The sequence below is a fragment of the Sciurus carolinensis genome, chromosome 12, assembly GCF_902686445.1.
Source record: "Sciurus carolinensis chromosome 12, mSciCar1.2, whole genome shotgun sequence".
Lineage (NCBI taxonomy): Eukaryota > Metazoa > Chordata > Mammalia > Rodentia > Sciuridae > Sciurus > Sciurus carolinensis.
Genome location: NC_062224.1, coordinates 7,527,774 through 7,671,952, shown reverse-complemented (window position 1 = coordinate 7,671,952; position 144,179 = coordinate 7,527,774). Strand labels below are relative to the sequence as shown.

At 40.9% G+C, this 144,179-nt stretch overlaps 4 protein-coding genes and 2 non-coding genes across 7 annotated transcripts; 4 read left to right on the top strand and 2 right to left on the bottom strand.

The window, feature by feature from the left end:
• Positions 1-31,221: 31,221 nt before the first annotated feature.
• LOC124962422 (isopentenyl-diphosphate Delta-isomerase 1) lies at positions 31,222-36,875 on the top strand. 2 transcript variants are annotated; one of them, XM_047521750.1, is made up of 5 exons: positions 31,222-31,625; positions 33,316-33,488; positions 34,238-34,330; positions 34,710-34,840; positions 36,297-36,875. In XM_047521750.1, exons 1-5 carry the CDS (start codon positions 31,495-31,497, stop codon positions 36,612-36,614), a joined length of 846 nt encoding a protein of 281 aa, XP_047377706.1. In that variant the 5' UTR covers positions 31,222-31,494; the 3' UTR covers positions 36,615-36,875. The 2 variants fall into 2 exon arrangements, with proteins under 2 accessions (XP_047377706.1, XP_047377707.1); XM_047521751.1 differs by having other exon boundaries at positions 31,223-31,366.
• A 3,158-nt stretch (positions 36,876-40,033) lies between these two features.
• Positions 40,034-40,106, top strand: Trnas-uga (transfer RNA serine (anticodon UGA)). Its single transcript has one exon. It is a non-coding gene; the product is annotated as a tRNA-Ser (tRNA).
• A 9,203-nt stretch (positions 40,107-49,309) lies between these two features.
• LOC124962475 (U6 spliceosomal RNA) lies at positions 49,310-49,411 on the bottom strand. Its single transcript, XR_007104491.1, has one exon. It is a non-coding gene; the product is annotated as a U6 spliceosomal RNA (small nuclear RNA).
• Positions 49,412-53,700: 4,289 nt separating this feature from the next.
• On the top strand, positions 53,701-58,856 carry LOC124962228 (isopentenyl-diphosphate delta-isomerase 2-like). Its single transcript, XM_047521428.1, has 4 exons — positions 53,701-53,842; positions 54,652-54,744; positions 57,029-57,159; positions 58,539-58,856. Exons 1-4 carry the CDS (start codon positions 53,701-53,703, stop codon positions 58,854-58,856), a joined length of 684 nt encoding a protein of 227 aa, XP_047377384.1.
• A 7,429-nt stretch (positions 58,857-66,285) lies between these two features.
• Positions 66,286-68,563, top strand: LOC124961950 (isopentenyl-diphosphate delta-isomerase 2-like). The gene is made up of 4 exons (XM_047521001.1): positions 66,286-66,427; positions 66,982-67,074; positions 67,506-67,636; positions 68,246-68,563. Exons 1-4 carry the CDS (start codon positions 66,286-66,288, stop codon positions 68,561-68,563), a joined length of 684 nt encoding a protein of 227 aa, XP_047376957.1.
• A 15,067-nt stretch (positions 68,564-83,630) lies between these two features.
• Positions 83,631-108,054, bottom strand: Gtpbp4 (GTP binding protein 4). The gene is made up of 17 exons (XM_047520840.1): positions 107,912-108,054; positions 105,567-105,737; positions 104,037-104,140; positions 103,817-103,953; positions 102,631-102,731; positions 101,066-101,158; positions 99,952-100,143; positions 99,485-99,550; positions 96,600-96,689; positions 94,983-95,093; positions 93,353-93,430; positions 92,923-92,974; positions 92,383-92,483; positions 90,523-90,720; positions 88,144-88,209; positions 85,559-85,702; positions 83,631-84,512 (listed from the first exon to the last, which is right to left on the bottom strand). The coding sequence occupies exons 1-17, from the start codon at positions 107,957-107,959 to the stop codon at positions 84,360-84,362; spliced, it is 1,905 nt and encodes a 634-aa protein (XP_047376796.1). The 5' UTR covers positions 107,960-108,054; the 3' UTR covers positions 83,631-84,359.
• Positions 108,055-144,179: the final 36,125 nt, after the last annotated feature.

Genomic DNA, 144,179 nt, shown 5'->3' with positions numbered 1-144,179 from the left:
ATGGAGATTCACCTGTAAAGTTACAAGGCTTTTGATTTTGTGTTATTTGTATGTCGTGCTGTCTGATGTCATGTTTTGTCTGTATCAAAACTGAGTGCTCCTAAAATTAAAATTAAAAAATGGATCCAGATACTCTTAATTCACGTGATTTTAAAAGGTTCAATTCAAATTGGGTAAACTAAGAAAAGTAAATGTCTTTGAAAATAACTTGCAAGTCTCTAGGTGGTCAAGCTAATAAAATATTGATAATAAAATGTCTAATATCAATTGTTTCTAGAACTTTTCTTCAACAGGAAAGAGCAAATACTGTTCAGGACACTTGTCTGATATCTTGGTTTTTACAGAATAAGTAAATTAGAGTTGAACATGTATGGGATTACTCAAATGTGTTTGTAGAGACATCTGATTAATTTACAAAGTTAAAATGCTAATTGTTAAATAACATCGAGTACTTTTAACTCCTTAAATTACATGGGGTAACATACTTAAACATTATTGGTGTTTTCATACATTGGTAAATAAAAAGGTTTACAATTACTTTGTGTCCTCACTAAACTAAAAACAAGGTTACTAAGAGTTATGTCCTAACAAGTGCAATTCTATATACAAAGGGTCCCAAAAGTTTCAACTGTGTTTCAATTAGAGTACTATAAACAACAAAATATTTAATCTTATTAAAGTAGAGCAATTTATCTAAATTCAGAAATTTCATAAGAGTTGTTTCAGAATGTAAACAAAAAGGGGTCAACAAATAGGAAAGAGAAAATAAAAGGTTCTGGGTATGGAAATATATTTAGTAAAAGGGAAAAGGAAATGTTTCTGGGTAAGAAAGTGCTTGTGTGATGAAATACATGAAGGTCAAAGTAAGTGCTAAGAAAGTCTATGTAAGTAAAGGGCAAGTTTCAACAAGTTTGCATGTAACTAAGTTGGTTGTATGTATGTGAGACAGCTAAAGCGATTTAAGGTTTTTCCTAAAGTGAAATACTAATGTTCTAATATAAACCAAAGTTTAATCTATATGGTAAAATGACATGGTAAAATGACAAGGATTTGAAACACTAATTTACTCTTAACTTTGTGTCTATTAAGTTTTATTCTTTAGAACAATTAGTCTTAAAAATTGGGGCTTATACAATTATGGTTAAACAACTGTTAGAGTATTGTACTATGTTACAGAGTCTACATTTTTCTTTAAAAACTAAATTTGGTAAGATAAAAGTGTCAAGGTAATTGTGAAATGGTCACTAGTTGTATATTAAATGTGTTCATATTTTCCAGGTATACAAGTTTTTAAAGCAAGGAATTTATCAAGCTCTATTCTCCAGATTAAACTTGTCTGTAATGGTAATCTTAAACTTATAAAGAGTAAATTTTATTGGGGATTTATTTCTATCATTTAATGTTCTATTATAGGACCTGCTATCAATAGGGTATATGTAAAATTTGTTACTTTTTACACTGAGAAAGAATTTCAAATATAAATGTATTTATAAAAGTTAGAGCCTGACTTATTTAAAGGTTAATTTTGTGAAACATGAAAATATTTTGCCACTTTATCACACAAAAGGAGAGTTAAAAGTTCTCTCAGCCTTTCTTTGATTCATGTTTTAGATACAATGTTAAATTGTGTTAATTATAAAGTTTATATAGACTCAGGAAACAGTATATGTAAACTACTTAATGATATTTAAGGAAGAAGCAAAGATCAACATCAGAATTAGAACACTTAAGATCTGTAAAGAGCCATGCCTTACCTGAGATAAAGCTCTGCCTCCCACCTTACTGCATGTTAGAGTGACTCCAAAATAAGTCAGACTTCAGCTTATTTAAAGTTATAGTCAAAAGACTGTTTTTTGTTGTAAAATTACTATGATCTCAAATAGGGGATATAATGTGGTTCTCAGTCAAAGTTCAAAATAGCTATTATACAAGCAGAATATATTTTTACTCTTGCTAATTTCATTTTGTAAAACTGTTACCTGTTAATGTTTTGCAGAAGTAGCTGCTTCAAGAACACACAACCTAGGTAACTTGTGATAATAAGCCATCACCTAACAGATAGTGGTAACAGATACCAGAACAGATAGTATGTGTTAGTACTTTAATAAAAGGGTAAATGACTGTAAAGTTATAAACATTGACACTAAAGCCCAGTACTCTTACTTTATGACTTGTGAGACTGACTTGCTGGATGGTTAAGATCAAACTTAGAGATTGGAATTAAATGCAGAGGCCAAGAGGAAAAAAAACAGTATCTTGCCCTCAAAGTCAGCCTGAACCCAGGGAATAAGAGGACTTCTCTAAGGAGCGCTGCAACTCTGGGTCATACAACCTCCTGATCAAGGAGATTGTTGAGACTAGAGGATGAAAAATCACTCAGTGCATCTGCTGCAGAGGAGGGTCATGGAAAAAGGGAGACATCCCTTGATGCTTCCAAAGGAAGCTACCTCATCAAGGAGACCCTGCCTAACCAATGGCACTGGTGGAGCTAAGAAGCTGCTCTTAAGTTCTCTACGAGTGACCCCTGTGGGAACTCAGCTGACCCTTTAACAAGACAGGAACCAGGTCAATTTGACCAGCTTGATCTTAGACACCCAGCAAAACAGTTAAAACTAAAATATAGCCATTCTTGGGCATTTAAAAGAAATAATAGTTAAATGTAACTTAAGATGTACACTTGTATTAGCCCACTAGAATAAAGACTGGAAGCTACAAATGAAAGAAAGAATCTTCAGCAAATGTGCCTGATAACTATCAAGAGAAATTGCCAGAGTCAGAAGTTTTTAGTCGGTTTAAGGCCTGCAGACCTTCCTAAGCTACACAGGTAGACTTAATCTATGTTTGCTCATATGATTATCTAGCCCTAAGTAACAGAAGTATAAAAATCTCTACTAAACACAGGTTATACAAGTAAAGGGATATTTTACAAAAATCAGATGACATTAAGTAGTTTAACTATATTTTCTGGGGACATCTATGACATTAAGAGTTAAATGTTGTGTTTACATTCCTGATAACATGGACAATGTTAAAGTCCCCAAATAAAGGCCTTGTCCTCTCTAACCTTTGCTAGGCCTAGTTATGGGAACAATTTCTCCGTTCTTCCATCTCCTGGTGAGAGATTGACTTCTGTCATTTTCATGATACTCAGTGGCATGCTCCAGATGCTGCAACATTTACTTTGTACTAATCTCATTTCAGTACTCATGTCTTTTTGTTCTTCTATCATAGAAGCACCCACCCCCAGATGACTTTACAACCTACTATTCCCTAACCAGACTTCTACCCTGGAACCCTCGATTGACCCGATTTTTTAAAAAAGGAACTCCAAACTGCTTGCCCCTCGCTGCCCCCTTTCAGCTTCGAAGCAGCCAGAACGATCGATGCCCCCTTTCCTTTCTTTACAACAGTTAGGAGTTCCTAAAGCTAAAGGGGGGAATGAAGCCAGAATTAAGGACAGGTAGTTAGTGTAGAAATAGGGGATCGGGTCAATTCAAGGAAATGGAGGCCATAAAGTCATCTGCCTCCGGAAATTGGAGACTGCCCCTAGAAGAATGGAATGTCAAGGATCTCCGGAGCCCATTGATAACCAAATTTACCTGCCTTTATCAAGGACTGCAAACAAGGGGCTGCAAATTAATGCCCCCTGGGCCCTTGCCTTCCTGAATCACCTGGGCCCTCCCCCTGCCCATGGCTTCTCACTTAATGCAAAACCAGGCCTAGTCACAGTAGGCTGGAAGGAGAGATAAGGGGGAGAGAACTGGAGAACAAAAGAGACTTTAACCTATAAAAGATGTAGGGTGCGCTCACTTCTTGGGACTTTAGAACATCAGCCATGGCCCCCTTCTTCCTGCCGGGAGAAGTCTGTATTATTACCTTTAAATAAACCTGCTGAATATGCTTGCCTTGGCGTGCTTCTCTAGTGTTCAATCTTCAACATTAGAAGGAGTAGAACTCGTCACCAGTAAATGGCAGTATCACTATCATTCGCCATTTTCCTGACTCTTGCATGTCCATCACCTGCCTTACACCTATCATCAGCCACTGCAGAAGGTTCACCTCACGATTGTCCGACAACAGTCAGCAAACTGATCGCCAACCGCCAGTGGAGCACCAGCTGCCTGCTGTTGCCTGGAAGTTCTCTGTCACGGTACCTGCAGGTTTCATTACACGTGGCTGCCGCCATTTTGAGACAACAGCCAGGCCCCATAGGATCCCTGGCCAGATTGACTGAGCCCCGTCTCCAGGATCCCTCAGCCCGACTGATCACTCCTTGCCCCTGGGGCCCTCACATCAACTGACTGCTCCCTGCCGCCAGGACCCCCAGACCAACTGACTGTGCCCTATCACCGGGACCCCAGACCGACTGATTGCACCTGGCCTCCAGGATCCCATAACCACACCAAACACACCAGACCTCCAGGACCCCTGCCTGACCAACCGCACCCGGCCTCCAGGACCTCCAGCCGACCACGTCCACACCCCAAGGTGCAGCTACCCTTTGCCAACACATTTGGGAGCCAGAGCGGTCATCTTGGATAATCCTGTAAGCTGTAGCTCCGATCTTTAGGTGGGGCAAATCCCATCCTGAGACGCCTGCTGGAGACTTGAAGCTCATTGTCAGGGGCTATTTGGTCTAGGATTGCATACTGTCTGAATTGGGCACTGCTAATATTGATCTCCCCTTAAAGAAAGGGTTTTGGAAACCTATAGGGCCACTATAAGCCTATAGGGGGAAATCTGCAATACCCCAGATGTGCACTGCTAGAGGGGAAGATACATGAACAACATGAAAAAACAAGGGAAGAAAATGATCCAAACAAATCTAGATTCTATATTAATAGAATCCAATGACAGTATGTTAGAAGAAATGTCAGACAAGGACTTCAGATTATACATGATTAAGATGATTTGAGAAGCAAAGCCAGAGATTAGAGAACAAATGCAGCCAATGAATGATAATACCAATAAACTGAAAGAGCACCTGCAGGAAGCAAAATATCATTTCAACAAAGAGAGATTCTCAAAAAACAAACAAACAAACAAACAAACAAACAGAAATCCTTGAAATGAAGGAAACAATAAACCAAATAAAAAACTCAATGGAAAGCATCACCAAAAGACTACACCACTTGGAAGACAGAACCTCAGACAATGAAGACAAAATATTTAATCTTGAAAATAAAGTTGCCCAAACAGAGAAGATGGTAAGAAATCATGAACAGAATCTCCAAGAACTATGGGACATTCATGAAAAGACCAAACTTAAGAATTATTGGGAGTGAGGAAGGTACACAGATACAAACCAAAGGAAGGAACAACCTATTCAATGAGATGATATCAGAAAATTTCCCAAACCTGAAGAATGAAATGGAAAATCAAATATAAGAGGCTTACAGAACACCAAATGCACAAAATCACAACAGATCCACACCAAGGCACATTATAATGAAAATGCCTAACATTCAAAATAAAGATACGATTTTGAAGGCTGCGAGAGAAAAACATCAGATTACATATAGGGGGAAACCAATATGGATAGCAGCCGACTTCTCAACCCAGACTCTAAAACCTAGAAGGGCCTAAAGCAACATATTTCAAGCTCTTAAAGAGCATGGTTGCCAACCAAGAATCCTATGCCCAGCAAAACTAACCTTCAGATTTGAAGATGAAATAAAATCCTTCCATGATAAACAAAAGTTAAAAGAATTTACAAATAGAAAGCCTGTGCTGCCAAAAGTTCTCAACAAAATATTCCATGAGGAGGAAATGAAAAACAACAATGTAGGTCAGCAAAGGGAGAAACTACCATAGAGAAAAACCACTCAAAGGAGAAACCAAGCCAAGTTGAAAACCAAAAATAAGCCCAAATGACGGGGAATACAAATCATATCTCACTAATAACCCTGAACGTTAATGGCCTAAACTCACCAATCAAAAGACATAGACTGGCAGAATGGATTAAAAAGAAAGACCCAACAATATGCTGCCTGCAAGAGACCCATCTCATAGAAAAAGACATCCACAGACCAAAGGTGAAAGGATGGGAAAAAAACCTACCATGCACATGGACTCAGTAAAAGAGTGGGGTTTCCACCCTTATATGAGATGAAGTGGATTTCAAGCCAAAGTTAGTCAGAGGGATAAAGAAGGAAATTTCATACTGCTTAAGGGATCCATAAATCAGGAAGACATAATGGTAGTAAATATTTATGCCCTAAACACTGGTGCATCACTCTACATCAAACAAATTCTTCTCAATTCCAGTAATCAAATAGACCACAACACAATAATTCTGGGTGACTTTAACACACTGCTGTCACCACTAGATAGATCTTCCAAACAAAAACCAAACAAAGAAACCATAGAACTCAATAACACAATCAATAACCTAGACTTCATAGACATATATAGAATATTCCATCCATCAACGAGCGGTTTCACTTTCTTCTCGGCAGCACATGGAACCTTCTCAAAAATAGACCATATGTTATGCCACAAAGCAGCCCTTAGGAAATGCAAAAAAATAGAGGTATGCCTTGTGTTCTATCAGATCATAATGGACTGAAAGTAGAAATCAATGACAAAAAAAAAAGCAGAAATTACTCTAACACCTGGAGACTAAATAATATGCTATTGAATGAAACATGGATAACAGAAAACATCAGGGAGGAGATAAAAAAAATTCTTAGAGGTCAATGAGAACGATGATACATCATTTCAAAATCTCTGGGACACTATGAAAGTGGTACTAAGAGCAAAATTCATTTCGTGGAGCACATTCCAGAAAAGAATGAAAAGTCAACAACTAAATGACCTAACATTACAGCTCAAAGCCCTAGAAAAAGAAGAACAGAATAACAGCAAAGTAGTAGAAGACAGGAAATAATTAAAATCAGAGCTGAAATCAATGATATTGAAACAAAAGAAACAATTCAAAAAATTGACGAAACAAAAAGTTGGTTCTTTGAAAAAGTAAACAAAATAGACAAACGCTTAGCCACACTAGCAAAGAGAAGGAAAGAGAAAACTCAAATTACTAAACTTTGTGATGAAAAAGGAAATATCACAACAGACACCACTGAGATACATAACGTAATGAGAAGCTACTTTGAAAATCTGTATTCCAACAAAATAGAAACTACTGAAGACATTGACAAATTTCTAGAGACATATGCTCCTCCCAAACTGAACCAGGAGGACATATACAATTTAAATAGATCAATATCAAGCAATGAAATAGAAGAAGCCATTAAAAACCTACCATCCAAGAAAGGCCCAGGACCAGACAGATTCTCAGCCAAGTTCTACAAGACCTTCAAAGAACAACTCATTCCAATACTTCTCAAAGTATTCCAGGAAATAGAAAAGGAGGATACCCTACCAAACTCATTCTATGAAGCTAATATCACCCTCATACCCAAACCAGGAAAAGACACATCAAGGAAAGAAAATTTTAGACCAATATCCTTGATGAATATAGATGCAAAGATCCTTAACAAATTATTGGCAAACCATATCCAAAAACATATTAAGAAAATTGTGCACCACGATCAAGTGGGGTTCATCCCTGGAATGCAAGGTAGGTTTAACATCCATAAATCAATAAACATAATCCATCGTGTCAATAGACTTAAGGATAAGAATCATATGGTTATTTCAATTGACACAGAAAAAGTGTTTGACAAAATACAACACCCCTTCATGCTCAAAACACTAGAAAAAATAGGGATAGTAGGAATATACCTGAACATTGTAAAGGCTATTTATGCTAAACCCATGGCCAACATTATTCTTAATGGAGAAAAATTAAAACCATTCCCTTTAAAAATGTGAATAAGACAGGGATGTCCTCTTTCACCACTTCTATTCAACATTGTCCTCGAAACTCTAGCCAGAGCAATTAGACAGACTAAAGAAAATAAAGGAATACAAATAGGCAAAGAGGAACTTAAGCTGACACTATTTGCTGATGACATGATTCTATATTTAGAGGATCCAAAAACTCCTCCAGAAAACTTCTAGACCTCATCAATGAATTTGGCAAAATAGTAGGCTATAAAATCAACATGCATAAATTGAAAGCATTTTTATATGCAAGCGATGAAGCATCTGAAGGGGAAATGAGGAAAACAACTCCATTTGCAATTGCCTCAAAAAAAAAAAATAAAATACTTGGGCATCAATCTAACCAAAGAGGTAAAAGATCTCTACAATGAAAACTACAAAACATTGAAGAAAGAAATTGAGGAAGACCTTAGAAGATGGAAAATCTCCCAAGTTCTTAGATAGGCAGAATTAATATTGCCAAAATGGACATACTACCAAAAGTGCTATACAGATTCAATGCAATTCCAATTAAAATCCCAATGATGCACCTTACAGAAATAGAGCAAGCAATCATGAAATTCATCTGGAAGAATAAGAAACCCAGAATAGCAAAAGTAATCCTTAGCAGGAAGAATGAAACAGGGGGTATTGCAATACCAGAAATTCAACTATACTACAAAACAATAGTAACAAAAATGACATGGTATTGGTACCAAAATAGACAGGTAGATCAATGGTACAGAATAGAGGACATGGACACAAACCCAAATAAATACAATTTTTTCATACTAAACAAAAGGGCCAAAAATATGCAATGGAGAAAAGATAGCCTCTTCAACAAATGGTGCTGGGAAAACTGGAAATCCATATGCAATAAAATGAAAATAAACCCCTATCTCTCACCCTGTACAAAACTCAACTCAAAATGGATCAATGAAAATAAACCCCTATCTCTCACCCTGCACAAAACTCAACTCACAATGGATCAAGGACCTTGAAATCAGACCAGAGACCCTGCATCTTATAGAAGAAAAAGTAGGTCCAAATCTTCACCTTGTTGGCTTAGGATCAGACTTCTTTAACAGGACTCCCATAGTACAAGAAATAAAAGCAAGAATCAATAACTGGGGTAGATTCAAACTAAATAGCTTTCTCTCAGCAAAAGAAACTATCAGCAATGAGCAAAGAGAACCTACAGAGTAGGAGAAAATCTTTGCCACTCATACTTCAGATAAAGCATTAATTTCCAGAATATACAAAGAACTCAAAAAACTCTACATCAAGAATACAAATAACCCAATCAACAAATGGGCTAAGGAAATGAACAGACACTTCACAGAAGAAGATCTACAAGCAATCAACAGATATATGAATAAATGTTCAACATCTCTAGTAATAAGAGAAATGCAAATCAAACGATCCTAAGATTCCATCTTACCCCAATTAGAATGGCGATTATCAAGAATACAAGCAACAATAGGTGTTGGCGAGGATGTGGGGAAAAAGGTACACTCATACATTGCTAGTGGGGTTGCAAATTTCTGTAGCCACTCTGGAAAGCAGTGTGGGGATTCCTCAGAAAGCTTGGAATGGAACCACCATTTGACCCAGCTATCCCACTCCTCGGCCTATACCCAAAGGACTTAAAATCAGCATACTACAGAGATACAGCCTCATCAATGTTCATAGCTGCTCAATTCACAATAGCCAGATTGTGGAACCAACCTAGATGCCCTTCAATTGATGAATGGATAAAGAAACTGTGGTATATATATACAATGGAATATTACTCAGCTATAAAGAATAATGGGGGGTGGGAGAGAGACAAGAATGGAGGAAGGAGGGACTGTATAGAGGGAAAAGAGGGGCAGGAGGGGAGGGGGGGAGGAAAAAATAACAGAATGAATCAAACACCATTACCCTATGTAAATGTATGAATATGCAAATGGAATGCTGTTACTCTATGTACAAACAGAAACAATATGTATCCCATTTGTTTACAATAAAAATAAATAAAAAAAGAAATAAGAAGTCTGGAGGCTATAAAAAGACAAAATTCACTCCCTCCCTGAAATACCAGCTCTGGATCCCCTTCTTCCTCCCAGGAGAAGTCTATCTCTGTTCTATCCTTTTAATAAAACATGTTTTGTGAAAGATAGGGAAAAAGAATGCCCAAGGAGAAAAGGAGGACAATGGGTCCCAGGGAGAGAAGGAAAACAATGGACTCTGGACTTTCACAACTGCTCCCCCCGACTGCCCAAGTCACTCATTCTGCTGTGATTCAGTCTAACTGAACCCTGTAAAACTCAGGCCCTATTGTAACCAGGTACCGTTTTCTTTCTTGAAAATGTGCCCTCCCCTGTTGGGGACACTGTCCAGCCCTGAACCATCTACCCTGCCCATTCCAGTTGGTCCCTCCAGCCACACTTAGAATCTCTGGGGATCCTGAGGTTCAGTCCGCCAGCTTGCCTGAGCCCCTCTTCCCCAAGTGGAGGGCTGGCAGAAACACTTGCCTGTCTGGGGAGCAGCGAGAGTCACCAGCAAAGGGACTTTGTGCATTCCAGCAGTGGGGTGGGGGAAACGGGTGCTTGTGATACTGCCATTTACTGGTGACGAGTTCTTCTCCTTCTAATGTTGAAGAATGAACACTAGAGAAGCACGCCAAGGCAAGCATATTAAGCAGGTTTTATTTAAAGGTAATAATACAGACCTCTCCCAGCAGGAAGAAGGGGGCCATGGCTGATGTTCTAAAGTCCCCAGAAGTGAGCACACCCTACATCTTTTATAGGTTAAGGTCTCTTTTGTTCTCCAGTTCTCTCCCCCTTATCTCTCCTTCCTGCCCACGTGACTAGGCCTGGTTTTGCATTAAGTGAGAAGCCATGGGCAGGGGGAGGGCCAAGGTGATTCAGGCAGGTAAGGGCCCAGGGGGCATTAATTAGCAGCTCCTTGTTTGCCATCCTTGATAAAGGCAGGTAAATTTGGTCATCAATGGGCTCCGGAGATCTTTGACGTTCCATTCTCCCAGGGCAGTCTCCAACTTCCAGAGGCAGATGTCTTTCAAGGCCTTCATTTCCTGGATTTGATCCAATCACCTATTTCAACACTAACTGCCTGTCCTTAATTCTGGCTTCATTCCCCCCTTTAGATTTAGGAACTCCTAACTGCTGTAAGGAAAAGGGGGCACTGATCGTTCTGGCTGCTTCAAAGCTGGAAGTGGGCAGCATGGGGCAAGCAGTTTGGAGTTCCCTTTTAAAAATCGGGTCAATAGAGGGGTCCAAGGTAAAAGTCTGGTTAGGGAAGAGCAGATTGTAAAGTCATCTGGGGTTGGGTGATTCTATGAGAGAAGTACAAAAAGACATGAATACTGAAATGAGATTAGTACAAAGTAAATGTTGCAGCATCTGGAACATGCCACTGAGCATCATGAAAATGACAGAAGTCAATAATCCCTCACCAGGAGGTGGAAGAACTGAGAAGTTGTTCCCATAATAAGGCCTAACAAAGGCTAGAGAGGACAAGACCTTTATATGGGGACTTTAACATTGTTCAGGTTATCAGGAATGTAAACACAACATTTAACTCTTAATGTCATTGATGTCCCCAGAAAATAGTTAAGCTACTTAATGTCTTCTGATTTTTGTAAAATATCCCTTTATTGGTATAACCTGTGTTTAGTAGCGATCTCTATACTTGTTACTTAGGGCTAGAAAATCATACTAGCAAACGTAGATTAAGCCTACTGTGTAAACTGTAAAATTTCTGACTCTGGCAGTTTCTCTTGATAGTTATCAGGCACATTTGCCCAAGACTCTTTCATTTGTAGCTTCCAGTCTTTATTCTAGTGGGTTAACATACAAGTGTACATCTTAAATTACATTCAACTATTAATTCTTTTAAATGCCCAAGAATGGTTGTATTTTGGTTTCAACTGTTTTGCTGGGTGTCCAAGATCAAGCTGGTCAAACTGACCCATTCCTGTCTTGTTAAAGAGTCAGCTGAATCATTGTAGAGAACTTAAGAGTAGCTTCTTAGCTCCACCAGTGCCATTGGTTTGGTAGGGTCTCCTCAATGAGGTGGCTTCCTTTTTCCATGACCCTCCTCTGCAGCAGGTGCACTGATTGACTTTTCATCCTCTAGTGGCCTCATCAATCTCCTTGATCAGGAGGTTGTGTGACCCAGAGTTGCAATGCTCCTTAGAGAAGTCCTCTTGTTCCCTGGGTTCAGGCTGACTAAGGGCAAAAAATCCAAATACTGGTCTATCTTGCCCTCTGTATTTAATTGCAATCTCTAGGTTTGATCTTAATCATCCAACAAGCCAGTCTCACCAGTCATAAAGTAAGAGTACTGGACTTTAACTTCAATGTCTATAACTTTACAGTTATTTACCCCTTTTATCTAACTGGAGTCTGTATTAGTACTGGAAGTTACCACTATCTGCTCTATAGGTAATGGCTTATTATCACAAGTTACCTAGGTTGTGTGTTCTTGAAGCAGCTACTTCTGCAAAACATTAACAGGTAACAGTTTTACTAAATGAAATTAGCAAGAGTAAAACTATATATTCAGCTTGTATAATAATTATCTTAAATTTTGGCTGAGCTATACATTGTATCCCTTGTTTGAGATCATAGTAATTTTACAACAAAAACCAATCTTTTGATATAACGTTAAAGAAGCTGGAGTCTGACTTATTTTGGAGCCATTCTACATGCAGTAAGGTGGGAGGCAGAGCCTTATCTCAGGTAAGGCGTGGCTCTTTACAAATCTTAAGTGTTCTAATTCTGATGTTGATCTTTGCTTCTTTCTTAAATGTCATTTTAAGAATTTTAACATATTGGATTCCTGAGTCTATAGGAACACTAGTTAAAACAATTTAGCATTATATCTAAAACATGAATTAAAGAAAGGCTGAGAGAGCTTTTAATGTTCCTTTTGTGTGGCAAAGTGGCAAAATGCTTTTATGTTTCACAATATTAACCTTTAAACAAATCAGGCTCTAACATTTAGAAATACATTTACATTTAAAACTCTTTATCTCAGTGTAAAAAGTAGCAAATTTTACATATACCCTATTGATAACAGGTCCTATAATAGAACATTTAATGGTAGAAATAAATCCCCAATAAAATTTACTATTTATATAAGTTTAAAATTACTATTACAGACAAGTTTAGTTTGGAGAATAGCAGCTTGATAAATTTCCTGTTTTAAAAACTTGTATATCTGGAAAATAAGAACACTTTTAATATACAAAGAGTGACCATTTCACAATTACCTTGACACTTTTATATTACCAAATTTTGTTTTTAAAGAAAAATTTAGACTCTGTAACATAGTACAATACTCTAACAGTTGTTTAACCATAATTGTATAAACCCCAATTTTTAAGATTAATTGTTCTAAAGAATAAAACTTAGGGCTGGGAATATAGCTCAGATGGTAGAGTGCTTGCCTCGCAAGCACAAGGCCCTGGGTTCAATCCCCAGCACCGCAAAAAAAAAAAAAAAAAAAAAAAAAACTTAATAGAAAGTTAAGAGTAAATTAGTGTTTCTAAGAAATCCTTGTCATTTTACCATATAGATTAAACTTTGGTTTATATCAGAACATTAGTATTTCACCTTAGGAAAAACCTTAAATAGCTTTAACTGACTCACATACATACACCAACTTAGTTACATGCAAACTTGTTGAAACTTGCCCTTTACTTACACAGACTTTCTTAGCACTTACTTTGACCCTCATGTATTTCATCACACAAGCACTTTCTTACCCAGAAACATTTCCTTTTCCCTTTACTAAATATATTTCCATACCCAGAACCTTCTATTTTCCCTTTCCTGTCTGTTGACTCCTTTTTGTTCACATTCTGAAACAACTCTTATGAAATTTCTGAATTTAGATACATTACTCTATTTTAATAAGATTAAATATTTTGTTATCTATAGTACTCTAATTGGAACACAGTTGAAACTTTTGGAACCCTTTGTTTATAGAATTGTACCAGTTAGGACATAACTCTTAGTAACCTTGTTTTTAGTTTAGTGATGACAAAGCAATTTTAAACCCTTTTATTTACCAAACTATGAAAACACCAATAATGTTTAAGTATGCTACCCCATGGAATTTAAGGAGTTAAGAATACTCAATGTTATTTAACAATTAGCATTTTAACTTTGTAAATTAATCAGATGTCTCTACAAACACATTTGAGTAATCCCATACATGTCAACTCTAATTCACTTATTTTCTTAAAAAAAAATAAGATATTAGACAAGTGTCCTGAACAGTATTTGCCATCTCTTTCTTGTTGAAGAAAAGTCCTAGAAACAATTGATATCAGACATTTTATTAACATCAACATTTTATTAGTTTGACCAACTAGAGACTTACAAATTATTTTTGAAGACATTTTACTTTTATTACTTTACCCAATTTAAATTGAACCTTTTAAACCACATGAATTAAGAGTATCTGGATCCATTTTTTAATTTTAATTTTAGGTGCGCTCAATTTTGATACAGACAAAACATGACATCAGACAGCATGACATATAAATAACACAAAATCAAAGGCCTTGTAACTTTATAGGTGAATCTCCATTGCAATGTAACAGATGTTCAAAAACTCTACTTGAATAAAAAAATAGAACTGATCAAAAAAGTTATGAGCTCAAAAAGATATAGAATTCAAAAAAAAAAAAAAAAAACAAGAGTCCTGGAAAAATGATATAGTCATTAATTACTTTAGTAAAGTACCATAAAAGCACCACTTTTGCTGGAGTTTAGGTAAGACTCTTTTTACCTTTTTTTTTCTTCCTTGGATTTGAGAACAGTCTCCTACTGAGTCTTCAGGCTTTCTCTATTTACATTTCAATGCAAACCTTGACTGACATCTAGAAGGAGCTAACAGGTTTTAGCAGAAACCTTGTGCCTAGGGCATTTTAGCCATTTCTATCAGGATAGGCTTGGATGTCAAAGAAAATTATGAGACCTTATTTTCCAATACTTTTGAGAATGAAGCTACTATGCTAAGCTCCTCACTGAGATATGCCATTGGTTATTAAGCTGCCTATAGCTGCCTATCCGGGATTTATTTTCCCCTCAGTGACAAACAGGTTAAATCTTGTTTCATAGGTAAGTTGAGGACAAAAGCTTGAAGTAAGGCCCCTTTTTGATATTCCTGGGGCAGAATATTGTCCTATGGTGGCTATTTCCTGTAGTATTGAACCTCTTGATGACATAATTAAGAACCCCACAGTTGTTCCAACCCTTCCTCCGCCTCCACACATCCTGGGCAGATCAGGACAAGGGACACGGTATACTGGCGGCAATTACGCTCCGGGCCTGGACAGAAAAGTAGGAAACGGCTTCAGCACAGTCCAACATGCCTACAGAGCAGGTGACTGGAAACTTGCCTGGGTCGGGAACCTCTCACCTGAGTCTTAAGAATGGCGGCTGCACTAACTGCGTTTAAGTAGCCGACGGGTGCCCATTTTGCCCTCCAGAAAGAAAGTGACAGAAAGATGCACCTCAAATAGATGTAGGGTGCATGGAGAGAGAAGCTTACTTACCTTGGCATAAGTCTCGGTGGGACCTCCAAATCTGATACCACCGTTTACCGGTGACGAGTCCTGTTCCCTCTAATGTTGAAGATTGAACACTAGAGAAGCACACCAAGGCAAGCCTTTTAAGCAGGTTTTATTTAAAGGTAATAATACAGACTTATCCTGGCAGGAAGAAGGGGGCCATGGCTGATGTTCTAAAGTCCCCAAGAAGTGAGCACACCCTACATCTTTTATAGGTTAAAGTCTCTTTTGTTCTCCAGTTCTCTCCCCCTTATCTCTCCTTCCTGCCTAAGTGACTAGGCCTGGTTTTGCATTAAGTGAGAAGTCATGGGCAGGGGGAGGGCCAAGGTGATTCAGGCAGGTAAGGGCCCAGGGGGCATTGATTAGCAGCTCCTTGTTTGCCATCCTTGATAAAGGCAGGTAAATTTGGTCATCAATGGGCTCCAGAGATCTTTGACATTCCATTCTCCCAGGGCAGTCTCCAACTTCCAGAGGCAGATGTCTTTCAAGGCCTTCATTTCCTGGATTCAACCCAATCCCCTATTTCAACACTAATTGCCTGTCCTTAATTCTGGCTTCACTTGCAGCCAGGCCTGCCCTGGACTGGAACTCCAGCTTTCATTTCTTTTTCCCTGGCCCCTGTCTCCACCTTCATGACTAACAGCTCAGTCACCCTCTAGACTACAGTAGTGGCGCTTCTGTTAACAGTAATGTTCTAAACTCTTAGAAAGCAGCAAGGAGATCTTCAAATTGCTGGAGCATCTGGAGTGGATAGGATATTTTGTCCAAAGTCTCTAAAATAAACTGAAAAGCCCCTGTCAGCTCCCTCTTGCCTTCCAACTTGGTCCAGGGGTGGGAGAGGTAGGCCCAGTTCCTCCCGGGTATCTTCCTGTCCTCTCTGGCTAAGCTGCTTAACTGAGCCCGGTGGTAAGGGAGAGCCGCTGGTGCTGGCATTGGAGAGAGATTTTAGAAAATACTTTTCCACTCATGATTTTGTTTTTAATTATCATTGATTTTTATGGCCTTTCCCCTTTACATACAAGAAAATAAGATTACAAACATTCCTGGTAATGATTTAGGAGTTCCTTTTCATTTCAGGAGTTACTAAGGATGATTTATTTAAGAGAACTACGTCAAACAGTGAATGAGTTATGGGTTACATTAGATGAAAATAACCTTTCTGGTGGGAAAGGTTCTCAAAGACATGGACGCAAATATAAAATATTTAAAATTCTAAATAAAGTTTATTTAAAATATGGGAAATAAAGAAAAAAGAAAATGTGCCCTCCCACTGCTTCATAAAGCATCGCTGATCCAGTGAGGTCTGACTTCATTTCTTTTTCTTTTTCTTTCACTTTCTACTCTTGCCTCAGCATTTCTCAGTGCTCAGTCTCCAACTCATCTGAGGAAATGGAACTCATCCCTGAATGATTCTCATCACTGGTATCAGTTAGAGAAAAGGGATCAGGAGGAGGGAAGAGAGAAGGAAAAGGGGAAATACTGGGGGATGACATTAGCCAAATTATAGTGTTATTTTTGGTGCATGTATGAATGTATAACAATGAGTCCCACCATGTGTACAACTATAATGCACCAATTAAAAAATGGGGGGAAAAAAAGAGAATCCTAGCTGACAGCCAGCAAGAAAATGGAGTCTCAATCCTACAATCTCAAGGGGCCAAATCAATGTCTCAAATGAGGTCGGAAGCAGATCTTTCCTGGTCAAGCTTTCAGATTAGGGTCCAGTCAGTCTTCAGCCAGATGAGACCCTAATCAGACAGTCAGTCCAGCCCCCCTGAACTGATTGATCTTCACAGTTGAGATAATAACAGTGTTGTTAAAGCCACTGAACTTGTGATAATTTGTCATATAGTGATAGAAAACTAATACACCTTCAAATGTATAAAAGCACTTATTCTGATATCCGGTAAATAAAGTGTGAAAATAAAATATCTCTTCTTGCAAGTGTGAACTATATTTTAAGATCATGAAACAGTGGATGAGGAAAAGGTTTCCTTAGCATTAGAGTGTGTATCTCAGATTGGGTAATTTATAACCAGAACAAATTTATTTCTTAGAGTTCTAGAGGGGGATGTCCTTGATCAAGGCAGGTTAGGACCAGGTCCCTCTGCTTCCAAGAACACCACATCCTCTGGAAGGGAGAAACCTCATGTTCACATGGCAAAAAGCAAAAGAGAAAGAACTCACTCCCACAGCCTCTTTTTATAGAGGCATCGTTATTCATGAGGTTGGAGCTCTCATTAGGCCCTACCTCCCAACAGCACTGAATTGGGGACTGAGTTTCCTACATATGAATTTTGGAAGACACATTCAGATCACAGAGTGATAATATCTGATACTTATTTGCACAATATTTTATGGTACATTATACAAATTCACACATTACAGATATTCCAAGGGTTTAAATACCATCATCGTTTTGCTTTATTTTTGAGCTGGAATTTCACTGTGTTGCTCAGGCTGGTCTCAAACTCCCAGGCCCATGCGATCCTTCTGCCTCCTCCTCTCAAGTGCTGTGACTGCAAACACCACTGCACCAACTCATAAATGCTCTGCTTTAAATAAACACTTCAAAGGCATTCTCTTTCAACCTCATAATACTGATTGCTTTAGGAATCCCTCTTCCTTTAGGATCCCAATCTTCCAAAAATATTGGGCAATTAGAACATAATAATGAGTCAATGCTATTGTCTTTCCAGCTTAGTGCCTTGGTATTTTACAGCACTACTAAGTAAATACTTTGTAACTAAAGAAAAATCATTTCCACAGATTGGCAGTTGTGAGATTTTTATAAAACTCAAGCCATTTTATTGGGTTATTATATTCCTTTGTTTCTTCCCATCAAAGCTTCTAGCAAAACTACATATAACACAATAACATAAATAGTTGAAGGACCTTAAAAATAATGCCAAGGGTTAAACATACATGCAATCTTGTACAACTTGACAAGGAAGCTATATGTTAATTTCTAAATCCCATATTACACATGTCTATCACACCATCTACAACCGCAGCCCTTGAGGGCTGAGCGTTCCAACCACAGCTCCTGTTTTAAAAGCTGGCCATATCTTGAACCTTGTACTCATATCTCTTGGTCACCACTGATTGACTCAAATGGGATTCTGACCCAAGAACAGACAAATGAACAAAAAGTATACAATTCATAACAAAAGTCAATTCACAAAGAATACAAGTTCTTCCCTCCTTCAGAAAAGTTAACTAAGACAAAGGGCATTTAGCAATTGGAACTAAAGTTGAAAGGACCTTATAACCTATAAGAAAACCCATGTTAGGAGGGAGAATATAATCATGTGAAGTACAAGAATATCATAGAACGAGTAAGCCAGTTTGCAGTAATTAATTCCTGCTGAGTTCTAAAATGTTAGAGAATCTAGAACTATCTTCCATTTCAAGTTTAAAATTTTGAACCCTGAGAAAGTATCTGTTCTTGGTCTACTATGAGTTTTATCTCCCTTACACCTTTACAGTACCTTTTTTCCTTTTTTCTAGCATTTTCTGTGAACACTGACAGCAAACACTGTAGATTTAAATATTCTATGTCCACATGGCAAAAACAAGTCATAGCTTTAGAAACAGAAACCTTCCTGGTAAAAGACAATGAGACCTGACTCTCATAAAGCAAGTATTGTATAATTGGGGCAATGGTTCTGGAAAGTCTGCCTAAAATTGACCAGAGAAAGCTAAGTTAGAATCACCTGGTGGAAGGTATTAAACATGCAGTGCCTCTGAAAATCCTAATTCCACAGGGTGAGGGCATCAAAAGAGCCCCATAAATGGTTGGATGACATCCTCAACAATAGTATCAACGTATGAACCTTAAGTAGTTCTTTGCATATTGTAGTACTGAAACAAACAAAGAGCAGACAAAAACTTATTTTAAACTGGGGGGGGATGTAGCATGTAATCTCTGAACTTCAGGTCATCTTAATGGGTATAACGGTTACCTCACAGGGTTATTGTAAAGATAAACAAAACATGTAAATATGTCCTAGCACAGTGTCTTCTACAGGCAAATTTAAGGCCAAAAGACAACTTGATCTTTCATCTCACTTCTCTTCTTCTACAGATAAAGGAAATGAAGCTGGAAGCTTCACTCAGCAATGAGCAATAAACCCAGTCTTTCAGTCTATCTTGCTATAATTGTAAGACCAGATGGAGGTAACCGAAGGACAGATAGGCCAGATGTAATTTAAAAAGAATTTTATTGGGACGGATCTCAGGCGAGGTTCGCTGGTCCTCCAGGGTGAGGGCCTGGAAAGTCGAGTCTTGGTTCTGGTGGGGCGGGTTTTTTGTAGTCCTGGATAGGTGGAGGAAGGCTTGAGGATTTAGTGTACCCCTGGGGTTGACTGGAGATCCTGCAGGGACCTGTGTCCCTCTGGGATTGACTGGGGACTCCGTTGATTGATGGGTAGTTCGGAGAAGTCACTAGGGTTTATCTTTCAGTGTCTGATTGGTTGTTCTTTGGCACGTGGGCTGCCTGGTGCCCTGTCCCCATCCAGCCATCTCAGACCACCCTATAATTCCAGGCTTTTTGATGATATAGGGCACCAGAGTCTATCTGGATACTTCCTGCTTATTAGGGGGTGTCATGGGGAGAAGGCTCGGATGTGGGTTTGGTAGGGAGGTGGCTATAAGGTTGCAAGAGCATTTGGTTGTATGTCACTCTGGCGACCTCATGCAGTTCCGCAGGAACCTGAGAAGACAGGGAGCAATCATTAGTAGAAATCCTATCACTAATATGGGAGAGCAAGGATAGGGGTCAGCCAGGTGACAAGAGTGAAGTTTAGCCATCCTGGCCAAGGGTCATCTGATTGTTGTTGCTTCAGCCTTTCACTCACATGTTTAAGAGTTTCAACATTTTTTTTTTTCAACCAGCCCAGTCTCATTGATGTACTCAGCATTCTTCCTTCAGGAACAGATGTGTTCTCCCTTTGTCTGCTGTCAGGAGATCCAGTGTTCAGTGGTTCTGCAAGGAAACTTGGGCAATAGATGTTCTTTGTCTTTGTAGGGATGGCAGGGAGACAGCAGATACCTCTACTCCCTCTTGGAGTTGCTATTCTAGCTTTTGGGTGGCAGTGACTGCATAATCAAGTCCCCCTGCCCCCAACCCAGAGGCCACAAGTGAGAAGGTTAGGGAGAGTCTGACCACCACTGGTAGGAAAATAGCCCCTTGTAAAGTCATCTGGGTGTGGGTTCTTCTATGAGAGAGAAACAAAAAGACATGAGCACTGAAATGAGGTTAGTACAGAATGAATGTTGCAGCATCTGGAGCACGGCAATGAATATCGTGAAGATGACAGAAGTCAATCTCTCACCAGGCGGTGGAAGAACTGAGAAGTCGTTCCCATAACAAGGCCTGACAAAGGCTGGTCTTCATTTGGGAACTTTAACATTGTCAGAGTTATCAGGAATGAAAACATAACATTTAATTTTTAATGTCATTGATGTCCCCAGAAAATATAGTTAAGCTACTTCATGTCATCTGAGTTCTGTAAAACATCCTCTTGTTGGTATAACCTGTGTTTAGTAGAGATCTCTATATTTCTGTGATTTAGGGCTAGATAATCATTCTAGCAAACTGAGATTAAGCCTACCTGTGTGGCTTACGAAGATCAGTAGGCCTTAAACTAAAAATTTCTGACTCTGGCAGTTTCTCTTGATAGTTGTCAGGCACTCCTGCCTAGGAATCTCTCTTTTATAGTTCCCAGTCTTTACTTATTCTAGGGGGTTAACACAAGTATACATCTTAAGTTACATTTAATTATTGTTTCTTTCTTTTTTTTTTTTTTTAATGTCCAATTTTGGTTTTAACTATTTTGTTAGGTGTTTAAGATCAAGCTGGCCAAATTGACCTGTTCCTATCTCTTAAGAGTCTGCTGAGTTCCCACAGGGGTCACTCATGGGAAACTTGAGGGCAGCTTCTTAGCTCCTTTAGTGCCATTTGCCAGGTAGGATCTCCTTGATGAGGTGGTTTCCCTTGAAAGCATCAGGGCTGTCTCCCTTTTTCAATGACCCTCCTCTGTAGCAGGTGCACTGATTGGTTTTTCATCTTCCAGTGGTCTCATCAATCTCCCTGATCAGGAGGTCATGTGGCCCAGAGTTGCAAAGCTCCTTAGAGAAGTTCTCTTGTTCCCTGATTTAGGCAGACCCTGAGGGCAAGAGCCAAATACTGTTTTTTCTTGGCCCCTTTGTTTTAATCTCAATCTCTAAGTTTGATCTTAAACATCCAGCAAGCCAGTCTCACCAGTCATAAAAAGAGTACTGGGCTTTAATTTTAATGTTTATGACTTTACAGTTATTTATCCCCCACCCCTTTTTTTTTTTAGTTGGGGTTTATATTATCTGTCCTATAGGTGATGGCTTATTATCTCAAATTAATTTAGGCTGTTTGTTTTTAAAGTAGTACTTCTGCAAAACATTAATCAGGCAACAGTTATAGAGTTTACAAGAAAAATACAAAATGGAATTAACAACAATAAAACATTTTGTTTGTATAATAGCTATCTTGAATTTTGACTGAGTTATGTATAATATCCCCTGTTTGAGATCACAATAACTTTATGACAAAAACCAATCTTTTGAATATAACCTTAAATGAGCTAAAGTATGGCTTACTTTGGAGCCATTCTAACATGCAGCAGGGTGGGAGGCAGAACCTTATCTCAGGTAAGGTGGGGCTCTTTAAAAATCTTAGGTAAAGTGTTCTCATTCTGAAGCTGATTTTTTTCTCTTTTGCCAAGACCAGTGTGACCAAACTCTCAGGTCCAGCAAAAGGCAAAGGAAGATTGGAAAATAAAGATTTATAAAACAGATTTTAAAGATTAAACTGGGATCAGATGGAGCTCTGTTCTCTGATGGAGATGTAGATCTAAAGAGTTACACCAGCAATCTTAATTATTTATTATCTTATTACCAGGCTAAAGACTATGTAGGGATTATTCTTTATACTCAGGAAAGTTACAGAAACCAGGATATCTACGTAACTTTTTCACAGCTGCAAGTGCAATGTTAGGAGCTCTGTGTAGCTTTCAAAAAAGTCCACTGTCCAAAGTTACTGTAAGGTGGGCAGGAACCAGAGAAGGGAGCTGGTGAAACATTGTGGTTGTCTAGCAAAAGAATTCCTTCCTGCCCAGGAACTATGTGCCTGAGATCAATGTCAGAGCTGATAGGACTCCTGTACAGAGCCTCCCCAGGGAGGGCACCACAACAGCAGCCAGGCATCTTGTGCCCCTGCACAGGAACACTCCCAGGCACCATGCATGCCACAGCCATGAAATCATCAGAGACCCCAATCTCAGTCACTGCTGTTCCATCCTCTGCTACTGCCCTTTATACTCTTTCTTAAATGTCATTTTACAAAGTTTGCATATTTTGCTTTCGAGTCTATATAAACATTAGTTAACATAATGTAACATTATATCTAAAAATATAAAGAAAGACTGAGAGAGATTTTAACTTTCCCTTTGTGTGGAAAAGTGGCAAAATGCTTTTATGTTTCACAATGTTAACCTTTAAATGGATCAGGATCTCATCTTTCTTTAAAAATACATTTTAAATTTATACCTCAGTGTAAAAAGACACCATATACCTTACTGATAACAGGTCCTGTTATAGAACATTAAATGATATAAATAAGTCCCCAATAAAATTTGCTATTCTTATAAGTTTAAAATTACCATTACATACAAGTTTAGTTTGGAGAACAGCAGCTTGATAAAATTTCTGCTTTAAAGATTTGTGTACCTGGAAGATAGGAACATATTTAACATACAAAGAAGAGTACCACTCCATTAACCAAGTTTAGTTTACAAAGAAAAATTTAGACTCCGTAATGTAGTACAATACTTTTAACAGTTATTTAATCATAATTGTAGAAACCCCAATTTCTTTAAGATTAATTACTCTAAAGAATAAAATTTAACAGACATAATGTTAAGAGCAAATTAGTGTTCTAAAGAAATCCTTTTCGGTTTAACATATAGATTAAACTTTTGTTTTGTAGCAGTACATTAGTATTTGATGTTAGGGAAAAACCTTAAATAGCTTTAACTGATTGTCTCACATACATATAACCAGCTTAGTTACACATAAACTTTTTGAAGTTTGCCTTTACTTACACACAGATTTTCTTAGCACTTACTTAGACCCTCATGTATTTCATCACACAAACACTTTCTTACCCAGAAACATTTTTTTCTATTAAATATTAAATATATTTCCAACCCTTATGAAATTTCTGAACTTAGATAAATTACTCCATTTTAATAGGATGAATTACTTGGTTATTTACAGTACTCTAATTGAAACACAGTTGAAATTTTTAAACCCTTCCTACATAGAATTACATCCGTTTCTTTACCAATTTTTGAAAACACATATAATGTATCAGTATATCATCCCATGGAATTTAAGAAATTAGGAGTACTTGATGTTATATCAATCATTAGCATTTTAACTTTGTAAATTAATCAGATGTCTCTAACAAACACATTTGAGTAATCATATATATGTCAAACCTAATTCACTTATTTTTCTGTAAACACCAAGATATCAGATGAGTGTATTGAACAGTATCTGCCATTTCTTTCCTGTTGAAGAAAAGTCCTAGAAATAACTGATGTTAGACATTTTATTAATTTGACCACCTGGAGACCTGTGAGGTAATTTTAAGGACATTTTACTTTCATTTGTTTACCTAATTTAAATTGTACCTTTTTAAATCATGTGTATTAAAGGTATTTGGATTCATTTTTTAAATTTTAATTTCTTGAGCACTCATTATTTATGTCAATTATGATATCATATACATGATTTTTGGATATGCAATGGACAGACAACACAATATACACATAACACAAAAGCAAAGGCCTTGAAGCTTTTTATAGGTGAATCTTCATTGAAATGTAACGGATGTTTAAAAACTCAAGTTGACATGAATAGTGAAATCTTTGCATCTTTAAGTATATTATATAAATATGGGAATTGTTAATAATTATTACCACTAAAGAATAGGAATTAGGTCTTGAATTTGTGTAAGAATTGTGTGTATGTGTTTTACTATTAAATATTTTAACAATATGTATGCCTTATTTTCACTAAAATCAATACAAACAAAATAATAAACCAAAACAATAAAAAAAACAAGTTGAATAAAAATAACACTGATCAAAAAACATTAATGTTATGAGCTCAAAAATTATAGAATTTAAGGAAAAAACAAGAGTCCTGGAAAAATGACACAGCCATTAATTATTTAAGTAAAGCACTATACAATTTACTCTCGCTGGAGTTCAGGTAAAAGACTCTTTTTGCACCTGTGGGGAGAGTTACGTCCAGGTGGGCCTGGTTGGCATGATCTTGTGCTGCCTGCTGAATGCAGGCTTGTTCGCCTGGGGTGAGAGTGGAAGAAAGAACCACATAAACGTCATGCCAGGTGAGATCATAAGCCTGAGAAAGATCTAAATTCCTTAATATAAGTAGAGGAGTTATCAAAGAAAGACCCTGGGTGTTTTTCAATCTGGGAAAGATCCTGAAGTGAGAACGGGATGTGGACTCACATAATGCCCTCTGCACCAGCCTCTTCCCAGAGAGAACAAAGGAATTCTGGGTTGGGTGGCGGCAGAGAGGCGGCCGATGAGATTGGGTGTGGGTGCTAACCACAGAGGAGGGAGGTGGGGAGGAGGAGGGACCTCCTGCGGAAGGAGAAGGGGGGAGCTGTAGCTGTAGGAGGAGAGGAGACAGAAGAGCAGGACTGTGGCCTAAGTAGGGAGGGGAGGGCTGGGAGGTTGGAGCTGAGAGCAGCTCCGGTGGATCTGAAAACAAGGAGGAGGATGCAGAAGGGCAATGTGGGCGGGGGTTGGGACCTTCTCTGGCTAGGAGAACGTGGGGGGTAGAACAGGTAGAACAAAGGAGAGTGCAAATACCAAAAGGCCGGAACATAAGGCATGTGTGACCATCTCTCTGTCCAGCAACAGTAATTGTCCAAATCAGTGAGGATTTTAAAGTCAAAAGATCTCCCTGGAGGCCATTTCGTGCCATTGTCTAAAACACACCGAGGCCAGGCCACAGTTGAGTGAAAGATCAACTACTGAAAGCACAAGTCTTGGGCGAGTCCTAATTGGACAAAACTAAGATATAGACAACCCAAAGGAGTTTGGGGGTCTAAGGAAGACTCGGTGTTTCCCATGACCTTTCAGTATTACCTGGAGGGCAAACAGGAACAGAAAGAGGCGTCCCAAATTCTGATCATGCTCACCCAAGAAATGGAGGTGGGCAGGTCGGAGGCTAGGAAGTCTCCTCAGCCTTCAGGGGCCCAGAACGGAAGGTGGAGCTGGCTGGAGACTGGGACATCCCCACAATCTACTGGTCCCAAAAGGAATGGGCAGGGGTCTGGCGTGCGAGCATGACTTATGGGAAGATTCCTGTGATGGAAGGTGCAACTGGAAGGCCAAGAGAAACACAAGGAACTTACCCCACTTCTGTTGACCCAGGTGAAGAGAAAAGGATGGTGCAGGAGTTCCCAGTCTGCCTGAGGGAGAGGGCTGCTCTCCCACTCCCCAATGGGGAAGAGCAAAAGACCCTCCCAGGTCTCGGTTGCCAAAAAGGAGTCAGACCAAAAGCAGCTGAACAAAGTTGGGATCAGCTCTCTGGCGAAGTTCACCAGTTCGTCAGAGTGAAGGACTGGGGAAGTCACATGCGGTTCCAGCTGGGTGGTACTTTTGTAGTCCCGGATAGGTGGGGGAAGGCTTGAGGGTTTAGTGTCCCCCGGGGTTGGCTGGAGACCCTGCAGGGACTCATGTCCTTCTGAGATTTGCTGGGGATCCCACTAACTGACAAGTGGGTGTGAGGCGCCATTGGGGTCTATCTGCCAGTGTCCAGGCTGCCTGATGCCCTGCCCCTAACAACAGGTAAAGCTGTTTCTGGCAGATCCGTTTCTGGGACTCTAAGGAAGGCTGGATGCAGCATTACTACCCACATCTGTGACTTCAGCACAACATTGCCCAGACCTGAGGGTCAGGAGTCAGGAGTGGTCACTTGTCATTGTCTTTGAGGGTCTTACCTGTTCTGTGTTTGTTGGGCTTTTTCTGTTTTCTGTTGCCCTTAAGTGAGGACATGGGTATCCTCTTGAGAAATTGGGTTTGGGTTTGTGTGACTGCATAATTCACTGTATTGTTGCATGACTGAATATGTTCTGGGTAGGTACTTTGCTTAAAAATGTCTCCTTGTCGAGGTCTTTGTCCACCCCGGTCTTTCTGTTATTTGTTCTGAGGAAGGAGAGTTGGCCTGTCCTCTGAGCTCACTTTGGTTTAGTGGCCAACAGAAGCCGACCGGGGGTACTCGCCTCTCTCTGCCAGAAGGGCATCTCTTCCCTGTCACCTATACTATGTGATGAGTGGTGCTGATCCCTTTCCAGGTTATGCTGACAGTTCCAGTAAACTCCTCCTCTTTGTCTTGTCTTTTACTAGTTTTGTCTTCTATCCATGTAAACTCTGTCCTCTGAGTTTGTCTGTTATTTGTCCTGTCATTTGTCTGCAGACTTCCCAATTGTCCCTCTTTCCCTCCCCCACCGGAGCGTCTGACCCCAGCACCCCAGGCCGTGGAGGTCACCCCAGCTGCTAAGATGGGACATTTCCAGCCACACCAACCTGCTCCTGGATTTGCACCCTCTGGCTTGGAGCACTACCCACCACCTCCTGCTGGGGGGTCGGGGTCTTGGGTACAGGGGTAGGGTCCCAGCCCTCCAGTTCAGGGGGTGCAGCGCCAAAGCCTATCACTGAAGACCAAGTGCCCGAGGCACTGTGGCTACCTCTCTGTGGGGAGGCACCCGGCCTGGTAGCAGCACAGGCTGAAGTTGTCTGGGACAAATCTCAATATGCCTCCTGCTGCTGAAACCTGCCTGGGCCACTGTCCAAGTGCCAGTCAGTCTTCACTCTCAGACCTGGAGCTGTCTGAAAGCTGCCCGGGCTGTAAGAAATGACCAAAGAGCACTTGGCCTCTCCTCTGCCTTCCAGCCCCCTTTACCCCTGGGGGGTGGAAGCCGTTGTCCACAAAGGATATGGCAATAGGTTCCAGCAATGCTGATTTATAATCTGGGGATGAGAATATTTTTCCCTTTTAAGATCTGACAGGACACCCCATTTAACCAGAGGATATTCATCACTGGGGCAAAACCAATTCTTGCTAAAATAGTATCCCATCACTGTCCAACCCTCTCCTGGGATGAAATTTGTTGTGCAAATTAAATGCACAGATAACAGTCATAAGGTCTGTTTCAGAATATAAATTTAAGAAAGGGTCCAAAAGTTTCAGCTGCATTTCAGCTAGAATACTGTCAGTTACATAAAGTATTTCATCTTACTAAAATGGAGTAATTTGTCTGAATTTAAATTTTTATAAAGATTGTTTTCAAATTATAAATTTAAAAGGAGAAAAAGAGAAGGTTCATGGTGAGCAATTAGATATAAAGCTTGTGATGGGAATTAGATATAAGGCTAGTGTTAGAAAGGAAAGAGAGAAGGTTTGTGCAAGTGGAAGTTCTGAGCAAGTGAAAGAGGGTCTGTGTAAATGACAGGAGGGTCTGAGAAAGCAAAAGGATAATTTCAAAAAGTTTGTGTTTGTGATTAAATTGGCTAAAATTAGCACAGTCTGTTAAAGGTATTTAAACTTTGATGTATGAATTTCAAACAAAGTCTAAAATATAGATATGCCCCTATCAATGTCTTGTATTTGTCAAGTTTTATTACTTGGGGGAAACTGAGTCTTAAAGAAATTTAGGTGTGTTCTTGTTTTAAAGTCTTAGATAGATACTTTGTAACTGGTTAAACAAACAACTGTTATTTAGGTTATAACAATATTGTTGACACCCAAAATATATGTGACAAGGTATATGTATGCATCTGAGAACTATATCTAAGCCTTGTCAAAGTGTTACAAAAAAGTTTCAAAGACCTGTCTTTTTTTTTTTTTTCAGGGCCAAGGACCGAACTCAGGGCTTTGTGCGTGCAAGGCAAACGCCCTGCCACTGAGCTAAATCCCCAACCCCTAAAAGACCTGTCTTTTATCTATTTGCTTTAACTAAGTCAGTTTCTGATCATTAACACTATTTCCTAAATGTATGAGATTTAAGGCTATCCTTTGATTTTTGTTAACCCATACGGATGTGTGATTATTGTTACCATACACTCTAGATTCTAAATTGTACTTTTAAAAGTTAAACGTGGTTAAATGTAAAGCTTAGGGAAGCACTTTGCCAAGTTGGTGTTCTCTAAACTAAAATTATGTGAAGCAAAAGTTTCGGGTTTGTATAAAAATAATAAATTTGGTTGGTATTTATCTATGTTATTTGATGTTTTATAGCTGGATAAAGTAACCTGTTGTCACCAAGTTACATATACAGTTTTGTGTTACTCTTCACACTAAAATTGAAACTTAAATATATTTTTAAAAGATAATAAGGAGAGCCTGATCTGTTTAAATGTGACATTGTAAAACATGGGTACTTTCTGCCACTTTTTCCAAAAAGAAAGTTTGAAACTCTCTTAGCCTTTTTTTGATTTATGTTTCAGACGTAATGCTGTATTGTGTTATTTGTAAAGAGCTCTGCCTTACCTGAGATAAGGTTCTCCAACCCACCTTACTCCATGTTAAAATGGCTCCAAAATAGGGTAAACTTCAGCTCATTTAAAGTTGTGTTCAAAAGACTGGCTTTTGTTACAAAGATTACTGTGAACTAAGTAAAGGTTCAAGATCATAAAAGTCATTTTTCTTAGTTCATGGCTATGACACAAACTAAATATGTTTTTGCTGTTAATTTCATAACTTTATAACTGTTGCCTGTTAGTGTTTTTCAGAGGTACTGCTACTAAAAAAACAACCTAAGTTAATTTGAGATAATAAGCCATCACCTACAAGACAGATAATATATAATCTTGACTTCTAGTATACTGATCCAAATTAAATAGAAAAGGATAACTGTAAAATTATAGATATTAAAGTTATAACCTGTTACTCCCTCTTTAAGGCTGGTGAAAATTACAGTTTGCTGCCAATGACAAAGATTGAATCTTCACACAAAAAAGCTTATATCTGCCACCAGGCTCTTGACAGCTTTCCATACGTAAAGCTTTCTGACAAGATTGCTGGTGATAATGTGATTGCTTGGTATTAAATAATAAATTATGTCAATGTTTGGAAGCTCTCTTTACTTCAGTTAAATCAATATTTTACAAATGACCAATGTACATGTGATATTACAAAATAACACATAGGAAAATATACATTCAAGGATACAATCAAAATCAGTGAATTTTAGCCATGTGTGGTGACACTTGTTCATAATCTCTGTTACTCAGGGGGCCGAGGAGGAGGATCTTGAGTTCAAGGCCTGCCTGAGAAACTCGGTCAGACCCTGTTTCAAAAATAAAAAAATAAAAAGGGCTGGGGGCGTGTTTCATGGTAGATCACTTGCCTGGCATGTGAAAGGCTTTGGATTCAATCACCAGGATCACAAAAGAAAAAAAAAAATCAATGAATTTTAATATAACAGTATGAAACATTCATTATAATTCAGACTCCAAATAGCAAATAACCTTTAATATATATATACATATATATACCTGCTTTGCCATAGTATCAAAAAAGTTAAAAACCATGATCATCTGAGAAAGCTATTAAAATTCTTCTCAATTTTCCAACTATGTATTTCTGTGGCCAGACTTTATATATTTCAGCTTATACAACATATACAGCTGTCTTCTACAAGACCAGAGATTAAGGAGATTTGCAGAAATGTACAACAAAAAGTCTTTTAATTTTTTTTTTTTTTTTTTTTTTGGTCTGGAAGAAAACATTTTGCACAAAAATGTTTAGCTATTTATGCTAAAATGTTATTTTTATGTTAAATCGTATTTACTGTTATTCTTAAATAAATTACTACTTTAATGTATCAATTTTAACTTTTAATATAAATAAGAAAATGTACAAACAACAGTAAGGAATAGCTTTTGGGGATTCTCAATAATTTTAAGTGTAAACGTGTCCAGAGATCAAAAAGTTTGAGAACTGGTGCACCACACGATTAGCTGACTATTTCAATATTTTAAATTTCTCAGGCAAAAGAGTAAATAAATTTTTTCAACTTCGTGTACATGATTGTTTTAAAATTTACAAATAATTTCACATATCCTAAAATATTCCTGACTTTACATATCTTAAAATATAATTCATTCCTGAATTTCACATATCTTAAAATATAATCTGACTTTATGCAATTTATTCAAATGAGAAAATGATTGCCATCTTATGGCTTAATAGAGTGCCAAATTAATCGTATCCAAGTGAGAAGTTTCCCCATCCTTCCTCTCGGTCCCTAAGCTGTGCTAAACAACTTTTCTCTAACTGCAAAGCATCTAGGACAGCTCACTGTTTTACAATGCATGGACCCTTCCAACTGGAGACAAATTCTTCAAAGATTCCACACTCATAACTCTGGGGCGGGAAGTGAGTCTTCCTAACCGACATATTAACAGTGATTTCTTAGTTTTTCATAATTTCCATTAAACCCAGCTAGGCGGAAGTCCCGTTCCGCCCTCTGCAAGCAACCTCCAGAATTACAGCACGCCGCAATTCCAAATGGCAATCCCCAAAGCTGCGCAACTTCTGGAGGCACCGGCGGCAGCAACCCAACTCCGCCCGCCCACCTAAGATTCGGCGCTCGAGACGTCTGACGTAAGCACGTATCCCTTGCGGCCCCAGCCACGCCCCGCCCCCGCCTCAAGCCGATTGGCTGTCAGTCAGCGGGCGAGTCTCAGCTGCTAGGTGCCTTCAGGAGCCCTTCGCTAGGTGCCTGCCCAGTTGCGGGGCTTCTCAGTTGTGTCGCAAGGCCCACTGAGGACTTCTGCTTTCCTTTGGAGGCTCAGCCTCTCTGAGAAGGTGCCCCCGACGCTCCCTGCAGACCCTGGCGCGTCTTGGGGAATCGCAGTAAGGGGAAGTGGCACCACCGCCCGACAGCCTGGCGCGGCTGTGACGTCAGGCGGGTTCGAGCGGCGATTGGCCAGAGCATGTGGCGTGGGAGGGCGCTGGTGCAAGTGGTTGGGCGCGCAGCGCGGGGGTGGGATCAGGGGGCGTTACGTGCTGCTCTCCGCGCTCAAAAGGGGAGCGCTCCCCGGTCTGTTCGCTTTTCAGGCCTGAGGTACGCGGTGGTTCGTGGGAACGTGGTGGGTGGGCCGGCAGCCAATGACGGGACGCGGGGCGAGGGGACTTTGCGAGGCGGGGACCTTGGGTCACCGCGGCAGCGGCGGCGCCCACTCCCCCTCTGCCTAGGGTGCCCGGCTGCGGGTGGTGGCGTCTGAGGCCGGCGACCCTGCCTGCCGATGCGGGCGGTGGTGGGCGCGTGGACCTGGGAAGTGCGGGGCGGGATGGCTGCCGCCCCGCGCTGCAGAGTTCGACGGGTCTCCCTGTGTCGCGAGGGTGATGGTTAGAGAAGCACCCGGGCTGCTATAGGAAGTTCAGCTTCCATTAGGGCACTGGCTTGGGACTCTGGTTTCTGCTGCAGTGTAGAAGCAATTTACTTGTCTTCCTTTGATGTTGAGTAGGTCTGTCCTCAACTTTGCTGTCCTCCAGTTTGAGAGAGGACTCCCACGTTTTATGGTTAAGTGTCCGTGCATCTGTTGGTGCGTGAGTGTGTGTGTGCAGAAATTATGGAACAAGTTTTTAGCTTTAGGCAGACTTTGCATGAAAATATGGAAAGCGCTTAAAAACAGGTTTAAAGAGAGCAGAGTTGCTTAGTGGAAGCCTGTTGGGCCCATATTAACAGTTTTAAGATTAAATCATATGCAAGTGATTAGAGTTCAGAAAAGTAAACCTCGGTGCACTAAATGAGTATGGATTGCCTTTGGGCAAAATCTGACCTGCTGCCGGTTTTAGTTATGTTCCAAGAGCTTAAAATGTTTTCATTTTAAATGGAGAAGAATCAAAATAAAATATTTTGTGGCATGAAATTTAAGTGCAATGCGGATGTCAGTGTCCGTAAATGGATTGATTGGAACACAACCACACTTAATGTACACATTATCTGGTTTGGACATTACCTAGTTCTTGCACTGCTTAGTCTAGGAAAGCAGAGTTCATGATGTCTAGCCCATTACAGAAAAAAATTGCCAAGCACTGCACTGACATCCATTGAATATACTAAATTAAGTTTTCTCCTATTTAGAATGATATTAGCTGTAGAAGAATTATTGAAACCATCACACAAACTATTTTACTAATTAGGAGCCCCAGATTGGAAAAACACTGAATTAAATCTCACTGGGACATAGGTAAAGAGTTATGGAATGTTTGGCATTGAAAAGTGAATTCAGTAAACATTGATATTTGGCATTCTTGAGCGACTATGTAGAGTCAAGGAATGGCAGAAATATTTGCACTGGCTCTGGAAACAGAATCCAGAAGCCATTATGGAAAAATAGGATGAAAAGTTGGGTTGTGGCCAGATCATAGATGGACAAAGACTTCTAAGGAAGAGAAATATACAACGGGAGAAAGACTGTCTATGAAATGCTACAGTCTCAGGTAAAGAATTGGAGTAGAACATTGAGTTTTGCAGTTAAGAGAGTGACTGTGGTAAGTGATCTGCTTGTGATTGCCTGTATGGAAAATGAGGTTAAAATACGGCTGAATAGTGGGCCAGCAGAATTCTTGCAAGAGCCCAGTGAATATGAAGAGTGGCAAGACTGCAGCTGGGGAGCAGCAGGCATAATTGATAATCTTTAAAATGACTGAATTCGATATTGGGTTTAGATCTAGAATTGCTCCTTCACTAGGTTTATATGACATTCAGAAAAATATGATATAATGAACTCTGTTTCTCTTAATATTAGTGTTTTGGGACAGATCAGACATTTTGTAACAATGCCTGAAATAAATACCAGTCATCTAGATGAGAAACAGGTCCAGCTCCTTGCGGAGATGTGTATTCTTATTGATGAAAATGACAATAAAATTGGGGCCGACACCAAGAAGAACTGCCACTTGAATGAAAACATTGAGAAAGGTATTGTTTTAAAATATTCTTTGTTATAAAGTGATTTATCTAGGTATTTCAGGTTAGCTGAGAAAAGTACTGTGGTAAAGGAGATGCTCGCTCACTTTCTTTTTTTAATTTCTCTCTTTCTTCTCACTTTCATGGTGGAGAGTAAATGGAGGCCTCTTACATGCCAGGGGAGTGCTGCACCACTTATACACATTCTTAGCCCTAGGAGATACACTTCTTAATCCTTTATCTTATGTCTACTTCCAGTTAAATGGTGTAGTAAAAATCTGCCTTTCTGCCTTCTTGTTTAATAGGTATTTCCACTCATGTCTTTTACTGTGCTTCTTCAGAGTTATGCTGTTTCATATAAAACAGGGAATAGACTAATCCTAGCAGAGTAGCAGCCTTTTTAAGCCTTTCTTTCTAATGAATGGAGAGAGGCTGGTATCATAAAGGGAATAGCTCCCCCATGTGTCTTCACAGCTCCCCCAGGAACAGAAGACTGATGGCCTAAGCTGAGCATCTGTGAAAGAGCATTTGGCTTGTAGCAAAGCTGCCAGGATCACTATTTCTTTCACTTGGCAGCTAACTTCCTTGCTAGTATGCTAGATGTCTTCTCCATCATAGCGGCACAGAGTCTATTCAAAGACAGAAGACAGTGGAAAAAAGCAAGAATGGTAGCAAGTTGTTAGTAGTATTCTGAACTGCAAGCAGAGAATTGGGCAAATAAGTGGTATTTTTTGACTAATGGTATTTCCTTTGCTTTTCAGGATTATTACATCGAGCTTTTAGTGTCTTCTTATTTAACACTGAAAATAAGCTTCTGATACAGCAGAGATCAGATGCTAAAATTACCTTTCCAGGTTAGTGTACTTAATGTACAAGGTAGATTTGTTAGGAACTGTATTTAATTTTATTCTTTATCACCAAACTTCCTGGAGCTACATTAAAAAGGAAATTCCCAGGAATGACATAATTCAATATTCTACATAAACTTAAAGAATGCATGCAGCATAATTAAACAGCAATTAAGAATCTTCACATTTTGGTCTTTTCGGTTAAAGAGGCATTAATAAAAATCTTAACCTACAAATGTGCATTTTACAAAATAATTACTGATAGTCTGGTTTTAAAATCCTAAAGGATCATTTAACTTATTTACCTGTTACTCATAAAACTTTTCTTCATCTTTCAGACCTACTTTGAGGAAAAGCTAATTTATACCTGTGTTAACATTTCCAGGTTGTTTTACCAACACTTGTTGCAGTCATCCATTAAGTAATCCAGGCGAGCTTGAAGAAAACGATGCCATTGGTGTAAGGCGAGCAGCGCAGAGGCGTTTAAAAGCCGAATTAGGAATCCCTTTAGAAGAGGTAATCAGCTTTATTGGACAGTTACACAAGCTGAAAACTAAATGTATATTAAGACATTTTTTTGAAATGTATGTTAAAAAAAATCTGAGCATCATTGGGGATGGAACCTGTGGCCTTGCACATGCTAGGCAAGTGCTCTCCCACTGAGCTACTCTTTCAACCAATATCATTTTTAAATTCAAGTGTGAGGGGTCTGTTGTGTAACTTGAATTATAAGTTAGCCTCAGAATGCACCTTCAATAAAGAACATTATTTAAATTTTGACTTCTTAATATCACCTGTCAGAATTTCACTCAATTCTGAAATCAGTTGATGTGCTAACCAGTCTATAAAATTGACTAATTGGTCAAAACAAACATGGAACTGGTTGTGGTGGTACATGCCTGTAATCCCAGGGCTGGGGATGGAGATCAGTGGTAATTTGCCCCTGTGTTCGGTCCCAGTAACCCACCACCCGCCCCCCCCCCCCCAAAAAAAATGCTATTTTCTTGTGGAAAGTGTAGAAACTTGAATTACAAATCTGATTGTGTGAATTGAAATAATTCAGTTTACCAGGCATGGTGGCACACACCTATAATTCCAGCTACTCATGATGCAAAGCAAGAGGATCACAAGTTCAAGACCAGCCTTGGCTACTTAACAGAAATGTCTCAATTTTTCAAAAAAGGAACTGGGATTGTAGCTCAGTGGCAGAGTGTTTAGGTTCAATCCCTAGTACCAAAAACAATGAAAAAACCCTTTTACCCACTGCTGTTGTCCTATTTGTTTATTTTTGTTGGTTCTTTATAGTTAATAGTAGAATCCTTTTGATATAATGATAGAAGCGTGGAATATAACTTATTCTAATTAGGACCCCATTCTATTTAAATAAGACTTAGGTAAATAAGAGTATGAGTATCTCATCCAGTTAAAATGGTAAATTTATTTCTCCAAAAAGTAATACTAAATGTGTTAAATTTCTAGTTTTAACTACTGTTTTTTAAAATTATTTTTAGTGCAGTGTGGTTATACATAATAGTGGGGTTCATTTTGACATATTCATAAATGCAAATAATGTTTATCTCCATTAAAATCTCTAGTATTATTCCCTCCCCTTTCTTCTCCCTCATCCTTTTCCTTTTCTCTGTTGGTCTTCCTTCTATTTTTTTTTTTTTTTTTTTTTGAATTGGTGTATTATACATAGTATTGGAATGCATTGTGATGTTTTTAAAATTTTTTTGAAACAAAAATCAACTTGTATTTGGTCCTATGAGAAAAAAATTTAAACACATGAGACAAAGTAATAATTTTTCCATTTATCCTCAATAAAGAATAATACTTTAAAAGTTCTAATGCTACAACTGTAGTGCTGTTCAAGATACTGATGAAATGTGGTGAGTTAATTTTGGATTACTTCTGGTTGAGGTTTTGATTGTTGTTTTTTTTTTTTTTTTTTCTTTTTTTTTTTACACCCTAGGTTCCTCCAGAAGAAATGAATTATCTAACACGAATTCACTATAAGGCACAATCTGATGGTATCTGGGGTGAACATGAAATTGATTATATTTTGTTTGTGCAGAAGAATGTAACTTTGAATCCAGATCCCAATGAAATTAAAAGCTATTTTTATGCGTCCAAGGAAGAACTAAAAGAACTTATGAAAAAAGCAGCCAGCGGTGAAATTAAGGTTACTCCATGGTTTCAAATTATTGTGGACACTTTTCTCTTTAAATGGTGGGATAACCTGAATCATTTGAATCAGTTCGTTGACCATGAGAAAATACATAGACTGTGAATGTAAATGAATGATGATTGAAAAATTTCCTTACCTAGTAAACTTAGGGTTACTTTCTTGTTGTTGTTTTAAAATTGGATTCCCTCTTAGAACTTCCATGATATTTGGATTCCTTACAACCAGAGTTCATGTGAGAAAAAAACAATTGACATATAATTTTGTTACATGCCCCATCCACATGCTGTTATTTGTAAAAGATGTTTATGAGAGAGAATTGTAAATTGTAAAATGAGAGCAAATAAAACTTGAACTGTCCAAATACATAGCTATGACAAACTGAAGAACTAGTAAAGCTCTTCTTTTTTTATGTTTTGAAAAACATTTTCAGAACACTTTACTTTTTCAGTTATATGTAACTAGATTTGTATCATACTCCAAAAAAATGAGCAGAGGGAACCATTTGCTTAGATCCTTTAAAACAGTCCTTGTTAACAGATTAAACCATGAGAGCAGGTTCACGGGAAGCCTGTGCACTGGGCCACCCCTGGGTATTCAAACAGGAATGGTTTTGGGACTCCCTTCATACCAAAATCTGCAGATGTTCCAGACCCTTATATAAAATGGTGTCATTATTTGCCTGTGACCTACACACATCCTTTCTTATGCTTTAAAACATCTCGATTACTTAATAATTCGTAGTACAATGTAAATGCTACATAAATAGTTGTTACACTGTATTGTTTGGGAAACAATAACAAAAATTCAATACACATGATTTTTAAAAAATATATATTTTTAATCTATTTTGAATCCTTGGATATGTAATGCACAGATGTGAAGGGCCAGCTGTCTATCCTAATTTTTGTCATTCCTAAGTTGATTTTGTGATTTAACCTTTCTGGAAGTGTTTTGAAACAAGTCAACTGTTTTAACTTTTAATAATGATTTTTTAAATAAATTTTATTTTAAATAGTATTTACAATTTAGCAAAGTTTTCAGAATTACAATGGAAATTTCTTACTCTCTATTGGGATTTGAGCCCTTCGTTATAGAGTTAAGAAAACATAGGCACTATGGACATTTGATCTGGATAATTCTTTGTTGTAGCATTAAGCAGCATCTCTGGGCTCTACACACTAAATGCCATGACAACCAGAATTACGCCAGATACTGCAAATGTCCACTAGGGGGCAAAGTTGCCCTTTGTTAAGAACCATTGTTCTGTAGTCCTGTCTTTAGCAGGGGAAGAATAGCGTGAGAAGTCTGCATGGATTCAGATTATGCAATGGGTGTATGTTAAAAATGTACCTAGATTAATGCACTTTTTAAAACTTGCCATAGAGTTCTCAAATTTGAAATCTTTTAAGGTAGTTTTATTATCTAAATGCTGTATAACAGTAAACAATAAAAAGTTATTTCTTACAAAGCTAGGTATTTTATAAATTCAGTTTCTTGTTAATCCTGAACAATTAATTTATAATTTAAGACAAGACTGTGTAACAAGTATTTATTTTATTGAAAAGCAAAAACAATAAACAATTACCACATTTTAGTACTGTTGTCTAGTTTGTCAAAATATTACTACAATAATGGGTTAACCCTCTATAGTATCATTTTTGTTTTTGTTTTTTTTTTGGTAAGGGATTGAACACAGGCGTTGCTTAACCACTGCGCCTGTTTTGCTAGGTTGCTTAGGGCCTAGATAAGTTGCTGAGGCTGGCTTTGAATTTGTGATCCTCCTGCCTCGGCCTCCTGAGCCCCTGGGATTACAGGCCTGTGCAGCTGTCCAGCTGTAGTATCTTAAATATGATAAGTGCCATGTAGTTTCAAGTAATTGTTTAGTTTTGCTTTCTAGGAAGTTTCAGACTCATCACATGTAAATACTTTATAGCTACGTATAACCAGTAGCTACTGAATTGGATGATGCAGTCTTAAACTGCTACCTGGTGCTTTGTAAATACTAATATGTGTTAGGTATTACTGTTACGTTTCTAGTATGCCACTGCATTACGTATAAGCATAAAATGACCATTATCTTTAACTCATTAGGACCATTACCTTTTTATGAAGATATTATCCTTCTGGAATATATCTACTTCTGATCCTAAAGGCAAGAATTTAGATATGTTGGTTTTAAACTTGAAAGCTAACTTTTTTCCTTGAACTTTTAAAAAATTCTTAGTCTCCAAAATATTTAATTATTTGATTCTAGATACACCATTGCCAGCTTCCATAAGGACAAAGCATAGGTGTTTTATGAGGTTGTATTCCATACCTATATTGTCCAGAGAACTAGGGAAGAAAGAAGGGAAGTTATTTTCTTAGAGTGGCTTTCTGAAGCTCAGGCACGATAGCAGACAACTGGGGCATGCCTAGGATAGTTTTAAGGTGACAGTTGTCCTTCCATCCATTCCCTTGATGCTTAAGCGACGGTTGCATTCCCTCAGCTGGGTCAGTCCCATGTGTTGGATCTTACTATAGTGGAAGGTCCCTTGTGGGTTGAAGTATGCTGAATTCCTTGGCAGATGGGTTTGGTTTTGCCTTTAAGAAAAAAATTTTTTTTTTTTTTTAAATTTCAGATATATCTCTTCCTTGACACTCAACTGGGTGCTTTTGCAGCCCTAAACATGTACTTTTATGGATTTTACAGAGTGGATTTGAGCATATATTCTTGTGCATTTAAATATTATGACGAGCTGAGGCTGTGGCTCAGTGGTAGAATGCTTGCCTAGCCTGTGTGAGGCACTGGGTTTGATTCTCAGCACACATAAAACTAAATAAGTCAAAGTTATTGTATACATCTACAACTAAAAAAAACAATTTAGAAAAAAAATCATAACAAGTAACTTTCTGCTTTATAATTGTCATATTTTATACCTTATCACTGACATGTTTTACTCTCAAATCAGTGCAGAATTCCCTTTTTAAAGGTGAATGGGTAAACAAATGGTACCAACAATGGGCTATTAATTATTCAGTGCTAAAAAGAAATAAGTTATTAAGCCGCAAAAAGAGGAACCCAAGATTCACATTGCTAAGTGAAAGAAGCCAAGGAAAAGACTGCATACTGTCTGATTCCAGTAAAGGAAAAACAGGAATAATAAGTGGTTGGCAGAGAGGAGAAGGAAGAGACAGATAAATAGGTGGGAAATGCAACCACACTGTGTGGTGCTATGAAATCGTGGATATGTGTCATTGTACAATTGTCCACACTCATAGATCCAACAGCAACTGTGAACTCTGATGTGAACTGCGGTCTCTGGGAGATAATGATGGGCTAGTACAGGTTCATTAGCTGTAACAATGTACCGTAGGGGAGTGTGTTGGTCATGGAGTTGGCTGTGCAGGAGCAGAAGCCGAGGGACAGGGCACCACCCTGTACCTTAGGCACAATTTTGCTGTGAATCTGAAGTGGTGTAAAGAAGTTTAAAAAAACAATGAATTGGGCATTAAATGTATAAAAATGAACTTATAGGGGCTGGGGTGTAGCTCAGTTGGTAGAGTGCTTGCCTTGAAAGCATAAGGCCTTGGGTTCAATCCCCAGCACCACAAAAAAAAAAAAAAAAAAAAATGAACTTATCATTAATCATCGGTTAGATGTGAATTAAAACTAGGATTTAAAGGATTGACATTACCATGTACTGACGGGATGTAAAATGACTGCTGCATTTAAGCTGGTGAGGGTGCAAATGTGCTACCATAAAAAACCACTATGAATTGTACCTAACTAGGGACATGTCTAGGTGATTCTTATGGCTTGTTTGATTTCATTTTGCTAACAGCATCCAGACCTTTGGCCCTCAGTGTTCAGAACCAACACTGTTCCAAGCCAGGAAATGATTGACATCTTCATTGTTACTTGAGAAACCTGAGTTTCCAAAGTTCTCATACTCTCCTATAAATATGTGATGCAGAGGGAGTTTGATTGTTCTCTCATGGAGCTCTTTAGTGCATGCCCAGCCTGCTAGCCCAGGAAACCTGTGCAGATCAGCAATCATCTGTGCAATTGTTATACACAATATGAATAAATCTCAAAGAACCAATCTAATCCCAAAATGCCAGAATCATATTTTATGATTCCAGTGGAGCAAAGTTAAAAAACAGGCAAAGCCAATGGAAGATGTAGACCAAAATAGAGATGACTTTTAGGGAGGTAGTGCCTGAAAGGGAACAGAGAGAATCTTGAGATTCTCTGTCTTGGTTGGGTGTTGGCTACACAGATAACTGGTGGATACAGGTAAATATTAATTTATCACTTTACTCCAGTTAGAATTTATTGAAGTGAAATTTTGTGCATCTTACTATATGTAAATGGTAGCTCAATGTAAATGGCATCTGTGGCCTCTCACCGGGAGTAGAAACCTGAGCCCCTCCACTCACTGCATCTCGGTATTGGAGTCGCCAGGAAAACATGAAGATAAACACTTGGTGGTAGGATACTTCCCTCACAGAGAAGAGACAGCAACTTAACTCCATAGGGGACGTCAGACTCCATGGCCATGGGTTGCTCCTCCTGCTGACACAGGATATTGGCAGGCACACGCCTCTAATGCTATAGTAAAAAACCTTGTCCCCTCCCCACAAGGGACAGAGAGCAGTGAGACTGGCCAGGTGCCATACATTGTGCACATTGGATGTATTCTATTTGCGTAGAACAGAGGATCACATGCTGAATCTGAAACGGAAAGATGTCCACTCAAGGTACCAAGTCCAGTGCTGGCTCTGAGGACTCTGGTTCACCTTTTGCATTTCTGTTGGGAGAAATCCTAGTTCTTGGCTCGCGGCAGTGAACATCTCAAGTGTGTAAGGAAAACCTTTGCACATTCATGCCCATCGGGAAAACCTGCAGAGAGGAGCATTCCGCTTTGGCCACCTAGGAAAGTAAACAACTGCCCCAAATTGACCTAGTGTTACCAAAGGAACCTGTATAGGAGCCTGGTGGTCTGATCCCCCGTGGCACATTGTGATTGGGCAAGAAACCTATAAAATGTATGGTTACTCCTGCAATAAATGAGTTTACAGGCCGCTCGCCACGAGCCTGCTTTCACCCAACTCCCAGAGTCTGGGGGTCTTGACTCCGCGGCCCTTACCTGCACCTGAACGAGCCTGGCACCACGACACATTTCAACATCTCCGTTCTTTTCCTCCACCTGGAATGTATTCCCTTTGTGTGCACTTGGCTGAAGTTGACTTAGCTTAAATGTCATCACACATAATCCTTCCAGAATTCATAAATCTCAATTATTGAATAATGTGGAACCTAGTAACTATTGGTTGAATGAATGTTTGAATGAGTGAGATTTTATAAACATACTCTTTTAAGTGTACTTAGAGGTATCATCTCTTTCGCAATAGGCACTGCCCAACAGCCATCTGAACTCATATCAAAGGCCATTTGTTGTTCATGCTTCATTTCAGGTAGAGATAGGCAAGCAATGGCACACAGCCCACCTGCGTAGAATATACGTCAAACACCGAATGACTCTCAGGAACACTATGGGGTCAAAATCCCAAAGAAAATCTGGGCTACTTATTTCCATGGGTCATTGCCCAAGTCAAGTGAAGGAGTGGTGAGGCTGAGAAGCAGGGTAGGGCTTTGGTAGATGGATAGGAAAGGGAGGGGAGAGACCAGGCATAGTGGCCTGCTGAGAATGGCCACTTGGATTGGACCCTCCAGGCTTAGATCCTCAGGTATACTAAAATAGAGTGATTCTCATAGGAATGCAGAGTCAGCCTGGAGTAGTAAAAAAAAAAAAGAAAAAAATCATCTCTAATTTAACACATCGACTCTGAGAATAATGTCATCACAGACTCCAGATTACCCCTCTGGGCTTCTTCAAATACAATATCAAGTCTTATCAGGAATAATGAGACAGATGAGGCAAGCCAATGTGACTGATATCAGAGAAATAAGAGCTAGTAGCAGTAACCCCCAGAGCACAAATAATGATTAGACACAAACTTTTTAAAATATAAAGCTGAATATCATCAAAGAAATCAAAGACGTGATTGACAATTTTGAGAGGAACTGGACATTATTTAAAAAGAGTCAAGCAGACCTAGATTTCAAAGGACACTCGAGTGAGCTCTGGGACCCAGGCAGAAATCACTGCTGACTAATCATCACCTCCTCAGACTGATTTTTTTTCTTTAAACCAGGGATTGAACCAAAGGGTGCCTAACCACTGAGCCACATTCCCAAACCCCCCCCCCTTTTTTTAAATTTTATTTATTTTTTTTTTTAGTTTGTGGGTGGACAATACCATTTTATTTATTTATTTCTTATGTGCTGCTGAGGATCGTGCTAGGCAAGCACTCTACCACTGAGCCACAACCTCAGCCCCCCGAACCCCCTTTTTATATTTGATTTAGCTGTAGTTTCTCACTGAGTTGCTTGGGCCTCACTAGGTTGCTGAGGCTGGCTTTGAAATCACAATCTCCTGCCCCAGCCTCCTGAGTGACTGGGATTATAGGCGTACACCACTGCACCTAGCCTGATTATTTCTTATCACAGATTTTTCAGAACTACAGCCCAGAACAGAGTCAGAGCTCAGTAATTGTTTAGAGTTATGACTTCACAACCACAGTCCTGTTTTGAGCCCCCCTCTAAAGTTCGGAGATAAGGAAGTGGCCAGTTTCCTTCCTCCTTTCTCCTTGGTTATCCTTCTTAGTTCACCTTCAAGAACATCAAGCCATCTAGGCCCTGACTTGTGTTAACCCCAACAGAGAGGAAAGAAGGGAGAGAAATAGAAGATCTTGCACTTGAACAAGTTATTGAGGAGACAGGAGAGGACTTGAGAGACAAGGCAACATCTGCCTTTATTTCAGTCTGGTTTTTGAGCAAGGCTCTCTTCCTTACTCTTCCGGTGGATAAGAACCCTTTTCATTTTTATTACAGACAATGTTCCTCACAGCCCCAAATTACCTTCCAAAGCAAGAGAGGAAGAGTTAATAATTCTATTTTAATTATCATTAAAATTGGAAGCCATTCTATTTTAATTATCATTAAAATTGGAAGCTACAATCCCAGGGACTCAGGAGGTCAAAGCAGGAGGATTGCAAGTTCAAGACTAGCCTCAGTGACTTAAAGAGACTTTATGTCTCAAAATAAAACATAAAAAGGGCTGGGGATGTAGATCAATGGTAAAGTGCTCCTGAGTTCAATCCGCAGTAGAAAAAAAAAAGTTTTGAAAGCCATTCTTATTTAAAATCTTTGAGACTTTTATGCTTCTGGACAATAGTAGGCATTCTTAGAATTTGTGGAATTGACAGCTTAATCATGCCTATGAACATCCTATGACAAGTTACATGTCCGTGAAAATATCCAGTTGAGAAGATGCAATAGAAGTCATAATGCTTTCCCTAATCTAAGGCATAATGCTTTCCTTAATCTAGGGCATAATGCTTTCTTTAATCTGACTGCTTCAATGATGGTGAGATTGAATTCAGAGACATGACCCATGACCCATGTGATCTTGCCTCAGGAAGATCAAGGTGTTACCTGGTGATGAAATTTATAGGCTGTCTGTTAACGTATGTGACTTTAGTAGGCAAAAGACATATTTCCTTTTAAATGGTAATAGGTAGCATAATTTTTAAATTTAAGGTCTTAGTAATTCACAAATTTATGTCCAGCGTACAAAAGTTTACCTGGAAGAATTCAGGGGTTTGTGTGTACTGGGGAGAGAAATAGTGCTAAGTCAGAGAAAAATGAATTATTTAGGGGGGATTAAGATAGGAAAAGGCCAGGCGCAGCAACCTATGTCTGAAGTCCCAGCGACTCTGGAGTCTGAGGCATGAGTCTGATCACAAGTTCAAAGCCAGCTTTGGCAATTTAGTGAGACACTATCTCAAAATTTAAAAAAAAATTTTTAAAGGTCTGAGGATGTAGTTCTGTGGTTAAAGTGCCCCTGGGATCAAACCCCAGTATCCAAAAAAAAAAAAAAGGAAAGGAAAAGACTAGGAATAAGAAAAGAACTGAGTTACTAAACTTGGGGCAAGATCAATGTAAGACCCCAGCACCTCAAAAAATAATAATAACAATGACCAGGGTAAGACAAAATTACTGTGGTAAAATCAAATTATGAACGAGAGAAGGACAATTTGTGGTCTTCAAAATACTGCTTAGATTCCAAACCTATGCCAAAGCCCAACTGCAATGCACCAAAATATTACTGATAGCACAGGAGACCTAGGCCTGGGTAGGCAAGTCCAGCTGGCAATTGTTTGGCTTCTCCCTGCAACCCCAACCCTTAACCCTGACCATCCATGAATTCTGGACTGGAGTTTTAGCTGATTGGTCCCACTGATTCTAAGGAACCATCTTGTCACTAGAAGTTTATCAGTCACATTGACATCCAACTATTAATAATTATCACAAAGAACAACAAAATATGAACAACTGTCACTATAAAATACACACACACTGGCAACAAAAATAACTGGGCTATTTATATGCTCAGTCCCAAATGGACTACATCTTAAACCTTACTTTTATTTTTTTACATTTTTGTCATTCCTTTCATTAATTTCCCCTTATAGTTTCAAAGTTTGGGTAATGTCTGAGTTAAAGATGGCTAACTGCTACCCAGTCATACAGAGCAGAGAACTGACTGTTATAGAGAAATAGGGAAGTGTGAAAAGGAAGAGCAGCATCTCATCTTTGGCTAACTAATAGTCGAAACAAAGTCTGAGACGGGCCCCAGGAACACAGTCGTGATTCAGGTGACTTGCAAGAGCATCACAAAGTCATCTACAGCTCTGGAAGATGGGTGCTTAGGCACCTAGGGTGAAATGAAACAAAGTATGAATTCACATGCTGGAGAGCTCAAGGCTAGGGATGGTTGAAGGATTAATGCTATTACTTTTGGAGGGAGTGTTGCCCAGTGACCCCAAGGCTAAAGTGGAGGCTGGTCATGAGAATCAGGGTAGACATCCCAGGAAAAGGAAAGTATGTACAATTCCTTTCTTGAACTTTTTTTTTTTTGGGGGGGGGTGGTGCCTTGTGCTTGCAAGGCAAGCACTCTACCAATTGAGCTATATCCCTCTACCAATTGAGCTATATCCCCACCCCACCCCCTTTCTTGAACTTTTAATGAATATATTAAAGGTATCTACTTTCTACTAAATGTGAGTACTCTCCTTCTAGAAATATCAGGACAACACCGCTTTGTGTTAAGATGTGGTCTTCTATGTTATGTTGCCAACAGATCTTTCCAACCTATCTAGCTATGAGAAACCCAAGCCAATTTGCTTTTATGAAAAGCATTCATAGCAGGGCAGGGAACACAAGCAAAGACGGATCATCTGAAGCAAGCTGTAAATTCATTTTTAAAACATGACAAGTAGCGCAATTCTGCAGCTATCATCTGGGTGACCTTGTACATGTTCCCAAAGTCAGCACTTCATTCTCCTCCACTCTAAACAGAATCACGGTAGAGTTCTGGGTTTGTGGCTCTGGGTTTGTGGTTCAAATTAAATGAACTGAGATATAAAAGCACTCATCATTGTTAATTGATGTTAGCACCATTCCTTTTGGGAGAGAACCAGTCCTCAGTTGTTCCGGTCTTTATTTTGTAAGGAAAGGACAGCTTTACGTTCCAGGTTGCTTTATAAACAGACAAGTGTGTTATATAGATAGGATACCCTGCCCAGGCAACTTAGATTTTGTGTGTATGTGTGTTTGTGTGTGTGTGTGTGTGTGTGTGTGTGTGTGTGTATTTTTTTCTTCTCTTTAGTGAAATGGCCAGGTACTGTCCTCAGCCTTGGGCTTCCTGTAGGTCAGCACTACCTTTACAGTGATGAGAACCGGACCACCTGCCACAATGAGAGAATCACAGTGGCACTCTGGTACAGAACCAACTGAAACTTGGAAAGTTTCTATGTTCAACACCCATGACGTGACCAATCCAGTGCAAGCGACAGATGCGAACGGGTTAGCTGGCGATGCCAGGTCATTTAATGAAGTCTTCGCGTGATCCCAGCCAAAGGTTGCTGAACACGTGCTCCGGTGCCTCCTGCCTGTGTTCCTTCCCCTTCTGTTTAGCTTATTCTGCTGCAAAGTAAATCCCGTTTTTGCGTGTGTCCCTTGGAGGGTGATATGCATCAGCAGCAGATTCTCTTATCCTCTCCACCCAGGTTTGTAACTTCACACGCCCAATAATTATCCTGGAAGGAAGGATTACCCAAGCTGTACAATAAGTACACTTTGCACTTTTATGACTTTAAGGAAAATCTAACCAAGGATTTTGTCATAAATCACAGAAACAAAAGGACACTAATCTGAACCCAACAGGGACGGTCCCAACAATCAGCCAAATCTGACTTTTTGCTGAAAGGGGACTGTGAATGTGGATTTAGGTGTTAGTTTCATCATAGAATACTTGGCTTCAATCTTAAATGGAAAATAAGGACCCTGAAACTGAGTGAGCTGGAGAACTGAAATGGAGCGAAGTCAGAGTGGACTTGGACTCCGCACTCTAGTCAGCAGGACTACTCGACTCCTGTCCACCGTAGAATGACCAGGAAGGTAGCTATTTGGAGGTCAAGGAATGTTGATGTGTGCTGTGTACCCAGATTTTTTCTTTTCATTTTAATTTATTACCAAATAAATTATTTACTGTGAAATAAATAAATGCATGTGCTTACCCACATATTTGACATATAGGTGGAAAAGTACATAAGTTCAACACTTGGATTTAACAGATGATTATCAAGTACACACACAGGTGGCCCCTCTTGATTTCTATGGTTAACACATCTTTGTTTTTCTTTATCATTTTGCCCCCTATGGATCCCCAGACAGTCTGGACTAGTTTTGCCTGATCCTGAGTGGCACATAAGTGGCATGTACTTTTCTGAAGATGGGTATTTTCCACTCTGTATGGTGCTTGTAATAAGGCCTGTTTGGCACCCAAGGCTGTGGGAACTTGGTGTCGCCTCTCTCTTCATTTTGTCGGTGCTGTGGGAAGGCAGTGGCCCCACATTTTGTTTCTTTTAGCATCTCACCGTTACTAATGAATTGAGTCGTTTTTCATGTTTATTGCCATTCAGATACACCCCCTTTGGTTTTTGCAATGTGGTAGTTCAAGATTTTGCCTTCTACTTTATTGTGTTGTCTTTTTCATATTGATTTGTCAAAGTTATTCTACATTCTGAATAATACAACCATTCTGGAGACATGCATTGAAAATATCTTTTCCTGTTCCTGGGGGTTCCTCTCATTCTATTAAATAGTGTCTTTCTTTATTTTATTTTATTTTATTTTTTTTTGGCACTGGGGAGTGTATCCAGGGGTGCTCAACCACTGAGCCGCATCCCAGCCATTTTTTGTATTTTATTTAGAGACAGGGTCTCACTGAGTTGCTTAGGGCCTCACTAAGTTGCTGAGGCTGACTTTGAACTCACGATCCTCCTGCCTCAGTCTCCCAAGCTGCTGGGTTCACAGTCATGTGTCACTGTGCCCAGCTCTTTTTTTTTTTTTTTTTTTTTATTTAAATCTTTTTTTTATTTTTAGGGACTGCATTTTGATTCATTGTACACAAATGGGGTACAACTTTTCATTTCTATGGTTGTGTATGATGTAGATTCACACCATCCGTGTAATCATACATGTACATAGGGTGATACTGTCTGTTTCATTCTACCATCTTTCCATCCCCCACCCGCTCCCTCCCCATTTTCCTCTACACCATCCAATGTTCCTTCATTCTTCTCTTCCCCCCGCCCCCCGCCCCCCGTTATGTATCGGCATCCACTGCACCCAGCTCTTAATAGTGTCTTTTAGAAAAACAATTTCTAAATCTTAATATGACCCAATTTATCAATTCTGTCCTTTGTAATTAGTGTTCTCTAAATCCTGTTACTTTTTTTCCTACTCTGTTCTCTGTCTTCCTCTAAAAGCTTCTGTTGATTTAACTTTCATGTTTGGAACTACAATCCATCTATAATTAATTTCGAATATGGTAAAAGGTATAAACCGAGATACAGTTTTTCTTGTGAATATCCAGTTCACCCAATATGCTCTGCTGGACAAACCATGGTTTCCACCTTGCTCTGCAGCACCACCATGATCATAAATCCAGTGACCAGGTGTGTGGCATTACTCTGCCATGTCAGGTAGAGATCACCTTGATGAGGAGGAAGCTTCAAAGTGCACTTCAAGGTAAGTCGTTTCAGAGACCAAGCGAAGCAGTCTGAGTCACAGCTTTACTCAGTCAATGAAAACGCAAAGTGAGGCGCAAAAGGAAAGAGAAGAGGGAATGGATTGAAATCGTTTTCTTTTACTTTTTTTTGTTTTAGTGCATTATAGTTATACATAACATGGGGTTTCCTTTCAACATAATTATACAAGCATTGACTCTAATTTGCTCCAATTCAGTCCCCAGTACTTTGCCTTTCCCTCCCTCCTCTTTCCCCTGTTCCCTTTCCTCTACTGGGCTTTCTTCTATTTATTCATAGTTTTTTTTTTTTTAATTAGTGCTTTATAGATATGCATAAGGGTCCAGGTCACTGTGGCATATGCATACATACACTCACCATAGTTTGGTCAGTATTCTTCCACCCCTCCTCCCTCGTCTCATCCCCCTCCCTCGTCTCATCCCCCTCCCTCATCTCATTCCCCTCCCTCTTCTCATCCCCCTCCCTCCTCCTCAGGCCCCTTCCTCTACTCCACACCCCTCATCTTTCTTCCTTTTGCATGGAATCCCCACCACTTTCCCCCCTTATTTCGGTCTACCTTCCTCACAGGAGAGGAAAGAACTACGGAACGCTTTGTGAATTTGCATGTCACCCTGGAACGGGGGCCAGCTCATCTTCTCTATATCCTTTCAGTTCTGGTATGTGTGCTGCCAAAGTAAGCGTGTGAATAAAATTTGAGCCAAGGAAGAAATTGGAAAGTGGGTGAGGGATGGCCTGGACACCACACTACCCCAGTCCTAACCCCGGTTCCTACAGCTTCTCTCAGTTCCTCTCTCCTCTCCATTGCCTTTCTTTTCTTCATCATCTTTTTTTTTTTTTTTTTTTTGTATTGCCCATCTCCCAACAGTAGGTGCAGAAAGAAGAAAATTACAGCCAGACACAGTGGCACATGCCTGTAATCCCAGCGACTGGGGAAACCGCGGCAGGAGGATTTACAAGTTCAAAGCCAGCCTTAACAATTTAGCAAGACTCTCAGCAACTTAGCAAGATCCTGTCTCAAAATAAAAATTAAAAAGACTGGGGAAGTAGCTCAGGGGTGGAGCTCCGCTGGATTCAACCCCCAGTACCGACAGATCAATAAATAAATATTCCAAAAACTGCACTTAGTAGCTTTGGAATAAAAAAGAGAAAACTATAGTGACAATAATTTTTAAGACACCAAAAAAAAGTAATGATCTTTTAACAATTGCAGCTTTGTCATTCAGTCAGACTTCCTCACAGCGAGAGGTCCAGAGCCTTGGAAGCCCCAACAGTGCAACTCTGCAGGAGTCCCACTGGACCACATGCAAATGACCTAGCTCACTGTTATCAGTAAGCAATGCCGTCAAGCTGGGAGAAACCACCAAGATTTCTTGGACCCACGGATACAAACCAATACTATTAATTCATGTTGTATGCCTTTTACAGAGGGTCAATGACAAGTTAGAACTGCAGCCAAACAGCTCAGGTGAATTCCAGTCTGCCGGAATAAACTGTCAGTGTGCACATTAAGTGTAATTTTAGTGTTGAAGTGGATTTAAGCTGTCCTGCTGGTTTTAGTACACACATAGTCCTAAGGCGTATGATAATAACAGCAGTACAGAGCGGGGAGTAGAGCCGGTTGGTGGTGAAGGATCTGTACTTTACTGGAATTAAGCTAATGTTACTCTGAAGTAGAATATGATAAGTTCAGATTCATGTTGTAATACCTAAAGCACCACCAAGAAAATTACTCATAAAATGTAGTTAAACATAAACACAAAATACAGTCTGTAAAAAATAAAACTAAAAGAAAATATAAACACAAGAAGAAAACCATACACTAGAAAATACATACTTACCATAAAGGAGGCGGTAAAGGAAGATAAATGGATTGAAAACAAAACTTACAAAAAACACAAATAACAAAATGTCAGGTGTAAATCTATCCAGATCAATAATGACATTATGGTGGATCAATAAAACAGGTTAATATGAAAAAATAAAAATGATATTAAATGTGAATGGATTAAATATTCAAATCAAGTCAGAAATCATCATTAAAAACTGGATTAAAATACAATTATATTCTCTGTACAAGAAACACACTATAGTTTCAAAGACACATATAGACTGAAAATAAGAGACTGGAAAAAGATACACCATGAGAATAGTATCTAAAAAAGAACTAGAGTCACATGCTACTAATGGGCAAAACAGATTTGGGACAAAATATGTTACAAGAAGCAAAGAAAAAATTTTATAAGAGAAGGGACAATTGATCAGGGATAGTTAAGAATTCCAAGCATATACTTATGTATGAAAGAGCTCCCAAATTCTATACAGTAAAAATTGACAGAATTGAAGGGGAAAATACACAATTCTTCAATAACAGAGACTTCAGTATCTACTATCAATAATAGACACAACAGCTAGACTGAAAAATCAGCAAGAATAAAGAAAACTTAAGGAACATGATCCACCCAGTTTGCCTAATTGACATCTACCCAAGGACAATCAAACACATATGCCTCTCAAGCACATATAGCATACTCTCTAGGGTGTGCTAGGCCATGGAACAAATCTCAGTAAGTTTAAAAGGATCTAAACCATACAAAATATATCCTCTAACTACAGCAAAATTAAATTAGAAATCAACAAAAGAAGGACATTTAGAAAATCCACAAATATTTGAAAGTTTAATGCACCTTATCAAATAATTCACAGTTCAAAGAATATGTCACAAAGGAAATTAACCAAATATTTATTTGTTCATTTGTTTAGTGCTGGGGATCTAACCTAGGACCTCACCTATACAATGCAAGCACTCTACCACTGATGTGTATCCCCAGCCCTTAACCAAGCAGAAGAAAAACATCCACAACACATTACTGGTAAATGATGCTTAGGGGAGAGTTATAGTTAAAAATGCCTATATCAGAAAAAAAAAAAAAAAAAAGGTATCAAATCAATAACAAAAGTTTATACCTTAAGAAACTAGAAAAAGAAGGGCAAACTAAGCACACATTTTATTTAATTATTTTTCTTTCTGTTTCTGTTTAGACATGGAAAGAATTTATCACGCAGAATTACTGAAATGAGAATCAGTGAAATAATATCTCCATTATGTATTCTTAATTCTCCAACTTCAACATTTTTTTTTATTCACAGGGTTACTGAAGTATAATTGACTTAATAAGCATATCCCACTCTAAATGATAAAAATGTAACCAAGATAAAACTGGGATTAAGACTAGGGAGATTAGTAAGGCCCTAAGCAATTTAGTGAAAACCTGAGATAATGTACAAGATTAATTATAACATATTCAGACAAAAAAATCAAGAGTGTAAGATGGAAAATAAGATGTAAGATGAAAATAGCATAGGAATAAATGTTTCACTAGAAATTGCAATTATGTTTGGGAAAACATTAAGAAAGTCTTATTCTTTTACTCTTTTGGTTGTGATCATGTGTGTAAACTCTGATAACCGTTAACTTTTTCCAAACTTAATGTCTGAAAGACTCATAAGATTAACCTAAATATTTACCTTATTAAGGCAACCTATGAAGCTTTAATGGGGAACTAAGTACACATTTTACTATCTCTAATATGACATTAGAATAAGGATATAACTTTATTCCTTTAAAAAAAAAAAGCAAGCCAGACATCCCATCAATATTCAAATAATTATCTTTTCCATATCTATTTGAAATGCCACAATAATCATACATTAACATGCCAGTAGAACATAATTTCTCCCACATTTAAAAACTAGCTGCACTAAATGCCCTAAAAAAGTGGAGTTGTATCAAAATGATTTTCTAAGATCATCCCATTTGCAAAACAAGTCATTGAATAATGGAAATTGGTTGTTACATTCCAAGGCACTAGAGATGGTGTGATCTGCCCCATTGGACAAATGAGTGATGCCTGGAACATTCACTTAAGGGCTGAATAAAAATTTTCAAAAGATGTGTAGCATGAACAAGCAGAGGTCTGATGGGCAAACAGAATCAAGAGAAGTCAGGGTGTGGTTTGTTGTTTAGAATACAAAACTTCGAGAACATCTTCATGGCATCTTTCCACACACCTCAAAGGTATAAAAGATCCTGGTTCAACCTGAGTGCTTCGCTTCACACCTGATACCCAGGAGTCTCCAATTTCCACCAACGGTTTGTGTGTATCCTTTTTCTCGTGGGGATTCTTTCACCTTTTGATCAAATATTGTACCTATTCAGCACTTGTTCTCTCTGCATCTGTATTCTGTCCCCTGTCTACATCTCTGGTCAAGCAGCCTCTCTATTAAGAGGATGAGCAGATTGCTGAAAATAATAACGGAATAATGACAAGGGACAGAAGCAAATGCAATTCATTAAAAAGTAGAAAGGAATGATGACAAGATTTTGGTGAAAATAAATTATACCGAAAATATGATCTGGGAAAACCATTACATGAGGATGTATCTGACACCGAAGAGGATGCATGAGGCTCTCTCAGGTCAATGCAACTTTTCTAAAAGGTGGTGAAATCTCTGTATCTGCTCCAACCCTAGTGGCTTTGCCCACTAATACTACAAAGAGTGTTATCTGAACTTGCACTTATTTTGTGGGGGTTTGTTGTTTGAATCTTCATTGAAGGAACCTTGGGGAACATCACACACACACACATATATGTCATATATATCGTGTTAGATATCTATACATAAGATATATATATCATGATAGCTATCTAACATGATATATATATCATATATGTCTTATATGATATGTGTGTGTGTGTGTGTGTCTGTGTGTATGTCTCTAAGATTCCCTATTCAGAAAGACACTAAATCAGAAACATTTTACCTCTTTTATATATAACAACAGTCCTACTTCAATACTGTATGTAAATCCTGAGGTGCTTGGTAACAAATAGCAAAAATTAGATACGATCCTCTGCACAAAAGGAAATTGTGTGCCTTCATTTCAGGCTGGATTCCGCTAGCAGCTATGTCTGAAGTCAATCTCGACTGGATCAGCGAACATCAGCTACGACGCCTAGATGAAATGCTCATTGTCGTTGATGAAGATGATAAGGTCATTGGTGTGGACACCAAGAGGAACTGCCATTTGAATGAGAACATCGAGAAAGGTGGCACACGGGTTTCTTTGTTAATTTTGCAAGATTTTCTCACTTTTTTCTCACCTGAGAGAGTTGGAGGTGGGGAGAATCTGGGCTTTTTGCATGAGGAGGCCACAAGGTCACCTTGTACTTTAACTGCTTGTCAGCTCTGGGAGATGATTCTGAGGTGCCCGCTTGGACAGAGTCTGCTCAACCCAAGTGTCAGCAGAGTCCTGAGCATCTAGACAGCTGTGCACTCTCTTGTAAAACCCAGTTTGGGCAAGAATCCGGCTAACTTAGTTCAGAGAGTCTCCCGCCTTCTGTATTTGATCAGGTCCTCATGCCACCCCATCCTCAGTGACGTCTGATCATCCAGGTTCATCTTGAGAAAGAACCGTATCAATCCTGTAGACCTAGTCGGAACTCCTCTCGCCCCAGATGTCCCTGCTAATAATCTTCCTTAGGCCTACCTCCACTCTGCTCCTTAGCTATAAATTTCCACCTGCCCATGCTGATTTCAGAGTTGACACCAGGTCCACACTGAGGTCTCTTCTCCCCTACCGCAAGAGTTGGAAATCAAATCTGTTTTTCTCAATTTAACTACCTTTCAGCTCTGGTTTTCTCTGAAAGACTGAACTTTTACTTTGAGTTTCACCTTGTCAAACAAGTTTTAATTAGCTAGAGGTTCCAGGTGTCCATTTAGGCAACTGCATGTCCCTTGCCCTACTCAAGTGCCATATCATAGAGGTTATTTAGACGAGACACAGACTGAGGACAGAACAGACAACTATTGCAGGGACTCCACATGTCACTCATGGTCTTGGGCTTTGTCCTCTCAGGGCTGCTGCACCGAGCCTTCAGCGTGGTTTTGTTCAACACGGAGAAGAAAGTCCTGATCCAGAAGCGATCAGACACCAAGCTTACTTTTCCTGGTGAGTCCATTCATTGAACCTATGACTTCAGAGAACCTTTCCATGTAATCTGACCTGGAGGAACCTGGGACATGACTTATCTGCATGGCCAGATGATACTTCAGATGATAGCTCACCCTGGAGGAAACTGTAGACCTATGCTTACCAGGCTGATATTTCTTCAGTGGGCTGGGTTTTTGTTTTTTAATTAAGTTTCTAGTTGGGGATTTGGATTTTTTTCCTTTTATTTTGCTGGCTGTGTAAAGTCATTTAAATGCAGAAGAACTTATCTAAGTCTAAGGAACTGGATTAAAATAAATAATATTTAAGCATAAAATTAAAAAGATAATGATATAAATTATTATCCTACTATCCAAATCTTAAGATTGAATTTTTCTCTACTTTCTAAGATTATGACAAAAGTAGAAATAACCCTTTATAATCGAGGATAGCATTTACATCAGCTGTGGTCATTTAAAATGCATGAGCATGAATTGTTCCCAAATTTTCAAAATGTCACCCTGCCTGACCCATGGAAAGTGGATAGAGTCCCTGCAGAGAAGACCATAGCAATGAAAGATCCATATTTTCCTTAGTTCTTTCTCTGAGGTTCACTGGATACATCTTAGTCATTCCCCAAACCATCTCTGAATTTGCTGGGTAAGTTTGGTTCTGCTATGAAGCCAACTAAGTTTGTCTCAGAAAAATTTAGGAACTGCTAAGTTAGAAGCATAACAGCATGTAGATTACGCTTCTGTCTAAGATTTCATGTGGAGGATAATGACACCCTCAGGTTACAGAGTCGTTTTTGTATTTCCAGTGGTATTTTCTGTTTTCCCCACATTCCTCCAAAGTGACCCAAGTAAGTGTTCAGTGTCTGAAGAGCTAGATGGGATAGAGAGATTTAGTGAGGGGAGAGCTACCCTCACCAGACAAGCTATCGTTGTTACCTGGGTAAAGGACATGGTACCTTTTGCTAAGAAAACTTGGTCAGCCAGGAGTGATGGCATATACCTGTAATCCCAGTGACTCAGGAGGCCCAGGAAGGAGAATTACAAGTTCGAATCCAGTCTAAATCATTTAGTGAGGCCCTAAGCAACTTAGAGAGATCCTGTCTCAAAATAAAAGAATACAAATGGGAACGTGGCTTAGTGGTTAAGCAGTCCTGGATTCAATCCCAGTACCAAAAACAGAAAACTTTGTCAAATGTTATAGCCTAAATTCTTTCTGTAAAACTGCTTGTGAGCTGTCCTTTCGTAAAAAAGAAAGAAGACTCCCTCACTAGCCTGTGTAGTCCATGAAATAGACCGGCAGTAGACAGATGAACAGGGAAAACACATCCTAATTATATGCATGTGCAGGGGAACCCCATGAAATATGAAGAAGAGCCAAATGATGAGGTTCCTAAAGTATCCTGAACTGCAGAATGGAAGAGGGGCAGGGGACTTCTCGGGGGAAGTGGGACAAGTTATAGGAAGTGGGACAGTATAGGAAGGTATCGTATGGGGGAAATGAAGACTGCCTTGTGATGCAGATATAAAAACTTCCCAGGTAAGAAGAGATCTCAGGGAGGAACTGTCAGAATAGGTGCTGCCTGTGACACAGCTGTCTGGGTGGGGAGCCCTCCATTTCTGCTGTGATCCTCCCTGGTGGATCTTTCCAAGGCATTTTACAGACTCCCTGGGAGAAGATTTATAATGTTGCTTTCATCTTCTCTAACCAGAGAGGGCAAGTTCAGAGCAAGCCTCTTCCTCCACTTGCTCTTCTCCAGGTGCTCTGGGTTTGGAGTCCAAAGCAGCAATTTTGTGGTGGCCTTTCCCCATCTCCTAGTCCTGCCATCGTATTTTGGGGTGGTGTGTTCCACGCCCAACACTCCCACATATGCCCGCTACATCCCCAGTGAGGACCCACCCACACCACACACAGGCACTCACCTCTTCTTGCTCTTGAATGGGATTTCAGATACGTGGTGGGACTTAAATCTGCAGGAGAGCCGCTCCTGGTCCCGAGACTTGCTTGGAGAGTGCAACAGGGCATGTGGGTGCGCATCTGCGGCAGGCAGTCGGGCTGTCCTGTCTTAGGAACAGCTCTGCAGGTAGCACCCAGAGGCACCTCACCCCAACCCTCAGCCCACGGGAGCAGGGATGCAGGCTGTGCCCCAAGCACCACGCAAGCCTGCGCTTCCCTCCTGCCGGGCTGATGAGGACAGATCGTGATGATTTTACCCAAAGAGTCTGTGTTTGTATTCAATAGATTCGATTTCCAGGAATAAAGTACGAGGGATATTTCCCTTGTGTGTTTCCAGGGCATTTTTCCGACTCCTGTTCTAGTCACCCGTTATACAACTCTACCGAAATGGAGGAAAAGGACGCCTTGGGAGTGAGGAGGGCCGCCCTGAGACGCCTGCAGGCTGAGCTGGGGATTCCCCCGGAGCAGGTACGCACATCTGCCCAGAAACAGCTGCGCTGTCCCAGGAACTGGATCTGTGCCCTTGGCCTCCGAAAGGTGCTGTTGCAGAGGGCAGGGTTGTAGCACATTCATTTGTTCTGGGCAGGGTTGGCATGGTTCAGGAATCTGGTTTTCAGTAAACATCGAAGAAGAAATTGCACATGTGCACTAAGAGAAATGTCTAGGATCAGCTGTGACTATCAGTTATCCATTTGTTACCTTTATCTTTGAAGCCAGTAGGAGAGAGGGGATGGATATTTTCCTCACAAAGCTGGCCTGCTTTCATTGGATTTTCTGTTGTTGGGGGTGGAAGAGTCGGTTCTTCAAAATAGGACAGAGATAGGTTTGTTACACCAAAGAAACCAAAGTCAGATTATTATTCAGATTTGAGTCCACAAATGTTTAGTTAGTTAGCTCTGTCTGCTTCCTGGCTACCATGAGGTGAGCAACTTTCCTCTGCCATGCCTTTCTGCCATGATGCTACACCTCACCTTGGCCCAGAGCGATGGAGTCTGCCGACCAAGGACTGAACCTCTGAAGCCCACAGCAGTGTAGGCCACTAGCAGCCTTTGCATTTCTGGTGCTGTGTTAGAAAGGTAGATACAAGGACCATTACTCCTTAGAAACAGTTTCTAAGTGAATACACAGGGAGTCTTAGGCCCCTGGACTTAGACATACATATCACAGACAACACAGTTTCAAATGGGAAGGGCATAGCCCATGACAACAGGGACAGGAATAGGCCTGAGCAATAGCCTCTCTGGCTATTCTAGAGCAATCAAACCAATTGCTACTGAGATGACCAATGGTTAAAAACAAGACCACACCTGTAGAGTGTTCATCAGAAACCCTTGAAACACCAAAGTGTCACCTGATTACATCATCATCATTTTTGAGGGAAAGAATATTCATGCCACATATGTCCCAAATATGGACCATCATCATGGCATTGAGGAAACAACCTGAGAAAGATCACATCTGCCAAGGCTAACTGATTTTCACGGAGTCCACAAGCTTTGCCCATCTGTTTTATAGCCATTCCTAGGTCTCCAAGGTGATTTTAAAAGGTGGTCTTATGCACTAAAAAATCTGCATAAAAATTGCTCGAATGCATACATCTGCATAAAAATTGTGCATTGTCAAAGTGATTTGCCATTCCTTGAATCAATTTCATTTTTGTGTTAGTGCCAATAAAGTTTTCAATCTCCTCTTAAAGAAAAAAAATTAGCTAAAATTAAGGTTCGGGTAATGATCACTTACCAACAGAATTTGTTTATCTCCTCCGAGGTAAACAAATTTTCTCCTTTTTTCTGCGCATGCTAGGTTTTATGCTAGTGTTATTAACATGGCATCCATTTCTGCCACAGCTTTCTGTAGAGGACATAGTGTTTATGACAAGATATCATTACAAGGCGAAATCAGATCAAATTTGGGGAGAACATGAGGTCTGCTACCTTCTGCTGGTGAAGAAGAACTTGACAATCACTCCGGATCCCAGTGAACTTGACAGCTACCGCTACCTGGCCCAGGAGGAACTGGAAGGGCTCCTGGACGAGGCAGCCAGGGGCCAAGCGAGAGTCACGCCCTGGCTGAGAATCATTGCAGAGAGGTTCCTGTTTAAGTGGTGGCCTTACTTGGATGAGGTGACCCAGTTTGTGGAGCATCACAAGATCCACAGAGTGTGAGGCAGGGAGGAGAGAATCTCCAGAAAGGGCCAGACAGCAAAGGCTGTGCCCGCAGGTGGGCAGACCCTGGTTTAAATGGGAGTCTGCACCTCCATCTAAAAAGGGAAAAACGGGGCTGCAATTGCTAATCATCTGTGAATCACTACTTCTGATCTTTTAGTCTGCTTTGCCATGCCGTATTCATTTCCCCCTTTTGCTTCCTTTCTGCTTTTCATCTGCCTAATTGAAGGGAGGGAATTTATTGTTTTCCCCAGATGTGATTTTTAAAATTTTTTAAAGTTCAATTTAAAAATGGAGGAAAAAAGAAGAGAAAATTCCACGAAGTAGAGATCTGAAGTCAACCTTGTAGTAGCTAAATGTTGCGTAACATCTTTGGGCAGGCCTTGGGTGAAAGAACCAGAGGGAAGCCAAATGCAGCTATTGTCTGTTTGTCAAGCATAAAATTTGGCGAGAACCAAAATGCCTAAACTACATGTAAGCTGTCCTGCTTTAACTTGCAAGAACTGGATTAACCGTCTTCTAAGATCTACCGTGTTCACAACTACATTAAGTGTTTCTATATAATGCATAGTGGTCATAGCACATATTAATTGAACAAATGAATTAGGGATGCTGAAATATAGTGATTTAAAGTAGTTTCCCTCATGGAATAATTTTCACTGACTGGAAACAGACCCAAAAGCTCTGCCTGCTGTTAACCATCTTACTTTACTTGTCGGGAGAAGCTAGAGCACCCTTCTTGGAAAAACTGTTGTTCTTACATTTTATTAAATTCATTCCTGTGCTTGGAAAGCAGTGATCTGTTTTTAAGTCTGTTCTTATGGGGTGTGGTGGTGCACAGCTATGATCACAGCCTGTTGGGTAGCTGAGGCAAGAGGGATCACAAGTTCAAGGCCAGTGAGACCCTGTCTCAAAATAAAAATAAAAAGTGCTGGGGATGTGAATCAGCGCCTCTGAGGTTCAATCACCAGTTCTGGGGGAAAATGTCTATTTCCACACTCACAGGTCCTGGCCCTGAGCCCTTCAGCTCACGCCATCAAATTCATCCCTCCATCTCCAGATCAGCTCTGACACCAACACTTTAAGTGAACAAAAGCAGTCACAGGAATTGACAGATGGGGTAAAGAGTGGGACTGGCGGTTCAGAGAAGTTGGGAACCATGGTATGAAACACAGTCTAATACAGCACGTCACCTTGAGACTTCTCGCAGGCAGGGAGATGCCAATACCCGCTGTGGAGCTCAGAGCGGGCGTGTCATAGTGCACTCACGGATTCTGGAAATGATTTGGCACAAGAGCCCTCCGTATGGAGGGTCGAGTTTCCCTGCCCTTCACCGTCTCATCCACACATGTCTGATCACAAACACTCCTGTGTCAATTCCATGACTTCTGTCCCACGTCCCATCCCACTCATGGGTATCCAGTGAGAGGCATGTTCTCTGTTCAGATGTTTTAAATTTCCTTTTCTTTTTTAAAAATATTTGTTTAGATGTCGATAGTCCTTTATCATATTCATTTATTTATATGTGGTGCTGAGGATCGAACTCAGTGCCTCACACATGCTAGGCAAGTGCTCCGCCACTGAGCCACGACCCCAGCCCCTTAAATTTCCTTTTCTGTATAGAAAAGGAAACCCACACTCCATTTCCTAAGCCCCAATTGTTTTCTTTCCTAACCAGATAACCACTTGTCCTTTGGGCTGTAAGGAGGGGAAATCGGGCCTTAGTAGGGGTTCTGATTCTGTCTTTCTACAACTTCAGAACCTAATGGTGGGCCAGGATGGTTCACTGGGAACTCTGCGTTGATGCACAAGCATGTGTATGCAGAGTCTCCGCAGCCTGGAGGAAACCCGACCTGGGTGTCGGGTACATGACAGTCCAGCACGCCCAGAAAACAGCCTAGGGTGCTTGGGGGCAGGGCATGTTCAAGTTCTCCCGCCACCCAGACCAGCCCTCTGCATCAGCACCTGGACCCTCTTGTTCCAAAGCCTCAGGATGAACAGAGACAAAAAACTCGCCTGAAGTGAAGGCGCAGAAGAGTAGTCTGTTTTTTCCGCCCCCAAAATAATTCCTTATTCTAATGTAATCTCAATCAAAAATTTCAAGCTTTTTATAATAATACTTACAATTTATTTGAATTGCTTTTTTGTGTGTGTGATATAGGAATCGAACCCAGGGATGCTCTGCTACTGAGCTACACCCCCAGCCCTTTTTATTTTTTACTTTGAGACGGGGTCTCTCTAAGCTGCCCAGACTGGTCTGAATTTAACATCTTCCCGCCTCGGCCTCTTGGGAAATTGGGATTACACACATGTGCCACTGCGCCCTTCCTGAGGGGATTGTTCTGATATTTATTTGGGAAAATAGGTATAAAAGTGTCAGAGGCTGCGTATGAATGATGGGTTTGTTTGAGCCATCACAAGGCAGGGGGTTGCTTTTCTGGGAACTCTGAGTGAAATTCCACCCATGGAAACTGCTCAGGTTATGCCGACACCCTACCTTGGATCGGACAGCCCCAGGTTCAAATGCAGCGGTCAGGAGGTAGAGAGGAGGTGGGCGTAAACTGCCAAGCCCCAAACAACTTCTTTTTCCCATCATCATCCTGTTTTCCTCAAGAAGCCTGTCACACTGAAACCCTTTGATGTTCCTACCTATAGAAATAGAACGCAGGCTCTTGTTCTTGGTTAGACCTGGTCTCCTTCAGAGTTGGTCTCCCTGGGACCCTGCTTTTCACTACTTTCCATAGCTTGTCTTTATTTATTAAATTTCTCATACCTTTAACATTTCTAATCTGACACATGGCCCTAGCTCAGGGAAACTGCATAAATGTCAACATGGGTCGTGACATAGAAGTACAGTTAATGAATTTGAGTTGGGGGAATAAAAAGGACTTCTCTAGCCTGTTATTTATGTGTACTGTGAAGTTACAATAATCCAATTGGTGCAGTATTCATTTCAGGCTGGGTACTCAGATTAATAAAACAAAATGGGAAAATCCAATCAGACTGCTCAGGAGACTGAGGCATGCAAATTGCAAGTTCGAGGCCAGCCTGGGCAACTTAGCAATAAAAAAATTTAAAAAGGCTGGGGATGTAGCTTAGTAGTAGAACACCCCTGGGTTAAATCAACAGGACTGGGAAAAGAACAAGGGATCAAAAGGCGGGGAGGATTTTAAAAAAAGAAACCGAGGATCTGTGACATACACCACCACACTGCAATGGCCATGACCTTAGCTCCCCCACTTAGAGAGCCAGGGAATGATTATCTAAAGCCTGTGCAGCAGGGGGCCAGTGTGCACAGCACTCTAGGGTGTTTGTAAGGTAGTATCTTGCATGGCTATGAGAGGGTACAGGGGCTTGGTGGTTTGGGGTGATTAATTCTGTGCAGTGTTAACTGAAGGCCATTAGGGATTTTTAAGCTGGCTTTCTGTGGTTTGGGGTATTGATCTGCACAGGTTTGACTGGGGGTGATTAGGGTGGGTTGTTTGTTCTGAATGTGTCCTGTTGGGAGAGAGGGTAACATTAAGTTTGCAAGAAATGGATCACTGTGAATCTGGGTGGCCAGATTAGGATATGAGCTTCCAGGATTTGGTGAGGGTCAGACTAGATTGAAGGACAAAGGGTATGTCAAGACAAAATTATAAAAAGTTTAGTCTAAAGATCTTAATTGACTTTTATTCACAATTTGAGAATTGGGAAACAGATCTTCTTATAAAACAGAATATTCCAATGAGCTGAGATTTATAGAGACAAGGGCCAAGGAAAGCAGAAACAGAACAAAAGGCAGAGCAGTTATTTCAAAACCACTTTCCTTATGGGATTACCACAGAGGGGACTTTCTCAGCATGCAGGCTTAAATTTGTGCCATTTGGGGATTTGGTGATATCTTTCTTGTGATTTCTTGGAAAGTTAGATAAGCAATATAGTTTTAGCTTGGTTGCAGGTACTGGGGAGCTCTATCCAAACCAATGACCTCATACAGATTTTATTTAACAGATTCAACCAGCTTAGTAGTGCTCTTGTAGTTACATTTTTAAAAGATAAATACAGCAGGGTGTGGTGGAACATGCCTATAATCCCAGCCTTGGGAGGATGAGGCAGGATTGTAAATTCCAAGGTGGCCTTGGCAATTTAACTCTAACCCTAAGCCTAACCCTGCTTCAAATTTAAAAAAAATAAATAAATAAACTAATGACAAGGACTTGGGGTGTAGCTCAGGGGTAAAGTGCCCCTGGGTTCAATCCCCAGTACTGCAACAAACAAACAAACATACAAACAAAAACCAGATAAATATGACCCAAAGATCTTGAGACGGTAGCCTACAGTGGGGGACCCTAATCTGGCTTTCCTTTGCAGAGCTGCCTCCAACATCCCCTGCCATCCCTCCTCCTTTTCTCCTGAACACAGTGACTCCCGTCTGCTTGGGTCCTGCACAGCTCAGACCAGCCCAGACGTGCAAGTGGGCACCTAGCGCTGTGTTCCAGTGGTGCTGAGGATTCCCGTGCAGAACAGGAGAGCAGGCTTAAAGACAACACTGTGCCTTAGAATGGTTTTAGGGAGAGATTGGGACATGCCCTTATCCATCTTTGCTTTTCAGCTGGGATTAGAAAGAGGACTGGACAAAACCATAGGAAAGAGATGGACAGAGATGCAACAGGACTCTTCAAGAGGAAAGACTCAGTGAGCAGGGATGGTACTCATCCCTGGCAACATAAATAAATAGGATAAGTACGCTTTTGCCCCAGTGTGACCAAGTCCCTGAGACAATAGAGAGAACCCCTTCACTTTCCATAGCAAGAAGCAAGGCTACCTAGGTTTATAACATGGTGTCCAAATATTCGTTTGGCCATCTGCATATCCAGGTTGTTGGAGTAAATGCTAAATCTAGCAGCAGGAGGTAAGAGACCCGGTCCTTCTGGCAGTTGCCAGTGTGACTGTGAGGTGGGAGGGGTCCCCTTCACCTCAGGCGTAGCGGAGGGGGTTTGCGCCCTTCCTGGAGAATCTCGTGTCCACCGGAGCATAAGTCACATCATAATATCCCACAAACCCGTGTGGAGACGTGAAGTGGCCACACATGAGGGGGGCTGTCGTATACCAAGGACGGGGAAAGGGATATGGTGTGCAGGGCAGGGCGCCTCTTGTCAGGGAGGATGGACAAGTCCCGGGAGCCCTAAGAGGGTGAATCAAGCATCTGTACAGGCGGCAGGGAGGGTCAACTTCCCCACCTTCTCTGTTCCAGGTGCCACCCCAGCTTCTCTGTTCAGGCTTTGGGCTGGCCTCGCCCTCTGCTGAGGATCCGCCTGGCTGCCTCCTTCTTGGGCATCTCTCAGATCTGCTGTCACACACTCTACCTGTCCCTCCCAGTGTAGGGATGAAGGTTTCCAGCCCTCACCCGGCGCCGCCCACCTGTGCTCCAGGGGAGGAGGCCTCTCTGTTGGGATCACCAGCTCCTCCCTGACTGCATGGTCCTCGTTTCTTTGTGCCCCTAGCACAAGGACTCAATCTATGATAATATGCATTTTTTTCTATGATAATATACATATTTTTTCTCTTCATCATATAAAAACATACTCGGTCAAGCATATCGTTATTCAAATTCTCAGTAGTCTTATCCTTTATCTTCTTGATTTGCACATCTCTGAAAGGAAGAGTTAAGTCCCTTTACTATAATTATGGAATTAATTTATAAAATATCCTCATCTTGTTAACAATTCTCAGACACGTTCGGTTCCGTATCATTTTTCCACATCTGGGAGTAAATACACGTAGGTCCCACAGTTCTTTCATTACAGTTGAGCAGTACCCACAGTTTTTGCTATGTGATCTTCATTGTTCTTCCATTCCCAGTTTTCTGATCTGGAGATAATACTTTTCTATTTCTGATAGGATAGAATATGTCTCTTTCTTTGCCATTGACGTTCTAATGTTTTTGCATTGTGGTGGAGCATGTGACTGACCCATATAATAACTGTTTTTAGAACTTACTGAAAAGTTTTTTGTGCTCCAAGAGTTTTGTTATGACAGTAGTTAATTGTGCCTATTGTTTTTAGCTGCTACTTCTTCTTCTCCTTCTTCTTGGTACTGGAGATTGAAGCCAGGGACTCTCTACCACTGAGCCACATCCCCAGCCCCTTTTATTTTTCCATTTTGGGACAGAGTCTCATTAAGTTGCTTAGGGCCTCCCTAAGTTGCTGAGGTTGGCCTCCAACTTGCAATCCTTTTGCCTCAGCCTCCAAAGTTGCTCCCAAGATCACAGGTGTGTGCTTTTTCTATTTTATCTCATTATTTTATTTGAGATGTAAAGCATCACACTATCATTGTGGATTTCTCTAAATCTCCTTTGTAAATAAAGGTTTCAAATTGCTATCTCATCTATTTTTAAAATTTGCATCAAATTCTTATTTGATGGATTTCTTTCCTGTTTTGTTCTTTTACGTTCAATTTTTCTGTCATTTTAAAGTGCATCTCTTTTGAACAGTGTTTCATTGTCCTCTGGGTTTTAAATGTAGTCTGACTTTTCTCTGACAGTTCCGTGGTACTGCTGATAGGCCGGGAAGAGTGAATAAAAATCAACTTGACTGAGTATTAAACACACAGAACCCAGTACTGAGATTGCAAACCTGTCACTTTTATTCTTAATTTTATGCTGATGCCTGAAAAACCTGCAACCTTCAGACTGGTCTTTGGTGGGTAAGGGAAGGGCGTGTACTGCTTTTTCAACCTACCACATTTGGAAACACCTTCACGCAGAACAGAAAGACTTAGATTAGCCCACATGTGAAGCCATATATAAGGGACGAGCTGAGGCTGGGGTTGTACATCGCTGCTTCCAGTTTTCCAAGACCACGCCAGAGGAGGAGGTGAGAGCCTGTGTTTCTCTTTGCCCTGAACCCTCACTTCGTAGACAGCACTTCAGACCTTTTCAGTTGCTGCTGTGTTTCGCTCTCTCCAGCTCATGGCCTCTCACCTCCCAGTCTCCTTAAGACAAACACCTTCTAATTTGCAGTTAAGTTGCATTGGGAATTGTTGTTTTATTTCTCCAATTCCACATATTGCCTAAAATCCTTTTTGGAACAAGGCGAGCATAAAATGAAAGACAACAAACAAAAAGAAGACCCGGAGAGGGATAATGCGGGTTGAATCCACACAGGTGTGTTTTATCTTATCTTCATCTCAAAAGAGATTATTCCTACCAGACAAGGATTTCCAAAGCCCTGTGGGACAATAAAAATCAGAAATGTGAGCATGCTTTAAGTTTCCAGTATAGCTAAATGCCAAATCGTAGAACATTCCTCTCTACACACAATTGTGCTTCTGGTTTGTGTGACCGACATCATCGGTGGGAGGATCTAGCCGTAAGTTCTCTTTCCCTTTTCGTGTCCTGGGAAAGGTGTGAGAGCGCCCCTTCCTCAGCCAACCTGTGCTTGCAGGTATGTCCCAGGAAAGCATGACTCACCTTGATGAACTCCAGACCCAACGGCTGGAGGAGATGTGCATCGTCATTGACAAGCAGGATCGGGTCATCGGAGCCGAAACCAAGAGGAACTGCCACCTGAACGAGAGCATCGAGAAGGGTAAGCCGCAGGAGCGCAGACTGCGCCATGGGCCCCTCTCATCTGACAAGGCCCTGAAGGAGGTCTTCGAGGAGACCCTTGAGGACCAGCCGGTCTGCAGCGTGCTACAACTGCCTTTGCAATGCCGTGGAGAAGACTCGGGAAGCGGTAGTCACGTGCATGGGGGACACGCTCCAGAGCATAAGTCACTTTGCACCACTGGATTGTTCATCTGCCTGGGCAGAGGGGCAATAAGAGCAGCAGCAGGGTCAGCGCCTGGGGTTGAGGCTCGACTGCTAGGCTAAATCCTCCATCGGTGTTCCCGCCGCGTGAAGTGCTCACTTCTTTGCTGTCTAGTTTTCTTATTTACCAATGGAGGGAAATTACAGTCCCAACTCCCAAGAGTCGCTGAGGTGACAGAGGTACTGAGTAGCCAGGCGTCCAGCAGCAGGCATGGCATATTTGCCCCACACAGGCACCAGCTCTCGGTGCTGCCACTGCCTGAGCCGGGTGACAGGAAGAGAGGGCAGACCGTGCTGGATCTCGCTGGGTGTTAACTGGTGCACCCGTTGCAGGACTGATCCACCGAGGCTTCAGCGTGGTGCTCTTCAATACTGATGACCAGCTCTTGATCCAGCAGCGATCAGACGCCAAGTACACCTTTCCTGGTGAGCCGGCTCGGGTGAAGTCTCAGGGACACCGATTTCTGGCTTGTGCTTTGGGGAACACATGAGGGTTGGTTAATTAGCAAACCCATCAAAGCTCTTTTGACTGAACAGTCCCACTCCAAATGAAAATGGAAGGACATTAAATTGCCATCATTTAATAACTGAAATTGTGTCAGGGAATTGGGGAGGCCCATCTCTCTTAGAAATGCAATGAAGTTGGGGCAATGAAAAGACTTCCTATTTCTAAAAATTTGAGAGCTTAATGTGAATGATGTTGGACCAAGTCTTTGACCTGGGAAGATGAACTGATGCTGAGGTGGTAAGTCAGAATTAAATCTACTTTATCCTCTAAACAATGGTTAGGAAGGAAATTACCTCAGTTAGCAAAAAGGAAACTCCCAATAATGCGGGTGCTTTGTGCTTTTTTCCAGGGCATTTTTCCGACTCCTGTTCTAGTCACCCGTTGTACAGCCCTGCAGAACTGGAGGAAAAGGACGCCTTGGGAGTGAGGAGGGCTGCCCTGAGACGCCTGCAGGCTGAGCTGGGAATTCCCCCGGAGCAGGTACCAGGGACCCCCAGAAAGAGATACAGGGGGACCCGAGGAGCTTTTGGAGGTGTTCCTGAATCTGTCATCCACGTCTAGCTACCCCATGCCGAGGACGTCACTCTTTCATTCATCCAAATGCTGTTCCTTGGGAAGTGGCCGCTGAACTTACAGGGCACATACTTACCATAGTAAACAGTTTCTGCAGGTCAGCAGCAGTTGTGGCTCAGGACAGTCTGTGAAACAAGTCACTATACTAGAGAGCAAGAGTTTCTTTTATCATTGTTCTGAAAAGAAATTGATTGATAAAACAAACATGTACACAATCCATAAAACTTTGCTTAGTCTTCTCATTTTCTTGTTCATGTGATTTTCACTGTATGCAGAAGGAAGGAAGGGCAGGAGGGAGGAAGTAGGGAGGGAGTGAGGGAGGAGAAAGGAAGGATGCTCCTTGGCCGGGAATTGCACCCTCTTCCTTATGACCTACCCACCACTTAAAGTTGACAGTCTGTGACACTCAGTGGGTGCAGTGTACACATTTTCTGAATGACAAAAAGAATGCACTGTGTTTATCTAAAATCTTCTTTTCTCTATTACTGACTTAACACTGGATCAACTTTGATACAGATTTCTATAAAGGATATAATTTTTATGGTACGGATTTACCACAAGTGTCAATCGGATGCTCTCTGGGGAGACCATGAAGTTGGCTACCTTCTATTGGTGAGGAAGAACCTCACAGTGAACCCAGATCCCAGGGAAGTCAAAGACTACCGCTACGTGAGCCGGGAGGAGCTGGCGGAGCTGCTGGACAGGGCGGCCAGAGGGCAGGAGAAGGTCACCCCATGGTTGAGGAACAACGCAGAGGACTTCCTGTTCAAGTGGTGGGCTCATTTGTCTGATGTCTCTGCATTCGTGGAAGCTGACAAAATATATGGACAGTGAAGAGATGTTCAACGCAGCGGGTCATCCCAACCCCATGGTTAAAATAGCATATATGCAGACAAGGGTGAGGTTACAGAAACCAAGTGGTGAAAACCTTTATTGCTTCCACTAGGTTGAGATTTGACTGCTCAGTTTTACCCAATTGCTCCTTTATGTTCGTCCATCTTTTGTAGTTTTTCAATTACAAAATGTCTTTTTTCTGCTAATGCTTTCCCCTGGTGGCTACACTCTCCCTTGTCAGATCCTGTCCATTCCAGGTGTGCACGTACCTGCTCCCCAGGTTGACTTCTCTGCAGTGCTTTGATTTGTACTTGCACAATTTCCCCATTTATGGACATATATCCTGCATGATGGTAACATATATGAAAAATAAATGCACTTGGTTAGTTTTAATAGGGTTTATAAATTCAATAAAAACCACTTGCTGTTTGATGAGTTAAACAACATAATTACACTTGCTTCCTGTTTTTTCCCATTAGCCAGTACTGACCTACAACACAAAACATGGACCTGTTTTCATACAAAATTGCTTAATTTCCTTCAAGATAAAGACAGGAACCTTTCACTAAAATGTTATTATGCTTACATTTATTAAAATATTTATTGTTGCTGGGCATAGTGGCATACACCTGCAATCCCAGCTTCTCAGGAGGTTGAGGCTGGAGGATTGTAAATTCAAGGTCAACCTGGGCAACTCTGTGAGACCCTGTCTCAAAAAAAAGAAAAAAAAAAGGGAGTTGGGGAATACAGTTCAGGGGCAGAGTGCTTGCCTAGCATGTGTGAGACCCTGGGTTCAATACCACTAGTGAAAAAACAAAATGTTCATTGTCCATTTCACACTACTACAGCTCACAGGAAATATGTTAAAAATGCAAAACTTTAGATCATCAGAAAATTTGAAAAAGTTCTATTTTAATTCATTGATTTCTTTAAATTATTTTGACTGAGAGAACAATTTTATTTCAAATGCTTGTTAAAACTTTTGCTATTTGTGGACTGGGGCGATAGCTCTGGGTTCAATCCCCAGCACCGCAAAAAAAAAAAAAAAAAAAAAACAACTTTTGCTATTTGTATTAGATCATTCTCTCGGAAATTAATAAAAATCAAGTGGAAGTTGCCTGATCCTTCTCTGAGAATTTCAAGGCCTACATTCTTGGGGTCATTATTCCAATAATGAATTTACAAAATTGAGTTTCAAGATGGAATTACAACAAATGAATTCTGTCATTAGAATTCCAGGACCTTTTCTCTGTTCTTTTTCCTGTTCTGTTGCAATGTTTACACACAAAATATTTATCCTGCTGGACTTTCACTGGAAGAATCTGGGAGTGCACCACAGGAGCATCTCTGTTCTTTCTAGACTCTGATGTTCCTACCAAAACCTCCCTGCACACTGTTGAGAAGATTTAATACATACATTTCACCCTTGTGAAGGAAGCACTCTTTCTCAGGACGTTAATATCTTCAGCTTCAAGGACCACCTTTAATTTATTTTACTTTCTCTACTGTTGAGAGCACTACCTTAGCCATGTGACCGACCGACAGGGACAAATCAACTCTTGCGGCTCTGATATCGCACACTGAGAAGACACAATGCTTCTGTGGTCTTTCTTTAAAAATGGAAGCAGCAGGGGCTGGGGAGATAGCTCAGTCGGTAGAGTGCTTGCCTTGTAAGCACAAGGTCCTGGGTTCAATCCCCAGCACCCAAAAAAAGGGGGGAAAAAAAAAAGGAAGTGGCAGCATAACTTGCATCTAATAATGAGGGGGGAAAGCAGGCAATTTCAAACTGAGCATTTACAAAGTAACTGCTAATTTTTTCAAAAACATTAATGTCATAAGATGAAAGGCAAATAAAATCTGAGCAGTGTGACAGACTAGATGAGACCAGGTGACCGCTGATTGTAATGAATGCTCTAGTTTGCTCTAAAACACGTTTTGGGAAGGATGTGTGAAAGTTGCAGAATGTCTATAGAGTAGACAATAGTACAGTATCAGTGTTGATTTCCTGGTTTGAATAGCTGTAGATTCATTATGTAAGTCAATGCATGTGGTTTTAAGAACATGCATACCGAAGTATTTAAGGTCAAAGGCGCCATCCAAGAGTGAGAATATGTTTATCATGGTGGCAAATTTTTAGACTTCCTCTAACTGACGGAACCAGCAATTGGGCACTGCAGCCTGCAAAGAAGTGTGCCTGGGGCCCGAGCCTCCCGTCAACTCTGCAGAAACCCGAGCACTGGACAGGGTCAGCTGCCTTAGCCAACAGCTTGGGTCCAGCCCCACTGGGTCTGGCTCTGTCCTCTAAGAACATGCATTTGGGTAACACCCCTAACATGTCAATTTTCTGCATTAGCTTTCTGTCACTATTACAAATACCTGAGAAAATCAACTTAAAAGAGGAAGGATTTATTCTGGCTCACGTTTCAGAAGTGCCAGCCCATGGTCACTGCGCTCTGTAGCTACTGGGCCCGAGGCGAGGCAGAACATCTCGGTAGGGAGTGTGTGGTAGAGCAGAACTGCTCACCTCTTGGAAGCTGAGAGAAAGGAGGGGAGGAAGGGCCCAGGTACAAAACAGCCCTCAGTGACCCTCCCATCCGCTCCACATCCTGAAGTTCCCACCACCCCCTGAGAGCCCATTAAGCTATGAATCCATCAGCAGATTAAGTCATTGATGAGGTCAGAGCCCTCAGGATCCCATCACCTCCCAAGGCCCCACCTCTGAATGCTCTGGGGACCAAGCCTTCAACACACGAACTTTGGGTGACATTAAGATTTAAATCCTAATGAGACCCTACAAATGTGCACTGTGACTGTCTGCATGCTGAGAAGGTACAAAGCACTCAATCCTCCTTTGAAAGGGCAGCTTGAAACACCCCGGCACCCCTTGCTGATGGTGCCTTTCAACAGTTAATTTTCTTTATCGTCTCCTGCAGATCTGAAATTACCTCTATTTTTGCTTTTCTTCTCTCCCTCATTCCTAGCTCTCACTTGGAGCATTCCCAAGGTATCAAACAAAACAAAAACCATGAAAGAATCTTATCAATTCAGGCAACAACTGAAAACAGTGCTATGGTTTGGATATGAGGTATCCCCCCAAAAAACTCCTATATTAATGCAGGAATATTCAGAGGTGAAATGATTGGATTATGAGAGATGTAACCTAATCAGTTCATCCTAGTTTGAATGAACTAACGGGTAGTACCTGTAGGCAGGTAGGGCTTGGGTAGCTTTCTTCTGCCACACCCTTCCCCCATGATACGCCTGACCCTGGACCTACAGCAATGGAGTCAGGTGAGCATGGACTGAGATCTCTGATACTGTGAGCTAAAATAATTTTTTTCTCCTCTAAGCTGTTCTTGTCAGGTGTTTTGGTCACAAGGACTAAAACGCTTACCCTTAGGACAATCTCTCTGGTTAATATTCACCCAGTAGATCATCTCTCTCAGAGTGTGAGAGTCTCTTCTTTTTCCTTTTGCTTATACTTAGCATAATATCTTCCAGGTTCAGTCATGTTTTAGCAGGTGTCCAAGTGACATTCTTTTCAAGGCTGAATACTATTTCAATGCCGTGTATATCATATTTTTGTTTAGCAATTCATCTGTTGATGGACATTTGATTCTTTCCACCTTTTGGCTATTGCAAATGACACTGCCATGAATATGAAGATACAATATCTGTTTGCATCCTGCTTTTGATTCTTTGGGGTATTTATGTGGAAATGGAAATGTTGGATCATTATCATTCTGGTTAACTTTCTGGGAAACCATCATCCTGACTTCTACAACATTTGCATTAGTTCGAATTCACATCAGCAATGAACAAGGATTTCAACTTCACAACATCTTCAACACTTTTTAAATTTTTGTTGTTTTTTCTTTTTTCGATTTAGCCATCCTAATGGCTAGAAAGCAGTAGTATCTCACCACTGTGGTCTTCTTATTTGCATTTCCCTAATGACTAGGTGATGCTGAACATCTTTTCATGTACTTATTTGACCATTTGTGGATCCTCTTTGGAGAAATGTCTAAAGTCCTTTGCCTATACTTGAATTGATTTGTTGTTGTTGTTGAATTTTACTTATTTATTATGGATGTGAATCCCTTATCATACATGGATTTTGCAAATATTTTCTCCCATTCTGTATGGTGTCTTTTCACTCTGTTTGCAGTGTCCTTTGATGCAAAAAATTTATATATTAATATAGTTCTATTTGTCTAATTTTGCTTTAGTTGCCTGTTGCTTTTGGTGTTTTCAAGAAACCATTGCCAAATCCAATGTAATAGGTCTTTAACTCTTTTAGAGTGGGTTTTTCTTCTTCCTCCTCCTCCTTCTCTTCTTCCTTCTTCTTTTTTTTTTTTTTTTTTTTTTTTGTTTTTTTGTTTTGTTTTGTTTTATTTTTTAACCCTGGGCCTCCACCACTGAGCTGTGTATCCAGACCTTTTATTTTTATTTTGAAACAAGTTCTCCCTATGTTCCTTAGGTTGTTCTCAAACTTCCCATCCTCCAGCTCAGCCTCCTGAGTAGCTGTCATTATAGGCATGTATCACTTTGCCCAACTGCTTTTTATATCTCCTTGAGATAAGATCTCACTCAATTGCCCAAGTTGGCCTTGGGTTGTGATCCTCCTGCCTTAGTCTCCTGAACAGATGGGATTACAGGCACACACCACCACACCCAGCTTCAGTTGTATTTTTGTATTGTCATATGAGGAAGAGTCGTTCTGCTTGTACATATGGTTTTCCCAAAATTGTGTTGGAGAGACTCTCCATCTCCTGTTTAGTTTAGTCTTGGTCTCCTTATCGAGGTCATTTGACTGTGTGTGGAAGGTTTTATTTTGGGGTTCTATCTGTTCCATTGGTCTACACATCTGCCTTTAGGACACTACCACAATGTCTTTATTACTATTGCTTTTGTAGTATTTTTAAAAATAAGAACATGAGTTCCCCAACATTTTTCTTCTGTTTCAAGATTGTTTTGGCTATTGGGGGTTCCATAAGATTTCATATTAATTTCAGGATTTTTTTCATATTTGTGTAAAAAAAGAAATAAAAATCTCATGAGATTTTAATAGAGATTGCACTGAATCTGTAGATCTCTTCAAGTTTATGGACTTCCCATCTGGGAACATTTGATGGCTTCCTTCTCCCTGCCTCCCTTGCCTCCTTCTGGGTTTTTGAATTTCCTTTGATTTATTTTTATTGTATTTTGTAGTTTTCAGTCTTTTTCCTTCTTGGTTAAGTTTATTCCTAAGTATTCATTCATTTTGATGCTAATGTAAATAGGATTGTTTTCTTAATTTGCTTTTTGAATTGGTCATTGCTGGTGTATAATAGAGCTGAATTTCTCATGTGGAGTTTGTATCCTACAACTTCGCAGAAATCATGTTTTCTATCTCTCTGTCTCTGTAATCTTTAGGATCTGTAAAAAGAGATTTTATGTCATTCTTACCACTTCTGATCTGTTTTTCTTTATCTTATCTAATTGCTCTGGTTACATCTCCAGTAGTATATTAAACCAGACAGGGAGGAGTGGGCTTTTTTGCCTTTCTACTGATCTTAAATGTAAAATATTCCATCTTTCACCATTACAATGTTAGCTGAGGATTTCACCATATCTGACCTTTATTAGGTTGAGGTAGTTCCCCAGTCTTTAAAATGTTGAGAGGTTTTTGATTACCGATTAAATTTCCTTGTTAATTATAGGTTTATTCAAATTTACTATTTCCTGATGATTGTCTTCAGTTTTTTTGTTTGTTTGTTTTGTTTTTTGTTTTTTGTTTTTGCAGTGCCGGGAATTGAACCCAGGGCCCTGGGCTTGCAAGACAAGCACTCTACCGACTGAGCTATCACCCCAGCCCATTTTGCATTTCTAAGAATTTTTCCATTTCATGTGTTACCCAACTTGTTGGATACACTTGTTCATAGTATTCCTTTATACTCCTTTTTATTTCTATAGAATCAGAAGTGATGTTCCCATCTTCACTTGATTTTAATTATCTATCTTTTTTCTCAGTCTAGCTAGATGTACTTTTTACTAATCTTTTCAAAGAACCAACTCTGGTTTCATTCATTTTACTGAGGTCAATCCAGGGCTTTGTAAATACTAGGTAAGCACTCTACCACTGAGTTTCATCCCCAGTCCTTATTATTTTTTCTTTTGCATTAGCTCATTTTATTTATAAATAATATTAGTATTCATTTTGACACAGACAAGAACAAAATGTAATTTGCTCCTCTTCAGTCCCTAGTACTTCTCCTTTCCCTTCTTCCTCCCTCCCCCTGTTCCCTTCCCTTTCCTCTAATCATCTTTTTTTTTAAATTAGTGTATTATGAATAATGTAAAGGTGAAATTCACTGTGATACATTCTTAATTTGAGGCAGGGTGTCACCAAGTTGCCCAGTCTGGCCTTGAAATTGATCCTCTTGCTTCAGCCTCCCAAGTAACTGTGGTTACAGGCATGTACCACTACTCTGGCTCTATTTCTTTACTTCTAGTATCTTTGGGTTTAATTTGTTCTTTATCTGTTCAAGTTGTAAAGCAAGTTCTTGATCTGGTCTTTTTTTGAATAAAAGCATTTCCTGCTATAAATTTTCCACCAAGCACTTCTGTTTTAACTCAGGTCACCATTTAAAAAAAAAAAAAAAAAAAAAAAAGGCACATTGGGTTGTTTGTAAACAACAGAAATTTTTTCAGAATTCCGGAGACTAGGAAGTCAGGAACACTTCATGGTCACTTCTTGGTCACTTCTTGTTGAAGCTTTTCCTGTTGGCTTTTAGATGACCACTTTCTTACCTTCTTGATGTGAGCCTAACTGACCTTTTGTTTATGCACACATTCAGAGTTCTCTGGTGACTCTATGGGGACATTTATCACTTCATTTAACCTTAAGTACCACCTATCTGTAACTCTCTCTAACTACTCATATTGGAGGTCAGGACTTCAATGGGAAGGGCATGTTACAGTTCATAACAACTTCTTTAATAAGTTTTGACGCATTTTGTTTCCATTTGGCTCAAAATATTTTCTAAATGCCCTTATGATTTCTTTTTTTTTTAACCCTGCTGGTTGTTCAATAGTATGTTAATTTCCACACACTGTTGAATTTTCCACAATTCCTTCTGTTACTAACATTTCACCTCATACTGTTGTGGGTGAAGATACTTTGCTTGTCTACCTTTTAAAGTCTACTGAGATTTATTTGTGGCCTAACATATGGTCTATCCTGGAGAATGTCCCATTTGCATTTGTGAAGAATGTGTATTTGTTGTTGGGTACAATGTTATATATATATATATATATATATATATATATATATATATATATATATATTTGATCTAGTTGGCTTACTGTACTGTCAACTCCTCCATTACCCAACTTCTGTCTACTTCCTATCCATAATTAAAAGCAGTGTATTAAAGTTTCCAAATGTTACTAGAGACCTATTCCTTTAATTTTCAATTTTTGCTTCACATATTCTTGTTTTACTTATTTTTAGTTGTACTATGGATTGGACCCCAGGGGTGCTCTACCACTGAGCTATAGTCCCAGTCCTTTTCATTTTTTCTTGAGACAGGCCTCACTAATTTGTTGAGGCTGTCCTTGAACTTGCAATCCTCCCATCTCAGCCTTCTGAGGGGCTGGGATTACAGGAGTGTACTATACACCTGGCATGCTTCATTAAAGGTCTGTTATTAGGTAGACAAATATTTATAATTATTATTGAGACTTTTATTAATACACATTCATCATTCTCTTAAAACTACTTTAATATAGTCTAATAGTCACGTTTGTACTCTTTTCATCACTATTTGCATGAGATGTTTTCCACCCTTTCAGTTTCAACTATTTCATCTCTGAATCTCAAGTCCTTGTAGACAGGTTCTAGTTGAATCATGTTTGTATATTTAAAAAAAATTCATTGTGCCCATCTGTTTTCTGATTGGAGAGGTTAATCCATTTAGAGTTACAGTAATTATTGATAAGGAAGGGCTTTTGTCACCAAGTATTGTCGGGGTTGCGTATGGACCCCTGGCCCTAGGTGGAGCCTGGCCAAGATGGCGCCTGGCAAGCTGCCAGTGCAGTTGAAAAACTGCTATTCTGCACGTATACAACTAACTTCACCTTGAGGAAGTCTCAGTAATTGGTCAAGGCCTCTGCATGATTCTTGCGTGATTCTTAGGTGCTTCAAGTTATACCCATATACGTCTATCTTTTCCCCACATATCATGAATATTCTAATTAGTTGATATAACCTATATAAGTGACAATAACTTCCCAAAAAGAAGAAGAAATAAAAAGAAGAATCAGCTGTTAATAAGGAAGTTTGCCACCCATCACGTCTCCGGGTCGTTCTTGCTGGCGGGAGCGACAAGTGGTGCTGAACCCCGGGAATCTTACGTGCCGCGGAGAGGTGAGTGAGGTGAGCAACGGATCGGTGAAAGTGTGCACCCAGATCTGTCAGTGGACAGGGAGGTTTCCTAGAGACGATAATATTGTGATTGTGATAAAGTTCCTAGGAACGAGAGGTGAAAGTTTCCTCAAAAAATGGGGAACGAGGTTGCTAGATATAGAATGGAAGGTCCCTTGAAAGAAATTCTTAAAGCTAACGGCACTCCCTTAAAGACAAACTGCTTGGGCATTTTTAAAGCAGGTAGAGGAGATTTCACCTTGGTTTCTGGAAGAAGGATTGTTAACTATCCCACAGTGGGAACACCCGGGGGAAGATTTAAAGCGCTGTCCGGTAACGCTCCCAGGGACGTTAGCAGTTTGGTCATTAGTCAGAACTTGTTTGCGTTCCCCTCGGGAGGCTTTACAAAAGGCAGTTGCGCAGGGAGAGGAAGTGTTAGAAAAGGTAAAAGAAGAGTCACAAAAGGGCTCTGTTAGCGCTCAGTCAGATTCTGATGAGAGCGAAGAGGGACTCTCAGAGATGGAGTTAAATAAAATTAGTAAAGAAACAAAGTGTTCTCAAGCTGGTTCAATTAGTTAACAGGCATTAAGGGAATTGGAGGGCATAGGGCAGCAGCTAGAAGACAAAAAAAAGGCGTTACAAAAAAAAAAAAAGAGTTACTCAAAAGAGTTGAGCTTACAAAAATATGCAGTGGCGCAGTGAAAAAAAAAAAAAAAAAAAAAAAAAAGGGAGAAAGTACAAATAAAACCACAAACAGAGCACAAAGAGAAAAATCAGTTTAGGGGAGGGTCCCCCTAGGCAGAGAGCTCAGCAGCTCCATTCCTTAAAAGTAGTAAAAAATAATGTTTTCTGATTTTCTGCATTCAAACCTAACCTGATTTCTCAACCAGGCAAAAAAGGGGTTAAAAAGTCCTGGGTGATCCTCCCTCCCCCTGCCACATTGGAATGTAACTACAGCGTCTCAAGGAGAAAAGGGGGGTAACCTAAAGATAAGAAGAAAAGAAGAAAAAAAAAAAGTGTCCGTTTTAACACCTGGGCCGCTACAAAAAACTAACTTATTCTTCAGGATTCTTGTTTTGTTTTTTCTTTAATGCTGTATTTTTGAGCTCATAATTTTGATCCTACATACCTAGGTTAATGATTTTATTTTTGATCAGTTCTATTTTTTATTCAACTGAAGTTTTTAAACAGCTGTTTCATTGCAATGAACATTTACCTATAAAGTTACAAGGCCTTTAATTTTGTGTTATGTTTTTATGTTGTGCTGTCTAATGTCATGTTTTGTCAAAACTGAGCGCTCTAAAAATTAAAATTTAAAAATGGATCCAAATACTTTTATTCACATGATTTAAAAAGGTTCAATTTAAATTGGGTAAACTAATAAAAGTAAAATATTTTTAAAAAATAACTTGCAAGTTTCCAGGTGGTCAAACTAATAAAATGTTAATGTTAAACAATGTCTAATATCAATTGCTTCTAGGACTTTTCTTCAGCAGGAAAGAGGCAACGGATCCTGTTCAGGACACTTGTCTGATATCTTGGTTTTTATAAAATAAATAAATTGGAGTTAACATGTATGGGATTACTCAAATGTGTTTGTAGAGACGTCTGGTTAATTTACAAAGTTGAAATGCTAATTGTTAAATAACATCAAGTACTTTTAACTCCTCAAATTCCATGGGGTATCATACTTAAACATTATTGGTGTTTTCATAGGTTGGTAAATAAAAGGGTTTAAACTTGCTTTGTGCCATCACTAAACTAAAAACAAGGTTACTAAAAGTTATGTCCTAACAAGTGGAATTCTATATATAAAGGGTCCCAAAAGTTTCAACTGTGTTTCAATTAAGGGTACTATAAACAACAAAATATTTAATCTTATTAAAATAGGGTGATTTATCTAAATTCAGAAATTTCATAAGAGTTGTTTCAAAATGTGAACAAAAAGGTGTCAACAGATAAAAAAAAAAATAATAAATAAATAAATAAAAGGTTCTGGGTATAGAAATATATTTAGTAAAAGGTAAAAGGAAATGTTTCTGGATAAGAAAGTCTGTGTGTAACAAAGGACAAGTTTCAACAAATCTGTGTGTAACTAAGTTGGTTGTATGTATGTAAAACAGCTAAAGCTATTTAAGGTTTTTCCTAAGGTGAAACACTAATGTTCTGATATAAGCCAAAGTTTAATCTATATGGTAAAATGACATGGTAAAATAACAAAGTTTTCTTAAAAACACCAATTCATTCTTAACTTTGTGTCTCTTAAGTTTTATTCTTTAAAACAATTGTCTTAAAAATAGGGGTTTATACAATTATGGTTAAACAACTGTTAAAGATTGTACTACATTATAAAGTCTAAATTTTTCTTTAAAAACTAAAATTGGTAAGAACCAATTCCTCACTAAAATTAAAATAACTCTAACCACAGATGTACCTTATAACCCACAAAAACAAAGTATTGTCGAACATACACATCTCACCCTCAAAAATACTCTTTATAAACAAAAAGGGGGAATAGAGGAGACCTTCAGGTCCCCTAAAGATAAACTTTCTCTTTGTCTCTTTGTTTGGGGTTTTTTAACTCTGGGTAATAAGGGTAACTCAGTGCTTTACTGGAGCTGTGGCTCAGTTTGTGTGTTTCCACGGAATAAACTAACTTACTACCTCTTTTTAGTCTCTTAGGAGGAACAGTTCAACTATGTAACAAAACAACTGCTTCTCTCAATTGTACTTCAGATTTGTGCTATCTCTCAATGTTAAAATGCTTCTAGGTTCCTGCTGGCAGACTTAATGTGTGTTCCTACCTTCTTGCCTATGCCAGTTTCTGTTACAGATGATGAATTGCCAGTATTGCTTTCCAGGAACAAGAGAGACTTTGGAATCACCGCAGCAGTCATTACCGCTATAGTTGCATCAGCGGCAGCTGCCACTGCAGCAGCTGTAGCCTTAACTACGTCTGTACAATCTGCAGCCACAATCAATAAGGTGGTTCAACAGACTGCTACTGCCTTATCTACTCAGCAGACAGTGGATCAACACTTAAAAGCAGGGATTCTTTTAGTGAACCAGCGAGTGGACTTACTTCAAGAACAAATGGACATTTTACAGGAACTGTTAAACGTGGGATGTATTTATCATCTGGCGGGACTGTGCGTTACACCTGTAGCTTATCATAACTTCAGCTATGCAGCAGATTTGTCTAGAATCTTGTCTGTTCAGCTACGTACCAACTGGTCTTATGAATTTGATAATCTTACTGCTATTCTTAGATCTCAAATTGTTAGCCTTAATGCTACTAGAGTTGATGTAGCTCCAATGTCTGAAGTGTTAAATTGGTTATCCTCCTCTTTCAGTTTTATTAAGCAGTGGGCTGGTATGGGAGCATTATGCATGCTTATGATCATTGCTGTTATCTTCCTCTCATGCACTATCATGCGTGTGCGTCAGAGTCAAGCGAGAGATCGTATCATCTTCCATCAGGCCATGGCTGCCCTAGAGGCCGGCAGCTCCCCACAAGTGTGGCTCGCGAGGCTGGACCATTGACCAGACGGGTAAGGTAGTAGGTAACTCCGTACCGACCTAAGACAGGAGCTGTAGCATGCTCTACAGTTATCCGATGATGGGTAAGGACGGTAGTTGACCACTCCGCCTAAGACAGGCTTGGTCCCGAGCTTTTCTTTTAAAAGAAAAAAGGGGGAACTGTCGGGGTTGCATACGGACCCCTGGCCCTAGGTGGAGCCTGGCCAAGATGGCGCCTGGCAAGCTGCCAGTGCAGTTGAAAAACTGCTATTCTGCACGTATACAACTAACTTCACCTTGAGGAAGTCTCAGTAATTGGTCAAGGCCTCTGCATGATTCTTGCGTGATTCTTAGGTGCTTCAAGTTATACCCATATACGTCTATCTTTTCCCCACATATCGTGAATATTCTAATTAGTTGATATAACCTATATAAGTGACAATAACTTCCCAGAAAGGGAAGAAATAAAAAGAAGAATCAGCTGTTAATAGGGAAGTTTGCCACCCATCACGTCTCCGGGTCGTTCTTGCTGGCGGGAGCGACAAAGTATTTGTTTTCAAAGTTCTACATTGGGTATTTTTATGTCCCTCAATTCTTGCATTACTGTCTTTTGTGTTTAATTGATTTCTTTTGCCTATATTCTAACAGCTATTTTCTTTGTGGTTACCATGAAATTCTATTCAACACCCTAAAATTACAGCACTGGTTTGAATTTATATCGCTTACTTCCAAAAGTATACAAAACCCTTCTTTCTATACAGTTGCATTCACACATCCTTGCAGTTACTGATCACAAATTACATCTTTATAGATCTTGTTACCCACAGACTGAACAACTTGATTTCTAAAAGTTTCCAGAAAATTTAAAGTAGCTACAAACCAAATTTACAACACTCTCTTTTATAACTTTTCATTTGTCTTTCTTGTTCAGTCTGTTCATTTCCAACTAAATGACTCACCTTAGTATTGCTTGCAGACTAGGTGTACTGGTAACACTACCACTAAGCCAGGCCCTCAGCCCTTTGTATTTTTTGACAGGGTCTCGCCACGTTGCCCAGGCTGGCCCTGAACTTGTGATCCTCCTGCCTGTCTCTGAATAGCTATGCCACTGCTCCCAACTCTCCTTTATTTTGGAAGGGCAGTTTTTGCCAGATATAGAATTCTCAGTTGACTATTCAGTATTCTTGCATATGTCAACCTGCTACCTTATGGGCTCTGAGATCACTTTTTCTATCTTTGTTTTTGCAGTGCTGTTTTTAAACTCAGGGCCTCACACTCACACATGCTAGCAATTTCTCTACCACGGAGCTACATTCCCAGTCCTGGTTTCCAAGATTTCTGTTACAAAATCTAGTAATATCTATGATCCTATATATTTGATGAGTCACTTGTCTCTTGCTGCCTTCTTCATCTTCAGATGTTTTGATTGTGATTCTTGGTGTGGGTCTCTGGTTTTTCATGAATTTTCATATCTTACATCAAATTTGGGGAATCATCACTCGTTATTTCTTCCCATCTCTTTTGAATTTTGAAAATGTCACAATGCACATGTTGGTCTGTTTCATCTGATGATACACAGATCCATTAAGTTCTGCTCATTTTTTTCTTTCTATATCTCAGACAGAAAATTTGTGCATAGACAATTGATTTCAATTTTCTGTGCACAAGCTCACCAATTCATTCTTATTCCTGCTTATATCTGCTTTTAAGTATTTCCAGTGAATTTGTTATTGTACTTTCAGCTCCAGAATTTTACTAGTTCTAGTTTTCTATTTTATTGATATTCTTCTATTCATGCTTGAATTCCTGATTTTGTCCACGTGCTCCTTCAGAATTTCAAGCATACTCAAAACTTGTTCAAAAACTTGTTATTTACTAGGTTGGCTATGAAGGATGGCTTTATTATTATACTTTAATGGGCCATGCTTTGTATGCCTTGTGGTTTTTGTTGTTGGAAAACGTGACATCTGAAGCTTATATGGTGAATGGAAATCATATTCTTTCGCTTCCTTATTATTTACTGGTTGTTTCAGATATCTGTGCCACAGATCAGCTTGATACACAAGCTTAAGGTCTTGTGTCCTTTCTTCCTTGGAAAGGTGCAATGACATTCTAAACTCCCCAGAACATGCAGTTGCTTTTGAAATTCCTTATCCTTAGCTTTTCAAAGTCCTAATCCTTAGATGTGTAGCCCCAAATTGGGGGGGAGGGAGACAAGTAAAGAAAGCAGTGACCCTTTAATTCCCTTATAGTGTAGCTAGAGGGGATTTACAATAATGGTGGTTCATCCATCCATCACTGGAAGTAGCTATAGGTAATCAAAACATAGAATTCCAAAATATGAAAGACAAGCATGATGACTCTTTTAAGTGCTCTGACTCTTTTAAGTGGCTCTAGAAATATAACTCCCTGCCATAGGACTTGGGGGACAGGTAGGCACTACTATGCTAACAGCTGAAATTAACCAAGGTATACTGGTTGAATAGACTCAAGTTCTAAGAGTCACACCAGACATTTATCAATTCAATTGTTCTCAAGGTGGAGAGATGATTCCTGGTATTTCTCCCTTAATACCTTCCCTGATATCACATGAATCTGATTATTTCTTAATATAACCTTTTCTAGCAGTTATCATTATGTTCCCAATATGCAATACATTGTAAACACATCTATCTATGTGAAGAAAATCTGAATTACATTACAAAAGCACAGAAGAGTCATACACGGGTGTACTTGAAAGGGCTCTAGATGGCAGGACTTGCTGAGCCAGGATCTGTTCTTTAACGACATACAAAGTCAGTGGTTGGTAACCATGGTAGTGTTTTGTAGTCAAGAAATAATATTTTAAACTTTTAATATTCGGCATGTTTGTTGATGTTTTAGAGTTGTAGAGTGTTTTGAGCTTATATATACCTCACTGTTTTATCCATTTAATATTAAGTAAAAATAAAGTTTTAGGAGGTAGCTTTGGTGATGGTGTGGGGGCATTTTTGTTATCTTCTTGAACATGTCACAGTGGATTGCTATAATCTTAGGCATTTTATTCCTCAAAATGTATTTTTGCTTTAAAAACAAAAAAGGTCATACCTCTTTTCCATTGGCCAAATCTACAATGACTTGTAACAAAACAAAACAGCAAAGTAAATCAAAACTATTTTCTTCTGAAGGTTTATTATTTTAGGTAAAATAGTTGAAGACAGACTACAATGATATATTGTACAAAAAGACTAGAAAATAATTTAAGAGAGTATTTTAAGCACAGGGTTCTAACACACTTGTAAGTGGATCTGCTTCCCATCTTGCAGGGGAAGGCTGGTAGCCCTGTCTATGCCCACCAAGTGGAGGCCTTTCTTCAAAAAAGGGCACCTCAGGAATGGTGATCCAAATCTCCCTCTTGCAAAAAAGTGTTTTCTTCATCAAAACAACCTAATGACACCAGTAGATCCTTCCACTTCTGCAAATCTTTCCCAGCAGTTTGTTTAAAGTCTATTATCTACTAAGTCGGCTATGAGGGATGGCTTTATCAATTTACTTTTTTACTTTAATGGCCATGCTGTGTTACTTTGTATGTCTTGTGATTTTTTGTTGTTGAAAACTTGACATCTGAAGCTTATGTGGTGACTCTGAAGCAGACACTCCATTAAATGCAAAAACACCATCCACTCAAAAACTTTATAGTATTACAAAGTGATAAAAATTTCCCACACCTCTATATAGTTATCCAGTTTTCAGGAAAGAAACAACCACTTTAGTTATTTCCACTGTCTTTTCAGTTACTAGATCATGATTTCAATTTCATGAAACCAACCCATCCTAAACCAAGAAATAAACAGTAGCATTCTAGCCAAACCACATCAACTGAAAAGGATGCTATCTCCTGTCCTTTTTACCAGCTTTCCTCTTTCCAGAGAGTAAGTGCTTAGGCTTCATATCAAACACATGCCTATCCGCCTCCCCTTTCTTCCCCAAGCGATTCATCTTCTTCTGAGCATTCTTCATCATGGTCTTGGCTTTCTTCACCATCTATAGAGGTGAACACAACAAAGTTAATTAATGAAAACCAAATAAATTTCCACTGTGATTTTTAACTACCAGGTGCTAAAAAAAGAACCAGGTCTATTCTATGAAGAGATTCTGGTAAGTTTCATTCAGTCAGACCCACCACAGTATCTGCAGCAACTCAATAAATATTTAAGAAAACTCAATGAAAATCATATCTAAGAAAAGTTTTGTACCTAGAAGAACTGGGGCATTGTAGACCCAGACCATTAAGGTACATCTATGTCCTTATAAACAACATACTGAAACTGAGGGCCAGGAGAATGTAGTGCTCACATCTGACTGTGAAGAGGGCAAAGCCAATATTAACACCCTAATTTCTAGATGGAACAGCATGATGGAATGAAAAACTCAGGCTTCCCTCATGTAGGCTGCTAGCCAGTGTATATACAGACTTTCTCCTGTACCTGAATTCTCAAGATAATTAAACAAAAAAATTTTTGTGTTTATTAAAAAGACTTTTCATCAAAAGAGATTATGGACATTCAACATGCCTTTGTCATGAAATGACAAAGAAATGATAGTGACCCAAGTTATCAATTTGAACAGAAAACATTCCCATAATAAAGTAAACAGGATCACCTGACTATCAACCAAAACAGTTCCCTTCAGGCTGGTTCCTCATATGGACTTGTTGGGAATGAGGCCCTTGATGCTGGAAGGGGTCGTCATTTCCTAGCACTTCCCTGAATAGCTGGGACCTAAGTTTAGACCGCTGGTATGATATGAGACCATGCTTCTGTTCACTCTCCAAAAAAGAAAAGCATTAAAGAATGGTCCACCAAGGGTGACTGCCAGGGGCATCCAACTGTTTGTTCCCCAGCTCGAGCCCATTTACAGAAGATGATGATAAGTTAAAGAATGGAGTGCACAGCTAAATTCCTGCCTGTAGCTCCCGCTCCTCCAAATAACTGTTGGTGTTTGCCCTAAGCCCTTGAGTAACAAATACTTTTCTTATTATTACATACAAGCCTCTTATTTTCTTATTATTACATATCACAGAGACTAACCTTGACATCCCGGAGCCCAGAAACATCACGTGGAGTTCGAGAGCAACTCCGACTCCGGGCTACAGAAGAGGGAGGAACAGATTCTTCCCGCTTTCTTTTCCTAGTAACACTCCGAGATCTTCTTGCCTGGACTGCATAGTGGGCCTAAAATGCACAGAAAACAAATTTTGGTGCTCTGGAGTCCAGCCCTGCTTTCAGACCCAGCATTAATCAAAATTACTACAACAAAGGGAAAGGAGTTTTAAGTTAAAGATCTTTAAAATATACATAACACAAAATTTCACTTCATTAGTGGTGAAATATTCTTAATACAAGCTCCTCTGTGCTACAAAACTGATTTTAGTTTCATTTAAAGAGTTAATTCAGAACCTCCCCTTCAAATCTGAACATCAGATTTAGCATCACAACTGATATTTCATATATTAAAAAATTACCCCTCCCAGCCCTCCACTCTGGGGTTATCCATACGAACACAAAGAGACAACATAATCAAAATTCAACCTTGAAGTTCAAGCAAAGGCATGTAGTCTGCCTAAGAGGGCGTGTTCTGCTGTCAGGCCTTAGTCAAGCCACGGCTCTGCCTCATGCTGGGCACAGGACTTTAAAGGAGTCCCTTAACCCTGTTCACCCACAATTACCTGGTCTGTAAGATAAGGATAGCGCAACTACCTGGAAAGGTAAGTAGACATGAAGCCTGGCACTGAGAAAGCAACCAAATGTCAGAAGCTATATACAAATATTAGAAAAATTCTCCACACAAGCACATGTGCAGCTAACAGGCACTCTCACACACTTGTATTAAATCTAAATTATCCCAACACTTTTGGAAAAATGGAATACAATGTTCTCCTTGCAGTCTGATAATTCCACTTCTTGGAATCTTTTTTTTTTTTTTTTTTTTTTTTGAGGAAATAATTCAGAACATAAAGATTCTTTTACATGAAGATATATAAGCTCCGGCATAATTCATCAGAGCAAAAAAAAAAAAAATTAGAATTATTAACAGATGTATGTTTCCTAGTCCTTGAGATTCCAGGAAGACAGCTTTTTTTAGACCCTAGTTTCTCTCATGTTGAGTCACAATATCTCATATTTGATCATTAAACTGCAGCTAATAAGGCACTGCATAGAAACTTTAGTTACCAAAATGAAAGCCACAAAATTATCTATTTTATTCTGACATTCTATTGAAGTTGCTATTTTTCACTGATGCTTATATTTTATACAGCACTTTAAATTCTGAGGTGACGACAAATGAATTTTGAACTGAAAACAATCCAAAAGATCTAAAATAAAAACACACTGCTACTCAATTTAAAATGTGATAAATCGGCCCTAAAATGGACAAAAAAAAAAAAAACTGCTTATGCCACAATAAGCTGTAGAATATGTGGAATGTGATCATAAATGTATATTTTAAAAAGAAACAGAAAGATGGAAAAACCTCTACACAGAAAAACCTATACATGATATAACTACTAGGTAGGGATTTTTTTCTTTCTAGTTTAATATTTTCCAAATTTTCCATCAACATGAAAGAGGTAGATATGCAAAAGCTTTAGGCTCACCTCACTTAACTTACGTTAATGAAACTTTATGAACTTTACGTAACACACCAGCGCACATGTAAGGTCTTAAACTCTACTTGAGAGGTTAGAGGTAAGAGCTGAGCTCTGAGAACGCCATCTTTCTGCACCGCTAGCCTGGATGCTGAACTAAGTTCTGAAGCATTCCCCAAGAGGGAACAGGAGCAGTGTGGGCTCATCTCTTTAACTGCTAACCCATCACCTCAAACCAGACCCTAAGGCAATAAATCTTCTCATCAGAAACAGAAAGCTCCTATTTCTTCTCCCAGTAATTCTAACGTCAACTTTGTATCCTCACAAGTGTCCACGACCTTGGTTTTCTTTATTAACTAAGTTGTAGATAGCCGCATGAATACAATCAAATGCCACACAGCAAGACTTTAGTCCATGATAAAAGAGTGGTCCCATAAATTATAATGGAAGACAGGTGTGGTGGCACATGCCTACAATCCCAGGGACTTATTAGGTTGAGACAGGAGGATTGCAATTTCAAGGCCAGTCTCAGCAGGTAAGCGAGGCCCTAAGCAACTTAGTGAGACTGTCTCAAAATAAAAAAGAATGGGATGTTGTTCAGTGATAACACAGTTGCCACAATGTCACATCACTATGTGTTATTAGGTCTGTGGTGATGCTGGTATAAACAAACTACTATGCTGCACATACAATTATATACAAAGTACTTGAAAAAAATAAAAAGCATGTTACTAGCTTATGCATTACTACTTTTTTCATTTTTTTAGAGGGCACTCCTACTTATTAAAAAAAGGCTCATTGTGAAGTGGTGTGCAGCTATGCTGGCAGCAGCCTCATACTGCATCTCTTTATGGCATCATTTTCTCTTGTGCTACTTTGTTCACTGGCCCTAGAAGCAACAGGCTACACCATCCACGTAAGGACACACGCTGATGTGCTGCTGACCAATCACATGACAGATTTCTCAGAATCCATCTACATGGTTGAGCAGCATGACTGTATATAAAACCATCCCTGCACACTTACGTTGTCTTTATCGTCCATGTCAACACCAAGGCTACGCATCTCATTCTCCAAATCTGTCCGCTGAACCTGAAAAGTTAAAAAAAAAAAAAAAAAAAAAAAAAAATCAAAGGAAAATACACATCTACTACTATGGTATGCGTTTACTAGTTCATAATTCTTCTACTCTGTGTTATTCCTAAACGACTATAACAGTAAGGTTAATGTATTTTGACATTAATCCTTCGTTCCTGAAGCAGCTACAGAGCAACAGAGGTGAAGGACAATCTTTATTATAACTGGGGTATTTCAGGTCTAGGAAGCAAAATCTCTGTCTCATCTTCTGCCCTCCTTTCTCCAGTTCCTTTTTCCTCTGAAGGAAGCTATTTCTCTTTCTCGAGGCAGGACAAACTAAAAATACGCTCTTCCCCTGCCTTTCTGTCTTGCAGTTGGTCATCAAAAAAATTATCTACTTGTAATTCCAGCAGCTTGGGAGGCCGAGGCAGGAGGATTGCAAGTTCAAAGCCAGCCTCAGCAATTTAGTGAGGCCCAAAGTAACTCAGCAAGACCCTGTTTCTAAATAAAATATAGAAAAGGGCTGGGGAAGTGGCTCAGTGGTTAAGAGCACTCCTGGATTCAATCCTGGGCACCAAAAAAAAAAAAAAAAAAAAAAAAAAAAAAAAAAATGACCTGCCTCATCTGACAGATGATCATAAAGATCCCTGGAAGGAAGAAAGGCTGCAACAGAAGGCCAAGAATCTAAACAGCCTTGTTGGGTTTCCCTATTCAGTCTAACCCATGAAAATCCAGAAGGACAGGGTTTGGACCATGGGGAAGCCTGAGAAGAGTAAATAAGAACCCATTTGTGTGCAGGGAGGAGGACAGTGTACCCCAACAGCAAGGGCATGGAGACCCTGTGCTTTCAGACCTCATCCTACTTCATCTCTTCAGAATCTGTATCCTTTAAAATATACTTTATAATAAGCAGGTCAATGTGTGTACTTTAAGTGTAGTGTTTTCCTAAGTTCAGTGAGCCACAAGTGCAAATTAATCAAAGACAAAATCTTGGGAACCCCAATTTGTAGCTGCCAAGTTAGAAGTTCGGGCAATCCATGAGACAGAACCCTCAACCTATGGGTTTTGACGCTATCTCAAACTCTGATTGAAGTGAGTTCAATCAGAGCATGCCCAGTGGCTCTCTGCAGAACTGACTGCTTGTTGATGGAATGGAAACCACCCCCCCACATACACATTCTGGAAATCACAGAAGTGATCTATGTTGTGGGCACACAACAGGATTAGACAAACGGTTCTTCCTCTAAATCTAGGGATCATACCTTTTACAATGACCTGAGACACATTTCTTTTAGATGTTGTATTTCTGACTCAGGATTACTTGCATGCCCTTGGACAGTTCAATTAAATCCCATGAAAACTAACATTTACTGAGCAATTCCTCTATGTTAAGACACAAGGCATACTTTATGTCCTTTCACTCTTCATAAAAACCCTGGGGATAAGAGAAGGACTGTCATGGTATAGATGAGATAGTGAAGTGGAAGACAGCAACACACCCCGAGATGGATTCAGTGTGCCAACATCTTTTTTCCCAGACATCAATGAGCACCACCAGGAGAAATAAAATATTCCAGTATGTCAAGAACCATCATTATCACATTTTAAAACATGAGTATCTTTTGAGAGATTTCTATAATGTCAAATTATGTTTCTTCCTCTCCCATTGTATTTTAGCTGCCTGCCAGCTGTCTTCTTTCTTTGAGAATTGGTGCTCCCTTACCCAACTTCCTGTGGTCCAGGAGGGTTATTACAGGACCCTGCCATGGCCATAATGCTTGTGTACCTATGGTCTTGGAGGTCACATACAAGATGCAGAAGAGAATGATACCCCAACAAGGTGGAGGTGAGAAATGGGAAGGATTCTGACATTGCCTGATCCATTCATGTCTAAAGTACAACTCTATCCATCCTAACCAGTCACAGGAGCCAGAAATCACCTTTTGAGTTTAAGTAAGACTGAGTTAGGTTTCTGTAAACTGTAAAAGGTAGTAAGAGTTCTGATTAATACAGAAAATAAAGAACAAAAAAATGTTAATTGATAGCTGTAAAACTGTAAGTTACAATTTTAACTTGGTATAATTACACAAATATTGTATTTATAATTATGCTGAGATTAAAGATGAAAGACACTGAGAAAGGGCACAGTAATCAGAATATAAAAGATCAAGACAAACTGCCTTGCAAGTCAAAATACACCAACACGACAAAGCATATGCAATTTTACAGTCACAAATGAATTGAAACCTTGTACTTAGTAATAACTTACACAACAATCCAATATACAAAAAAACAGGTCATGCCTCTTTGGAATGACACAAAACTTGCCTTCTTAGCAGTTCGAGGCATCCTGGGTCCCTGTGTATCCTTTTCCTTGGATTGTAGGATTTTCAACTTCTTTTTCTCTCTAATTTGTTTTGCCAGCTGTCTGATTTCCACCATTTCCTCATCTTCACTTTCAGATTCACTATCATATTCCCCAGCAGCTGTTCTTAGCTCTTCTTCTTTTTCTAATTCTTCCAATTTCTTCAAAATTAAGAGTAGTCACAATTAAGCAAAATTAACAACAAAAAACTTCTAAGTAAATAGGTGCAGCAACATGGTCCAGTCACAACTGGGCCCTGATCATGTACAGACCTTATCTCAGAGGAAACAGGTTCTGTGAACAAAACAGACTACATGGACACTCAGTGTTCATGTCAGCACTGTTCCGTGCTGCTGCCTTTTCTTTAGAAAACAACTTCAAGGCTAAAAACGGGCAGAGACCCACCTCCCTCATTCCCCAACATTCCCAGCAGATACAAGGATATAAACTTGTACAATATCCCATTTATCCATTCTACTATCACTCTAAACAGAACCTCACTGGCTACCAAGTTATTAAGAAAAAAATAAAAATTTAAAAAATACATGCAGGCATATTATACTCTAACAAATGAATCTGAACAGAAGCTCAATAGAGAGATGTACCCATGTCCTGACCTCAGTGAAAAGTAAAAAAGGAATGAGGCTGGGAGAGGAGGGGCCAGGCCAGATTGGCCAACCTGTCTTGGAAACTGGAAATGACACAAGGGAGATGAATGCACACAGAGGGAACATTTAAGGGAGTCACATGATTGCTCATATCTGGGAAAGAGAACACAGAATGGAAAGGGGACGAGGCTGTAAAAACAGGGAGGAAATGGCAGGGGAAGTCATGATGAAAATTAATGAGAGAAGACAAGGATGACATGTAAGTGAACAGTAGGAACAGTAAAGGAGGCTGACATTCAGGTTCATTCTCTGGGCACTCTAACCAGCTCAACTTCTACAGTGGAATGAGTTTGAGATGGAAGACGTGAAGAGCTTATAGAAAATGAGACTGAAAAATTAAATGAAGAAGGGCACCCAGGAAATAAGTAGTGGAAAAATGCAGAAAGCAAATATTTTGTAAGGTGTTTTTTCCAGAGTCTGAGAAAAACAGGATATGAACTAAAGGAAGACAGAGGGTTTTTTGTTTCTCAAAAAGTCAAGGAAACTGTGGACGGTTATATGCTAAGAAAAAGCAAGTATGGAGGAGATCCCAGGAGAAGATGCTGGTGATGGAGCAAAGCTCTTAAAGAACCATGAATCGAGAACAAGCAGAGCACTCTCCGGAGCTAAACCAGATCTCTTGAGATTAGAAGGACAGGTGAGACAGGGACAGAAAACAGGAGATCAGAAGAGTTCACACCCCATGGAACCAAGTTTATTGATAATGCGACGCCACCTGCTGGACTTGCAGAGGGAAATACAGGCAAGAGGTGTGATAAGCAAAAAAGCCTGACACAGACAGGATTCAGTGCTGCACCACACTGACAGCCCGTCACAGCCCAGGACCAGGCAGGGCAGAGTAGGCAGTGTCATCAGGGATGGAGGGGTGGTGATGCCTGAGAGAGAGAGAGAGAGAGAGAGAGAGAGAGAGAGAGAGAGAGAGAGAGAGAGAGGAAGAAGAAGAAGAAGGAGGAGGGGGAGGGGAGGGGGAGGGGAAGGGGAGGGGGAGGAGGAGGAGGGGGAGAAGAAGGAGAAGAAGAAGAAGAGGAGGAGGAAGAGGAGGAGGGGGATACACATGAAGAGAATGAAAGGAACAAAGATAGGCAAATGTGATTGTTTCTTCCAGTAGTCAGTCACATTAAAAAGGAAATATCAATAATTTAAAAAGTAACAGACCTTCATGATGGCAGGATCAATATAATCAGCTACATTATGGCCTTCCCAGATCTCTGGTATCTTATCATATTTTTCAGATGAATTCATTAAATCCCAGTATTCTAAAGTTTAAAAAAAAAAAGTTATTCTTATGGTAGATTCTAATATCTCTTTAAGTACAATATGCCCCCAAGTGTGTTATAACTTATGCCAAATCTTATCACTTCACAAAGACAACAGAACATTTAAATTCAACACTGCATAAGTTACTACAAACAAGATCAACCCTGACCAACAACTGTTCAACAGACACAATGTGAAAGCTAGAAAAATAAGTCTCATCCGAAAACAAAATGACCTGAAAGGAAAAAATCTCAAAGAGCCCTAAAAGTATATAACTTAGTTTTCAATAAATTAAATTGAAAAATAAAAAGGGAAAAAAAAAAAAAAAAAAAAAAAACTGGCAAATATGCTTGGAGACTTCTTTAGTCTTTTCTTGTTTTTCTCAAACACCTCATATATAATCAGTATTTAAAGTAACTATTACTTTCTAGCCCTTACTTTGAAGATCCAAAATATAATCATCTCCCATTTCCAGTTCAAGATCTCGTTCCTGCAATGGAAAAAAAATTCATTTTACCTACTAATCCCAAAATCAGTTGGCTCCCTCCTTTTCACAATGTCCTCTACATCTTTCAGTACCTTTGGGACTCAACTTCTATTTCAGGTAGGGCAGTTAGACACACCTTACATATTTGGCTTGCTGCAATCTACTATCAATTAAAGAGCTGCAAGAGAGCAGGGGTTTTTGTCCAGGATTCACTACTGTGTCCTGGAACCTAACAGGGCTGGGTCCTGGGTGTGTTCAGCTTGCGTCTCATGACCCAAGCCTCCTTCAAGAGTCGAACATCCCACAAGTTCAATGCTACAAGTCCATCACTGGAGTATTCTGTCCCTCTCTATAAAACAAGCCTGAGTTATAGCAACATACCCTTTTTTTCCTGGGCTCCCCAATTTCCATTCTCTTCCTGCGTGCCACTACTCCTTCTGGGATGAAAGGGGGCCTCTCCTGAGAAGAAGACATTATTGAAAATATTTAAGTGAAGTACCTTGCTGAATGAGAAAAGAAACCTTAAAAAAAAAAAACAAGGAGCAAATTCTCTGTCTGCAGGGGAACTATAAATACCATACCCAGACCAATTCAAATAAACCATAGAGGCGGGGAGCACTAGGGAATAATATTGACTAAATTATATTGTTATATTGTGTGTATGTATGAAAATCTAACAACAAATCCCACCATTATTACAACTGTAGTGCATCAATTAAAAAATGTGCAGGAGGGCTGGGGATATAGCTCAGTTGGTAGAGTGCTTGCCTCACACGCACAAGGTCCTGGGTTCGAACCCCAGCACCACAAAAAAAAAAAAGAAAGAAAAAAAAAATGTGCAGAAAAAAACATTCAGAGGGCATGGGTTTCAAGGCCAGTCTGAGCAAGGAAGCCAGGAGGATTCCACAAACCGATTCTGAAGTTCACTTAGAAAAAATAAACATCAAAATTATTGAGAAAAATCACCTAAGAAAGCAGGAGAAATAACAGATGAATTAATGAATGAGAAATTTAACACATAAATCCAAGTATGTATAAGAATTCAACCGAAAAATACCAATAATCAGTTCTGAGATAAATGATTATCAATTGAAAACAGAGCACCTCCCTTGGAACAAAAGAAATTTAAGACACAGTGAAAACATGTAGCCAAAAAAGAGGTGAATTAAACAAACAAACAAACAAACATGGGAATATGAAAGAAAAGGACAGTTTTAATGTTTTTAGATGGATGGCAGGCCTTTCTGTGCATGACACAAAATCTAGCAGCCATGAAGGAAACATTATGTATGTTAATAGTTGAAAAATACGTAATTCCTTGAGGTTAAAAAAGAAGAACCACAACACCAACAGTGTGTAACAAAAAGAGGAAAAAATATCATATAGAACTTATGAAAAGAATTGGATTTTCTAAAAATTACAAATCAACATGAAGATTGTTAAGTATTTCTTCAATGATGAATGCAGTTGTAATTTATTTTTTGCTTATTGGCTTTTTTCATCAGGTTAACACCCAACATGATATAGGTAGGAAAACATGCATTCTTCAACTGTTAGTGGAATATAACTAGACAAGCGTTTTTGATGGCACAGTCTCAATTTCACACCTCGAAAATAATGGATTTCTAAAACACACCAGGTCCACATAAAGGTGTGCCGTGTTTACAATGGCAACAAAATGAAAATTTAGAAAGAAAATATGTCCATCTGCTTAAAAATTTTTTAAAGAAATATCCTCTACCAAAAACATTCCTGGAAGGATAAACAAGACTGATGGGTTAACAGTAACTGCATCTGAGAGAGAAGCTGGTTTTACATGGCACTTCACCCTCTTTGCCTCCTCAATGCTTTACCATGTTTGTGAATAACTATTATGAATGAGAAACTGAAGCTTACCTATGAAGTCCATTTGTGCATGCATGTAACCAGAACAGCCACCCTGGGAAAAGGCTATAGCCAGCACCACCACCACAATAACTGTCTCAAAGGTTCCCTCAAAAGGCCACCTTACCTTATCATCTCTCTTGTTTGGTACAGCTAAATGCAATCTGTTCAGCACCTCATTCACTTTATTTCCTTTCATTTTTGTTTCCACTCGGTGAGCCAAAAGCCTATCACAAGCCTAACAAAGTATGAAAACAAAGCAGAATCACAAAGACATATACAACAGCCCCCTGCCATACATTGAAGGAAGAATCAAGAATCAAATGCTGTATATATATATATATATATACATACATATATATATATATATATATACATACATATATATATATATATATATACACACAATGGAATATTACTCAGCCATAAATAATAATAAAATTATGGCATTTGCAGGCAAATGGATGAAATTGGAGCATATCATGCTAAGTGAGATAAGCCAATCTCAGAAAAACAAGGACAAATGATCTTGCTGATAAGTGGATGATGATGCATAATGGGAGGTGGGAGGGGGGCAAGAATGAAGGAAGGAGGGACTGTATAGAGGGAAAAGAGGGGTGGGAGGGGTGGGGTGGGCAGGAAAAAATAACAGAATGAACCAAAAACTATTACCCTATGTAAATGTATGATTACACAAATGGTATGCCTCTACTTCATGTACAGAGAAACAAGATGTATCCCATTTGTTTACAATAAAAATAAATAGAAAAAAAGAGAATCAAATGCCCACTCACTGACAAGTTAGTTTGGAACTTCCTAAGAATTTTCTCTCAATAGTTAACTGCTGGGGCACATTGCCCTCTCTAAGAAGAGAGCCAACCTAAAGCAGAATCCTGAAGCAACCCTCCCACGTCTCACACAAGGCCGCACTTCCACCATGAGTACCCCTGTGTAGACGAGTGCCCTCTACCTCCTTACCTAGATGCAATGCTCTTGGCCCAGGACTCGACCAACTTGAGCAACTAATCCATCCAGGTAAAAATAACATGCCAACATAGAAAATAAGACAGCATGTGAAACTGAACAGGAGACTGCCTCTCCAAGTCGTTCCTGCTTTTAAGACTGTTTCTTTCATTCTGCATCTAATGATGTTCTATAAAAGGACTTTTTTGCTATGGCCAAGGAAGGTCAAAGGATACAGCAGCCATTTTAACATTTCTGACAGTGGGAACTGTGAGTACATAGCCCTCCATACCCAGTTCTCACATCTACCAATTCAACCACTGTAGATCACAAATTTTTGAAGAAAAACTCCAACTGAACTAGACATGTAGAGGGTTTTATTTTTTTTTTGCATTATTCTCTAATACAGTATAGCAACTACTTGCCTATCATTTACAATGCACTAGGTATCATAAGTAATCTAGAAATCTTCAAAGTGCATGGGTGGCTGTACTTAGATGATACGAAAATACCATGCCACTCTAAAGCAGATTTTGGCATGCACTGGGCTCGTGGAATCAATCCCTATATACACCGAGGGACAACTGTATCTCTTCCGATCCCATCATTCACCTGAAGGGGGCAAGGCACGAGTGATCCAAGGCCATGTGTATGACCCATCTTATAATATACCACTCCTCAGTGTTAAAAACTCCTAGAAAAACTATCCCCCTCCAATGACTTTTCTATAACGAAGGACAGACAACAAAAAGACTGACACCTCAGTTAAGCAAGAACTGACCTCTGTTTTAACTTTAATAACACCTTCCTCAGTCAGGGTGCTGGTCTCTATTACAGGGAATCCTTCGGCCTGCAGGTCTACAAATATTTTCTGTGAACGCAAAGGAAAAATGAGACAAGCAATACTGATTTCTAGTTCCCTATGGAACAACTGTACTATTATGCAAATGGAGGTTGCAAATGTGAATTGTTCAACATCTATGATATACTTTTACCCCTAAAGAACAGGCATCTAAAAATGTACATTTTGTGTTTTTTTTTTTTTTTTCTCTTTTTGGTGCTGGGGATTGAACCCAGGGCCTTATGCTTACAAGGCAAGCACTCTACCGACTGAGCTATCTCCCCAGTCCCTAAAAATGTACATTTTGTCTAGGATTAATAACCATGGAAAACTGTGATTGAATATTGTTGAAAATTTGTTATGATGGTGATATTTTGGGATTATTTTCTTTAGAGAAATTTCTTGTCACCTTGCTAATATAATAAGTACTTAAAAAAAGAACAGGCATCTAAATGTTTTCCCCCTATACTCTTTCTTCTGCAAGGGGTTGGAGGTACACCTCAGTGGTACAGTACCAGCTTAGCATGCATGAGGTCCTGATTTCAATCCCTAGCGCCAAAAACAAAAAACAACCTGGGAGAATCAAACCATAGTCAAGTGTAATCCAAAGTTCTACAGAACATTCTGTAAGACCTCACTATCCAAAACAGAAATTTAGGCAAAATCAAGATCGACTTTACAAAAAATGTTTTCAATGCTACTTTTTGTGGGTTTTGCAGTACTGGGGATTGAACCCAGGGGTGCTCTACCACTGAGCTACATCCCCAGCATTTTTAAATTTTTTATTTTGAGACAGAGCCTCGCTGAATTGCTCAAGCTGGCCTCTACCATGTGATCCTCCTGCAGCCTCCTGAGGAGCTAGGATTACAGGTATGCACAGCACCTAGCTCAAAGCTTTTTTTTTTTTTTTTTTTTTTAATGTGCTTCCACAGTCCAGAAGAATTCCTTAGAAAATAACATATAAAAATGCTTACAAAGGGCTAGGGATATAGCTCAGTTGGTAGAGTGCTTGCCTTGCATGCACAAGGCTCTGGGTTCAATCCCCAGCACTGCAAAAAAAAAAAAAAAAAAAAAAAGAAGGGGCTTGGTTTACATGCTCTCCATCAAATGCTGCATTTACATCTAACTGTACATGTGACCATAGTTCAGAGGCAGAAGACCAGCACATGAAGTGAAGCTGCTCATGAACAGGTCTACTTCCTTTAGTACAATGCCTAAAGTTGTGGTTTCAGCAAAAACAAGCAGCACCTGACCCTAGAAAAGCTGGTCACTGAGCCTACCTGTATACGTGATAACTGTCATGTGTAACTATCATGTAATAACAAACATGTTTAAGGGTCAATAAAGGGTAGGCTGTAAAATAACATTCACTTAAGCAAACAGTAATACTGTGCCAGTGCCTGTTATGCACTAGTTTCCTGATTTCGTGAAAACTTCTCAACAATCAATGATGTAGCATCACCTCCACTTAACAGATAACTGAGCTCCGAAAGGGTTACCTCACTTCCCTACCACACAGCTGGTCAGTAACCAGTGATGTGGATATTACCCTCTCTGGACAAACTGGGGATCCTAAAGGTGACCTCACTTCCCCATCACAGCTGGCAAGTAACCAATGGTCCAGGCACTACTTCCACTCCAGGTCTCAAAGGGTGACCTCACTTCTTTTTCACACAGCTGTAAGTGTGAAGCTGGGCCTGAGCTTGTCTAACCCCAAAGTCTGAGCATCTGACCAAAACTTACTTCTTAAACCTTCCTGATGTTACCTACTGCCTCCAACTCTTCTCCTCCAACCCCTTTAAAACTGAAAAACAGATTAACTAGTATATATAAAGGTTATTTCAAAGACAAATTAATTCTCTGGCATCAGGAGTCACATAATTAAAGAATAATTTAAAGAACTTACTGCTGTGTCCTCAGAAAACCAGTATGGTTATTTAAGAAAAGCTAACTAATCCTTTTAATTTGGGTCAATGAAGCATACGCCACAGGACATGGCCAGATAGCATTTATCACTCCAGCCCAGTGGTTCTCACAACTCTAGTGTGTATCAGTCACCTGGAAGGCCTGCTGACCTCAGACTGCTGCCACACCCTGGGCTTCCTGACTCCGTAGCCTGGTATGCCCAGGAATCTTCATTCCTGACAAGTTAGCGGCAGAAGTGACACAGTGCTGCTGGTCCAAGCACCAGTGTGAAAACCAGTATAGTCATACATGTCTCTCAAAGCATTTGTGTACCCCAAAAGCTGACTATTAAAAAGGGCTGCAGAGTCAATTTTATTTGAAAAATTATGCTTCATCATATTGCCTACGTCCCGGAGAATGTGAGCATACACTATACTCACAGTTCTGGAAAGCCCCACTTTATAAGAGCTTACAGATCCTTGTTCTCCTTCTCTTTATCACTTGTTTCTGAACTCATTTAACCACAGAATCTCTTTTATTAACACCTATGAATACCTATCCTAGTAAGAACTTTATTCTGGAAAATGCTGCCCTGGTATACCTGATATTCTGAGGCCTGGAAAAGATAAAACACACCTCCACAACTTACTTCTTCTAAGTCACCAATCTAAAAGAACAATCCTTTCCTCAGTAACGACATTTTCTAAAGGTTCAGGGTGTCAACCTGTCAAACACACAGATGGTTCCATAGACTCAAAACAGCAGCAATGAAGAAACCTGTTTTAAGTTTTCCTAATGGTTATGCCACTAAACTACTGAGGATATTATCTGGTTTAGTACAGTTAAATTCCTTCTAATTTTGGCTGATAAGAGAACTCGGAATAGTGAATAAAAGTGATTAAAACATTAAGGTGATTTACCTGATCATCTTCAGGAAGTTCAGCTATTCGTTTCACATCACATTTGTTTGCTACAATTATAAGAGGCTAGAAAGCAAGAAAAATAATTCTCAATTTCATACTGCAGAATGCTGTGGTCCCCCCCATCTGTAGAACATTAAATGGAAAATTTCAGAAATAAACAATTATTAAATTTTATACTGTGCACCATTCTGAGTAGCACAATGAAATCCTGTACCATCCCACTCCCTCCCTCCCAGGATGTAAATCATCCCTTTGACTACTGTCTTCGTTCTGTGTATGCTACCAACTGGTCACTTAGATGTTATCTCCGTTATCACATCAACTCTTGTGGCATCACGGTGCTTGTGTTCAAATAGCATGTATGGTTCAGTATATCTGTGATTTCAGGCATGGGGGGGTCTTGGAACACCTTCCCCACAGATAAGGCAGCACTACTGTGTAAACTGAAACGTGACTGTAAATACCTTATTGATAAAGAGAGGTCTGATATTCTGGAAGAGTTCTAATTGTTCTTTCAGCCCGTGTCCACACTGTTCAGACAAGTCCATGACATATAGAACCGCAGCGCGAAGGTGGGCCAGGGCTGTGATAGCCTGCATCTCGATGGTGTTCCGATCCTCCAAAGGATGATCCAAGATCCCTGGAGTATCTACAACCTAATGACCAGACTTCATTACTCCTAAGTACATTTACTCATAAGCTTCTTGTCCAATACAACCCAGGAGTCATTTTCACACACCTAAACCAGACCTAACAAAACAAGTAAATGATGAAATAAAGCAATGAAAAAAGAAGACATTCTTTATACATCAAAACAAAAGAGATGGAGGAGACCTTACGGAGCTAAAGAGCTAGCCAAATACCTTGAAAGAAATGACTCCTTTTCATTAGTGACCATAACATATAAAAACTGGAATAACTGGCACACTCTCCCAGGTCATGAAAATTATTTTGTCATTTATAAAGTCAAATTCAATTGTGGAAATGGATTGTTTCATGCTTTAAATAGTTTATGCTATTACTAGTAACATAGTTAGGAATGATACAAAGAGAATTTATTTTAGGCAGCATCACTAATGAAATGAAGGTGGGCACAGTGGTGCACATCTCTAATCCTAGCAGCTTGGGAGTCCAAGGCAGGAGGATTGTGAGTTCAAAGTCAGCCTCAGCAATTCAGTGAGACCCTATCTCTAAATAAAATACAAAAAATGATTGCGGATGAGACTCAGTGATTAAGCACCCCTGGGTTCAATCCCTAGTATAAAAACAAAAACAAAACTAACGAAATAAAATCACTAATCCAGAAACCCACACTGGAAGCTAGTTGCTTCCTCTGATTTATATATAAAATGCCCTTACACATCCCCAGTTTTGGTGATAAAGAAATTTGAAGTTCTTGGTGATGTCAGAATATTTTCCCTACTCGGCAGAACCCTCACTACAGGATGGTGCTCACACAGCAGGTAAATAAATAAAGGCACTATGGAATAGAAAAACACTGTACTTCTTTAGGAATGTTAATCCAAAACATTAATCCAAAAACCAAGTCTGTTCTATGTGTATAGGTAAGAAGCTCACCTGCCAACGCAGATACTTATAATCCATGTGCCCAACAAATAGAGACTTGGTGGTAAATGCATAGGGCTGAACATCCACATCTGCTCTTGTCACCTTGAAACAAAATAATCAAAACTTTCACAACCACACAAGTTCCATATCTCATTTCCTCTCAAATAATTCAAGCACAACATACATTATTAGGACTGATTTTTGGTAGGGAAAAACCCACATGACCTCACATGATTAAACTGCATAGGTCAGGAGCTATTAACTTTGGTAAATGCCCTGGTTCCTCAACCCTGTCTCAGGTGTCAGGGAGGCAGAGGAAAGGCCATCTTTGGAGGAGAGCAGCTCCTCTCTCTCTCCCACCACCGGCACCACCCAACAGTGCTCTCTGATGATAGAAATGATCTATGCCTGCACTTTGCAAATGGGGCCCACCAGCAGCTTGGTACTAATGAATTCTTGATATCTGGTTCATCTGACCAAGAAACTGATTTTTTCATTTTAATTAGTTTATACAATTTAAAAAGCCACATGTGGCCAGCAGACACTGCACTAACCCCCAGAGTACTGACTGGTCACGGAACGGTTCAGTGCATGCTGACAAGCATTTGACACTTCAGCCATGACCCTGGCGAGTTTTGTTTGTTACCATGTCAGGACAACTTGTAGAAATAAAACCTACTGATCTACTTTAAAGCAAAAAAGTGTTCTTGGTACCATGTAATTCCTAATGTTTTAGAATTTTTTAAATATTTTTTCACTTATTTTTTACTTTTTTTTTTCATTGTCTTTTTTCTTGACAGTGATAAATTTAAAAAAACTTTTTTTTAATACATGTTTATAGGGTAATAATGTCTGTCTCAATCTACTGTCCTTCCCATCCCCACCGGCCCCACCCCTCCCCTCACTCCCCTCTCTACAATCCAAAGTTCTTTCATTCTTCCCTACCCACCATGAACTAACATTTTAAATGCTGTTTCCATTCCTTTTAGGTTCTGCAAAATCAGCTAAATTGTTCTAAGTACCAAATTACTCAATTACTTAAATGGTACACTTAATAAATTCACTCAGGTAGACAGACTCAACAACTGACCACTACAATGGACCTCATAGTTGATGTGAAAGATGACACAACAAAGTGACAAATCACCCAAGAAGTAGCTGCAGACTGGGAGAGTCCAGCTCAGTGTCACCTACCACAGAAAGTCCTCTCACACAACCACTCCCAGGATAAGCTGACAAAACACACCTGTGAAAAGCTTTCCAGTTGCCATCATAAAAGCATTCAAATGTCTAAAATTCCTCAGAAATTGTGAGGTACACACGAGAATTAAAAATAATGGTTTTTGTTATAGCAATATAAATACAGGTTCAGACAATGACTTAAAACTTCCTGAGAGGAACCTGGGTGTGCTCAGGCGTGAGCACTCCTGAAGACTAGGGTAGTGTTCACTAAAGCACTAACTGGTCACCCAGAAACATTACCAAGAGCATCCTAAATTCCACCAAGTGACAATACAGTAGCATTTTGTCCTAGTGTAGTCAGATAATCTGCTTTATAATAAAAATATACCTACCTTATTGATGAAGCTGGATTTCCCAACATTTGGGTACCCACACAAAAGCAGAGTCCTTGTATTTGGGTCAATGGTTGGCAAACGGGATAAATGTTGACGCACTATGAAAAGTTTAAATTGAAAAATCAAGAGACTCAAATTTTAAGATTTCATTGAAATGTTCTTTTCAATTTAGCTACACTACAAGCTCATGGTTATATTAATCTCACTCAAACTTTTATAAATAAATGAAAAAAAAGGGAAAATAGGAGAGTAATAGCATGTATGTACATATATGATAGTATTTCCCAAATGTAGATGTACCAAAATTCAAATTTCTAGGCCTACCGACCTGTTATTTTGATTCAGTAAGTCAAAGGTGAGGTCAAAAAACCACGTGGGAGAAGCGTCCAGATGATTTTCATTAAGTGAGGTTACTGGGACAGCAACATGTCTAGAAGCACATGTGCTGTCACCTTCTGGCTACCACATGAGCTACTTCCATTTAACTGCCTCATCTGCAACACCAACACGCTGAAGTGGCACCCACTGGCTCCTACAGAGCCAAGAGATGTGTATGAAAAAATTTTCAAAGCACCCACATATCATAAATCTGGTGGAAAATGATCTACAAAATGCAGTGGAAAGGAGAATAAAACCAAATGAGTCAAAATGACTATAATATATAAGTACATGCATGGGAGGTGGTAACACTTTCCATAAAATCTTTCCAAAATTCAGAAACTGTCCTGTTAAATAAAAGCATTTTTTAAAATAAAAATTATCAATAATAAAACTGAGTTATTTTACTTTTATAAAATATTCTTCAGTATTTTTCCAAGATTCATGTCTATGTCTTATCTATTCAACATTAAAAACATATTTTTTTAAATAGTGTGTAGGCATTATAATTCTAGGCACTTTTTCAATTAAAACTAGCTTACTAAAATTTCTTGTAGGTCACTAACACTAGAAAAAAATCATTTGAGGGCTGGGGAGATAGCTCAGTTGGTAGTGTTTGTCTCACAAGCACAAGGCCCTGGGTTAAAACCCCAGCACCGCAAAAACGAAACAAAACCAAAAAATTGATCTCATCATCTCTAAAAGAGAAAAAAAAAAAAAAAAAAACCCTCAAGAATAAGTCCTCCACAAGGACCAATCATCTCAATAGAACACATGGTTATGAGTGCTCATGAAAAACAAGTACCTTGTTCCAAATACTCCAAACTCTGCCTCTGTCGCTTGATAATGGTGCACATGCGCCCGAGGGCAGCACGCTTCAGCTGCTTACAGCGGTAGAGAGAATCACCATATTTCATAAGCCGTACGTAATCTTTAGCAACACTTAAAAAAATAAAAAATATGTAAGAATTTTCTGTCACTTTTGACAATAACTTAAAAGACACCATAGTAAGAAAATACCTTACTTGTCCACTAGATTTTTGGCTATATTAATCTGTCCTAGAGCCAACTTGTAATGATCCTTGTCATAGAGAATATTCATCAAATCTGCATAAAATGGATGGATATCCTATAACAAACAAACAAAAACACCAGTTGCTTTGGTTCAATAGTTTCACATCCTTACATGTAAACAACATGTGAAGAACAAGTTCCTTTTCCTCTCTACTCAAACCTGCAGCTTCTCTCCCCAGATTCCTCTCCTGGCCAACGACCCTGTGGATTTAGTCCTCCAAGAACAGAAGCAGCTGGGTGTGGTGATGCATGCCTACAATCCCTCATGCTTGGGGGGCTGAGGCAGGAGGATCACAAGTTTGAGGCCAGTGTTGGCAGACTATCTTAAAACAAGCTGAGGATAGCTGGGGGTGGTGGTGCACACCTATAATCCCAGCGGCTTGGGAGGCTGAGACAGGAGGATCTCAAGTTCAAATTCAGCCTCAGCAACTCAGCAAGACCCTGTTTCTGAATAAAATATTAAAAAACTGGTGATTGATTTTTGTAAAATGTACTCTTAAAGCATAAACCACAAGGTAAGGAAATTTTCATGCAAATCTTTTTTTTGGGAGAAACTCCAGTTTATATTTCTTATTAAATAATCATCAAATTACTGGTTCAACAAGCAATGTTTCAATTTTCATTTACATCTTACTGTATTAAGATCTATAAATAAATGTATACAGGTTTTGGTTTTTCAAAAAAAAAAAAAGGGGCTGGGGATATGGCTCAGTGAGGAAGCATCCCTGGGTTCAACTCCAGAGGCTGAAGCAGGAAGATAGTAAGTTCAAAGCTTAGTGAGACTCTGTCTCAAAATTTAATAAAAAAAAGCTGGGGATATACTTCAGTGGTAAAGTGTCTCTGGGTTCAATGCCCAATACTAATAAGTAAATAAATAAGTCTGTTTCTACGTGGACTTGCCATTTCTACTCAGATGCCTCACACGTCTCAAGATAGCATGCACAGACTGGACTCTGGTCCTCCCCTCCTCAGCTTGGTGACCAGCAACCCTTGTCATCCAAGGTAGAGAACCCCAAAGTCCTCTCCACTCTCTCTCTCTCAATCCTGTGTCTAGTCTATGAGCATATCCTTTTAGTGCTGCTACTGAATAATCCTGAAGCCAATCACTTCTCAATACCTTCACCACTATCCCAGTTATCTAAGTCATCATGATCTTTCAATCACACATTCTAATCACTGCACTGACCAACTAATGGTATCTGATCCCCCTACAGGCTAGGTATCCTTAAAGAACTATCGGGAGGGTTTTGGTTTACTTAGGGCCTCATTAGATGGGATATGGTTGAGGAAAATGAAAAACACTAAAAACAAAACAAAAAATAGATTCTGTTCCCAGTTTTGATGCTAACATACTCAGTAAACTCTGGCATATCAATTATTTTCTGTTTCTTTTTCTGTCAAATGACCACACCAAACTGGCTAATTGGTGATTCTCTGAAGGCCCACATTTATATGACCACACAACTCCTAGAATCACTTACATCCAATTTGGGGAAATCTGTAACAATCTGTGAGAGTCTGTCATGGTAATTCTGCTGAGTAAATTTGACTTTTCTCATATAAAAATGTCTAATGCGATGAATTTGGTAATGTTTATGAATCACTGTTGGAGTCTTTCGCTGAGTCTTCGATAATGTCAGGTCAATGAAGTCCTGCAATTAAAGAAAATAAAGACACAATCAACATCTCCTTTTCATTCACTTGTTTGAAACCTCCTTAAAACATTAATAACTAACTGTAGTACACATTTTAAACTACCAACATTTATTTTTTCTAACTTTTTAATATATAACTTTGTTCATCTGGTTCTTAAGAAACAATGAATGGCTGCTGAAACAAATTTCACCCCATACCTAAGAATATTTAAAACCACAGTCAGACAACTGAAACATAAATCTGAAAAACAGAAAAAAAAAAATCCTTCAATTTGTATAATTCATATGTATAAGTTTGACTTTAAAAACGACATAAAATAGTGGGTAAATTAAACCCACTGTTTGTAATTTTCTATGGGTATGTAAGGTGACTATTTGAGGATATAAAAGATTTTTGCAATGCATTCCCCAGTGCAAACAGCCCCTGCTTCTCTTTAATAAGGAACTATTCCCCTGCTTCTTCAATCTCACATACCTAGTCATAAAAAAATTACTTGATTTTCCCTGAATGCTTTCATTAATTCAACAATATTGATCATTTCCTACCTGGAAAGACACAAATACTTAGGTGCTGAAGATAAATAACGAACAAGACATTGACCCTTCCTTCAAGAAATTCAGGATCCAGTGGATCGAAATACAGTGTGTCAAGTGTTATCAAAGGCACGAATATTCACACCTTCATTAATACACATTGGATCTTTACTCTTCTCTCCAACAGACTTCCCATCCATAAAGGTTTGTTTCAAAAGTCACTAACTGCATGAAGTTTCCCTACTCTCCCACTGCACAAGTTCAGTACCAAAGCGTGTTATTTTTTTTTTTTTACAAAGTATTTTCTATCTTCAGTTGGTTGGATCCAGATGTGGAACCCACAGATACTAAGAGGCCAACTTGTATGTACTATATATTCCTCTGTTATAACAATTCTGATATTTACAGTGTGGTTGTAAGTGCTTCTATTCACACCTCTAGATGACTTCCAAAATGGTATCTTATGTATTCTGTACTCACAATTCTTGGCATAAACATCAGTCACTCAATAGATACTACAATGAACTGTGTCCTACTTTCCAACTGTGATTCCCTTTTCACTTCCAATCACCAAAGGATAACTGTGCCATCTTTTCAACATAAGTAAATCCATCTAGAAATACAGATTTCGCTCAAGACAACAGAAATGGAAGTTATACTAATATAAAGTTCTCTACCAAGCCTTTATATGAACAAAGTTCATATGATCCAAAGAGCTGTATTTCAGATTAAACAAAACTGCAAATTCCTTCAATACACTTGAGAGATGAATGAGAAAATATCAGGAGGGCCAAAAATACAAAGAAAACATGATTCCTCTAAAGGATTTCTTTCCGAATAGTACAATCTAGAGAGAGATGTACCATAATGGTTGTCGGGAAGAAGTGGAAAAAACAACTAATTCTGTGCTATGAGTGTAAAATGCTGGCTTTTGTAAAGCTTTCCAAGGCAAGCTCATTCCACCTTGGGACCTGAAGAAAAGGAAACTGTCTATATTCACAGTGCACCACGTTCAACCACAGCAAATCATCCTCTGAATGGGTTCTGTGCAGAGCCCCAGGGATCGCCCGACAAACACGTGTTTTTTGAAAAGTTCACGGAAAAACCTGACTTAGTCTCAATTCTCAACACTTTCTGGACTGTCTCTTGCTGCACCGAATAACTACACAAGCGTTTCCCAAGTCCAAGAGAAAAAGAACGACTTAAAAACTAAGAAGTGGTAAACTATGACAGCAAGGCACCAAGCCCCCTGGGCGAGGAGGCGGCTCCGCCCAACTCGAGTTCCACGGCAGGAGCTTCTGCTCCTCACCGAGCGCCACAGGCCTCCCCGCGCACCTCGCGGTCACCACCACCCACCTACCTGGGCAGTGCCTACGGACTCTCGGAGGCACCACGGTCTCCGGGGGACCCCTGGCCTGGGGACGGAGGACTCGGACTCGGACTCGGGAGTGAGGCCGCTGTCTGGGGGTGCCTGATGGCCGGAGGAAGAGGCCTGCCAAGTGAGGCCCTGCACTGGAGGGCGACAGGGCACAACGCGCGCCCCTCTCCCGGCCCTAGGGTTAAAGGTCCCCGAACCCTCCGGACGACCTGGCCAAGAAAAGGAGAGAGAGACTGGGAGCCCTTCCCTCGGTCCCTACCTTGGCGGACGGAACCACCGTAATCTTCTTGAAGTTATAGTGCGCCATGCTGACCGCGGGTTGCACGAGGAGACCCGGCGAGACAGACCGGACTTCCGCCGTCGGGAGCAGGCGGGACTTCCGCCATCATCTGCGCACTGCATTTCCGCCGCCGGTCCGGAAGAAGCGTCACTTCCGGAGTCTCCGCCGGGCGCCGCCCGGCGCTCTGGGATCTCACAGCGCCCCCGCGCGACCCGGAGGTACGCCGCCGAGGGGTGGGGGCCAGTAGAGCTGGGGGCGGCGGGCGACAGCACCGTCGGATTTGAGGGGTCCGAGGGGTTAGCTCCTTGCCAGGTAAGGAGGGGCCCCGGACTTCCACCCTGAACCCCGCTTTGGGTGCCGCCGCGGTCGGGGTTGTCTGACTCGGTTCAGGAGGCGGCGGCGCGGACTTGGCACCGCGCGGTGTCCCTGTCGGCCTGGCGAGCTGGAGCTGGAGAGGCCCTGCCGGCCGGGCCAAGTCCTTAGCCAGCTGGGGCCCGCCGGGGAAGGAGCGCCGGCCGGGGACTGGACGGCCGTCCTTCTTCCTGCCCTCTCTCCTGCCAGTTCAGAGTGACCACCTGTTTTCGTCGATCTTGCCCTGGTTGCGCCTCCCTATTGTGGCAGCCGTCAGCGTTCCCTCTGACCCTCCTGTTACATTAAATGACCTTTTCTCAGGCATCTCTTTCCCTTCTTTGCCTCTCCTTCAACCACTCCTCCATTCCTGTGCATCGGTTGTGCTGGTTCTTCTCCACCGTCTAGAACTCAGCCTTCTCTGCTAACTTACCTCCCTACTGCCTCCCCCTAACTGGATACTCCTCAAGAGCTTGTCCTCCACCTGTGCTCTTCTTCTCCAGTCTCTTTTTGTGAATGGTGGCTTCTCAGACAGAATCCACGTGGATACCTCCGGGAAACAGACTTTTCCAGCCTGAGTTCTGTCACAGTTCCAGGTTCAGAAGTGTTCGACCACTTATGAAATTCCTGCCTTTATGATTCCAAATATGTCAAACTCAGCATATCTGAAAACCAAAACTCACCACCATCTGCTTTTTATAAGTAGACCCTCCCCCACTGTGCTATTTAGAGAGGGCAGTCCACACCTGGACTCCCACGGGGACAAACATAAGATTGGGCACACAGCGGAGAGCTGGGCAGACCAAGAAACAGGACAGTGGATAAGACATGCAGGGGCAAAGATGAGGTCAGGAAATGGAAAGAAAGGGCCCCAAAGATGCATTAAATCCCAAGAAGAGCAGAAGAGCATAAGGCACAGTAGAACCACATAGTACATCAGGAGAACCAAGGGGACAGTTGGAGGACAGTTGGGAGACAGGTCCTCTTGAGGAAACCTGAGGAGAAAGTAGATAAGGAGGGAGCACTTGGACATTTAGCATTATAATTTCCATTTGAGGTACAAGGCTCCCAGGTAAGCCAGGGCTATGTCCCTGTATAAGGGCTAGTACTGAGTCAAGCGCTGTTCAAAGCAGTTGATCCCAGATTCATTCATTTAACTCCTTTAACAACCATATGAAGTGGGTGAGGAAACCAGGCATGGCAAGGCTGGTAACCAGCACATGCTTGTACAGCTAATGGGCAGCAGGGTTGGGTTTGAACCTTAGTGGCGTGTCTTCTGCCAACCTGCTTTTACCTTACTGCTTCTCAGTAATTCCCCCTCACTTCTCTATTCTTTGAACAAGTTCTCTTGTTCTTACAAGATAATGTCGCTCATAAATTCCCAACATTTCAATATTGAAAATCATCTTCAATCACAATTTTCTCACTTAACTAAACTCATGTTTCATTCATCAGCAAGTTAGATAAGCCTGCCTCCTGTGTCTTTGTGGCACTTCTCAGGGAAGCCTCCAATATCATTAAAGTTCCCTGACTAATTAGAACAAATAAATTTAAAAAAAAAATTCACTGACTACAGTCATTTTCTAGACCACTGGACATTCTGCCCACCATTTCTCAGATTAGCAAAACTATTTACTCGTCGCCTTTTTTTTTTTTTTTCAGGTTCCCCATGTTCCCTTAATCGATTCCACTTTTCCTATAGCAAGCTCCTCTTTCTTTTATTCCACTATTTAGACAAGACGAGTCAATCCTTTATGTCAGATAGGAAACTGTCCTTTAGCTTTAACTCCAGGCAATAATTGAAAGATATTTTAGATTTGTATGGCACTTTAATGTTTACAAAATGCTTTATTTTTTTAGTATTTCAAAAATTCTCCCAACGGTCTTCTGATGTGGTATTAAGTTTAGATGTTTGCTTCGTATCCAAAGTCACACAACCTTAAGTGGCAAACAGGACTAGACCCAGCCAATGCCCATGTCTTTTCAGCTAAACACAAACATCTATATAAATAGTAGGTACAGGGGACAGAACTTTTTACATGATAATAAGATACCAATATATGTGATTTTCTTGGATTTATGCTGTACACTGAAGACTACTTGTTCATATAGAAGAACATTAAGAGAAAGTAACTGATGAAAAGAAAGGATATTAATATTGATGTCAGAAAATAAATGTGATTTTATAAACCCTGACAATGAAAAACTGACTGGTATTGCTATTTTTACTATTTTCCTAAGAACTTGAAATTATATCTTTCTAAATAACTTGTTATTTTTCAAGTAGCCTGAGCTGTGATGAAGAGTGAGAGGTCCCAACTTCCGGCTCCTGCTCCAATTTGCAAGCAAAGTGAGCTACAGTACCTCACTTAACTCCTTTGAGCTCTGATTTCCTCTTTCACAAAAGAAGGGGATCACAGCACCCACCCCCCACCCCCCAAGAATTGTTTTATGGCAACTGTGCAAGATATGTATGCAAAACACAAGGCACAAAATGAGAAGCACTAATGTAACGACTCACTAATAAAATTTAACTCGAAAACTTTATTTGGGTCAAAGTGTATTAAGTGCCACATTTTTTATCAGGAATTCTTAGTTTCCACAGATGCCAAGAAAAATCATTCCTGACCGTACTGGTAAAACCTAGGGAAAAGCTGCATAAACCCTCTAGCTTCGCTTGCTTTCAGATACTCGCTTTTAGTTGACTTAAAAATCACTAACCTTGGAGGTCACACAGCTGAGCAATATATTATTAGTCTCCCACCAGCTTTCTGTAGATAATACCTCTGATGTGTGGGTTATGATGATAACGGTTGCCTAGGTTACCTTTCAGGGACTTGAAGGCCACTTTTGTTGAAACCACTGACTCTTGGGCCTGTGCAAGTCTCCTGTGGGTGACTTTTTGATGCTGGGAGGCCCAAAACTCTGGCGCAGCAGTTTTCTGAACATGTGTCCTGTGAAGAGCTGCGACATTGATCGCACATATCTAATTACGTCACCTTGAGTTGTTTTCCCATGCCTTAAATCACCTGCTTCTTTATCCCATGAATATCCCTAAACCCTGTCTTCAGCAAGGTGGATTTGAGACTTACCTTCCTGTGCTTGGTGCCTCATGATTAAACGCTCCTTTGCAAAACTGGTCAGTGATTGGCACACTCCCCTGCAGGCAAAACAGTTCAGTTGCATTTGGCTATGCAGAACCTGTGTTATTTGCTAGCTTTTCAAGGGATAAGGATTAACCCATAAAAAGAAGAGACATAAACACCTTCTCATTGTGTATCTGTGGGTGGGACATTGAAAAGATGGAATGAGAAACAACCGTTTGCCAGGAGCTATCTGCTTTTAAGTTGTCCAGCCACAGAGGATGCCTGTGAATGCACAAACACCACACTCGTCATGGCAGAGCTGTGACATCAGCAGTGGGCTACCAAGCATCTTACCCCACCTGTGTGTTGACCAGAATCGCCATTCCTCCCTGTCAGCTCGTGATTTGTCTCCCTGTCTGTGGCTTCCTGAGGCAGGTGTGTGTGTCTCAGACTACTGAGAAGTTTCACCATGAGCACTGCTCGTTTCCTTCTCTGGGGACACCAAGCTGTCAAGGTCCTTTGTTTGAGGAGTATTGAAAACCACCTTCAGCAGAAGGCAACTTGCCAGTTCTGAACCACAGATGTGCAGGCAGCAGAACTCAGAGACTGCGCCTTGTGATGGAGGAAGGCTCAGCAATACTGAAGGGCACCCTGGAGGGGAGCTGCCAGGCTTCCGCCTGCCAGGAACTTCCTGGTAAAAAGTCTTATTTTCCAGACCTTATTTTGTGAGATTGTCTCCTCTGTTTCACGTTTTTGTTGCTGTAATTCTGATTGGTGAGTCCCTCTTGCAGCGGACTCAGTGCCAGGGAAATGGGACTAACTTCTTGCCTGAAAGGAACCTGTGTGTGAGGATTAGCCATCATAGCTGTCCTGCGTGGGTATTAAGAGGGCTCCCGTGGGTCTGTAGGACATTTCCCTAGATCTTAGGAACTGTCCTGGCCAACTCACCAAGCACGAGGCATAGGCTGCTCTGAAATAGCTCCATGTTCCCCAGGGACCCCTGATTTCCAAAAGAGGGAGCCAACTCCTCAAGGGCAGGGACTGTGTCTCTTTTGCTGTTCCTCACAGCAAGCAGCATTGCCCTGAGCATTCCTTGTGGCTGAGGGACTCTGGGGATTGGAAGCTGGGCTGAGTGAATTCCCAGCGCAGCCAGGTCTGGAACAGTCGGAATCTGTGAGCTCCTCGGTCTTACAGAACTGGCCATGTCACACCAACTGTGCACAGCCCTAAATTAGGTCAGAGAAACTGGACCACAGGGAGAAAGACCCACACTGGCCCTTCAGCCTACGGACAGCCAGGGACCACTCCAGGGAAGGTGCACAGGCCTGGGCTCCTCAGACGGACGCTGGTTCCCGGAAGTGATGAGAGATGCTGAGGGCCTGGGGTTCAGAGGCCGCACTCTTGAGTCCTATGAAAGTCTTTCCCCAGATGAGTCTTCACTCAGCCGGCCAACTAGCAGTCCCACACGTTCCATGCTGAAGACTCACCGTAATTGAGGGACCCTAAAGGCAGGTAGGAGGAACTCTCACTAACCCCCAGTGGCAGAGTTCCACCCATTGGCGTTGCTTCTGACTCTTGACCTGTGGCCTCTGGTGTAAACTGATGCTGCCTCAGGTCCTGGACAGGGGTCCGTGTCAAAGTGATTGGTGCCAAGAGAACTCACTGGAGCAGGAAGATGTCACAGGTTTACTCATCTCTATTCTCCTTTGATACTGAAAACTCAAGGGAAGGAAATTTCACCTGAGTGGCATTACCTAGCAAGCGGATTTTGTTCATATCAACACTAGAATTGTGTCTGTCAACCCAGTTCTGGGAGTCTTGTGGAATCTTAAGTCTCGCTACAGAACAGGTTTGAATTCAACAGGGAGGTCCCGGGAAGTACCCTCATTTGTAGAAGGCAGTTCCGCACTAGGAGGCATTAGAATCACCCTCAAAAGTAGCAACCAAGCATTCTTTTCTGACATATGTAATGATTTAAGAGTGTGGGCTCCATGTTTGGACCCCATGTGATCCTGGACTAGTTTTTCATCCTTACTAAACCTCTATTTCTTCACCTGTAATGCCTATAGAGTAGGGCTGGTGTGGAGGGGAACTAATAAAAGGTAAAATGTCCATCACATGCCTGATAAATGTGCAAAAAGATAATTTATATATTATTATGTATTACCTATGTTCTTATTAAGTGCTAGGTTACAATAATACTTCCTAAATTTGTTTGCTCATTAAATTCTCATTGAATCTTTATAACTGCAATGCAGGGAAACTTTTCAGTATGCCAAGTACTTCTTAGTGTCTCACAATAGCTCAGTGAGGTGGGAATGATCATCTCTGTTTTACAGATAAGAATGCTGCTTTTGGAGAGCTGAGTGGCTTGCTCGGCATCACACTAGGGACCAATGCCAGGCCACTGAACTCCAAAGCGCTCTTTCTGTTTTGCTGTTTTCCAGGAGTCACTTTGTTCCTGACCTTTCATGCTATTGATTTTTGGTATTTGATGGCAGTGTGTGATAGATTGCATTTGAGGTCATATTTTTAAATAATCCCACTGCATAGGTGTTTGGCCAAAACACTATATGTATACATAGGCAGGGTTTCTTATGTGCAAACACTCTATTTTCATCCTCACAACATCACATGCAGGTGGAACCATTGCTTCCTGCGCCGATGAACTTCTGGCCTTGCTCATGCCAGAAGTGGTTGATAAGGGATGTTTCTGTGTGTTAATTATAACACCAATATATGAGTCATTCTATCATACTAACACATTGATGACATTCTCTCCATTTTGCAATGCCCTAAAGGACTTTTAAGTTTAATAAATATCTTGCAGCCTCTTTCTTAGACAAGATTTGTGATAATAAAAATTTGGAATCTGAGTTCTCATGTTTGATTGATTGATTTATAAATGATTTCTAACTTCTATAGGCAGAGCTTCTTAAGATTAGCATCCTGCAGCATACCCAAAAAGAAACTTGAGGTAAGTATATTGCAACAGACATCTGAATTCTTGGTATTTATGGAAGCTGGTTAAGCAGCTAGTTGTGCTGTCTACGCCTCAGGGTAAAAACTGGAAAAAATGATCTTGATGATGTGATAATATTGTCACAAGTTTTAAAATTGATTATGAAGGTCTGCCTCAGGAAAGCATGATGTTCCAGAAATTTCAGTTTCCCAGGGAGAGAAAGCTTAAAATTTTAATCCCAACCCCGCCACCAGTTTTTAGATTACTAGTAAGCTAGGGCCTTTCACTCCGATTACTTTTGATTTTTTAAAAAAGGTTTATTAAAATAATATTTATTAATATTAAAAGAATATCAGTATTCAGAATGTATCAGTTTACATGGTTTAAGTTATGCTGTGATACTAACAATTCCAAATCTAAGCACCATGTTCTTTCTCTCTAAAGCTTCCTGCCCACTACTGTTGAGTGAATGTGTCCTCCCCAAAAACACGTTGAAGCCCTGACACCCAGTGTGATGACATTTGAAGATGAGTCTTTGGAAGGTGATTAGGTGTAAAAGAGGTCAGGAGGATGCAGCCCTCATGATGAGATTACTGCCTTTGTAAAAAGAGAATCTGAGAACTTGCTCTCCTCACCCCTCCTTGCACATGAACCAAGGACAGGTCATGTGTGGACACAGAGAAGGCAGTCATCTACAAGCCAGAAGAGAGCACTCGCCAGAACCCAACCACGCCAGCACGCTGATCTTGAACTACCAGTCTCAAAATTGTGAGAAAAACAAATTTATGTTTAAGCATCTAGCCTATAGTATTTTGATCTAGAAGCTCAAGTTGACTGAAACACCCACCTTAGGTATGCAGGGGCTCTGTTCAGGATGGTCACTGAGGAAACCAGACTGCTGGGCAGGTGTTGAGACATTTGCTATGCTAAAGAAAAGGGAGAGTTTGACAATGAAACGTGTCAGCCTCGATTCGTGGTCCAGAATTAGTCACAGGATATACAAAGAAGTGGGGAGTAATAGAGTTATTTTCAAACAGTACTAATGTCTACCACATTGGCATCTAAAGCAGATGCACTATAAATCTATGTCAAATCGATAATCCAAAAATTGTGTAAGATATAAGATAAAAATCAAAATACTTTTTTTCAATTAGAAAATTGGGTCCTATAACCTTTACATTAAGAGACAGGCAATCAACCCTGTATTATCCATTCATTCCAGTTTCACAACCTTACTGGCTAATATAGATACAAATCTGCTATATAAATGTTCACTTATTGAAAAACTTCAGAAACACACCAATATCTCTGAAAACTGACAAAGTAAAATTCCCAAACTCTTAAGCAAACACAATGAGGGGTCACTGGTGATTAATTCCTATGTGGTGTTTTAGAATATCCTATTTCCTTCTTTCCAGTGTCTATTGATACCAGTCTTCAATGCTCACTCTCCGTCAGGACTCATGCAAATGAGCTTTGATTTGTTTTATTAAGTTATTCTCATGTTCAAAATTTCAATGGCAGAGTCCCATGCCAATATCAGTAAAAATAGTTGAAACACATTCAAAATGAAAATAACTGGAAGTGATAGGTAGAGAAAATGGAATCATACTGAATTTTAATAATTTTAAACTAAATTCAGATATAACACTTAATGATTTGATATGTTTAGGTAAAGATAGATTGCTCCCTGCTATCCCTGGCTCCCTCGGAGGGTGCTTCCAGTATTTCAGCTCCCACAACTTGCTCTTTTTCTCCTGACTGACCTTGGTTCCCATGAGCAAATATGAGCATCTAAATTATTTGTAAAAATAAAATATAAAAAGTATAGGTTGAAAAAGTAGAAGACCTAGAATGGCTTTGACTGGCACACATGGTAGGTGCAGGTTTGCCGTTCTGTTACGAGAGTGGCAATTCCAGCTCTTTCCCACGCCACGCACTAGCAAGTTTAACAATGAAGACGTTCCATTCCTGTTGCAGGGCCAGCTAGAAACCCAGGCTCGTCTCATATCGAAACAATGGAAAGTGTCAACAATATTTTTTAAACACCCTCCGAAACTATGCAAAGATTATTTAGGAAGGAATTTTTGATGGACACAGAGAGGGAAAACCACATGAAGACACATGGGCAGAGACAGCCATGTGGCAGGATGACAGGAACAAAACCTGAGGAACACAAGGGATTACAGGCGAATGTGAAAAACTGGAAGAGACAGGAAGGACTGTGCTCTGGAGCCCTTGGAGAGCCGGCCCTTGATCTTGGATGCCGATCCTCCTCAGGTGTGGACAGTACATATCTGCTGCTTATGTCATCCAGGCCTTTGTACCTTGTTCCAGTAGCCTCAGGAACCTGGTGTACAAACACATGGAAGTCTCAGGAATCATTTTACATTTGTTCTCAAATGCTCAGTACTGTTTATCATGGCAGTACAAATAACCATCTGTCATCATTTGATGAACAAATCAAATATGAAGTCCAAACAAGATGAGCCATGCGTGAAGAGTAATCATCATACTTAAAAAATAGTTGCTCGAAGAGTAACAACACAAACAAAAACATGACCTACACACAGAAAGACATCATGTCTTCTTTAAACATGCTGAAAGGCGTTCAGATTCACAAGGAACATGATGAGATGCTACCGATCAGTTGACACACACTGGTAGCTGCTGTGCTCAAAGCTGTATTGTATGAAATACTTTAGGGGAATATAACAGTACTTCACTCCTTATCTGTGTTCAAGAAATTTTCATCTTAATTGGGGAGACAGGAACAGGTAACAGTCTAAACCAGTTCCATATACATTTATAAGCGGCCAAAGCTCCACGTATGCCCTTCTTTCCCCTACCCTGCTTTTCTCCCTGCTGACCTTCTTCTTGCCCTCCCTGGTCTGCTGTTCCGTCCTGGATCCCTTCCCTCCTTTAGCACACTTGTGCACACACTTCTTTCTTCTTGCTCCCCATCAGTCAGACAATGCGGCTCCCTGGTAGTACCCTGGAGCCGTGCCTGGGTTCCACTGCCTTTCGCACATAGGTCCAGATGCATTGCAAGCGGAATGTTCATGTGTGGTATCCTGAGAACCTCGCCAACTTTAATTTCAGTGCTTGTGGGAAAGCACATTTTGAAGTCCCCAAAAATCAACTGAAAATTAACTTTTAAAGCTGTTTTATGAAAGCCCATGAGAACTGGTCAGAGTAGAAATGTAAATCAGTGGTTCTCAAGCTCCATGTTATTGTCATTGTGAGACTTGCTATAAGCCATTTGTAACAAACTACAAAGTTCTCAAGTTTGCCAATGAATTTTTTCTTTTTTAATGAAAACACAGACTGAAGATTCTCCCTATAATATCATTCAGTGAGCTCTCTTGACTAGGAGAGGCAATGTCCCAAAATTACTATACCCCACACTTAGTTAATTTAGGCTGCAAAATCTTTTTTCCTCCAGTACCAGGGCCTTGGGCATGCTAGACAAGCACTCTAAAACTACACTACACCCCCTAGCCTTTAAAAAAAGTTTTATTTTAAGACTGGGTCTCACTAACTTACCCCGGCTGGCTCCAAACTTGTGATCTTCCTGCCTCATCCTCCTGAGTAGCTGGAATTATAGTCATGGGCTGCCACACCTGTCTATAAAATAGCATTCCTGCACACCCCAGGAGTGTGCAAATATACAGCATTTGTGAACGTAATCATCTCGTGCACAGTGGCAAGAGAAGGTTAGAAAGGCTGGTATGGGTAGTCTGTTTTGCTCTTAGGTTCCACTGGCAGGGGCTGTTGGAATCAGGAAGGCTTCATAGAGAAGGCTTGATTCCATGGGCATCTTGCAATATGACTACAGTTCCTATAGGTGGAAAGGGGCATAGAGTGGGTGGGGGGACTGCTTGTTCAATAAGAATGACAAGTCTTGGGATGAGAGTGTTAGGGAAACTGGTAGGGGCCAATGGAGGTTTGTGCTCCTTTGAGGTTTGGTTTTTTATTTTCTGCATTTTGTTAATGGGTGAGGCATTATGATACCCATGAGGTATCATAAGATGATCCCTTCAACATCTTGGATTTTTCCAAAACTGTATATGAAACATATCAGAAACACCCAGTCCATGTGTACTGAGCCCTGATCAGCAGTGCAGTCCCTGTGTTATCTCATTTCATCCCACAGTGCCATGGGAGGAGGGTGGATAACCCCCAGGTGGGCACTGTTCTTATCTCTGATTTGCAGATGAAGAATCATGCCCAGAAACTTCAAGTTTCCAAGCCAGACAGAGCCAAGCTCAGGGTGGACTCGAGAGCTTTGCTCTTACCACCACACTGGACTGCAGACCTCCTGAGACCATGTCCTGGTGCAGGCTGTGACCCCTTGAGCTACCTACGCATTGATAGAGACAGAAAGGATCAGTCTGAGCAATGCATGTCCACTTATTCATGAAAGGCATGGGGGAAAGTGAGACATGTACTTAACAAAGTGGGTATTAGCACATATTGCACAAACCATTTTTATTTTATTTTTTAATCAATGGCAATTTTTGGTTCCTGCAGCTTCCAACTGGGAGCTGACAGTACATTACATTCAGTCGAGCAATTCTTTGGAAGAGTGGAGACATACAACCTTCATCAATACTCTCTATTTGAGTGGGCATCTCCCTGAAAGAGACCCCTGCCCAAAGCTGGCAAAGACACATCTTGAGCACATGATTCACAGGGAGTTTCTTGGGATTCGCCCAGCTCATATTTTTCTGATCCTCAATTTTTTTTTTTTTTTTTTTTTGTTCTGGGGATTGAACCAATGGGTGCTTAACCACTGAGCCCATTCCAGCCCTTTAATATTTTACTTAGAGATAGGGTCTCGCTAAGTTGCTGAGGCTGCCTGCTGGGATTGATCCTCAAAATTTTTGAAAGCACTATTCCTAAATGAAGAATGATTTGTTGGTCAGAAACTAGTCTGTTTAGTACAAAGATATTTTGCTGTTGCTTCACTTTTCTCTTTTTTCTTTTTCATAGTGTTAGGGATTTAATTCAGGGCCTTGTGTGTGCTAGGCAAGTGCTCTACCACTGAGCTACATCCTCAACCACTGATGTTTTGCATCTTGTAAGTCAACTGTGTTAGGTCATGGTGTGTCTGTCCAGGATTCCTTAAAGATCAAATGCTGTAAATAATGTGGTCCAAATGAAAGAGCTCCTGTCTCCCTTTAAATCAAATGAGCTCTGAAATTAATGGGAAATAATTATTTAAAATAGCACATTATGAATCAGATAATGTACTCTGATCTGATACTTGTATAATGCTAGTTTTGACAAAAGAAATATAGTAGATTAAAATCATATTGTTATTGGTTCTATCACAATAGGTCACAGAAGCCAGGACAAGGATGATACGTAGTCTTTGCAGGGTACGGTGAGGCTGGAGCACAGCACTCAGTTATAAAGTGTGATTACCCCTAGAGCTTCACAATCTGGTACAGCACTGTATCTCTGAGAATAGTCCAGCATTCACAGTAGTTTATTTCAGGTTGCTAAATGTATAGATGGTTGCTGAAATCTGTATGTATGAAAAATGCATCTATGTCTATATAGAAATCTATCTGTCCATTCACCCATCTCTTACCTATACAGAAGGCAGAGTTGAAGCAGATTTTTCCCCATTTGTTTGGAATTTCCAAGGAATTATCTGTTTATGTAAAGACCAAACATTTTATCTTTTTCTGTTGGACCAAATAAAATGTCCTGATATAAAACTATTAAAAATTACCTTTTAAACACTATGGTTTGTGCGCCTACTCTATATTGCTTACAAAAATAATGGAAAATAGCCGGGTGCAGTGGTGTACACCTGTGATTCCAACAACTAAGGAGGCTGAGACAGGAGGATCACAAGTTCAAGAGCAGCCTCCACAACTTAGTGAGAACCTCAGCAACTTAGTGAGACCCTATCTCTAAATAAATAAATAAATAAATATATAAATAAATAAATAAAATGGACGGGGGATGTAGTTCAGTGGTAAAATGCCCCTGGGTTTAATCCTCAATACGAAAATAAAATAGAAAGTAATTGGAATTTCTGCTTTAAAATGGGATCTCATCTGATCTCATTGCCTAAAAGTGACATTTGACAACATGGAGTGGAGCTTAGGGTCCCAAAGAACCTAGGAATTTTTTAAAAAAGGGGTTTCAATTAAAGTTCTTTTTTTCTATCGTATCAATAGTTAGCATCTCATCCTATAAATTATCAGCTAAAGGATGACTAATTATTTCAAGGAATTAAAAGTGCCAACAGACATGGCAAGAAGATTCGGAGCCTGAACGGGCAGAGCTGAGGTCCTGCCTGTCATTGTGGGAAGAGGCAGCAGGTGGTGCCTTGCAGTAGGCAGCTCACCCTCGTCTGGGCCGGAAAACAAGTTCAGAACTAGTTTCCCGGTCATCTTAGGGGTTCTGAAGGGTGGAAGCACTTGTTAGCCCAAAGTCCTGCACAGAAATTCTTTACATGGAGTCCATATTTCAATTTAACAGTATCTCTTGAGTAATAGGTATTTTCCAGTCATACAGGACTTTAATTTGAAAATAAATTCAACATTATTCACATGCCCTGCATTTCCCTGAAGACCTAAGTCCATAAGATTGATTCCTTGCTATTCAGCAGAAGGCAGCAGCATGCCTCTGTCAGGCACGAGGGACCTAACCTTCAGGAATCTCTTTCTGCAGATTAGATGGTCAGCCTAAATTCTCCTGGCTGCGGGCCACCTCTCCTGAGTTTCTGTCCATTATCTAACTTGCTCTTGACCACAATGCCCTGATTCTGGACCCTCCAACGCCCCCAACCGCTATGTCTGTCTGCATCCAAACTATTTGCCACCCGGTGGAGGTCCCGAAATTATTCCTTTATAGATAAGAAAACAGCATTTCCTTCATTTCCTCAAACCTAAAGCTTTGCCTGTGCTCCAGTGACTGGAAGAAAAACTGTGTGAAATTCTAGAACACCTTTGTGTATTTAGTACATTATAACTTGAATTTAATAACTATTTATTAAATTCCAGCTATGTGACGGGCACTGATCTGAGTACTTTGAAGACATCAATAAATAAAACAGGGCCATTATTCCTGCCCTCAGCGTATACATGCTGGTGGGACACCACAGGTGCGTGCTAATAACTCAATTAAGCTGGGAAGATTACTTTAAGCTCATAAGCAGGCAGCTGTTTTGTAAACCATTTCTAAGTCATAAATTTACTTCTTTCTAATTGCTGGGAACCTATAAAATCATGAAAATAATTTGTATGTACTTTCAGTTTAAATGTCAAATAATCCATGCAAATGGATTCATCTGATGCAGACATTCCTATTTGCTGTGTAGACCAGGTGTGGCCAAGACCATTCATTGGATGGAAACTGGCCTAGGGAGCCAAGAGGGTCAATCTCACATTCCTAGTCAAAGAAAAGTGCCAAATCATGAGTCTCTTGACTCCTGACCTCACCCCGCCTCTCATTGCTATTTTCCCATTTATTATGACATATCATACCTGTTCCCAAACCCTTTAATGATGGGGTAAGTCAAGTATCTATAGGACAGCAACAACAAAAATAGCTGACATTTGTTGACTGCACGCCAAGTTGTGTTCCAAGCATTGTATGTGCATTAACTCAATCATCACAACAACCCTAAGGTACACATTAATATGATACTTTACAGCTGTGGCAAATTATATCTTTTTGAACTTTTGTAAACACGAAATACATTATAGTTGTAGCTTAATGGCTATGGAAAGTCTAACTAGTGACCTAACATCATTCCAATGTTCTGAGACCAGAAGTATACGGATAGTAGTGATTATTTATAGATAATAGCATATGTGCCGGCACTTTGATTCACATAAATTAGTCACAGAATATTTCAAGAGAGATTTCTGTTGTTGTTTTTTAAAAAATTTTTTAGTTGTCAATGAACCTTTATTTTACAAATGAGACTCGAACTCAGTGTCTCACACATTCTAGGCAAGCACTCTACCACTGAGCTACAACCCCAGCCCCTCAAGAGAGATTTTATTTTTAACTTATAGATAAGGAAACTGAGATCCAGGAAAATGTAAACTACTGAGGTCATGTAGGCAGTGGGAGGCTGAGGTAAAAGAACCCCCAGCCTCCATGAGGGCAGGTGCCATTTTAGGAAGTTCATGTTAGTTTTCCTAGGAAGGAAAAGAGAAAAACTGTAGAAATCAATACAGAGCAAAACCACTTCCAGACTGCTCTGATGTCCTTGCAAGGGCTGTGCTTTGGGTGGGAACGTTCTGGGGGTTACTAAGCAGAGCGCTGAGTCACCCAGCCCTCAGGGACCTTGACCAGGCTGCTCCCTCCTGTTTGCCTCTGACGCTTTGTTTGGTGAATGAATGGAGTGTTTGCCATTCCACACCAGCTCTCCCAGACCCTTCCCACCACCGTGCTCTGTGATGAGCCAGGTGGAATCAGACTCCTTGCCCATGGTCACACTTTTAACCATCTTTTTTATTTTTCTTTATCCCCAGTGTCAGATCTTTGAGACACTGAGAGTTTATTGGATGTTTGTTGAGGTAGGTTCATCCTTTGGAGTTTTGAGGGCCTTTATAGCCCCAAGGCTACCAGAATCCTGGGTTTGTCCCAGCAACCAAAGGACTATTTGGAATGTTGGCCCTTTCTAAAGTTGAACTTCATCTAACTCCCAGAAGTAGATCAGATTTAGGGGGATTGGAAATATTTTGTTACACTCAAACATTAATAATAAGATACAAATCCTAGAAGGCTGTGTTTTTTAAACTCCACAGTTTGGTTACTCTCTTGAGACAGTGGAAGATAGTGAGGATTTATGAGCACTAAGCTGTTAAGACCTGGTCTGTATAACTTCTGGAAGCTCTTAACGACAGTACGCAATGAACAATACCATTTGATTTAAACTTTGGCTAAGGAAAGCCAATGTGTACCTGGCTAGAACATGGGCGATATGTTAAAACTCAACTAAAAGCAGAATATGCTCAGATTTCCAAGTGTCGAGGGCTGAGGTCTTAGAGAGGCAGGTTCTTAGCTGTAGTAATGTGACCTGCCTTGCCTGGAGCGAGAAAGGCACATGCACTTCCCGGGCTCTCCAGCTAATCCCCACCCCTGCCCTGGGCCCATGAAGTCAGCTAAGGTCCTCTCCTGAGCCTCTGGGCCTGTTTCCGTGAAAGTCCTCCCGGTTGGACTGTCATCAGCTTTACTTTCCCCATCACAGAACTATGAAGTTCTTGAAGCCAGGACCTTTCTTGTGCCACTTGGGAGAAAGGAGCCCTCGCTCCATGGTGGAAACACCAATGACCCGGCACGTGGGCGTTTGCACACAGGCTGTCACTCACCGGGCTCCTCTGTGACTGTCAGTGCTGTGCAACCTCCCGGTCCTGACAACAGCCTCACTGTTGGTGACAGCCACCAGCTCAATGAGGAAATTCAGTGCTTAGACGTCAACTTAACAGAGCAGCTCTCAATAGCGCATTTGACTTGTCACCATGGCCACAGTAGAGAGTCCTCAAAACAAAGCCTCAGTCAGAGCGGTCAAGTGTCCTTAGCACCAAGACTCTCCAGGCAGCATTGAAGGCCTTGGAGAGAGAAGAAGGAGGCAGCCCCCAGTGACTGCATCTTTGTTCCCAGCTACTGGTTTCCGCCTTTTGGTGGGGATGAAATCTAGGTGCAGAATATTGGTTACTCTCAGTAACTGGTTCTTAGCAAGTGTGTCTTCATAGGAGCCAAGAGCTATTATAGAAACAGCGTGTCATGACCTCTTGACAGCCTCTACCCCTTCTCAATACACTAACTGATGCTGTGACTACTTTGATCTCTTTGTCTTTCTTTAGCTTTTCATATCCCTCCTCACCTTTTGAGCCAGGGTCTCACTGTGCTGCTCAGGCTGGCCTCGAACTCCTGCCTCCGTCTCCCAAATAGCTGGGACAATAGACACTGCACCAACTCTTTTTTTCTGACCCCTTTGTGAATCTAACTGAAGCTACAGACTGTGGCACAACAACGAGTACAGGCTTATTTCCATGCATTTTTGCAAACAATCTCAAGAGATTCATAGAAACAACCCTTCTGATTTGACACCTCCCCCAAACAAATGAACAAAGCCCCCTCGTCTTTGTGAGAGTGCCCAAGCCTTCCATGGCCATCTTGGAAAGTGACCATGTGTATAGTGATTTCATACTACTGTGTGACAGCCTGGCTATGTGGCCTGTGGTAAGTGATCTAACTTCTCCGGGCATCAGTTTCCTCATATCTAGATGGTATTTCTCATTTAATCATCGTGTTGCTGTTAGGATTACAATAATTAAATCAGCTATAATTAAATAAAGTACCTCCATGATTCCTGGTGCATAAAAAATGCCTCATCAGCATCGACTCATAGCACTGGGGCTCAGTTTTAATTTCCCTTTGCTTTTTCCCTTGCATTGTCCCCATTTTCCAGCCGTTTTCCAACCGTCATTTGTAGTTCTTTTCCAAAACCAGAAGCTTTTACCTGGGCTCCTACTGGAAGAGAAACACTGCCAATGTTCAGAGCACACCTCAATTGCAGCCTTTTTACATGGAAGTCCTAAAGCAACTTTCCTTCCCTCCAATAGGCTCTGCAGAATACCTGCCTTTGATTCATTATTTCAGGAAGAAAAAAAAAATCAAAACTCCCCGCTTTTTCCACTTGTGTAGCTTCCAGGTGTTTTTCTCCACTCCAAGCACTTCAAGTCCCATGATCTGCATTCTGCCTGTGCTGCGGCAGCCGTTTCATGGTCCACTCAGTCCAGTAGTAGGAGCAACTTCTAGAGTGGATCTAAATCAGAAACAGCACTCTCTGTCCACTGCACCCGACAGGTGTCACCATGCGGACACCTGTGGGTCATTAACAGACCCAGGCTCAGCATCAGCTCCCAAGCCGGGAACGCCCTCAGATGCTGAAGGAAGTAGACAGGACCCCCTGCCCCACAGGCATGGTCTTCCTTCTGCCTGCTGCAGCATCAGGCTAAGACAAGCTTTGTGACGTCTTGTCATGCTGCCAGGCTGCTGCAAAGAATGCCAGTAACCCGAAATCTCCATTACGCAGGAAGCCATGTAATTGGAAATGCCAGTAACTGTTCTATCACTTTAATTTAGAAGGTGAGGAAAAATGATGCTTTAAATACAGGTAGAAAGTGACACAATGTTTTTTGTTTTTTGTTTTGGGTTTTTTTTTTATTGTTGTTACTGTTTTTTAGTACTGGGGATTGTGCTAGGGGCACTTAACCACTGAGCCACATCCCTAATCCTTTTATTGTATTTTATTGAGACGATCTTGCCGAGTTGCTTAGGGCCTCACCAAGTTGCCGAGGCTGGTTTTGAATTCAAGATCTTCCTGCCTCAGCCTCCTGAACCATTGGGATCACAGGGTGTCACAATTCTAAACAAGACAATATATATAGATTCAATAGAGTTTGAACATAAAAAGGGCCAAGCAACTGAGGGCCTTAGAAGTCAAGTTGTATCTATTTACTCCTATCATTTAAGAAATGCATTGCATGCCTACAATGTACCAGCATTATTGGTCTGAGTGATAGGTAGAATAATGGCCCCCCCGAAGACGTTCATTCATTATGAGTCCCCAGAACCTGTGAATTTGTTACTTTATTATGGCAAGGGGGATTAAGGATGCGGATGAAATCAAAGTTCCTAACCGCTTGCACTTAAGGTAGGGAGACTCTCCTGCACTATCCAGGGGGGCCAGTGTAATCACGGGGTCCTTGTACACTGGGAAAGGGAGGCAGAGATTCAGTATCACAGCAAGGCAGTGTGAGAAGGACCCAACCTGTCACTGCTAGCTTTGAAGATGGTGGGGGGCTGTGAGCCGAAGTTTGTGGTCCATCTCTCTAGAGGTCGGAAAAGGCAAGAAAACAGACTCTTTCGTCACCCTCCAGAGGAATGCAGCCTGCTAACACCTTGACTTCAGCCCCACTGAGAGACCTAGTTCAGATTTACAGCATAAAAGACCGTAAGGTAATAAATACATTTTATTTTAAACCAAGTTAGTAATAATTGGTTACAGTAATAACAGAAAACTAATACACCAGTGGATTTACTAATTTAGTCAGATTGTCAGTCAATATTTATCTCTCCAAAGAAAAAACAGGAAAGACATGACTCATGGTCTGGAGAGACAAACATATTAACAACCAATTATATAAGTAGTTTTTATGTGCATACAGACATACACACATTTCTATTTGTTGACCGAGCAAGACCGAAGGGCCTAACACAAAAGGGAAATGAATAGAAGGCACCGTCTGAGGTGGATTGTTCTTTTCTTCACTGTGAATTCTTTTGGGGCCCAGAATGATTTATATGAAGTTCTTAGAAATTGAGTCGTTACAAATTCTTCTCCAATACTAGGGTTGGCTGCTGGCCCATCTCTCCTTGACTTACCCTGTGGAAGGACAGAGTGCAATGTATTCTTCCCAGAAAAGGAACATTTACAATCTCACCAACAATTAAGAGGACGGAGTTCTTGTTGCAAAGTCATGTGCACCCAAAGAGACAAATGCAGCTCATCTGCTGAGGGAGGTAGCAGTCGAGCAGTGATGAGTGCTTCCTGAGACACCCCTGTCACCTGCTGAAAGTGACAGGAAGAGGAAATTCCTCCCAGGTTTGGTTGCTGCTGTTGTGGCTGTGGCGCTCTAACCCTTCTTGGCCTTTTCTGTGGCTTTGGACTCTGATAGGTTAGGCAATGCCAGGCCGTGGCCTTGCTGGAACCTTTGAAATTGTCACCATGGGAATGCATTCCATACATTTCAACTAAAAAGAAAAAGCTGTTTTCAGATCCAATTTTGAAGTGAATGCAGAAGGACCTATCTTCAGGATTCAGAAAGAATGGAGAGATCTGTTTGGACCTAGTCAGTTGCCAAACTGGTTACCTACACTGCCAAGTTATCTCTACTGGGGTCTTTCCCCGACCCCACTATTGTTATGACCTCCACCAACCACCTAAAACAAGCCAACAGAGTTTAGAATATCACTGGACTATTCTAGAACATACCATCTGATAAATGCTGCGTGCCTCTTGGAACCAAGAAAGATAGACTACTCTTCATCATAGCAACATTTAATCTGCATCTGGATAACCTGGTTATTAAAAGCTCTACCACCTAAGAAACCCTTCAGATATCCCGTCTCACATTTACAACGTATTTTTGTGGTTTCATTCGGTGCTCACTGCTGAGAAAATCAGACTGTAGAACTGCCAACTTCCCAAGAGGCACTAGGTCACAGGGGTTCTGAGCAGTCTGAGGCAATTGGACAGGTTTAGGATTCACAAGCCCACTCTTCCCGGCTATCCCTCAACCCCAGCATACCGCTCCAGGCTGGCACGTGCCCTGTGGTCGGAAGGAAGGAAACTGCCAGGCTGCTGCTTGGCCCTGAACAGCACCTGTAGGGCTGCCCTGCTGATGGTAGGTTCCTGGAATGCCATTCTGCTCCCTCCCCTTGTCCTCTGAGAGGTGCTTATTAGCAGAAGCACAGTTGCAGGACACACCTCTCGTGATGGCAGAGGACCTGGTGATTGGCAAGACGGAAGGCAGTGCCAGGGTCAGGCAGAGCTAGTCCCAGGAAGTGGAAGGAAAGAATGCCACAACAGGCACAAATGGCTTTTCCCCACACGGAAGCGGGTGGAGGCAGAACAGAAATTCCTACCTCTGCAGAGTGTCCCTGACCTTTCCTGCCTGTTGACTCAGTAGCAGAGCCAGTCAATAAACAGTCCCTGAGAAACCACAGGGCTCTTAGCTCAACAGAACCAGCTCAGTGCTCATCAACTACCTAACGTGTGCTTATTGCTAAGATTTTTCTGCACTACTTAAAATGCCCCCAGCAAGATCATATTTGGGCCACAGAGCGAAGACCCTCAGCCATGGAACTCTGCATTCCCCACATCTGATCATAGGATGCTTGTTATAGCCCAGATATTAAAAATAATAAAGGGGTTGTGACTCAGCGGTAGAGCACTCATCTAGCACGGGGGAGGCACTGGGTTCGATCCTCAGCACCACATTAAGGAATGTGTCCAAAATAAAATAAAGAGCAATAATAATATAGAGCATGACTGCTAATACTTACATAGCTGATGCCATTAAAAACTATATAGTAAAAATAATTATACTGTAGATTTTTAAAGAGAAAATTAAAATGTGTCAAGGGGTGAACTATAAACCTAAATACCAGAATACAAGAGAAAACACTATGAATTCAGTAGAAAGATCATGGGCAAAGGACGGAAGGGCTCATAAAAGGAGGTTCGGGTTGGGGGATCAGGACCCTCTCCGGGACGGCCCCCAGGGATGGAGGCCCTGATCGAAGTCTCTCAGCATAGCCTGCATTTCAGATCCCCATGCCCAGGCTGCGCCCCAGCATGACTGGGTGAGATTTCTGGGATGGGATCAAGGCAAGTTTTATTTTAAAACTCCCACTGTAAAGGGGCTTAGCTCACCACTGGCTGCACAAGAACACTGTCAACGTGTCTCCCAATTCTTTAGGTCCGTCAGCCTACACATACAGCCGTACAGATTACAGAGGCCTTCACAGGTACAAAACGTGACCCACGTCCCTTTCCACTCTGCAGACCCATTGCCTCCATCTCAGACTAGGCTGGACTGCTGGCCAGCAGGGGCTTCTGAGTGCTTGGCATTCGTGTGGCATGATTGGCGAGCGGGGAGCGCAGACACATACCTCACATTGAAACCTTAAAATGTCCCATTCATCACTTTAATATTGGTTGAGTGTTGAAAAGATAATATTTTGGTTATATCAGATTAATAAAATACATTATGAAAATTAATGTGCCCTTGTGCCTTTTTATTTAAGGTGCTTAACAGATCATATAATTACAATACTTGAGTTACATTTCTGTGGACAATGATGTTCCAAGACAAGCATCATTGCTGACCAGGGCTAATATAATCTTCTCCTAACTGGGTTTCTGCCTCGCTTCCTACTCCGTCCCGCTCAGAACAAATCTGGGAGCCTTGCTCCTTGCCTCCGCCCCTCAGGTCTCTCCCACCCACTGCAGGTTAAAGTCTTGGCGCATAACTCAGACATGACATGGCACCTGCTCACTGTTTGCCTCTGTCACTCTACATGGGCCACCTGTCTTGGTGCAATTGGTTTCCTGCACTGCCCACACCCTATTTCCTTGACTTGGAATCTGCAGGGGAAGTCCTGCATCTGTGAGTGAGAATTCTGACTCATCTGTCTACACTTCCCCTCCCTCCAACCATGGTAGAGAGGTGTGCCATCTCTCTACCCTGTCCTTCAGGAGCTAGGGACCTCAGATGTGCCGTCCTAGCATTGATCGCACATGCACTACGGTAACTAGTGTGCAGCCTCTTCCCTGCTACTCGCTTTGGCTTCTTGGAGACAAAGAAGTAGCTGACCCACAGCATGTTGCTTTGTGCTCTGTAGTATATCAGTCACAAACCCTGCAACCACTCCCAGAAATCAGCCCCAAACCTGCTGAAGACACAGCCTTAGGCCACCACTTCCTACCACCCCATCTCCTGCTCTCAGGAGAGTTTCTCAATATACAACTGATCTACCTGCTATGAATACATTTCATCAAAGGATTAGCATTGGTATCATAGGTCACTGGAAGCTTGAGGATGGAAAAGGGGAAAAAGAGGCAGAAGAGGGACTGAGACACTAAGGACAAGCTTGAAAACATGTTGTAAATGACTCTTCTCCTGTTTCTGCCTCCTGGGGCTATTTAACTTCTTACAGTATTTCTGCCCAGGAATCACTCAACAGATTGAAAGCAAATGAAACGCCTAGAGTCTGCCCTTTGCTGTACCTGTTCATTCATTTAACTGGTATTCTAATTTAGTGACCAGAGCTCTTCTGGAGCCAAAGGATTGAACTGGGTTTCACTCCCCCCACTTAATTAGTTCTAAGGCCTTGAGTGAGTGGTTTGTTTCTGTGTACCCCAAGTTTCTTTAATAAAATTGGAGTTAATGATGATACCTACCATTGTAGAAAGAATAAGGACCCCCCCTGCCCCGTGCCAAGACGTCCACACCCTAATCCTCAGAGCCTGTGAACGTGTAATCTTCCATGGGAAAAGGGACTTTATAGACGCCCTTGAATTCCAGATCAGTTCCCCAGAGGCCTGCAAGCGTACTGTGTGTGCATTTATTTTTGTTTTCTACCTTTTCCCAGAATTCCTACTTGAAAGCTATCTTGTGTGCACTTCATATGAGTGTGTACGTACTCCTGGGAAGCAGAGCCCAGTCCCCTTCCTGCTTTGCTCCTCTGCAGAGTCAGTGGACGCCAGCCTCACACCTGGTGTCACTTGAGAGGGATGAGCAGAGGCAGGGGTCTGCTTTGGCTCCCAGGGGCTGCTGTTACCTGGGTCCTAGCTGCGGTCACTGTTTGCAGCAGTGCACGGAGGTGTTGTGCTTGTGTCCACAAAGGGATGCAGACCAGGAAGCAGCCCAAGAGACTGCCCCGGATGCACTGCTCACATGAAGGTCAGCGAGAGGACCTGTGGCCCTCTTGTTCTCCTCAAAGCCAGCATCAGATGGACTATCTCAGAGACAGGAAATGCTTGCAGAGGACAGACCTGCTCAGGAAGAAATCTGGGAAATAATGCCCGAGGAGTGTGGGGATGCAGGTGCCAGGCGCCTCTTTCCCAAGTTCAAGCAGAGGCGCAGTCCTCGGGTTTCCTCCTGCAGGTCCTGACGAGAAACCACGTACAAGAAGGAATCACTGAAAACTGCTGCCTGCTGTCGACCCCTTTCCAAGCCCAGGCCTAGCGCCCCTCTCTTGGGCTCATTAGCTATCTCGCCTTGAGTGTAGCTGAAGCCGGAGCTCTGAATCAGGGGGCAAACCTTCCACACGGGCAGGGACTCCAAGAGCCCGAACAAAGCTTGGAACCCCGATGTCACCACCTGCCAAATGCCAGCCGGCCTCTGGTGCTGTCTGCACAGACCACCCACCCACCTGCGTGTTGGCTGGGGTGTGAAAACGAGCGAGTGCACCAGCTGTATTCCAAGACCTCTGGGGTGCACCAGGGATACAGCTAGAAATTGAGAAACGGAATCCCCAGCAACCAAAAAAAAAAAAAAAAAGAAATTGAGAAACGGTGTGCTTGAAGAGTCTCATAGATACCTTTATAATAGCATTTCTCTGAACATGAAGCATGTGTGTTTATTGCAGAAATAGAGAAAGTAATTAAGAAAAAAATTAAAACCACTCATAAATGTCAACACCTAAAACCAACGACTGTTAGAATTTTTTATTGTTTAAATATCTTACTCCCCATCTCCTTGACAATTCTGGTCATTTCTTTTTCTTGTCCAGTTTCCATCTGGTAAGAGAGTTTCCTATAGTTTCCAGTAGAGGAATCAAATACGTGAAATGTATTAGTGGTTCCTCCCTCCGTCAGGGGCTTTTCTCTCCAGCCTCTTGGTGGTGGATTTATTTTTAACTGTCAAGAGACAGTGAATGAGAGTGTATCAGCTTATCCATTCTTCAAACATGAAAGGTTCACACTCTCTTAATGTATATCGAATGTCGCACCTGTTCCTTCCATCAGTTAACAACCCAGAGATGATGTATTCTGGTACGTTTATGAGAATCTGCCCAAGACACCTAGAGACTTTTAAAAAAAAAAATCTATCTTCAACCACAAAATAAATCAAACACTGTCACAACTTACCAGATGTTCTGTGACCCAGATGCTGGGTGGGAGGGACAGAGAACATTTCTTTCCCTGGAGGTCTATGCAGGAAAAGTGCCTCTCTTAAAAAGAGTAGACCTGTCCTCTGCCAGGGCAAATACTCCTTACTTTGTAGGAAAGTTAATGTAACGTGTAAAGTGCTGTATATAGTATTAGAATCACAACATTTAACTTATCAAACTCATTTCCAAATGTCTTTGTCCAGGAACTGTCAAAATAAGCTACTGGGTCTGAACCACCGTCAAATTTTGCTTCTCCCTCTGTCTAACCAGACAGCAGTTGTCAGGAAAATAGCAGGAACTAGTGAGCACCTCTTTGGCCATGATAAGCAAACAGGTCTGTGAGGGGACACCAGAGTCCCCTCTTGCTCTTTTGTCCACACTGCTTCTTCCTTATTTAGTACTCCGGTGTCAGATCTCAAATCCAAAGTCAACATGCTCATCAGTGAGCAATGCTGTTGCTCCATCCATGGGAAATGTCACCCGTGGGCAAGCAGCACTAGCCAGCTGTTAGAGAACTATAGGCCACACTGCACAGAGAAAATGGACAGATAGGATTTTCGCATTTCTTGGTGAAATCACAGTAAAACTAGCAACACAGAAATCATCCCCAAATAAAGCCTCTCCCTTTCTCTTTTCTCTTTTTCTTTTTTGTGATGTTGGAGAATAAACCCAGGGGCACTCTGCTACTGAGCCACATCCCTAGCCCTCTCTTATTTTTTAATTCTAATTAAAAAAATTGTAGTGCTTTGTAGTTACACGTAATGGTGGGGTTTATTTTAACATATTCATAAATGCATTTAACAGTTTTCTTCATTTCAATTCCCAGTATTTCCTATCCTTCCACTCCTCCTCTTCCACTGCTACCTTTTCTATTTTTTATTTTGAGACAGGGTCTCCTTAAATTGCCAAGACTAGCCTCCATCTTTGCAATCCTCCGTCCTCAGCCTCCAGAGTAGCCAGAATTACAGCATGCACCCTGTGTCTGGCTCTCGCTGGCTCTTTTGTCTATATGTCTGGATGTTCATGGTAACGGCTCAGGCATTGGCGTTACTTCTAGTGAAGTCAGACTAGGTCTTGTGTGGGGGTTCATCCACTAGCAGGGGAAGAGGGTTCCTGCAGGACTCTCTTTCCCACTAGTGATTTGAAATCCTTGTTTCCCAAAGAACAGAGTCTGAAAGTGGGTGTCTCCCACGTCCTGCAAACACCTACCTCTGACTCTTGCCTCTTCGGTGCCTCAGGTCTTTGTTCAGCCTACCCTAAAGATGGCAGGAACTTCAGACATTCACCAAGAGCCCTGGTGACTTTAGCCCCTGGTTGCCATTATCCAATCAGCACTACGAGAAATCACAGTGCCAGCAACACTGTCGGCCTCAATCCCAGGAGAGGGATTAAATTCCTCTTTAAGTTTTGGCTTGCACTAACCATTAGCCAGTGGCTCTCCAGTGTCACTTAGGCAAGGACTCCTGTTTCAAGGGTAAATATGATACAAAACAGTTCACAATCTTTAACTTGCATTTGATCTTATTTTTACAATCTTTAACTTTTACACGCCCATAGCATCAACTCACCGTCCACTTGACATCATTTTACAGAAACACTGGGACTATGACTAACTCATCTGCACTGCGCTAGAGTCTCTAAGCGGTGAGTTTTGCATGGTCGACTTCACTTGCTCTTCATAGTGAAGTCCACACAGCAGGTGGGAGGGTGGTGATAACGGGGCCTCTTGTCATCACTGTCATTACTGCTAAGGTCACCCCCTTGGGCAAGCAAGAGTGTTTTTATTTTGCTTCCCTCCTGAAGCAGGAAGCTAACTTACTGTCCCTGGAAGCCTCCAGTTTTCAGCCTTTCTAGGGTTCTAAAAATCCCAAGCGAGTTTGAACAGGACCAGCAGTACCTTGTCAGGAGCATTGGTATCACCTGGTAAACTTGTCATAAATAAAAATTTCAGACCTGACCCCAGACCTACTGCTTCACTTGAACACAGAGCATGAAGAATAAATCCTTGACTGGTGGTTAGGGATCCTAACTCAATGAACTACCCCCCACCCTTCTTGGCCTATGGTTGTTTGCTGGCCATGTGCTCAGCAAAATCCTACTCCACGTTCCCAAGGACGTCCTGTCCTCCTGAGCACATGCTGACCTTCGGTACCTTTGTTAAGCAACTGTCCTGCTCTGAACTATTCATGACATTGAAGATGTGTTTCTTCATCGAGTGTAATGCTCTAACATTTACTAGTCCATTCAGGCTAAATGTTAGAGTTTAGATATGGGGTGTCCCACAGAAGCTCATGTGAGCCTATGCAAGAATGTTCAGAGGTGAAGTGATTAGATTATGAGAGGTGTAATCTAATCAGTGGATTAATCCACTGATATGGATTAAGTGGGTGGGAACTGTAGGCAGGTAGGGTGTAGCTGGAGGAGACAGGTTGCTGGAGGTGTGCCTTTGGGGTTCTTATTTTATTCCTAGTGAGCAGAACCTTCCCTTTGCTTCCTGACCCTGACATGAGGGGAACAACTTTCCTCCACTGGGCTGTGGAAGCAGCCAAGCGTGGACTAAACCTCTGAAACCATGAACGAAAATAAAATTTCACTCCTCTATGTTGTTCTTGTCAGGTCTTCTGGTCACAGTGACAAAAAGCTGACCCAAACAACAAAGTACTGGCAATTTAAACAACAGAAATTTCTTTTCTCATAGTTCTGGAGGCTGGAAGTGCAAGGTCATGGTGTTGGTGGGTGTGGTTTCTTCTGAGGCTTCTCCTGGCTCACAGCCCTCTCCCCACGATGTCCCCACAAGATCATCTCCCTGGGCATGTGCTCTGCTATTGAATCCCCTTCGGGGAACTTTCTTTTCTTAAATGATGAGGCACATCTGCAGTTAGGTCACTTCCCTTGTCCCATCTCATAGAACCCTAGAAGTCTGCCAGTCTTCCTTCTTTCTGTCTTGATTCCTTCTTTTCTTTAATCCCAGTGGGCCAAGCTTTTTTATTTGTGGCTCATGCTCATACTGATCTTTAATCAAGGGGCTGTTCAGTTGTACTCTGAGTTCTATTCAGAACAAGCTTTCTTATTTTTTTTGGAACACAGATAGGCTAAATATTATCCCAATCTTCAAATTCTGATGCTTTAATGATTCAGTCTAAAATGACTCTCCCCCTTACATTTTACGATGATTGGCAAGGAGAAACAAGTTCACCCCTTCAACACTTTGATTGGAAGTCTCTGCTAAATATCCAAGTTTATCACTTTGGTTTTACGTTCCACCCAACTCTAGGACACAATTTGTCCAGACTCTTTCCACTTGAGAACAAGGATTTCGTTTCCTCCATTCTCCAATAGCATGCTCCTTATTTCTGCCCACGGCCTGATCAGAATCACCTGTAACATCCATATTCCTACTAACAGTGTTTTCAAGGTACTCAAGGGTTTTATTACCATGCAGCTCAAAACTGTTCCAGATTCTAACCACTATCCGGTTCCTAAGTCACTTCTATATTTTAAGGTATTTGTTACAACAACACCTACTTCTTGGGACCAGAATCTGTTTGATGTTTCTTCAGAGAAACAGACCTGACTGTGTGTGTGTGTGTGTGTGTGTGTGTGTGTGTGTGTGTGAAAGACAGATTGATTTTAGGGAATTGGCTCACGGGTTTATGGAAGACTGCAAGTCCAAAATTTGCAGTTCATGTCTGAAGGCCTTCTACAAACTGAATTCCCTTTCGCTAAGGGAAATCTAGTCTTTTACTGTATTTCAGGCCTTCAACTGTTTAGATGAGACTCACCTATGTTATGGAGGGCCATCTGCGTTACTCAGCCTACCCGTTTAAATGTTAATCTCATCCAAAAACATCCTCACAGAGACATGCAGATAACATCTGACCGCAAACCGGGCCATGCTGAACAGGCAAATAAGACTCATGCTGACGTCCGCCATACCTCCCATCTTTATTTTCCTTGTTATCATCATTTCAGCTGTTTTCTCATTAACCCAGAAAAGAAGTCCAAAGCCAGCCGGTGGGGACTGGCAGCACCCTGCCCAAATAAGGAAGCATGACTTCAAAGGCGGATAGCAGCACAGCGACCAAGCAAAGGGGCAGCCCTTCCTTCAGGTCGCTTGCTTCTCTTCCCAGAGTGGAAGTGCAGGTCAAGATGGTTGGCAGGTTCCACTGCTGGGGTTTATGGTGCAGCAATAAACAGTTGCCTAAAACTGTTGGCATTCATTTAGCCTCTAGGTCAATTCGACGGTGAGCCCAACAGCAGAATCATTTATCTATTTATTTGTATGTGTGCATGTGGGGGTGGCGCTGGGAGTCGAACCCAGGTCCTTGCACATGCTCAGCAAGTGCTCTACCAACGGGCCATGCCCTCAGCCCCTCAAAGCACCGTTGTTAGGCAAACCAAGCAAGCACCCATGGAAACCTCTAGGCAGAGGTTCAATGGGCAGTGTTCTTCTTTGCATCCTGCCAAGTTTGGGGCAGTCTGTAAATTACAAAGGTCTGGTTTATGGGTATTTGGATGGTAATTCCCCAGGTCTAGATTATTCCTTTGTCTATCAGTCATCTATACATATTGAACTGGTATGATATGTTTATCAATATCCCAGAGACAGCAAACAGGCCGTGATGTGGGCTTTATTAGAAAATTACTTTTACCATCGTTGCACATGAACAGTCTCTCCAAAGTTAAGCCAATTATTGGTTTATTCTAGATGAAGACAAATATAAAGCAAACTCTATGACATTAATATGACTTTGCCTATTTAAAATTAATATAAATACTATCTAATATATTTTTTAAGATATAAAAAGAAGAGGTTTATTTTTGTTTGCAGTTTTGGCCCAAGGTCAAGAGTCTACATCTGCAATGACCCTCACGCTGGCAGAGATGGTGCAGGGCCTCCTGTGGCAAGAGACAATTTGTATGTGTATGTCTAATATGTTTTAGCATTAGGTAAAACCTTAAGAATGAGATAATTAATCATTTATGTTGCAGAATAATAATGGTTTGCTCAGTCTTGTCCCCACTCTCTTGGCTACTCCAATTTTGGACACATCAGGAGATTCATGTCGTGAGGAGAACTCACAACTAACGTCCACTAACAGTAGGCGTCTTGCCACCTGCACTCTTGGGGAGATGGGATTGACCACCTTGGAGATGTTCATCCAAGAGAGAACGTCCAGGAGTCCTGCTGCACTGGATGGTCATAGTGGCCGTGACTTGGTTATCCTCCCAAGTGGTATCATCAACATCCAGCACATTTCCTGACCCAGAGTCTAAGTCTGATCAGTACCAGAGGAAGGAATGAGTGTATTTAACTCTATTTATTCTGCCATGATCTCTACGTGCCTGGCATTGTTTTTATTACTTTACGAATGATTTGAATTCAATCTTCACAACGACCTTATATCCGGTACTATTAGATCATGGCTTGGGTCTGAAATGTTCCTCAGAAGCTCGTGTGTTGAGGGCTTGGTCCCCAGTGCAGACGTGTTTAGAGGCGGGGCCTGGGGTGATGAATGAGCCCTGAGAGATCTGACAGTAGGTTAATTCTGTGATGGGTTCATAGCTTAAGGTGCTATTTAGGGGTGGTGAAAACTTCAGGAAGTGAAGATGAGTTGGAGGAAGTAGGTCATGGGGGGCGTGCCCTCGAAGCTGTACTTGTCCTCAGACCCTTCTCTCTGCTTCCTGGCTGCCCTGAGGTGAGCAACTCCACTCTACCACATGCTCCCCACTGGGACAGTCCACCTCACCACAGGCCTAGAAGCAATTAAGTCAGCTGACCATGGACTAAAACCTCTGAAAATGTGAGCTAAACTAAACCTTTTCTTATTTAAGTTAATTTCTCTCAGGTATTTTGTCACAGTACCAGAAATATAACTGACATATTATTTTCTATTTTTCTTCTTTTTTTTGTGGTGCTGGGGATTTGAACCCAGGGCCTTGTGCTTGCGAGGCAAGCACTCTACCAACTGAGCTATATCCCCAGCCCATGGAGTTGGAAGTTTTTATGGATTTGTCTATCACCGTGGTAGCTATCTAGAGGTCACTAGACAGAAGCTTCCCTACTCCAGAAAATTGTCTTGTCTTGATAGGACTGTGATGTTAAGTAAACAGCTTCCAAATTACCAGTCTGCCCAGGACCAGGTATTGGCTATATCAGCAATTTGCTATTTTGATGCAGGGAACAGAGAGGTAGAATAAACCCAGAGCATCTAGTGCAGCCTTGCTCACCTTCAAAAAGGACAACCTGCAGAGGACTTGAGAGCCACTTGGCAGGTGTGGCCGAGGTTGGTACTCAGCATTTCAGCTGACCAGAGATTGCATTCGGGCATATTAATGGGTCCCACAGGTCAAGTGTCCACTGTTCAGAAATGATTCCTGATTAGATAATGTCCCTCACACTGACAGTGCTCTGCTCAGACTCTCCCTCCTTAAGTGAAGATCCCTGAGAAGATGGTGCAGGGGGTAAGGAAAGACCCTTTCTCAGGTCAGTCATTATAGTCTGACCTGCTCCATGTATAGACTCGGAGACAGCCAGGGGCTTTAACGTGAGCTCACGGAAAAAAGGGAACATTGAACTTCCATGGGATTGAGGAATGACCACTCAGCAAAATGCCCCAGCATTTAATGCAGTTCTTTAAATCACATTTTAGAAAACAGAATAGGAGCAAGGCTGTAGTCCTAACTCCTCAGGAGGCTGGAGCAGGAGGATCCCCTGAGCCCAGGAGTTTGAGGCCAGCCTGAGCAAAACAGTGAGATCCTGTCTCTAGAAAATTTTTAAAATTAAGTAAAGTAAAAAAAGAATGAGAATTATAATGCAATAGTTAAAAATGAGCCCTTTTGATAGATGCTTTTTAGTATCTGAGGAAAAAAAAACTCAATTTTTTTAAAAAACAGTTTGATTGCTTTTTTTTTCTTTGTGGTTCTTTTTTTTTTTTTTTTTTTTTCTGTGCTGGGGATCGAACCCAGGGCCTTGTGCATGCAAGGCGAGCACTCTACCGACTTAGCTATCTCCCCAGTCCCCTCTTTGTATATTTTTTAGTTGTCGTTGGACACAACACCTTTATTGTTTTTTTATGTGATGCTGAGGATCGAACCCAGGACCTCACGGGTGCTAAATGAGCGCTCTACCACTGAGCCACAATCTCAGCCCTGTCAAAATTTTTTGATAAACACTTTCAAAATACAAAACTCTTTAGTAATTATCTCCAAATCCTAGGGTCAGGTTAATTGGAACTTCCTTCTGGACGTCTATATATATTTGTATTTTCTTTGGGAATAAGTGATTCTCTTATGGAATCACTTTACCGAAAAGTCCTTCACTTTATTCCTAGCGTTTTACCAAGCTACTCATCCTTCCAGAATCATCAAACAGGAAATTAAGAAGAATTTAATCCAAAAATATGACCATGCCCATTTGTCACCTCCAGTGAGGAAGTAGGCAGTTAGGGAGGGGAGGCACAGGGGAGGGCGTTTGGACCCGCACAGCCACCGGCACACTTGGGGCCTTGTCTCAGCCATCCGGGCAGTGAGCCTGCAGCTGGTCCTCAGGTTCTGAGCTCTCCCTGTGGGTGGCTCAGAGCAGGATGCCAGCAGCAAGCGTGGGAGGGACACTGGAAGCCGAAGCCGGGGTGTCGTTAGAGGTGGCTGAGGACAGGACGGGGGTGTTGGAGAAAAAGAGGAGTCAAGGCGGCTCTGTGATTTTGACCCGAACACCTGGAAGAAAGTTCTGCAATTAACTGAGATGATGGGTGGGAGCTGGCTTGAAGAAAAGCATCCGGAGCTCATGTTTGGACACATCAGTAAGCACGAGTAGCAAAGTCGACATTCACGCGGAGACATAAAAAAGTTAACATAAAAGTCGATTCAGTGTACTCAGGTCTGGGAGGAAGACACAAATGTGGGGTCAACCACACACTGATGAGGCTTAGAGCTGAGACCAGAAAAGAAAACCAGGGCGGTGAGGTGGCGGGGGGCCCGGGGGAGAATGAGGAGCCACCAGGGAAAGGAGAGGAGGAAGGAGGTGCACCCTGAACCCCAGGCTCTGCGCCAGGAGCCCTTTCCTGCTCCGCGGGCCCCTGCTCTTGGGACCAGGCCTCTGCTGTTTTTCCTATCCAGTGCTCTGGTTCCCGCCAGGGTTGGCGTCTGGCCTGACCCCTCGCCTGCTTGGCTGGAATCCTGTGACCGACTGCCTTGGTCCAGCCTTGCCCCCAGGGGTCTGGCTTCTGACTGCTTCCCCTGTGAGGAAACCGGTTTTCCAGAACTACACAGCTGCTGTGGATGCTGAGCGGCTGGCGTTCCCAGAAAGCCCCTTCCCCATCTCACTACTGAGTGTCTTGTGCACCACGTGGAATGACCACCGTAACCCGTGGCTGCCCGGCTCCTGTCTGTCCAGCCAGCATTGAAATCACTCTGTGGTTCTCTCCTGTCTCAAATGTGTGTCCGAAGATGTCCCTCTGGTTGCTGGGACTCAGGAATCATTTAGCACCGCTGTGACGTGAACTTTTCACGTTTCCAGGTCATCTGTTGTCTTCTAGTGCAAGATTTTTTTCAAGACTTAGGTCTAAGAATGAACCCAAATGTTGTTTGTAGTGATAGGAAGGAAGAGAAAAGAAAATGATATGATTGAACTCTCACTAAACACCAGCAACTCTCTAAACATTTTTCTGATCTAATATAATTTAATTTACACAAAATCCCATGCAATTGATTCCTGCTTATTGGATGAGGAACTGGGACTCACCAAGGCTGAACAATTTTACAGTTACCAGCTAGTAAGAGGCTGAACTCAGAGATAAATCAGGCCTGACTGGCTCACTAACCTTAATTTATATTTCTGAGTTATAGTGATACAGCCCGCTACCTTCTATGAAACCCTTTATCCCATCAAGAACATGTACAGACTTTACCTCTATTCTCTCATTTAATCTTCAGATCAATCCTTTGATTAACATCAACAACGTTTATCTCATTTAATCTTAGTATCAATCCAACCATTGTTTCCATTTTACAAATTGAGACACAGAAAGAGGAACTTGCTAGAGTTTGAACCCAGAAGTTCTGACGCTAATAACACCCATTAAATGCAATCAGCATTATTTAATGTTTGTGCCTGCCTACCTGTCTTTCTTTCTTTCTTGCTTGCTTGCTTGCTTGCTTGCTTTCTCTTCTATCCCATTCCAAAAGGAATATTAGGCAAGGTACGAAATATGCTGTATAATAAAATGAGAAATATGTGAAATATTTTTTTCAAAAGCACAAAGGTAAAATAAGAATCTGAGACCTGTTACAGAAGCTACACAGTGAAGCAGGCTGTTCAGGACCATCCTAACTGAGTCAGGGACCACTGCAATGGCGTCCTACGGTTGGGAAGAGAGATTGGGCATGGTTCTAAATACAGAGTGGAGGGGGTGGAAAGAAGCAGAGTGGGGGTCGGGGATGGATAATTACAAAGACTGGGAGTAAGGGGCATTCTGGCTAATCTGACCTGACAGGATTCTTGCAGAAGACAGGCCAGGTGACCAGACATCTCCTGAGGGATGGTGGTGGAGGAGAAACCTGATCAGATAGTGGGTGTGATCAGATATCAGGGATGGGGTGTTCTCCCTAAAAGGACATAGCAGGGCTCTCTGCCCAAAGTGGACATTATAAGGAAGTGCACAAATGGTTCTAGCAGAAGATTCAGAAGCTTGACTAAAGTTTGGCCAAGTAAAGATTCTTTGTCAGGCCAGAAAAAAGTGAATACAAGAAACTCATTCTGAGAAGTTATTGGCTTTGCCAAACAGAATGAAAATTATGTCAAATGAGTTTATTCAACTCAAACACATTGTAGCAATTTCTGACCTATGTCCGAAGATCAAGTATACAATTTAAATACTCAAAAAGAAAAACCCACAAAACCTCCTTTTGTCCTACTGAGCCGCCAGGTCAAAGACCAGAGTCTTTGGAAGGTTGATAAATATGCTTCTTGAGACACCAACAACCCTTCAGAATCTAAGGTAGGGCCAAGAGGGTCTGAAACCTCTCATCTGGGATCAAACCACAGCCTCAAGTCCAGGAAATAAATGAAGGATTTGAAAGAACTCATTACATCAGCCATCTTTTCCTCCACAGGAGGTAGGGATAGAACAGATTCTCCTGTGCTATCCTGAGTTGGTCCAGATTTCCGATATTCCAATGTGTGTGGGTCAGTTCTCAGTTGCAGACAATGAAACCAACTGTAGCTGAGCAAAGCACACAGGAGACTGTGAGCATGGACGTGGCCTGGAGGCTGGATACCTGACCAGGAAAGAGAAACCCAGAGACTGAACACAGCACACCACCCAACCCTCAATCGCGCCCCGCCTCTGCTACAGTCCCTGTGCTGGATGATCTTTGGCCTGTATTTTAAATGGCCAACTCTTGTCTGAAATTCTGAATCTAAAATGTCTGGCCAAACCCAGGGCATAGGCCCGTGTTCCCACAGTGATAGGGGCCAGGGCAGAAGTATCTGGACTTTGGGTTCTAATGGAGTCAGACTCTGCCCTCCCTCTGCCCAGTCACGGGGTGGAGGAGGACTTGCCCAGTATCACAGGAGGGATAACTGGGGCTGGGGATGTGGCTCACTGGTAGAGCACATGCTTAGCCCATGGGAAGCCCTAGGTTAAATCCCCAGCACCAAAAACAAAATAAAATAAAATTTTTAAAAAGACATAGTTACACACACATAGTTTTGGCCCCACACGGCGTAGTGTGCCTCCTGTCTCCAGAACCTGAAAGTAAAATGAATTTCTTTTTAAAAATTTTTTATTTTTAATTTGTACAGACTGCATTTTGATGCGTTGTACCACAAATAGGGTACAACTTTTCATTTCTATGGTTGTGTACGATGTAGACTCACACCATCCATGTAATTATACATGTACATAGGGTGATGATGTCTGTCTCAGCCAACTCTCTTTCCTTCCCCCATCCCCTCCCTCCCCATTTCCCTCTACACAATCCAAAGTGCCTCCATTCTGATCTAACTCCCCGGCACCACCCCACTAAAATAATTTTTTTTTCCCTTGGCCTGTCCTGTGTTTTCTCTTGCAGCTGCAGGTGACTGACTTTCACATAAAAGACAGAACACCCTTTATTCCTGATATATGCTCACTACCTAAATGGTGTTCCTTCTGGGATCGCAACAGTACTTGAAAAAGCCTTTCTAAATCAGTGGAATTTGAACTCACAACTGTCTCTCTGCATCATGTAGCTGCAACAATAGCTATGTGACTCTTTAGCTCTCCAGATGCAGGTTAGTGATGAGACCCCTGGAGTGTCCCCCTACACGAGTGCAGTTCAGCAGCCAGCCAGGAATGAGAGACATGTCTTTGCACAATTTTAGGAGACCCTGCTTTGTGGGTCCCTTCCTTATTTTTCTCTTCAATTTCTAGCCCTTCTGGAAGCTTCAAACTTCACATTTTTCTCTTTGTCTTGTAAAATTGCCACTTTAGATTTGAACTCTATCTTCACATGCCCTGGGTGAACTTGAGAGTGCCCTTAGGGGAAAGGTCAGATGAAGTGGCTAAACTAAGTTTACTCAGGGTGTTAGTTAGCTTTCTGTCACTGTAACAAAATACCTGAGATAATCAACATATAAGGAGGAAAGGTTTACTTTGGCTCATGGTTTCAGTGTGTAGTTGCTTGGCTCCATTGCTTTGGGCCTATGGCAAAACAAGCTGTGCATAACAGCAAAAGCATGAGGCAGAAGAAGTTGCTCACTTCTTGATGACGTGAAAATCAAGACAGGCAGCAAGGGCCCAGGGGCCTAATATCCCTTCAAGGGCTTGCCCTCAGTAACCAGATTTCTTCCCACCATTTCCCTTCTTTTAAAGTTTCCATCTCCCAAGAGTATCGCAGGCTGGGGACCAAATTTTCAACACATAGGCCTTTTGGGGGAAACTGATTAAACCATATCACTTAATTCACTTCCTTTATTTTAAGGATTGTGTCCTTCCAGTTTCTGTCTGCTTTCATGTGATCTTTGATGCCTTCAAACTGCTGTAGTTGATACTGAATACAGAGTTTGCCATTGTTATCAGCAGGAGAATTGGTCCAATAAATGCAACTCTCCCACGCCCCAAGACAGATGAGCCAACCTGTT

Coding starts and splice junctions, on each gene's coding strand:
- Gtpbp4 (XM_047520840.1), bottom strand. CDS start 107,959: ATGGCGCACTATAACTTCAAGAAGATTACGGTGGTTCCGTCCGCCAAG. Junction 92,975..93,352: donor GGGAGCCCAGGAAAAAAAGG/GTATGTTGCTAT, acceptor TTTCCATTGCAG/GAACGAGATCTTGAACTGGA. Junction 85,703..88,143: donor ACATGGACGATAAAGACAAC/GTAAGTGTGCAG, acceptor TGTGCATTTTAG/GCCCACTATGCAGTCCAGGC.
- LOC124962422 (XM_047521750.1), top strand. CDS start 31,495: ATGTGGCGTGGGAGGGCGCTGGTGCAAGTGGTTGGGCGCGCAGCGCGG. Junction 31,626..33,315: donor GTTCGCTTTTCAGGCCTGAG/GTACGCGGTGGT, acceptor TCTTAATATTAG/TGTTTTGGGACAGATCAGAC. Junction 34,841..36,296: donor TAGGAATCCCTTTAGAAGAG/GTAATCAGCTTT, acceptor TTTACACCCTAG/GTTCCTCCAGAAGAAATGAA.
- LOC124961950 (XM_047521001.1), top strand. CDS start 66,286: ATGTCCCAGGAAAGCATGACTCACCTTGATGAACTCCAGACCCAACGG. Junction 66,428..66,981: donor GAACGAGAGCATCGAGAAGG/GTAAGCCGCAGG, acceptor CACCCGTTGCAG/GACTGATCCACCGAGGCTTC. Junction 67,075..67,505: donor CGCCAAGTACACCTTTCCTG/GTGAGCCGGCTC, acceptor GCTTTTTTCCAG/GGCATTTTTCCGACTCCTGT.
- LOC124962228 (XM_047521428.1), top strand. CDS start 53,701: ATGTCTGAAGTCAATCTCGACTGGATCAGCGAACATCAGCTACGACGC. Junction 53,843..54,651: donor GAATGAGAACATCGAGAAAG/GTGGCACACGGG, acceptor TTGTCCTCTCAG/GGCTGCTGCACCGAGCCTTC. Junction 57,160..58,538: donor TGGGGATTCCCCCGGAGCAG/GTACGCACATCT, acceptor TTTCTGCCACAG/CTTTCTGTAGAGGACATAGT.